The sequence below is a fragment of the Schistocerca gregaria genome, chromosome 2 (assembly GCF_023897955.1).
Source record: "Schistocerca gregaria isolate iqSchGreg1 chromosome 2, iqSchGreg1.2, whole genome shotgun sequence".
In the NCBI taxonomy this organism is placed as follows: domain Eukaryota; kingdom Metazoa; phylum Arthropoda; class Insecta; order Orthoptera; family Acrididae; genus Schistocerca; species Schistocerca gregaria.
In genome coordinates, this window is record NC_064921.1 from 865210335 (window position 1) to 865351421 (window position 141087).

General features: G+C 41.4%; 1 protein-coding gene across 2 annotated transcripts; it reads right to left on the bottom strand.

Annotated features, from left to right (window-relative positions):
• Nucleotides 1–5251: 5251 nt before the first annotated feature.
• LOC126335242 (isocitrate dehydrogenase [NADP], mitochondrial-like) lies at nucleotides 5252–120044 on the bottom strand. 2 transcript variants are annotated; one of them, XM_049998280.1, is made up of 9 exons: nucleotides 119816–120044; nucleotides 44059–44174; nucleotides 43521–43665; nucleotides 39090–39289; nucleotides 26609–26847; nucleotides 20585–20742; nucleotides 16279–16372; nucleotides 10695–10805; nucleotides 5252–6286 (listed from the first exon to the last, which is right to left on the bottom strand). In XM_049998280.1, the coding sequence occupies exons 1-9, from the start codon at nucleotides 119913–119915 to the stop codon at nucleotides 6109–6111; spliced, it is 1341 nt and encodes a 446-aa protein (XP_049854237.1). In that variant the 5' UTR covers nucleotides 119916–120044; the 3' UTR covers nucleotides 5252–6108. The 2 variants fall into 2 exon arrangements, with proteins under 2 accessions (XP_049854237.1, XP_049854238.1); XM_049998281.1 differs by lacking the exon at nucleotides 119816–120044 and adding an exon at nucleotides 48469–48737.
• Nucleotides 120045–141087: the final 21043 nt, after the last annotated feature.

Below are 141087 nucleotides of genomic sequence, written 5' to 3' on the forward strand. Positions count from 1 at the left end.
CACTAATGCACATGCCAGACAACACACATCAAATACCTATCTTCTCTGATTAGAGGGGTTCTTCATGTAGAATATGTGGGTTGTCCTGCAACCGATATCTGCAATTCTTGGAGTTTACAAAACCTGACAAATGAAACCAGCCTCATCCGATATGAAGTAAAGCAAGGAGACCAAGTAATGGTTAACAATTGATATTAACACCTTGTTACAGTAATGAACTGTTTTTTTTTTCCTGGTACTGAAGTTTCAACTCTTCCACAACACTCACATGATAGCCTTTTAATTTCCTATCTTTTAGTACACAATGACATGACGTACGAGGTACACCAACCTACTGCGGAAACCATCTTAATAATTTGCGTGGAGTTCTTGTAAAGTTCATGCAAATTCTGTCTAGTTCCAGGGGTCCTCGCTTCAGTCTCCTGTTTCTATGTATGTTCTGATCGGACCTTACATCCCTCCACTTCTTGTACAAATCTTAAATAGTGCTGGTTGTGGGAGTTTCCTACCAGGACATTTCACTTGAAACATTTCTTTACATTCCTTTATGGAGCCTGTCTTTATGCAACACTCCACAATATCACTTCACTGTTCTAAAGCAAACTGCCCCATTTCTGTAACAGTTCATTGACATGAAGCACAAACACACAGCTACACTCAACTTTTTGGTAAAATGCTGTATAGGGAAGTTTCGAGATAGGGTTGGCACTTCACAAGCAATTTGATGAGAGACGATTCATAAACCTGACTAGTCCTTTTTCTTTACCCCTTGTCCTTCGCCTTCAACATTTGTGCCTGAAGAAGGAGCCACTAACTCCACAAGCTCAAAAACTTTAATACCTCTGTATGTCTGTTCGCCTGTGATTGCTAGGTGAGTAGATTTTATCATCTATCCAGTTACATTATATTTTCATACATTGATTATTTTCATGAATATTACTGTCAGGTTAACAACATACCATTTGTTCAGTGTTGCCCTGTGATTCCAGAGTTAAGCAAGGAAATTACTTTCGGCATGGGCATGGATACGACATTCAAAGTTAAAGTAGGATTCTGTTGCACAAATATGTAATTGTTTTTCACTGAACCTAGATGCAAAATTTCACAACCCACAAAACTGATTAGCATGAACAGTATTAATCACATCAGAAGGTTTAGGTGACAGAGGATACTCTGTAGAAGGGGATGACTATCTTTAAGAGAGGGGAGATCTAGACTATAACAACAGTTTAGTAGAAGCCAAAGTAGAGGATGCTAAGAAACAATCAGATTCAAAAGGAGTATTTAAGTAAATTTTTATGGGAGTATTGTGATGTGTACAATGAGAAACCAGAGAGAGTACAGAATTATTAGTGCAAAGTTAAATGCTAAGAAGCAGAGATTCTTCCATTCTCAGTAAAAAAAAAATGTGCATATGTTAACAGGTAGAAGTTAGTAGAAATTTGTGTGCCAGTAAATAGATAAATACACAAATCTTACAACTACTGCCACTGTCATTAATTAATGAAAGACCTTGTCGAGAACCCATCATGGGAAAATTCTGGTCCCACATAAAATCATTAAGCGGGTCGAGCCACTCATCAACCAGTCTGGTGTGGCAACAGAAGACAGCAAATGGAAAGTTGAAGTTTTAAATTTTGCGCTTCAAAATCATTCTTGCAGGAGCATTGTACAAACATTGTTGTGTAACCATTGCACAAAGCTCTTACAGAGGACGTAGTAATAAGCACCCCTAGCACTGAGAAGCAGCTGAAAACTTGAAAACAATTAAGCTGCCAGGACTAGGTGGAATCTAATTTGGTTTTGCAGAGAGTACTCTACAGCACTGGCCTCTTAATTACCCTGCATTATTACGAATCTCTCCCCCAGCACACAAAGCCTCAAACAACTGGGAAGACACGCATATGACTCATGTATAAAAGAAGGGTAAAAGAATGGATTTGCAAAAGTACAGACCAATATCCCTAACTTCGGTTTGCTGCAGAATTCTTGAACGTATTTTCCATTCGAATATAATAAATTTCCTCGAGATGAAAAAGCTTGTGTCCACAAATCAGTAGTATGGAGTTACTAAGCATCACTCATGTGAACTTGACTTGCCCTTTCCTGACGGTATCCTGTGAACCACGGATGAAGGCAACAGGCAGATTTCGCATTCCTAGGTTTCTGGAAAGCATTTGCCATGTTGATCCACTGAAGAGTCTGATCATATGGATTAAGTTCCCAGATATGTAATTAGCTTGAAGACTTGTTAAGTAATACAACCAAATCTGTTGTCCTAGATGGCATGTGTTCATTAGACACAAGGATATCATCAGTAATGCCTCAGGGAAGTGTAATAGGATCACTTGTTCTCTATATACATAAATGATCTGACCAACAGGGTGAGAAGCAATCTGACTGTTTGTTAATGATGCTGTGCTTTACGGGAAAGTGTTATCATTGAGTGACTGTAAGAGAATACACAGTGACAGACCGTGATTAATGCCAGCTTGCTCTAAACATAGAAAAATTTAAGTTAATGCAGATGAGTAGGAAAAACAATTATTAATGTTCAAATACAGCATTGGTAGTGTGCTGATTGACACAAGCATATTGACTAAATAAACAGGTGCAACACTGCAAAATAACATGAAATGGAATGAGCACCTAAGCAGATAAAGACAGTACTAGGGAAGGTCAATGGTCGACTTTGGTTTACTGAGATAATTTTAGGAAAGTGTAGTTCATCTACATAGGAGGCTGCACTAACTAGTGCAACTCATTCTCTTACGTGTTTAGGACCCCCAAAGATTGGATTAAATGAAGATATTGAAGCAATTCAGAAGCATGGTGCTAGAATTGTTACAAGTAAGTTCAAGTAACAAGAAAGTAGTAGAGAAACACTTTGTGAATTCAAATGGGAATCCCTGGAGGGAAGAAAATATTCTTTTTGTGAAACACTACTGAGAAAATTTACAGAACCAGCATTTGAATTTGACAGCAGGATAATTCAACTGCCCCCTCCTCCCCCTCTCCCCCTCTACCCCGTATACAATTTGCCTAAGGACCATGAAAATAAAAAATGGAAAATTAGAGCTCATATGGAGGTGTCCAGGACCTCTGCAATCTAGAGGCAGCAAAGCTAACCACTAGATCACAAACTGTGGATGGAATTATGGAATTTGAAGTTGTGTTGGACATTTGCAGTGGGATAACTACAGCGGAGCTCCTAGGTGGAGGAGTCAGACAGTCACTGGAAGCCTTCTGCAGTTCATCCACACAGTGAAAGAAGGGGTGGAATCCAAACAAGTGAATTTTTTTGATTAGGGGAGGGGGGGGGGGGGGAGGAATTACATGGCTTAGGTAGTGTATAAGGAACAGAATGTGTGACTAGATTTTAGATAGGGATAGGGATACTCTCCTGAACTGGTGCAGATAGAGGGAGCACAGTTCTCTGTTTGACTTGCACTATGTAGCAGCAGAAGTGTTTGCATCTGCTGGTGGGGGTGTATGGGGGGGGGGGGGGGGGGGTAGGTTGCAAAGTTTCCACTCGTTTGGTGTGCCTGTCAATAACTCAATGTTTGTACTATTAGATGATTGGTCTCAGTTACTCCTAAATAATTTACACTTGCCTTACCATATCTTTCACAAAGAGCCCTCCTCTATGAAAGTGAAGCAACCCATAAGTATTTGAAATTAAAAAGCAACACATTTTTCTCCATAAGCAGTAGAGTTCCTAACACACCTTCAAAGGAACAAAGATCACAGTTTAAAGGTACACAACAGGATATCTATCAAGTTTTTAAAAGCTCTGAGAACACCAGTTAATGACAGGAATGTTGAGGCTCAATCTGTGTATCAATGAATCTGTGACATGGAATATCAAATAGATTGAAGAAAACAGATATCCCTGCCAAAGCTATTGGAGCCAATAAAAATAAGGCTACAGTATGAAACAAATTAATGTTAAACCGCACGGTTTAATGGCAGAAATTTCATTCGAAAAGTTATACATGACTGTGGTGTCCAATGAAGGAAAAATTATTACTTTACTCATTTTATTTTATACTTTCAAGCTTTTGGTAGAATCTTTGTACAGAGTACTGAGAAAGAAATTAAGGGGGAAAAGAAAACAGACTTCCAATCATGGATAAAATTAAAAAGATGATGGTCAATTGCCTGTAATTACTATGTTCTCTCATTGTTTGAGTTTCTTGCTCGGCAAAGGTGAAATTAATACCCACAGCAAACAACAACCTTCTAAAAGTTACTCCCAGTAAAGATACAAGCATTGTAATCCACACAGTGGGCATATCTATAGTTCGATTAAAATAACTTTGTGACTGGTTTCAGTGAGACGAGTTACAGGAGCCAGCTGCCAATCAATCTAATTTCTTTCTCTGAATTACATGCTTGCTGTGTTGTCCATTTCATAAATGTGTGCTAAATCTTATTAAATGTGGCTGGTTATAAGCCAGTAACAATGTCCCCACATCCGTAATCTGTGAGTCAGCAAATGATTATTTAAAGAATAGGACCAGTGTTTGCAATACCTTATAAAGATTACGAAGTCTAAAAGCATTTCATTTTAGCAGCTGGTAAATACACTTTGTTTTCAGAATTAAATATAGTTAATGATAAGTTATTAGTTACTTCTGAAATATGGTTATCAACCCTTGAGCAGGCACATCGATTTTCATATCAGAAGCGGGCGTGCTTTATAAGCACGTAAAGGATAGCTCTCTTTATGTTACCAAGGTGAACATTATGAGCAAAATCACAGTTCAATCTTAATTTAATCCAACAACATTGAAATAAACTTATATGAGGTAAATCACTGTTTAATTAAACAATAATAAAATAATCTTTGGTTGTATCACTCTTGTTATCGTGTTCATGAGTTAACATGCAGAAACAACAAACAGCACAGTTTGCATCAAATCCCCACCAAACACTTATTCGATTAGTCATTATTTCATAGGCAACTGTCTCGTTAGGGGTTGTTTTGCTAGCTTGGAATCTGGGCCATTTTCCCGCACGGATCATAAATTTTTTTCTCTCCTGGCTCGTTATTTATTTTATATCACTGCTGCTCACATGTGTGTATAACGACACAGCTGATGCAATAACAAAGGAATAGAAGTGGACTCACAGCTGTAAAACAACAGAATGGTACAAAACAATGTTATTTGTGGTTGGCACACTTTATACATAGGCGTGCCTGCTCAAGAGTTAATGTAGAAAGCATCACAATGTTTTAATAAAAGCATTTATCATGATTTTTGTATCTTTATTTCATTTTTCCTTACAAATTTCCTGTATGGAGATGATGATGAGTATTTCAGACATCTGAACACACATGATTGTTTTATAGATGAATTTGAATACTGTTCACATCAACTGCAGAGATTTCCCACAGCTGAAAAATTAATGCTCCAATGTCAATGAGAATCATGAATATAAATAAAATTTAAATAAGTGATGAGATACACACAGAACATGCTCAATACATTATAAGCAGTTTCATAAAACAAATTCTTTACAGAGTGACTGTCAACAGTATCTGTTCTTCGTACCTTCTTATGGCACGATCATCATATAGCCAAGAAAGTGGTCCCCATTTTAAACATTCACAGAGAGATTTTGTGCCATATTACACTTAAATAACAACTGGCACATAATCTAAGGCTACTAATTTACAGACAGTGATACTATCACAGACAAAAGCTAAAACAGAAGTGAAGAAGATATTCTTCCAAAAATTTTACTGAAGTTCCAAGTTTCCAATTATATTAGCAACCTGATTTAACTACAAGTAGCAAAACTCTAGCAAGTTTTGTTGTGTACACATTCATCATTATTCTGCATTTGAGTGGTATTGAGCAGGCCTATGGGGGAACTGGAAGAGTAAAAGAAACTGTGTATACTACATTTGATGTTAAACAGCACATCTTTTGCACTTCAGTTTCATTTCATATTTTTACTGCGTGGGTGGAATTAGAAATGCATGTTTACTGCAAGCAGCATATAAGTATGCTGATTACTTAAGTTTGCCATGTCTGTCATTGGAGATAAAGTACATTTGTATTTTGTTATGATTGTGAAATTATGTTCCTAGAAGCTGTTTCATTTACTGCCCATTTTGCGTTTCAGTTCTTCTGCAATGGCGTCCAAGAAATCTTCTGTATGTAGGTACATGCCTTCCTTAACATTCTGCATACCGTGAATACAAATTGCCAGATCTTTGGTCATTTTGCCACTATCTATACAGTCAACACATGCTGCCTCAAGATTTTCACTGAACCTGAAATCAAAGAGATAAATTCTTTGAAATCCATAATAATGTTGGCAACTAAGATTAAATCATATATGATGCAGTCAGTGTACTTGCTAACATTATGTGTTACAGTTTCTTTTTTCCTACGTACAACATGCTGCAGTGCATATATAAATAATAATGCACTGTAAAAATGCATATTGTGGTATTTAACAATACAGTATTTTCGTGTCAGCTAACCCTTCACCATACTATCCTTTTTCTTTACACCATATTCATAGACATTTTTCAGTGAGAAATTTGTATTACAGTTGTAAATTGACTGAGATACTCGCCATCTGACGAGGTCACAGTTGTGACCCATGGAATATACAAATAATTATCTAGCTAAAACTTATCCATAAGAATGTGGAACACTGTGACTATGAGTAAAAGTTTCCAGAAATGACTGCAACCAGTCCCCTTTCTTGATGGTATAAACTTTTTATTTGATCATTATCAGGCTCAAGATGCCTATCAACTCATCATCAGGTGGCACAGTTCTTAGTGACTGTAGAATTATGAGGTCATTGTTTGGAGTTATTTGCATAGGTAGGATTGATCCTGGTGCACAAATCATTTTAGAAAACTAAGTTTGCCTGTTACACAGATTACACTGCACTGCAAAACTTTGCCACAGATAACAAGCAAATAATTCTATACAATGACATTCACAATGCTGCATACAATCACTAAGAAGTGTATACTACCTAATAATGAATCACTGCTGGTCGTAGGTTGTGTTCCAAAAATGAAAAGTATATAGACAGAAGTGGTGACACTTTCTGCAGGACCTGACCATCATTTTGCAGGACAATGCTCAAGCACATACAGTGCAAGCTGTTACTGATTTATTTGACTGATGGGGATGCTAAGTGCTACACCACTTACTGCATTCCCCTGACTTAACCCCTTGTGAGTTCAACCCAATTTCTAAACTGAAAAACACTTCACAGCATTCACTTCAGAACTGCTACAAATTTGTCGGGCAATGGACCGTGCTGCTCGAACTGTCCACACAACTGGCACAGCACTGCTAAGAGTATCCCATGACTTCCACATCGCTGGCAATGGGTTATACACAATGCTGGTGACTACTTTGAAGGTCAGTAAAACTTTGAAACATGTACCTATATTGTGCAAGCTGTAAATAAATAGTTGCCACTATTAAAGTTCCAACCCTCTTACACTTTCTCAGAAATTCCTTCCTGAGGTTAAGGACAATATTTGATACTAGCAGACTGCTCTTGGCCAGAAATGCCCTCTTTGCCTGTGCTATTCTGTTTTTTTATGTCCTCCTCGATTCGTTCACCATGTATTATTTCATTTTCAAGGTAGCAGAATTCATTACTTCAGCTACTTCGTGGTCTCCAATTTTGATGTTAAGTTTATCCCAACCATATTTCTGATGCTCCTCACTACTTCTGTCTTTCTTTGGTTTACTCTACCACTTGAACCTTTCTTTTATTTCCTTTATTACTTCTTCTGAGTACAGACTGAACAGCAGGAGTAAAAGATTACAGCCCTCTATTACACCCTTTTTAATCTGAGCACTTTGTTTTTGCCCTTCCATTATAAGTATTGCCTCCTGGTTGTTGTGTATATTTTATATTATCCATCTTTCCCTATAGCTTAGTCCTATTTTTATGAGTATTTTGAACATATTGCATAGTTTCACAGTGCTGAAAGCTTTTTCAAGTTTTTCGAATCTTGTGAATTTCGTGGCTGCCTCCCACAAATCAAACCGTCTAATAGATACTCAATTTTCTTTTCCATTCTCCTATATATTATTTGTGGTAGTAACTTTGATGCACAAGCCATTAAGCAAAGCGATAATCTTTGTATTTATCTGTCCTTGCTATTTTCGGGATTGTATAGTTGATGTATTTCCAAAGGTCTAACGGTATATCTCCAGTCTCGTGGATTCTACATCCGAACTTTAAGTGACACTTGGTTGCCACCTTCCCAAAAGATTTTAGAAATTTTAAAGGAACGTGGTCTGTGTTTACTTGACACAGGTCTTTAACAGTTCTGTAAAACTGACCAGTACTGTATCCCCTAAGTCTTCCATTCATATCCCATTTCTTCCTCAGTCACATCATCAGACAAGTCTTCCACATCATAGAGGCCTTCAATGTACTTTTCCAACTCCCTCCACACACTTAACAGTGGAATTTCTATTGCACTCTTGATATTGACACCCTTGCTTTTCATTTCACAGGAAGTTGTTTATATATGCTGAATCTCAGTCCTTCTGATAACCATTCCTTTTCGATTTGTTAACATTTTTCCTGCAGCCATTTCACCTTACCTTCCCTGCATTTCCTATTTATTTCATTCCTCAGTGACTTGTATTTCTGTATTCCTGTATTTCCTGAGCTTTTTGTACATCCTTCTCTCATCAAATGGCTGAAGTATTTCTTCTGTTATCCAAGGTTGCTTTGCAGTTACCTTTCTTTTACCAATGTTTGTCTATCTAGCTTCTGTGATTGCCTTTATAGAGCTGTCCATTCTTCTGCAACTAAACTGCCAACTGTGGTATTCATTATTGCCATATCCAAAGCCTCAGAGAACTTCAAATGCAGTTTATCATTATTCAGTACTTCAGTATCTCTCTTCTTTGCCTCTTTTTTTCTTCTGGACAAGTCTTTCAAACTTTAGCCTACTCTTCATTATTACTAAATTATAATCCAGGTCTGTATCTGCTCCTGTGTACTCCTTACAGTGCAATATCCAATTTTGGAGTTTGTCTGACCATGATGAAATTCAGTTCGAATCTACATATCTCCGGGGCTTTACCACACGCTCTTCCTCCTCCTCTTGTGATTTCTGAACAGTGCATCTGATATTTACTGACAGCTCAGTCTTTCTCCTCTCTCATTCCCACCACGTAACTTTCTTCTACATCTTCCCTTACTACTGTATTCCAATCATCTACAATTATTATATTATTATCTCCTTTTACATACTGGATTGCCTGTTCAATACCCTCAAATGTTTTCTCTATCTCTTCATCTTAAGCTTGTTCTGTCAGCATGTATATCTCAACTGTTGCTATTGGAATTTGTTTCCCATCCATTCTTATGAGAATGTACCTATCATTGATCTGTCCACAGTAACTCACTCTCTACTCCTGTCATACCATTTGCTGCTGCCATTGACATTACTTTACATTAGTCTAACCAGAAATTCTTATCTTCTTTCCATTTAATTTCACAGGCCACCACCATATCTAGACTGAGCCTTTGCATTTCTTTTTCTCAAACTATCTAGCTTCTCTCTCATGTTCATACTTATCATATTCCACACTCCATCTCTTAGAATCTTAAGTCTTTCATTGGTAATTAAGTCTTTTTCTTGTGGTTGCCTAGTCCCTGGAAGTCCCCTCCCAGAGATCTGAATAGGGGTTCAATCTGGAATCTTTTACTAATGAGGATGTCATCACAACACTTTTTCAATTACAGACCACAAGTCCTGTGGATACATACTGAGTGTCTTTAATGCAGTGGTTTCCTTTGCCTTCTGCATCCTTATGTTGTTTATTATTACCAGTTCTTTCACATTTTAGGGGCAGTTCCCACCCCATCAACAAGAGGTTGCCCTGAAACACTGTCCACCCCCTCAATCTCTTTGACAAGGCCACTAGTGGAAGGAGGGTTACTCCTTGTACTGGAAGTCTTCAGTTGCTGATGTTTCTTATTCAACATTTTTATTCAATACTAAGCAGTGGCTGGATGTGAACCTGGGACCCAAGACATTATGATTATTAGCCAAAGACACTATCCATAGACCACGAGTCCATTACCATACTCAACTACATTGTGAGAGGCACAGTCTACTATTCAGCTAGACCACATGGAGAATATGCTGCATGATATTTGGCCAAATGTCTAACATTCTGTTATTCTTTGATCCATGTCATATCACTGCAGTTTGCAATTTGTCTGTTTATTTGAAACCTATCCCATTTGCACCTTTCAAACGATTCTTGCTATCCATCTATTTCATCTACACAGTAAGATTTAAAAGCATTCACTAGAATCCAGATACTTTTTAGCAAATAACTTTTCTCCTATGTTACTGATACCTTCAAGTAAAATAACTTCTCTATCACAAGATAATGAAAGAAAACAGAAGTTCCGCATTCATAATTTTGTCTTTGTACTGCATGATGAATGCAATTTATGTTTCGCCATACAATTTTGCCGCAATTTATTGGAAGCATCTTCAATGGCAGTAGGTGTTGGTGTACTACAACATATGTGCTTGCTTTTCTGCTAGTAAAACACAGCACCATAATTATTTGCATCAGTGCTGCACATAAACTTTATACATATTTCATGATTATGTTATCTCATTATCAATATTAAGACACTTAAGTTTTCACACAACAAACCTTGCTAGTTCTGGAGTATTGTCAAGCTTTGCACGATGGCTCAGTCCCCGTGTCCAAGCAAAAATTGATGCTACTGGATTTGTAGATGTAGGCTGCCCCTTCTGATGTAACCTGTATAAATAATAATAGCCGAATAAATATACAGAAAAGACAGAAAACTTATAACAAACAATACCCAGAAATTTAACACATGATGCTGGGGAGATACAATATGCGATGTGACACGATATGACACGGAACCCTCATCGGCAGAGAACATAGAAGCACAGTGAAATCAACTTAACTGGTTCACTTCAGGACAACTATGGATAACAGGATATGAATCTCTATGGCATAGCCTGGCACAACAGGGCATGCTGGTCATTCCACACAACTGGTATCATACGAAACACAGAGAGGGAAATTTCAAGTCTTCTGATGTGCCTATAAAAAACTGTTTTATTTAGATGAAGCAGTTACTTCCTCAGTAAGATGTTTACTTTTTGAATAAAAAATTAAAAGCCACTGTTCACTGATTATGCATGTGTTCTACACTATGCAATTTCTCTCATTCAATATTGAGGAAACTATCTGATAGAAAAAAATAATTTTTTCACATTTTTTAGTCTGTTACCACAGAATGATAATGAACTTGTTTTCTGTTCCTATTGCCTGTAGCTGCTGTGCTACTTTGAAGTAAAGTGAAAAACTAAGCACATTTTGAAACAAAAAATGTACTCACTGACCAGTTTATGTTTACTGCATAAGAAATGCAGCTAACATACCTAAATTCTTTTGAACACTGCAAGGAGGGTCATACCTCTTTCCAGTCTCAATCAAGTACTTGATACATTTTGACATTTGGTAGCGCCATGCTCGACATTATGCTGCATGCTGTGATATGCAGAGTTGCTCGTGTTTCCTTTTTGTATGCTGCTGATACAAGTCAAGGCATCCACTTGCACATATGCTTTCAGGTTAGAAAGATGTCTTGACCTGTCCCTTTCTTTCTGTACTACATATTGTCAACATGTTGTTCACACAGAAGCACTGTTCAATGATGATCTTTTTCATCCAGTTTGATGGAAAAGCCCTTGTCTTCGGATTAGGCAGTGTGACAGATGTGACCAACTGGGCATAAAGGAAGATAAAAAAGGTAAGAACTTGATGTGGACTTTGTACTAACGTTTTTAACTAATTATTTTTGGTTTGCAGCTACTTATTCAGATAACAACCCTATGGTTTTGGTCTGCGATTGTAAAATGTTACTATATTCTAAAAAGTACTTCATTCTAAACTAAAATGGAGGAGCCCCTATTCAAGGTTCGGAAAACGTCAACTGTAGGTTGTAACATTACAGGACATATTGGGACATATTGAAGTATTCGATACTGTAGACTTTTAGGGGATGTCGATACAGATATGCAAAATGTAAAGGGAAACTTTGGTGATGTTTAAATATTGTACTGTGTCAATATTAGGACATTTTGCACAGAAAGAACAAAAATAGAATTAATGTAAATATATATTAGTGTTAGTAACCTATTTTCATTCAATTTTGTAATTATATTTCATTTTGTAAAAGAAAGACTCACTGCTGTAGCTCTGATTAATTGTATAAATTATCAGTTTTGAGCTAAATTATTTCGTATAATATGGACACGATACTTTTAAAAACTCACCAGGTAAAGAGAAAGTCTGAAAATGAACGTTTAAAGCACACTTCTGGAACTTTCTATGGAGAAATTCTATATTATGATCGCAAAAATACGAAAACTTGTGAAAACTGTTTCATAACCTAATTTCGAAAGATGATTTGTATCAAGAAATATTGCTAAAAAGATTTATTTATGTTTTGAAACACGATTTAAATCATTTTACATATAAATAGTTGTTTTAAATCACTCAAGAAATATCCAGAATCAAATGTCAAGATATTTCTGGAAACATCGTTACAAATCTGGTGAAGGTTATCCAGAAGCTGGTAGAAAAATGTTATAAAATCTATTTGGAAATTATGCTTGTGAGAATTTATATGTACTGATCCTTTTACTTTAATCTGTACTAAAATTCTGTAATGTCTAATTTTGTTTTATGTCATGAATTGCTATCGTATTGTAAACAAAACATTGTCAAAGACTCTCATTGTTTGGAAAGATATTAATACACCTAGGAGTTGTCAGTTGCCAGTTCAGTTCGGATATGCAGTGCGGTTGGCTTGGAGAGTCGGTTGTTGAGTCTGTGAAGTCTGTCAGTTCTGTTTGTAAATAAACGTCTGTAATGAAGAATTACTTGTTGTCGTCAATATGAACTCAAGACCTTTTGCACGAAGCAGACACCTCCTAATGCAACATTTTAATTTGGTGTTGAGGAGCTGAAATGTTATAATTTGGTGCAGAAAGTCCTGGGACGTTATAATTTGGTTGAGGAAGCTGGGATGTTATAAGGTATATGAACTAAGCAACTAAGCAAGCCCAAATTTCAGTGTATTCAAACATGCAGCTTCAAATAACATTTGTCTACATGCAAAAAACCATATTACTACCCCCCTCCCCCTCCACCACTTATCATTTCCTTGCCAATACGTGAAGAGATCTCTCTTTTTAACGCAACACTGTATGCCACAGACTCTCAGGAACTAGGAAGCTGTCACATTATAAGAAACAAGTGATGTGCTGAATATGATGTGGTAGTGCAACCCCCCCCCTACCCCCCCCCCCCCCCAAAATAAAAGAAAAAAGAAGCTGATGTCAGGAAGAGTGATGCTGAGATAGAATTTGCAGACTGTGTGTAGATTAAGAAACTTACTGAAATGAAAAGATGCCATGAGTCTTAAGCTGATGATGCTGAATGGATGTTTTTTCAGTCCATGATCTCTGATTCCAAGGAACTTAGTGACGTGTGAAAGAGACCTAAAGGCAAAATTCCTGTTCTTTTGAATGAGCAGCTGGGCAAAACCAACACTGGAATTTTCCTCTTCATTATGGGCTTCTTTCATTTCAAAAATGTTCCCTATCTGTACACAGAATTCACCAGCCAGTGCTATAACATGTAAAGTGACTGATGTAACTTCAAATCCAGTACATTTCTTGTGTCTACATCTGAAGCTGAATCACATTCTACCTTAGGATATTGAACAGTTTTAGCTTTGTAACTTGTAACCAGTACTTATGTCTGTACTTGACTCAAAAAAGTATGACACTAGGTGGCCTAACTAGAAATAAACTTTTGATTGAGGAATTTTTAACGTCATTCACACACTTTCACCAACTTACTTTCACAGCAGGAGAAACAGCAAGTCAAAAATGTGTGTCCTGTTTTTTCAGAGTAGCTGATAACAGTGGTCCCAAAAAGTGTACACTGTCTAGACTCATTCTCTAGAATTCATGGAATTTGTGCTCGTGTTGAGGGAACTAATGAAACATCACAGCTGAACAATAAAAAACATCACCACCGAACTATGTTTCATATTAATAGCATTGTAAGGATGCACCCAGTACTTCCTTTCCTTTAGCGATTTTTTAAGCTTTAAATACTGATATGCACGATAACTTCCTCTTTAGAAGGACCCGTGACTTCAACTAAGGCAGAAACATGATTCATGCTGTCTTGTTATTTCTTGTAATGCAGTATTGTACTGCATATTGTATGACCCCAGTGGGAACATGAGTGTTGCACTGAAAAGTACCATGTCACATGACTTTTGCATTGTGTCACATCATATATTCTATCATCCCTTTGTGAACTGCACCTAAAATTTAGGTCAACAAATGTAAAACTAGGCAATGGAATGTAGCTGAATTAAATCAGGTAACCCTGAGGGAATTACATCAGGAAATTAGACACTGAATGAGTAATTCTGTTTGAGCAGCAAAATAAGTAATGATGGCCAAAGTAGGAAAGATACAAAATGCAGACTGGTAACAGCAATAAAAACATTACCACATAATACAAACTGAAATGTTAGGTAGACTTTTCTAAGGATATTTGTCTGGAGTGTAGCCTTGTATGTAAGCAAAATGTGGATAATAGGCAATGCAGACAAGAAGAGAATAGGAGCTTTTGAAATGGGGTGCTGCAGAAGAGTACTGAAGATTAGGTGGGGATATTGAATAACAAATGAGGAGTTAACTTAACGCACAACTTGTCTGAAAAAAGGGATTGTTCGATAGCACATCTCCTGAGACCTCAAGAAATCATCAGTTTCGTAATGGCAAGAAGTGTAGAGGGGGACCAAGGCTTGAATGCAGAAAGCAGGTTCATCTACATCTACTTATATACCCCAAAGTCAATGTATGGTGCATGGTGGAGGACACTTTGTATCACTACTAGTCATTTCTTTTCCTGTTCAACTCACAGATGCAGCAAGGGAAAAATGACTGTCTATATGCCTCCATATGACCACTAATTTGTCTTTTCTTGTCTTCGTTGTCCTTATGACACATGTACACTCGTGGCAGTAAAATCGTTCTGCAATGAGCTCCCAATGCCAGTTCTCTAAATTTGCAGAATACTATTTCACAGAAAGAATGTTGTCTACCCTCTAAGTATTTCCATTTGAGTTCACAAAGCATCTCTGTAATACTTGCATGTTGATCAGCCTCTTGGTAACAAATCTAGAAGTCTGCCTCTGAATAGGTTCAATGTTTATAAATTTAGACAACATTGTCCATGGAGCGTAGCAGTCTGGTGCAATACTTAGGTTAAAACAACAGTCAAGATCGCAATCACATTTGTTTATTATGACTGGTTTCAGGTTATGTTAAAGCCATCCTCAGATTTTTGGACCCCCTAGGGCTGGAGCTGGCAGCTCCTCAATTTTTCACATGATACCACAATCATACACTGTACAGTGTACAACTGCGACCTCATGTGAAAAAAACGAGGATTCTTCAGCACCAGCCACACAGAGCCCAAAAAATTAGAGGATGGCTTTAACATAAGCCAAAACCAGTTATAATAAATGAATGTTATTGTGATCTCTACTGTTTTTTTTTTTTTTAGCCCAAGCTTTGATGTTTTCCTGTTATCTGACCTAGTGGGGGATCCCAAACATTCAAAGTAGTACTCAAGAATGGGTCACACTAGTGTGCTATACACAGCCACCTTTATAGATGAGCTACACTGTCCCAAAACACTCCCAATAAACCAAAGTGAACCATTTACCTTCTCTCCTACCATCCTTACTTGCTCATTCCATTTCATATTACTTTGCAGCACTATGCCTGGATGTTTAATTGAGCAAGCAACAAACTACTAATGCTGTATTCAAATACACAAAGTTCCTATATTGCTGCTGCTACTACTACTACTGCTACTACTACAAGCAGTTCCTTATAGCTCTGCATTGGCTGATCACTACTGGTTTCTTGCAAGTACATCGATCTTAGTTCAGCATTTCTGCTAATGGTGGCAGTATTTCCACCATGGCTATGTAAGGATTTGGTACTTATGGAAATATTCAACAAGAAGTTCACCTTAAACAAAGGATTGCACAAGGTAAATAGGAAAGCGAGGACTTCCTAAAAAGGATTGGAAGGAGAGAAATAAGCATAGAACAAAAACCATGATTTTACTGTGAATGTTCTGTAAAAGTCTCCCTCACCTGTAGTGCCTTGTGACTGTCCCATGTGCTGCTTCTGCCTCAATAGTTTTGCCATCGGGACACATGAGGACTGAAGTCATGAGACCAAGAGAGCCTGAAACAAGTGAAATAATAATAATAATAATAATAATAATAATAATAATAATAATAATAATAATAATAACAGCAGCAGACACAAAAACCTATTTCGAAGTATTCTAACAGTTCACCAAGGAGGTAGTTAAGGTATTAACAAGTTTATAGCCTTTCTCATGTGGTTGAGCTATTTTGAACAGCATATTGAATGTATTATTGTAGCCGGAGACAGATAGTACGCAAAGACTCAACACCCTATTACAAATTCTCTTTGATCTCTCTACTAACTTCGCAAAAGATGTAGAGATTGGAAGACTATATTGAGATAAAGGAAACTATTCAGTATCTTAACAAAGGTGAAAACTTAACTGTGATAGGGGACTGGAATTCAATAGTAGGGAAAGGAAGAAAAGAAATGTAGTAGGTGAGCATGGACTAGAGAAAAGGAGTAAAAGGGGAAGCTACCTGTAAAACTGTACACAGAGCATAATTTAATAATTGCAAATACTCAAAGAATCATGAAAGTTTGTTTCACTTACGGATGTGTCCTGGAGACAGACCCCAGAAGGTTTCAGCTATATTATATAATGTTAAGTAAGAGATTTTAAACCAAAAAGCATTCTCAGGAACAGATGTGGACTTTGTTATTTAATTGGTTATTAACTGCAGATCAGAACTGAAGAAATGGCAGAAACATACGAAATTAAGGATAAGGGAGCTGGAGACTGTTGAGAATTCCAAAGTGAACATTAGGCAATGATTGATAGATACAGGGGAAGGAATACAGTATTAGGTCAATGAGCAGTTCCAAGAGACAACAGTGAAGGCAGCAGAGGATCCATTACGCAAAGAGACAAGGCCCAGATAGATTTATTTGATAATACATGAGATATTGAATTTAACTGCTAAAAAAAGAAAATATAAAAATGCAGAAAAATAAGTTGGCGCGAGAGAATACAGACGTCTGAAAAATTAGTTCGACCCAAAGTGCAGAATGGCAAAGTAGGAATGCCTAGAGGAAAAACACAAAGCTTAAGAAGCATGCTTGCCTAGGAGAAAGATGCCATGTGCAGCATCTGTGAATGTGAAAATAAATACGATGTGTTATAATAAAGACAGAACAATTTATGTATTTGCATATTGACAAACTTAATTATTTCAAACTTCAATTGTTAATCCATGGATAGGAACATTCTCCCCCAAGTTTCAGTTGGTCCCCTGTGGGACTTGGGCAAATGCTATGACATAGCTAGTTCAACCACTAGTTCAAGGTATTTCAGCTGTTTGGCAGCGCAAGGAAAAGCCATCTTTTAACATTCATGTCAACTAAGGCTTACATATACTTATTATAATAATAATAATAATAATAATAATAATAATAATAATAATAATAATAATAGTTGTGTCTCCTGAAGTATTGTAAGATATGTTTCATCTGATTCTCACTTTCACTATTCAAGCTTTGTTCCAAAAAATGTAAGTGTTTTATACATTTATGATACTTATGTTTTTATATATGTTTAACAATTCAGGTAGTTACAAAAAGTGATCACACAACTTACTTCAGTGCTACAACTGTGTTTAATGCTTCTTTTTGCTTTTAGGAAAATTTTATGTAAATCAACATTAAAAGTAATTAAATATTGAACATGTGTGATTATTTTTCTACATAGTGGTGTGGGAATTTTTAGCCGCTCATCATCATTATTTTTCTACATAGATACTCATACAGGCACACTATTGAGTACACCACTTGCTAGAGTGTTGGTTACCAGGTGTAACAACTTCAATTTGCCTATAGGACAAACAAATGTCTATTAACACCATAATTCAGTGAGAGTGTGATAAATTTTAAAGAGACTTTTGCTATTTTTATTCATCGACCATAAACTATTAACATTACATAGAGAACTTTGTGCTGGGTTTAGACTGAAGTTCTACATGAATAACAAATATGATTCATTTAGCTTTTAGTGGCATTATAACATCAAAGCTAAAATTAATTAAATTTTTTTGTGCCTGCAGGCTTATTTTCAAAAAGAGAGGTCATGTAATCACGGCTGGCGTTTCATTTATTTATTTTATTCTATGTTTATTTTTCTCAGTCTTCTGGTCCTTCTTCTTAAGTTCATATTGCAATGAACTGGATGGATTCTCCATTGCTCTGTAAGATTATTTGACTGTGCAGGAATCTAATTCCAATAGTTACATGGCAGGACAGGGCACTGACACAAAATGTATTGTGTAGATCAACATATGTAAGGAGGTATTAAAAAACGAAAGTAAATATCAAACAAGTATTTTAAATTTATAGTAATGTGCTCCAAATTGCACTCAGTGTTAATAATGTGGGTTTTTCTGTGAAAAGATTATGTATACATATTGTGTGTCATTCTGTGTATTATACAAACCAGTAGCTACGAGAACTGTTACATAAAGTTCTATGGATGAAATAATGAACATGCGAACGATTCTAATCAAAACAAGGATTATAAAAACAATAGACAATTTCCCCTGTCAACAACAGACATAACAGAGTACAACTAACAACAACAACAATACACAGTCACAGGTGTTAGTAGCTACCCCTAATAATAATATTGATCCAGATACAGGTAAGGAAAAGGGATTATACAATGTTGATACAGTTAAGAAATATTTATTCCCAGGAGAATTTGCACACTTGACAAATTTGGCAGAATGTCACCCATCGGAAGTCCAGGTCAATGGCTTTGGTATTTCATCCTTTGTTTTTCCAAAGCCATTCCTTCCCCTTTAGATTATTCTGCATACTGAAGGTATTACTATTCCATCTTTTTTACTAACTACATTGCATCCTTATTTGTAAAAGCAAGATTATAGGACTTCAAGTTGAGAGGTACTTTATGGGTGGTTGACAGAAATGACAATAGATGGACTGACTTCTGATAACAGTTTACTAATTTCTTTCTTTTCCTCTTCTCCATCTGCTGTTATTTCTATCCAAACTTGCAATAAAGATTTGTTAAGTTCAATTTTCGGAGTATGTGATGGTGAAGTTGTAACAAGTCCGTTCTGTAGGGAATGCCAAACACTGTCTCCCTCCAGTATCACAGTAAGAAATGTAGAAGAAGTGGAAATTCCATGGAGTGGTGGGTGGTAAGGGATTATGTCTTTCAGGGATATCTTCTCTCTTTCTTCGACCTTAACAAATCTATTCTTTACTTTCCTTTCTTTCTCCTCTGCCAGGAGTACAACTTTATCTTTTGCTCTATCCATATTCATAAGTTTCTATTGGTCAAACACTTCTCTTTTCCCCGTGTTTCTATCACAACTTGATGTCACAGGATGGCCAAGAAGAGCAACACACAAAAGACTTGCACAAGTGGACGTAATTTTCACACCACACACATATTGTGTATATCAGTACACTGCATGTTAGGCACATCACATGTTGCGGGAGAAGATAATGGGAGAAAGCCCATACATGAAGTGCAACAGTCTGAAATACTATTTGCTAACGTGAGCTTAAGGGGTAGAAGATAACTGTCATCTAGCAAGAAATCAATTAATTGATAGCAAACATGAACACTAAATGAAAGAAGATCATTTTAGTAGAGGACACAAAAATTAGTCTATATTTAAATAATACAATATTTTATCACTGTCAGAAGACATAAACAATATTTAATGACCCCGGGATATATATATATTATGATATGAATGTTTAAGAATAGGGCTCAACTTTTAGACCCCTGCTGCCACACAACCACAATTTTCAAAGAAATAGCTGGTTCCGTATGTAGGTATTACACCAACAAGTCTGCACTAACCAAACAACCCATAATATTGTAGAAGACATGATCTATTTGTTCCCTCAATTTCCCACACTGATGCATTTCAAAGTGAAGACTGATGGCTATAGCATGCATCATGCCCAGATTAGTATTTACCAACCTTCATAGTCAAATATTTAATTAAGTTCTGGCTACAGTGTCAGTCACAAACTCTACTGAAGCAATATGTACACATTTTTCTATTAACAAGACCATTTCAGAAGTGATTAACATTAAAAATTTAAACATTTATCCATTCTGTACGTCAGTTTGAAGCTCTACAGGTGCCTCACAAGGTGCTCAAACACTGATTCCATTTCCATCACTAGCAACACTATCTATCCTTCTACAATACTGTATTTGCAACAAAGAAAGTGTACTAACAGTAGAAAAAATAATTATTTAAACTATTTTACCATATCCCTGTGCAACTATATCTGACTGCACATCTCCATCATAGTTTTTGCATGCCCATACAAAGCCACCACTCGATTTCAGAACTTGTGCTACCATGTCATCAATTAGTCTGTGCTCATACCAGATCTTGTTTTTTTCAAATTCAGCTTTGTACTCCCTGCAACAAAAATAAATTATCATTTACAGAAGCTGAAATTCAGCATTTCATATATCACTGCATTATATAAACTAGTTACTGGACAATTTTCAATGTCATTTAAAAGTGAGTCACCACTTCCACAATTCACATGCAAGGTACATACATTTAGCATGTTTCAATAACTGTATAAAAAGACTAACAGATGGATTGTCAACATGAACGAACACTTCACACCGAAAGCATATTTACTGCCTCAGCAGAGTATGCTACTGTTTGTACACACAATGAATGTACCAGTAAATTCCAATATTTTATTATTTATTATTTATCTAAGGTTTCCTTTATTTTTAAGAATGGGACAGAAAAGAGTCAAATGAGGTCACGACTGGCTAATATTGAGGATGGAGCTGCACTACAGTATCGTTTTTCGTCAAAAATTCATGAATAAGCAACGACGTGTAAGTAGGTACATTATTCTAATGCAAAATTCATGAACTGTTTCACCAAAAAATACCCCAATCATCATAAGAAATTCAATTTATATGTCAACATCATTAGGCACTCAAATTGCGATTCAGACATCACTGATGATAGTGTCTCACTTTTTCCATGATTTCATCTTTTTTGAGGTGTCCAGGTCCTTTTCATCATCAACATCTTCAAAGCCTGCTTTGGAATCCTTATACAACATCTAAACCCTTGCTGTACTTATAGCAAACTCACCAAAAGCAACATGTACATTTCTAAAACTTTGTTGCATTTTACTGCTTTCTCATAACAATATATTACAAATTGTATGATCGATTTTGCTGTGTTGTCCGAACAAGACACAGCCAGGGCAAAAGTACTACAGGCACAAAGATGCGAGCTGGTGCCAGTGCCATAGAGACTCACCACCTGCCAAGTTCCACCAAGCAGTGCTGAAGATGATATCACCTTCACCTCAGCCAATTGCCAGCCAAGTAAAATCTGCCAATGACCGGATGACAATGGACAGAAGCTAATTTGGAAGAGAGAAGAGCAGCTCTTGCCCATTTGGACATAGATCATCATCCAGGGCTGACTTAGACAGGAAACACAGTTTAGTAAACTCACAGAAGGGAACAGACAGTTCTCGTAAATTGAATTTGCTATGTAAGGTGAAGCTTACCTACAAGTATTTGCTCTTACCCATTGTGGGCCTTTTTGCATTGTATTACACGCAGTGTTGCAGACCTCAATATCCGACAAGTCACAAAGATAAATAAATCTTTTTATACAATTTGTGTGACTGTTACTAATTTGTTGGGGTGTTGTAGATGCTTTGTTCTCCTGTAGTTCTCTGATCCTGGAGCACAGCTTGTAATACTGGCAGGGAGAAACTGCTTTAGCAGTGTACTGAACCAGGGGCCATTTCAAAAACTCACACACTTAGCCTACCGTAATAGCATGGCAATTCAGCCTCCACAGCAGTCAGCAATTTTCTTTACAAATCTGGTGAAAGGGTTTTACAAAACATTTTTAAACAAAATGATTAACCTTTGATATTATTGAAACATAAGTAATGCTACTGAAGAAAGCTCACAACGACAGACTAAATATGTGATATGGCTAACACAATAGAGATACTTTTCAGGCATGGCAACCAACTCAACAATGGAAAAATTGCACAAACCTACTATAATACAGTTTTACTGTGTGGTTAAATGATGATGGCATCCTATTGGGTAAAATATTCCGGAGGTAAAATACTCCCCCATTCGGATCTCCGGGCGGGGACTACTCAAGAGGACGTCATTATCAGGAAAAAGAAAACTGGCATTCTACGCATCGGAGCGTGGAATGGCAGATCTCTTAATCGGGCAGGTAGGTTAGAAAATTTAAAAAGGGAAATGGATAGGTTAAAGTTAGATATAGTGGCAATTAGTGAAGTTCAGTGGCAGGAGGAACAAGACTTTTGGTCAGGTGAATACAGGGTTATAAATACAAAATCAAATAGGGGTAATGCAGGAGTAGGTTTAATAATGAATAAAAAAACTAGGAGTGCAGGTAAGCTACTACAAACAGCATAGTGAACGCATGATTGTGGCCAAGATAGACACGAAGACCACGCCTACTACAGTAGTACAAGTTTATATGCCAACTAACTCTGCAGATAATGAAGAAATTGATGGAATGTATGATGAGATAAGAAACTATTCAGGTAGTGAAGGGAGACAAAAATTTATTATTCATGGGCGACTGGAATTCGAGCGTAGGAAAAGGGAGAGAAGGAAACATAGTAGGTGAATATGGATTGGGGCTAAGAAATGAAAGAGGAAGCCGCCTGGTAGAGTTTTGCACACAGCATAACTTAATCATAGCTAACACTTGGTTCAAGAATCATCAAAGAAGGTTCTATACATGGAAGAACACTGGAGATACTAAAAGGTATCAGATAGATTATATAATGGTAAGACAGATTTAGGAACCAGGTTTTAAATTTTAAGACATTTCCAGGGGCAGATGTGGACTCTGACCACAATCTATTGGTTATGACCAGTAGATTAAAACTGGAGAAACTGCAAAAAGGTGGGAATTTAAGGAGATGGGACCTGGATAAACTGAAAGAACCAGAGGTTGTACAGAGTTTCAGGGAGAGCATAAGGAACCAATTGACAGGAATTGGGGAAAGAAACACAGTAGAAGAAGAATGGGTAGCTTTGAGGGATGAAGTAGTGAAGGCAGCAGAGGATCTATTAGGTAAAAAGACGAGGGCTAGTAGAAATCCTTGGTTAACTGAAGAAATATTGAACTTAATTGATGAAAGGAGAAAATATAAAAATGCAGTAAATGAAGCAGGCAAAAAGGAATACAAAGGTCTCAAAAATGATATCGACAGGAAGTGCAAAATGGCTAAGCAGGGATGGCTAGAGGACAAATGTAAGGATGTAGAGGCTTATCTCACTAGGGGTAGGATAGATACCACCTACAGGAAAATTAAAGAGACCTTCGGAGAAAAGAGAACCACTTGTATGAATATCAAGAGCTCAGATGGAAAATCAGTTCTAAGCAAAAAATGGAAAGCAGAAAGGTGGAAGGAGTATATAGAGGGTCTATACAAGGGCGATATACTTGAGGACAATATTATGGGAATGGAAGAGGAGGTAGATGAAGATCAAATGGGAGATACGATACTGAGTGAAGAGTTTGACAGAGCACTGAAAGACCTGAGTCGAAACAAAGCCCCGGGAGTAGACAACATTCCATTAGAACTACTGACAGCCTTGGGAGAGCCAGTCCTGACAAAACTCTACCATCTGGTGAGCAAGATGTATGAGACAGGCGAAATACCCTCAGACTTCAAGAAGAATATAACAATTCCAATCCCCAAGAAAGCAGGTGTTGACAGAGTGAAAATTAACGAACTATAAGTTTAGTAAGTCACAGCTGCAAAATACTAACGCGAATTCTTCACAGACGAATGGAAAAACTGGTAGAAGCCGACCTCGGGGAAGATCAGTTTGGTTTCCATAGAAATATTGGAACACGTGAGGCAATACTGACCCTACGACTTATCTTAGAAGCTAGATTAAAGAAGGGCAAACCTACGTTTCTAGCATTTGTAGACTTAGAGAAAGCTTTTGACGATGTTGACTGGAATACTCTCTTCAAATTCTGAAAGAGGCAGGGGTAAAATACAGGGAGTGAAAGGCTATTTACAATTTTTACAGAAACCAGATGGCAGTTATAAGAGTTGAGGGGCACAAAAGGGAAGCAGTGGTTGGGAAGCGAGTGAGACAGGGTTGTAGCCTCTCCCCGATGTTATTCAATCTGTATCTTGAGAAAGCAGTAAAGGAAACAAAAGAAAAATTCGGAGTAGGTATTAAAGTCCATGGAGAATAAATGAAAATTTTGAGGTTTGCCGATGATATTTTGATTCTGTCAGAGACAGCAAAGGACTTTGAAGAGCAGTTGAACGGAATGGACAGTGTCTTGAAAGGAGGATATAAGATGAACATCAACAAAAGCAAAACGAGGATAATGGAATGTAGTTGAATTAAGTCGGGTGATGCTGAGGGAATTAGATTGGGAAATGAGACAATTAAAGTAGTAAAGGGTTTTGCTATTTGTGGAGCAAAATAACTGATGATGGTCGAAGTAGAGAGGATTATAAAATGTAGACTGGCAATAGCAAGGGAAGTGTTTCTGAAGAAGAGAAATTTGTTAACATCTAGTATACGTTTAAGTGTCAGGAAGTCGTTTCTGATAGTATTTGTATGGAGTGTAGCCATGTATGGAAGTGAAACATGGACGATAAATAGTTTGGACAAGAAGAGAATAGAAGCTTTCGAAATGTGGTGCTACAGAAGAATGCTGAATATTAGATGGGTAGATCACATAACTAATGAGGAGGTACTGAATAGAATTGGGGAGAAGAGGAGTTTGTGGCACAACTTGACTAAAAGAAGGGATCGGTTGGTAGGACACGTTCTGAGGCATCAAGGGACCACACATTTAGCACTGGGGGCAGCGTGGAGGGTAAAAATCATAGAGGGAGACCAAGAGATGAATACACAAAGCAGATTCAAAAGGATGTGGGTTGCAGTAGGTACTGGGAGATGAAGAAGCCTGCACAGGGTAGGGTAGCATGGAGAGCTGCATGAAACCAGTCTCAGGACTGAAGACCACAACAACAACTATAATATGCGAGATTTAAAAAATTCCATTGCTTTCTTTAACATGCTTCACAGCTCCTAAAGTGTCAATAGATTAGCAGAATTGCAATGGATTCATGATTTATTAAGCTTAAATGTTATTGGGAAGCTTTTGTAGTAGTAGCAACTCAAAAGCAATACCCTTTTCCTGTTACAGGTGAATATAGTGGAATCACTTCTTCTACAGTGTGCTCAGAAGTTCTCATCATGAACTTCTAGGACTTGTAGAGGGGAATGATTAGATCATATTTTTAACTACAACGTATGTTCAGGAACATAGCATTTCTATGCTATAACCATTTGAAAATATGTTGATATGCGACAAGTTTTACAAGTAATTGATCAGGCATGACCCAGTTTTGTTTTACAGTTTCACTTATTAATAGCCAAAGAAATTACTCATGTACTCGCTGATGGGTTCTCTTTGATGTGATGCGTACGGCCTCTCCCAACTTGGGTGTGCGGTATCTCCTTGGAGCACCACATTCACACCTGCTTGACAGAGAAAGTACTCTTTCTCGAAGCCACTGTATAATTGTGGTGAAAAGGGTGAGTGATGGAATCGGCCGTTGTAAATAACAATCTTGATAAACGCAACAAGCCATTCAGAAGGATGAATGACACTCAAACCAGGTCAGAGAGATAGGAATGATGTCAAATGACATCAGATGATCTGATGTAACCCCCCCCCCCCCCCCATGACTACCCTGTTGCATACCTACCTAGCAAATATGCCTTTCAAATGGCTGTAGCATGGAAATGGTATGTTTCCTGACATGGGTTGCTAGTCACAAAATATTAAGTATTCACTCCCCTCTACAAGCCTAGAAGTGTTTTGCAAGAATTTCTATACAACCTATATGCATGGAATCCAAAAGTTTCTCTAATAATGAAGGGATTATCAAATCTCAAAGCAGGTGGTAATTACAAGTCTCCTGACACTAAGTTTAACTACTAAAAGTTTTAGTGCAATGACAGCAAAAGGCTCACTGTCTGCCATTCAAGTGGCACCCTGATGTCTACAATAACAACCCATTATGTTCAGCTGATCAAAATTATTGTTTACGGTCTGTTAGCAAAATAACCACACCCATTCACTATCTCCAAAATATCTGAACAGGTTTAGTAGGAACCATTTCTTGATTTAGACCTAGTGTAGCTCATGGTTCTGGATGGAGCACAAGATATACCTGTTGGTCTTGACTTACTTATCATAAATCTCCTGAAAGATATCCTTGAAGCGACCATCATATCTTTTTAAGATTGTATTCTTAGTAGAGAGATATAGCGGCCATTTCTTCTGTAATGCCACTTGAAAGCTTGAATGTGCAAAGGCTTTGATAGATTCGTCTGTATTGTACATTCCCATGGCAATACCTGGACCCTTGTAATCAAACAGTTCTATGGTCGTGGTTTCCCCATCATTACTCCTGTACACCATTTCAACCTAAAAGAGAAAAGAAAGAAAAGAAAGAAAAAAAAGTGTTGTCATTACATTCATCATGTCAGTCACTTGTACATTATAAAACCAGTTCAGAAACATGTCCTATTGAAGACGCATTCTACCTCCAAATTAAAAGAAATAAACACTGGAGTTGTGTTTCTGCAATATGGTGTAGACTAATCTGCCTTGGCCATTTTAGAGAAAACCAATTAAGGTGTTTTTTTTTTCGTAATACATTACAGAACTCAACTGTTAAGTGTGCTTTATTCACTGATCAATATTTTTCTCTATGATGATGTGAATAGTTCTTGTATCTTACATACCCGATTGTCTTTTGTGAAACTGGGTTATTCTTTATCACTATTAGGTTGTTAATTACAGACCCAGCCAGAGGCTGGAAACTGCCCGAGATGATGATAATGATGATGATGTTGGTGATGAATTACACAACAATTACAGCAAGTTTTAAAATACATCCAAAGAGATGAAATTATACAAACACGAAATTACTACACAATTTAAAAACAAATGCATATTACAGACACAAAATAGCAATCTGTAAGTTCAAGTTTAAAGACAGAACTCTTATGTGCCATGAGTCACTGAAAAGTCTGTAGAAACCACGGTGAATTTCTAAATGATGTATATCACTTCAGTAACATTTTTGAGGGCTCCTCTCTGTTGGTAAAGTTAGTATGCCGTACAATACAGTAAACCCACATACTTGTTGTCATGGGTAGTAGAAGTAGGTCTTTTTATGTGTGTCAAATCTTATGGGACTTAACTGCTAAGGGCATCAGTCGCTAAGCTTACACACTACTTAACCTAAATTGTCCTAAGGACAAAGACACACACACCCATGCCCGAGGAAGGACTCTAACCTCCACCGGGACCAGCCGCAAAGTCCATAACTGCAGCGCCTTAGACCGCTCGGCTAATCCCGCGCAGCAGGTCTTTTTATATTAAATCCAGTTAACAGGTTCCTCTGTGTAAAGGGTGTTTCCAGCAGTTATACAAATTCTTCAATAATAACCCATAAGGTAGATCCTAACACATCAAATGGCACACATATTTCACAGACTTAATCTTTCATCAAAACATGCAATCAATGCAGCAATTTTAAGTTTATCTTCAATATTTGAACTGCAGAGTAATTTGTGTTACTTAACACTGGTGTAGATACACACAAATCCAATATATACAATTATCGTTGTATGAAAAGACAAGACTCTTAGTGTAGGACTACTTCAAAGGGGGTGAGGATCATGAATTTGTATATGCAAGGAACACAATTGCTCGTGTGTGTGTGTGTGTGTGTGTGTGTGTGTGTGTGTGTGTGTGTGTGTGTGTGTGTCTCAATAATCCAACGGTACTTTGGACACATTTCATTCAAAGAATTAACAGAAGTTCTAGATAAAGTCTCAACTATGAAAGTCAACATAACTTTGTTTGTAGGCATAAACATAAGCACAAACATCATAAATAAAACTAATAGCACACTCAAATATCCTTCAGACTTTTAGCATGTCCATATTACATCGCAACAAGGTTTTCTATAATAATTGCATCAGTAATTGACCGTCTAGACACAAATATGAACAGGGAAAAGTGTTATGTAGCTGTAAAAGATTTTGGACTCTCAGATTGTTTCTGCCACATAACAGTAAAACTGGAAAAAAACCCTAAATGAAAGTCCACAGAAGACATTTACCAGAAATCAAAATACAAAATTTTTCAAGAGAACTGGCAAACCACATTCGGGATGAAGTACGTACAGAAACCAATGTAAATGCTAAATTCTCAACATCATTTAAACTGACCTTTGAAAAGAGCAATTTCATGAAGTACCCGCATCAGTATATATGTGTAAAAAAAAAAACACTGGGTTTTAAAGTCCCCCAAACTCTTAATTACCTCAGTCCCACAAAAAAGTCATAATAAGCCAAGATCTTAAATTTCTAACACAGGTGAAAGAAGATTTATAGGAAGGTCCTGATTGCTGCAAACAAAATAATTTAATGACAATATGCAGAGAATAAAAGCAAAGCCATCTGGGATAACAGGAAACAGGAAGAGACGAATGAAGCTATAATAACTTGCTGATAAGGGACGTGTATAAAGTAATGAATGAAGCACACTACCTAGCAAACAATCTGAAAGAATATTTTTTGAAGTACTGCAGAGAAATTACATCAAAATTTCCCAAAACCAAAGATAACACCCATCAGTAAGTAGGCACTACATACAATGGTGTTACTACCAGCCATAAAGCAAGAAGTCAATAGAGCTGTACACATTCTAAAACAAAAATTCAGTGGGCTTAGATGTAATACCACTGTGTGTGCTGAAACAATGCATGCATAGTATGCATGCTTTCTTAAGAAACATAATGAATAAGTCATTCACATCAGGGGAATTTTCAGAGTACTTTAAACAGACAAGAGCTGTATCTCAGTAAAAAAGGAAATACAGAAGACATAGAAAACTACTACCCCATTTCCCTGATGTAATTAACCTCAACAATAATAGAACCTATTGTGAAAGACAGATTAATAAATTACTTGAATAAATACAACTAGTGAACCACTGTTTGGTTTCTACAGTGAAAGAAGTACACAATCAAATCATGGAGGAATTCATAAAACTGATACCTGATGCTCTTGAAAAGATGAATGTGTCACAGGCATATATCTTTCTAGTGCTTTTGGTCCCTTTCAGTAACTGTAGAGGAAATAGTCTGGATGATTGATTGGTCTGGTCATGTAACATCAGCCAATATGACTATATTGAGCTCATACTGTGAACAATTGAAACCAAGGAGAAACTACAGTTGTTACAATTCGTGAGGGTACACAGCTCTACTGTGCAGTGAAGTGATGATGGCAACCACTTAGGTAAAATGTTCTGAAGATAAAATAGGCCTGGGTGGGAACCACTCTGGAGAATGTCATCATCAGGGAAAAAAAAGAACTCTAATTACGGGATCAGAGAGTGGAATAATAAATCCTTATTGGATAGGTAGGTTAGAAAATCTAAAAAAGGGAAAGAATATATTGGCATTAGATATAACTGGAATTAGTGAAGTTCAATGGCAGGTTAATTGAGTACTGGGCTATAAATACACAATGAAATAAGAGTAACACAGGGGTAGGTCTTATACTGAATAAGACAATAGGAATGCAGGTAAAGTAAACAGCATAGTGAACACATTATGATAACCAAGATAGACATAAAGCCAACATTCACCACAGCAGTATAAGTTTACATGCCATCTAGCTCCACAGATGGTGAATAGTTTTCAAGTATGTATGATAAGAGAAAAGAGATTATTCAGATAGTTAAGAGAGGAAAATTTAATTGCCATGGGCAACTGGAATTCGACAGTAGAAAAATGAACAGAAGGAAAAATACTAGGAGAATGTGGACTGGGGAAAGGATTGAAACAGGAACCCAACTGACAAAATTTTGCATGGAGTATACTTTAATCATCACCAACACCTTGATTAAGAAGAATAAAAGATGGCCTAATATGTGGAAGAGACTTGGAGGCACTGGAAGGTTTCAGACTGATTACAAAATGGCAAGACAAACATTTCAGAACCACATTTTAAACTGGGAGATGTGTCCAGGGGCTGATGTGGACAAAGGCCAAAATTTATTGCTTATAAGCTGTAGATTACAATAGAAGAAACTGCAAAGAGGTAGGAAATTAAAAAGACGTGGATAAGTTGAAAAAACCTGGGGTGGTTGAGATATCAACACTGTAAGAAAAGACAAATTGCTACTTACCATAATGAAGAAACATCAACTTGCAGACAGGCACAATCGAAAGGCATTCACATGTAGCTTTCAGCCACAGTCTTCGTCAGTAAAAGGCATGTGTGCATGCACACCCACACCCACACGCGCGCACACACACAAAAACAGCACAAGCACACCTTACCCACACATGACTGTCAACTCCAGCATCTCAGGCCGGAAAGTTGAGGTTGACAGTATTTGTGTGTGTGTGTGTGTGTGTGTGTGTGTGTGTGTGTGTGTGTGTGTGTGTGTGTGTGTGTGTGTGTGTGTGTGTGTGTGTCTCCTGCTGATGCTGACGAAAGCTGTGGCCAAAAACTACTTGTTAATGTCTTAATTGTGCCTGTATGCACCTTGATGTGTCTTTAGACGTAATAGTTTTCTCAATATGGTACCGCGTCATTATGCATAAAACTACTGCTGCTCGAGAAAAACCAATGTTTCGGCCTTGGTTGCAGCAGCCTCCTCCTTCTCGGAACCAGAAAAATGCAGCTGCAACCGTAAGCAAAATGTTGGTTTTTCTCCACCAGTAGTAGTTTTATACATTATGATGCAGTACCATACCCAGAAAACTTTTATGTCGACTGCCTCTGGCAGCGGAAACCTACGCAATTACATTGATGCGTCTTCTTTATGGCAAGTAGCAATCTGTCTTTTCCTACATTGTTGATATTACTACCTGGAGTTGCTGCTGTTTCAGGTTGTACACATTTTCATATTGAGCCTTACAAAGCAAATGACTGATATGGGGGAAAGGAATATAACAGAAGGAATGCGTAGCTGTGAGAGGTGAAATAGTGAAGGCAGCAGAGATCACATCAATAAAAATACAAGGATCACCACAAATCCTTTGATATTACAGGAGATGTTGAATTTCAATGATGAAAAGAGGAAACATAAAAATGCAACAAATGAAGCAGACAGAAGGGAATACAGACATACAAAAAAAAACGAGTGACAAAGTGCAAAATGGCTAAGCAGCAATCGCTAGAGGACAAATGCGAGTCTACCGAAGCAGACGAAAAATAGGGACTATGTCTTGGAAAACTGAAAAGGCCTTTGAAGAAAAGAGAAACAGCTGTATAAATATCAAGAACTCAGATGGGAAACCACTACCAAGCAAGGCAGGGAGAGCTGAAAGACAGAAGGTCAAAGGTATATGCAAAGTGGCTAAACAAGGGAAATGACCTTGAAGCCAATATTATAGAAAGGGAAGAAGAAGAAGAAGAAGAAGAAGAAGAAGAAGAAGAAGAAGAAGAAGAAGAAGGTGGTGGTGATTACGACGATGGTATGGGGAGATGTGATAATGAGAGAAGAATTTGACAGAGTAATGAAAGACCTAAACCAAACAAACCAAGGCCCCTGGAGTATAGGACGTTCTCTCAGAACTACGATCTTCTTGGGAGAGCCAGAAACATGGGAGGCAATATTGACCCTACAACTTCTCTTAGAAGATGGATTTAACAAAGGCAAACATACATTTATAGCATTTGTGGACTCAGAAGATTTTGGCAATGTTGCTTGCAAACACTCTTTGAAATTCTGATAGTAGCCGAGATAACATACAAGAAGCGAAAGTCAATCAACGGAAAATCCAGAATGGACTGTAAAAATACTAGTTGCTACTCACCATGTAGCGGAGATACTGAGTTGCAGATAGGCACAACAAAAAAGACTCTCACAATTAAAGCTTTCAGCCATTAAGGCCTTCATCAACAATGCACACACACACAACAACAACAACAAAACACAACAACAAAACACAACAACAAAACACACACACACACACACACACACCACCACCACCACCACCACCACCACCACCACCACCACCACAACAACACACACAACAACACACCACCACCACCACCACAACAACAACACACCACCACCACCACCACCACGACAACAACAACACACCACGACAACAACAACAACACACCACGACAACAACAACACACCACGACAACAACAACACACCACGACAACAACAACACACACCACGACAACAACAACACACACCACGACAACAACAACACACACCACGACAACAACAACACACACCACGACAACAACAACACACACCACGACAACAACAACACACCACGACAACAACACACACCACGACAACAACACACACCACGACAACAACACACACCACGACAACAACACACACCACGACAACAACACACACCACGACAACAACACACACCACGACAACACACACCACAACAACACACACCACAACAACACACACCACAACACAAACAACTTGCACAGAAGGAGCAAACGGTCATATACAACTCACACGAAAATCAAAGCAGTTATAAGGTTTGAAGGGCATGAAATGCAATGAGTGGTTCAGAAGGGAGTGAGACAGTGTTCTAAGCCTATCCCCAATGTTATTCAATCAGTACAATGAGCGGTAGTAAGGGAAACCAAAGAAAAATTTGGAGAAAGAGTTCTAGTTCAGGGAGAAAAAATAAAACTTTGAGGTTTACTGACAACATTGTAATTCTATGAAAGACACCAAAGGACTTGGAAGAGCAACTGAACATAATGAACAGTGTCTTGAAAGGGAGATGCAAGATTAACAAGAACAAAAGCCCAACAAGGGTAATGGAATGTAGTCTAAGTCAAGCAATGTTGAGGAAATTATACAGATCAGGAAGTGAGACACTGATATCAGTAGATGAGTTATGCTATTTGGGCAGCAAAATAAATGATGACAGCCAAACTAGAGAAGATATAAAATATAGCCTGGCAATTCCAAGGAAAGCATTTCTGAAAAAGAGAAGTTTGTTAACATCAAACATAGATTTATTAGGAAGTCTTTTCTGAATATATTAATCTAGAATGTAACCTTGTATGGAAATGAAACATGGACTACAAGCAATTCAGAAGAGAAGAGAGTAGAGGCTTTTGAAATGTATGCCACAGAAGAATGCTGAAGCTTATATGGATAAATCATGTACCTAATGAGAAGGTGCAGAAACAAATTTTGCAGAAATAAAATTTAGGGAACAAGTTGACTGAAAGTGGAAGAAGGGATCAGTTGATAGAATACATTCAGAGGAATCATCAATTTAGTACTGTTGGGAAGCGTTTGTGTGGGAGGCAGGGTAGGATTGTATAGAGAGACCGAGACACTAATATAGTGAACAGGTTCAAATGTATGTATGTCACAGTAGTTATTTTGGGGAGAAGAGGCTCACAGAGGGCAGAATAGCATCAAGACCTGTATCAAACCAGTCTTTGAACTGAGGACAATAACAACAACAACAACAACATGACTTGATACTGCTGACTATGAGATTCTACTAAATAAGCTATAAGTATTAGGATTAAAAGGCATAGTTGATCACAGGTTCTAATCGTACCTAGGTGATGGGGTACAAAAAATACACACACACACACACACCTGAAATAAGTCAAAAATAATTTCAGTGAAACATTTATCAGAACCAAAACACATTAATAATGGAGTTCTTGAGGGTAGCATGTTAAGACCAATACTGATCCTGATAGACATCAACTATTTTTACAATGTACGGGGTGTATCAAAAAGAATCATTTGATTTGGCACATCTATATTTCTGAAACTAATAAACGTATACAATGGATTTTGTTTCTTAATGAACAGGAAACTCAAAAAGTATATATAATAGAAGGAAACATTCCACATTTGAAAAATCTGTCTAAAAACAAAGGTGATGTGACTTACCCAATGAAAGTGCTGTCAGGTCGATAGACACACAAACAAACACAAACATACACACAAAATTCAAGCTTTCACAACCAACAGTTGGTCATGAAAGAGGGAAGGAGAGGGAAAGACTAAAGGATGTGGGTTTTAAGGGAGAGGATAAGGAGTCATTCCAATCCCGGGAGCGGAAAGACTTACCTTAGGGGGGGAAAAAGGACGGGTATACGCGCGCGTGCACACACACACACACACACACACACACACACACACACACACACACACACACACACACACACACACACCAACACAACACCAACACACACACACACACACAACACAACACAACACAACACAACACAACACAACACAACACACACACACACAACAAAAACACACAACAAAAACACACAACAAAAACACACAACAAAAAACACACAACAAAAAACACACAACAAAAAACACACAACAAAAAACACACAACAAAAAACACACAACAAAAAACACACAACAAAAAACACACAACAAAAAACACACAACAAAAAACACACAACAAAAAACACACAACAAAAAACACACAACAAAAAACACACAAAAAACACACAACAAAAACACACAACCACACACAAAAAACACACAACCACACACAAAAAACACACAACCACACACAAAAAACACACAACCACACACAAAAAACACACAACCACACACAAAAAACACACAACCACACACAAAAAACACACAACCACACACAAAAAACACACAACCACACACAAAAAACACACAACCACACACAAAAAACACACAACCACACACAAAAAACACACAACCACACACAAAAAACACACAACCACACACAAAAAACACACAACCACACACAAAAAACACACAACCACACACAAAAAACACACAACCACACACAAAAAACACACAACCACACACAAAAAACACACAAACACATTTGTAAAGGCAAAGAGTTTGGGCAGAGATGTCAGTCGAGGCGGAAATACAGAGGCAAAGATGTTGTAAGACAGGTGAGGTGTGAGCGGCGGAAACTTGAAAGTAGCGGAGGTTGAGGCCTATCGGATAACAAGAAGAGATGATATACTCTAGTGCAAGTTCCCATCTTCGGAGTTCTGACAGGTTGGTGTTAGTGGGAAGTATCCAGATAACCCGGACAGTGTAACACTGTGCCAAGATGTGCTGCCTGTGCGCCAAGGCATGTTTACCCACCAGGTGATCCTCATTACCAACAAACACTGTCTGCCTGTGTCCATTCATGGGAATGAACAGTTTGTTGCTGGTCATTCCCACATAGAAAGCTTCACAGTGTAGGCAGGTCAGTTGGTAAATCACATGGGTGCTTTCACACGTGGCTCTGTCTTTGATCGTGTACACCTTCCGGGTTACAGGACTGGAGTAGGTGGTGGTGGTGGTGGTGGTGGTGGTGGGAGGAGGGTGCATGAGGCAGGTTTCACACTGGGAGCAGTTACAAGGGTAGGAGCCAGAGAGTATGGAAGGTGGTATGGAGATTTCATAGGGATGAACAAGGAGGTTACAAAGGTTAGGTGGACGGCAGAAAGACACTCTTGGTGGAGTGGGGAGGATTTCATGAAGGATGAATCACATTTCAGGACAGGATTTGAGGAAGTCTTATCCCTGCTGGAGAGCCACATTCAGAGTCCGATCCATTCCCGGAAAGTATCCTGTCACAAGTGGGGCACTTTAGTGGTTCTTCTGTGGGAGGTTCTGAGATTGAGGGGATGCGGAAGTGGCTCTGGTTATTTGCTTCTGAACCAGGTTGGGAGGGTAGTTGTGGGATGCGAAAGCTGTTTTCAGGTTGTTAGTGTAATGGTTCAGGGATTCAGGACTGGAGCAGATTCGTTTGCCACGAAGGCCTAGGCTGTAGGGAAGGGACCGTTTGATATGGAATGGGTGGCAGCTGTCATAATGGAGGTACTGTTGCTTGTTGCTGGGTTTGATGTGGACAGACTTGTGAAGCTGGCCGTTGGACAGATGGAGATCAATGTCAAGGAAAGTGGCATGGGATTTGGAGTAGGACCAGGTGAATCTGATGGAACCAAAGGAGTCGAGGTTGGAGAGGAAATTCTGGAGTTGTTCTTCACTGTGAGTCCAGATTATGAAGATGTCATCAATAAATCTGTACCAAACTTTGGGTTGGCAGGCCTGGGTAACCAAGAAGGCTTCCTCTAAGCGACCCATGAATAGGTTGGCATACAAGGGGGCCATCCTGCTACCCATGGCTGTTCCCTTTAATTGTTGGTATGTCTGGCCTTCAAAAGTGAAAAAGGTGGGGGTCAGGATGAAGCTGGCTAAGGTAATGAGGAAAGAGGTTTTAGGTAGGGTGGCAGGTGATCGGCGTGAAATGAAGTGCTCCATCGCAGCGAGACTTTCCGTGACTGGATCAGACTCTGAATGTGGCTCTCCAGCAGGGATACTATTTCCTCAAATCCTGCCCTGAAATGAGATCCATCCTTCATGAAATCCTCCCCACTCCACCAAGAGTGTCTTTCCGCCGTCTACCTAACCTTCATAACCTCCTAGTTCATCCCTATAAAATCCCCAAACCACCTTCCCTACCCTCTGGCTCCTACCCTTGTAACTACCCACGGTGTAAAACTTGCCCCATGCACCCTCCCATCACCACCTACACCAGTCCTGTAACCCGGAAGGTGTACACGATCAAAGACAGAGCCACGTGTGAAAGCACCCATGTGATTTACCAACTGACCTGCCTACACTGTGAAGCTTTCTATGTGGGAATGACCAGCAACAAACTGTCCATTCCCATGAATGGACACAGGCAGACAGTGTTTGTTGGTAATGAGGATCACCCTGTGGGTAAACATGCCTTGGTGCACGGCCAGCACATCTTGGCACAGTGTTACACTGTCCAGGTTATCTGGATACTTCCCACTAAATGTAACCGTAGGCTTCCGCGGCCGTTGTCAATGTCAATAAAATTCTTCTGGGTTAGAGACTGCATTGTCATTTATAAAATTCCAACGTTAGCAACACACCCTGAGGAAGGCGTCTTGCAACAGACGCCAAAACGTTGGAATTTTATAAATGACAATGCGGTCTCTAACCCAGAAGAATTTTATTAACACTTCCCACTAACACCAACCTGTCAGAACTCCGAAGATGGGAACTTGCACTTGTATATCCTCTCTTCTCGTTATCGCCAGGCCTCAACCTCTGCTAATTTCAAGTTACCGCCGCTCATACCTCACCTGTCTTTCAACAACATCTTTGCCTCTGTACTTCTGCCTCGACTGACATCTCTGCCCAAACTCTTTGCCTTTACAAATGTCTGCTGGTGTGTGTGTGTGTGTGTGTGTGTGTGTGTGTGTGTGTGTGTGTGTGTGTGTGTGTTGTGTGTGTGTGTGTGTGTGTGTGTGTGTGTGTGTGTGTGTGTGTGTGTACCTGTCCTTTTCCCCCCTAAGGTAAGTCTTTCCACTCCCGGGATTGGAATGACTCCTTACCCTCTCCCTTAAAATCCGCATCCTTTCGTCTTTCCCTCTCATTCCCTCTTTCCTGATGAAGCAACCGTGGGTTGCAAAAGCTTGAAATTTGTGTGGTTGTGTGTTTGTTATTGTCTCTACCAACATACCAACACTTTCGTTTGGTAAGTTACAGCATCTTTGTTTTTAGATATATTTTTCCCACGTGGAATGTTTCCCTGTTCAATACAGCTCCCTTGAGATGCATGGCATATGCCAATATAGTCTTCTGCCACTGCTACTAATTCCCATGTCCAGCTCTTATCTTGTACATCTGAAACTGATTTCCTGCAGTATCAGAAGTCTAGGCCTAACCAAGAAGTGACATAAGGCATGTCATTTCAAGCATCTTAAAAGATGAAATTATCCCCTGGCAGACACATAAACTGATGGGTGATTGTGTGTTGTTAGACTGTTGTGAAGTTAATTACTTGATTGCAGGTTTGAAAATACCTGAAAATGAGTGACAAATTTACTGAAGGAAGGAAGGAAGATCAGTCTTTAACGGCCTGTCAGCAGCTATGTCATTAGAGACAAAGCGAAAGCTCGGATTTGGAAAGGATGGAATCAGCTATGCCCTTTTCAAAGGAACCATCCTGGCATTTGCCGTAAGTGATTTAGGGAAATCATGGAAAACCATAATCATAATGATCGGATGGAGATTTGAACCGACATGTTCCTGAAGGCAAGTCCAGTATGCTAAGCACTGCGCAGCCTCATTCTTTGGCAAATTTATTACTTCCTTTAAGAAAACAAAAAAATATGCTCTGTCTGATGTACCAACATGTCATCACATAAATCAGAATATTACTGTGTTTATATTCAATTTTCAGTTAAAACAGTTTGAATTTGGCCCTGTGGTTTAATTCGTTGAGTCTGAACATTGCTTTTATGTTGTTCATGCATCGGCCATGTGGGGTAGATTACAGTGACTGTTATTGAAAACTTGTGTTGTCATTAGGCTGCATAATTTGCTAAATTAATTTGTTTCCAAACAGTTCAGCAGTTTTATAATATTTATTCATCAGCTTTCCCCTTTGATTCATGTTAAATGTGACAGGTTTTAGAAGCATACTGACAGTTTGATTATTTGGAACTTGTTTATGAAATGTTATAAACAAGTTCTTACAGATATGTTACGGGAAGCAGTTTCCAAAATAATCATTGTCACTTGTTGTGAAGGTATGTCTGTAATACCAAGATTACAGAAAGCAACTTACTGTTCCTGGTTTGGACACAACGAAGTCTTTTGCTTTGTACTGGTCACCATGAGCATGTCTGCCAATCACAATGGCATTTTTCCAACCTGGAACTATCCGTGGAATTGTCTTGCAAATTATTGGTTCACGGAAAACTGTTCCACCCAGAATGTTACGGATTGTTCCATTTGGACTGAGCCACATTTTCTTCAAATTGAATTCTGAAACAAAAATTATTATTATTCTGAGGTTCATCACATGTTAATATGGAAAAGTAAGAGTGAGCACTCAGCTTGCTATCTGCTTATAAACAGTGCACTAGAAGCCACTGTCATTAAGTGATGAAACCTTTACAACAAATAATTACTTCCTTATGCCAACTGGAGAAACTGAGACAGGGTGAACTGCAAAATTTCAAAAGTGGGGTCTAGCTGCTGTAGTAGGTTTTCTTATTCTCAATTTAAGCTGTATGTTTAGTTTTCACCCATTATTTGAGGACCCCTGACACCCACACAGGTTTATGATCAGACTTCAGTGAGGCAGTACACTGAATAGTGAGATGGACACTCAAGTTATGCACTTAGTTACTAACAGAAAAAATTATAAGATAATGGAAGCATGTGAGACAGACACTGCAACAGATAATAATCACGTACGTAACTGCAAGGAACTTTCTTTGAACCTCATGTAATGGCATCCATGAGTTTAACATGGTCGTTCCACATCTGGCTCTCTAAACGAATACATGGTAGTAGTTTTGTGATGTTCTTTAAACTGAGTAATAATAACTGATATTAGAACAGTAAGTGGAAAACAACTAAACAGCTTTTTTGAGACAGCAAATTCCGTTAATTAGAATATTAGTTGTATGTGGACATGGTTCCACAGCTGAAACTAGTTTCAGAATAATTCTCCTACAGTGTAATACAGTGTTATCTTCATGAAGGCGAATGGCAACAGTTACCAAACTTTAAGAACTGTGTGAGTAATTCTTTATTCTTCAGCCATTTTGGTAACAGCAAGAAAAAGCAGTAAGTCAGACAAGTAACTCATCTCTCCTTTAGATGAATTTAAAGTCAACAAAACTACAATTTGTTTACTTAACCATGAATAATACACCATGAATCTAAACAGCATGTAAGTGACCTCACAATAACTCACAACTGAGTACGAAATAAACAGCTTGAGGACTGATCTCAGTTAAATGGGATCAGTACTCATACTATTTCTTTCATACTTCGTTGTGAGTTAGTGTGAGCCCTTTTTTATGCTGTTTAGGATCACAGTGTATTACATATAGTTAATATTAACATCTCATAACTTTTGAGGACTTTAAATTCATTTAAAGGGAAAAAAAATTGCTTATCCACCTGATGTACTGCTTTGTGACAATGGTCCCCGAGACCCAAACCAGTAAAGAATAAAGAATAATTCATACAGCTGATCAGTAACATGAAGTTTTTCAAGTTCCTGACAGGGGTAGCTGGCCACATCACTGAAATATTTGTTATCAAACTATTTAAAGGCTTTACAACAAGATGGAGTCACAATCAAAGAATAATTTTAGTGGAACATTAGTTTTTATTCAATCCGTGAGCTCAGTAGCATAATTCGATTATTTGAAGAATTAAAGTGTCTCCTGCAAAGAGAAGTGTACATCAGTGTAGAGGTATTTGTATCATGGTATTCTGTAGTTCTAAAACATTTATTGATGTAAAATAGGTATGCAAGTACAATCTTTATACAATTGCTATCTAAACTGTTTACAGCAACATCTTTCATCCACATCCACACTATTTCTCTGCAATTCACAATTAAGTGCCTGGCAGAGGGTTCATCAAACCACTTTTAAGCTATTTCTCTACTACTCCACGCACAAACAGTGCGGGAGTAAAACAAACACTTAAATCTCTGCTTGTGAGCTCTGATTTTTATTCTTTTATTACGACGATCATTTCTCCCTATGCAGGTGGGTGCCAAAAAATATATATATTCGCATCCACAGTAGAACGTTGGTGATAGAAATTTCACAAGACGACGATGCCACAACAAAATTGTCTGTTTTAATGACCGACACCTTAACTCACATATCATACCCTATTTCAAAATTAAACAAAATGAGCTGTCATTCTTTGAATTTTTTCGATGTCATCAATCAATCCTGTCTGATACAGACACCACACCACACAGCAATACTCCAGAAGAACAAGAGCAAGTGTAGTATAGGCAGCCTCTTAAGTACAGCTGTTGTATTTTCTAAGTGTTATGCAAATAAATCACAGTCTTTCCATTCCTTTCCCCACAACATTATGTAAGTGACTTTCCCCACAGCATTATCTATGTGATTGTTCCAATTTAAGTTATGCACAATTTGAATCCCTATGTATTTAGTTGAACTCACAGGCTTTAAATTTGTGTCATTTATTGCATAATCAAAATTTATCTGAATTCTTTTGATATTCATCTGGCAGAGTTGTCAATTTTCATTATTTAGAGTCAACTGTCACTTTTCACACCACACAAGTATCTTGCTTAAATTATTTTGCAACTGGTTTTGATCATCTCACGACTTTACAAAACAATAAATGACAGCATCAGCAGCTTCTCAAATTATCTCCTAAATCATTTATATAGATAAGGAACAGACTATTCACTGGGGAACTTCAGATATTACTTCTGTTTTATTTGATGACTTTCAGTCAGTTACTACCAACTGCAACCTTTCTGACAGTAAATCACGAATTGAGTCACACAACGAGAAGATACTTAGTAGACACACAATTTGATCAGAATTCTAAATTATTTAATGTCTTATTAGTAAAAGCCAGTGTGTGCCAGACTTAACCAATCTGTATAAATGTATGGTTGACTGATGCTACATTCTTCATTGAAGTTTAAGCATTTTATTGCTATGACCTTATATTAGTAACTAGCTGTTAGCCGTGGCTGTGTTCACTTATCAGTAGTTTTCTTATGATGAGTGATAGTGAGCGAGTAAGATGTTGTGCATGTGATGATGTCAGCTGTCATCAAGTTACTACTTGTTCTGGCAAGCACGTCTAGTGGTGTGTGCGCACCTCCCAACCCCCAATGCTCCACAGCCACGGCGTCATGTGCACCACTGTGAGGAGATGTGTGGGCAGAGGTGCTCACCTACATGGCGATTCAAAAACATTTTTACATACTGACATGGCACAACGGGCATACAACAAGGATCAGTAATCATGCAGGAAACGAAAGTAGCAAATGCCCTGAGAGGGTGCTACAGTCACATATGGACTGGTATCATTGGAGAGTGTTTAATTGGGACAGGCATTTTCGCAGACCCACTTGATCATCACACATATCTAGTATTCCTGCAAGAGTTTCTGCCAGACATACTGAATGATGTTCCCATGCTTATTTGTCTTCACATTCAATTTCAGCATGACTGAGCTCCCATGCATTTCAGCAGACATGTGACGTCAAATACACAGGTAAACTTTCCCGGCTGCTGGATTGGTCCCAGTGGGCCAGTTACATGGCTACCACACTCACCCAATTCTTCCTGTAGGGGTACCTGGAAGGCCCAGTGTATGAAACATGTGTTACACCACTGGAGGATGAAGTGGGCATGATTGTTGCAGCAGCAGGATGTCTTCAATATACACCAGGTATCTCAGAGGGTGCGCCATTCAGTGCAGCATCAATGTCACATGTGTCTTGATGCAGGACAAAACTTGGAGCGTATCATGTAACAGGCGTTCATTTGTAGCATGTGATTAAATAACTGCAACACTATTTAGTACCTCCAGATGGCTTTCGCAACCCTCAGTTGCTGTGTGATTACTGATCCTTTGTATTCCCAATGTGTCATGTCACTTTGTAACTTTTTTTAAAAAATATATAAATCACTCTGTATGCATTGTGCTACTGAAGTAACTATACATCGTACAACGTGGACGTTGTGCAACAAATGTAATAATGTTCTTCCTCAGGATCTCCGTACCAAATTTTATTGCAGTCAGCTCATCAGTTTAGTTGTGAAATCATAACAGCTAGAATTACTTTCTCGTTTAATAATATCAGTATAGAAAAATGAATTAAACATGCTGAAGATTGTATAAGCATTGTATTCTTTATGTTGAATCATATTATGTAGAAAATATCAATCAATAAAAGCATTTTCACAAATATGACACAGTTGAGACGTCAAAGAGTAAACAGTTTTTTTAAAGAGTAAATATGTGTCCTCGTGTCGCATTATAAAATTTTAATTATAACGTACCCTTGCACCAATTTTGATGAAGTAATCCTATATCCTGTTCCAAGCTATGCTCAAGTTACATGTGAAAGCCTCATGAAAATACACCTAGTAATTTTGGAGATCAGCATATTCAAACAGACAGATACGACTGTTCTACAGTTTTATTATTAGTAGAGATGAAGACAGATTAGGCTTATATTAAATACCTTTGACACGTTCCTCATCAGGGGTAATAGTAGCACATTTGATTCCAACATTGTGCTTCAGAATAGCATGCGCAGCATCAATAGTAACTTGATCATTAGTGGCATCTCTGTGAGGCAATCCCAGATCATAGTACAATATCTCCACCTGAAATAAATCCATTGTTCGAAAATAAATATAAATGCGCCATAGATAGGATAAAAGAGTCACCACCAAATCAAGGCTGAAACAGCAAGCACCAACTTAAGTAACAAATATTACTATTTTTAAACTACAATATTCTTATAAAGGAGTCTTTCAGCTGTACTGATTTCAAATAAAATATACACCTGTGATAATTTTCTATACCAGAAATGATTCTCTAAGCAGGACCTATGGAATATTATTATACAATTTAATGTTTACTATATGTTTAAGTCACTACAGACAATATGATAATCTCTTTTTTCAAAAGATTCTCCAGAGGAATGGTTTAATTACATTGAGAACTGGTATCACATTCTGAAAGTACTATTATGGATTTGGATTATTTGTGCCCACCTTCAGATATGGAAGTATCAGCGTTTCTTTAATTTTAGCCCATATTATACGTGTCATTTCATCTCCATCTAGATCCACCACAGGCTTTTTCACTTCAATTCGTTTTCCAGAAGAATCTGTAACAAGCAATGTACACAATTTTTTATGAAGAGAACATGCTTTCCACAAAAGTATTTTACTGAAAATAAATCACTAACATCACTAAACATAACGACAATAACAACACAATAATAAAGAATAGGAAAGACAATTTCAAAGAATTTGAAATAACAGAGAAAGATTTTACTACAAATAAAACAACAAATTTTGAAGATTTCTAAGCCAGAAAAAAATAATAATCCAGAAACAACATGGACAGGAGAAAGTAAAAGACAAAAATGTTAAGGAGTAGGCATAACGATAAAAGTATAAAACAACAAAGAAAGAAGAAGTTGAATAAACTGACAGTATATGCAAACAAACAGCAATATGAAGGAGATTGACAACATTTAGTCTTTTGCATACAAATGATGACAACAGATTAACCAAATAGATCTTCTAACTGCCTTTGGCAAAGAGTCTACAGTCAGTTGGATTCAAGAGATCAAGAAAGACTTAACATTGAAAAAACATAACAAAAGAAGAAATAATGGGAAGAATTTTATAATAAAAGTGTTAAATGGATAGATTCAAAGACAAGAAAAAAATGAGGAATGGTTGAAAGTATATCATGGAGAGGAAAAAGAATCATTGCGAGAAGCTGAATCAATACTGGAGTAAAAATTATCTTCTTATTTCCAAAAGAGGCTTCACTAAAGAATATCAGACTTTCTATCACTGTGTATTTGTAAATGAATTATTTGTGGAGGAATTAAGCATCGCATACAATTAGATATGCGATAGCCAGTTTCAGAATTTAACAAGCAACAGAAGACAAGTTCACATAACAGTATACCGTATCACCAACTTGAACAATTAGGACTTCACGTCTCACTTTGAGTATGGCCATGTGTTTTGAAATCTTCTGTTACTAAATCCCCAGAACATGTATAAAGGAATGAAAAGAGCTGATGCAAAATTAGCTGCAAATAAATAAAAATTTGATTTTTGATGCAACATGGCAAAATTGGCTGCATGGCTGAATATCAAAGAAAAGATAAAATGAAACAAATATGTTCAGTATCCATTTAAGTCATAATATGTAAGCATTGTACAGGACAGCACCTGATACAGAATAATTCTGAAAGAACCACTCCAGTAAATAGATTTTTTGGGGTCAACCGAAAGCTGGGATACACTCATCATCTTTGACTTGTGACTTAACAGTGTTGTGTTACATCATTCAGGCATAGCATGTTTTAAATGGAATGTGTTTGCAAATGCCATTTTGCAGTAAGCGGTGGCGTACAATACTGTAGGATGTTTATCTTTCTCAATTGTTTGGAAGTGATGTTAGTGTGGCATTGGACTTCGTGCTGTGTGTTACTCGGTGTTTTGAGAGTTCATTCTAGTTGCCTTGTCTGTAAGTTGTGTTAATGTCGTTAGTTATTGGCAACTAATTTGTATTAAGTTTGGAAACTTAATTCTTCATGTTGTTAATGGTTTAGAAGTTAATTGTTGCTTAGTATTTTGTAGTGGTTGTATCACGGTGTGTTGTTATTTTGGTCTCATTAGGTTTTGTTACTACTTCTGCTACATGTGGGTTATCGGTATCATGAATGTCGTTTGAGCTATGTATGCCAAGCAAAAATTGCAGTACAGTTACTAGTATTACTGTCTTCGTTTGAACGATTTTGGTCAAGCGAAAAGCAGGATACCAATGGCGTCCTTTTTGAATTTTTTTATTGGCTTGATTGGTGATGGTTTCGTGTACGGCAGTTTTGGCTGAATATTTATTTTGAATGGTGTCGGGGCTGTTACTGTCATGTATTTCGTTAATCCCCGCCCAAAACCCTCTATTTTTTGTGGTTGTCTCGTTAGTTCCAGTTTCGTGTTTTAGTTAAATATTTAGGGTATTATTGTTTTGCAGGTGTCACGAGTAATGATTTGGGCACCATACTCAACACGCTCGAAGCAGGGATGATGACATCGCATGTCAGAGTTGACGAATGGTATCATAACTTTTGGTCCAATACAAAATTTATGCCGTTTTTATTAATTTAAGGAAATTATTAACGCGCTATAATGTTAACCTACTAAACCAAATACGTTCCTACAAAGTACCAGCCTAAGTGTGATATTTGGTTTGAAACGTCATAGTACGTCATTATAAATTGATGACAGCTAGCTGAGTGATTAAAACTGTAATAACAACATAAATATAGTTTGCGAAACGCAACGCAACACTAGACTGCCTCATTGGTCTAAACGTGTGGCGAATTCCTGTGTGCGGCTACCTTACCTCAGTCATTTGCAATTTCTGTTGATAATATTTGCTGTTTACGAACATGTCGCCAATCCCTCGAGCCTACGTAACACTGCACATGATACTATGGGACATTTCTGAGCAATGCATAGTAGGTATCCACGTCTGAACATTCTTTATGCCTGTGGCATTAATGACTGGAAGTATCCTACTAGCAATCATTCCGAGGCTTTACTTGCCAAAATCAACAACCACATGCAGAGCAATGCACTTAAGAAAAAAGCGATATATATATGGTGAAAACCCCATGTCTTCCTACTGTGGTCTGATTATTTTCGAATTTTCAGTAACTTTTAAAGCATTAATAACAAGCACATCCACTCCTACAACATTAGTTTTGTCAACATTTTCGTGTAGTTACTGGCGTCATCCACTTGTTTCTTGAGGCTCTCCGGCCTGTTAAACAGCATCATCGATTAATGGCGCTTTATCGGTTGTTTACTAATCCTGGACTTCGAATATACAGTTCTATGTACTTTGTTTTCGCGAAATTCTATTGTTATTGATGTCCGTACATCCTGCCTCGTACAGGATACATATATACAGAAAGAAAGGGGGGGAGAGAGGGAGGAAGGAAGGAAGAAAGGGGAGGCATTTACTTTTTCTTTCGTATCATGGAATTGCTCACTTAGAATTTCAAGCGCGGACGCTGCAAAATAGCCATCCTACTGTTCCTCCAACACGCGCCTTGCACAATGATCCTGGCGGCGAAATTCTTTCGGCAACGGCTCACCACGTGTGCGCATGCGCGACCAACAAGTTGCGGACGGTCATGCCTCTGACAGATAGCAAGCTGGGGCAAGGACCTTGCGCTTGTACCCGTCCAGCCAGGGCCGGTCGGCGACCCTCGCCAACTACGAAGGCGAGCGGCGCCAGTGTGTCGGCGAGGCTGTCATGTCCCACGCGAAGAGTTCCGAGGCCAAGGCGTTCTCATGAAAGCTGAGAACCCTCAGGATATCTTCGTCAAAAGAAATTACTCTTATTTCCTTTGCAGTCTATAGTTCCCTCGTCTAAACAAGGCGCGTTTTAAGAAAGGCATAGGTCTTCCACACAAAATGTTATTTAGTTCTACATTTCATTCAGCTCGAGGGAAATATACGTAACACCCAGGCTCCTTGTTAAGTCAGGTGGAGGATGAGAATGTACAATGCATTCTTAATATGACACTGCACTGTAGGTTCGCAACATTTCTAAAAAAATGAAGAGCAATATTACAAACTTTGGAGAATGTTTCGATTCCGAATTTGAAATTTTACTGCTGTAGATTGGCGCCAAGAGTGTTGTTGGTTCAAGACGTCTCAGAGGTGGTATCGCTGTGAGGGTTCGGTACCTTCAATTCGTAGTATTGTTATCATCTGACGTAAAGCATTAAGTTACTGTTCGTCAAGCCCAACACTGACAAAATCATGGTGAAACATAATCCCAACGTTGATAACTAAAGCTGTTAGAACCCAACGGGTTTTATCCAGTCAAAGGCCAACAATTTTGGACACTGAACATGTCACGTACCTTCTTCAGCATGGATAATTACCTTACGGTACGGATTATTCTAATAGACAAAACACTGGCTTGGACTACCTCGAAAGTGTAGATTCCCCTTAGCTTAGGTGAGCGAGTTCTCATACGAAAGGAAGGATGGAACCGAACTTCCCAGAGAACCATGGCCACCAAACAGTTCTTCTGGTCAATGAAAAGTAGTTTTATACACACTAAAATAAAAGAGACGAGTAAACCATAATAGTTTATCAAAGGACCATGAGAGCACTTAGATATAGAGGAGTGTTCGATAACAGTCGCCTGCTTTGACCAGCGACATACGAACCGTTCGACGAACGCCGTAAGCAATATGGCGACTGCTTCCTAAAGAAAATTCAGAACCGCTCTTTAATTTATAGCACTTTCTGATAACTGTAGTACAGGAGATATTCCTGTAAAGGTCCTTTTTGAAAATGCAAAAATTTCAACGCAGTTCCTGTGGAGATAGATAAAGATCTTAAAATACACACTGGCAATCGATCGAAAGCAGCTGCAGTCCATTTTCAGCCAGTTCACTGATAGCGGTGATCCTGTCGTGACAGTATGCCGTAACAGTTCGTAGTGTATCTGTTGCCGGAATGAGGATATACCAGACAACGTGGTGATCCAATATTTCACCATTCTCAGATACTTCAAGCGAAAATATGTCCATCTCTACGAAACACTGACACCCACACATACAAGTCTAATTCGCCGCACAGTAACGTAAATCGTAAAAAGTCAGCGATTAAATAGCATTGAGTCAGAGACCATCCAACGCGCTGCTACTTCCCCAGACTACTCGGTTTCTTCACAGTGTAAGTTGTTCTTACCCATAATCTAATTTAGTGATTTCAAACCAGCACGTGGCAGTATTCCAATAAAACTGATCTTCTTTCAGTCATATGAATACGCGGGTACGACATTACGTCCTACAGTTTCTGAAAAAATAATTTGAACAAATGGTGGAATTAAAAAAAAAGGGTCATTTGAACTTCAGTGCCAGATACAAATTCTCTCTTCAACTTCTCGTTAGTCACTAAAAAAATTAAGAAAGTGGACATATAACAAAGGAGAAATATTCTCATAAACATACGAGCCAAATAGCAACATGACGTTCCGTAGACTATTTTTGGCAAATCTTTAAAAGTAGTTTGCTATATTTGTGGTGCTTACATCTTAACGGTGCACATTTAGGCCCGGTCAGATCATTTCTGTTGTTGATATAACAAACGTATCAATGACAACCATCATATTGCCACAATAGTGTGTGTCGTACTGCATGTTCGGAAATAATTAGAACTAAGCTACTAAATGATGCTCGTGTCAGCTATCAAAATTTGATCAGTCTCTCTCGCCATCACCACATTGGACATGCCTTAATCGCATTCATTACAGTTTAACTAACTCTAATGGATGTCGTTCAAGAGCCATTAGAAAAGCTTGTGCCAAGTAGTGAAGCACACTAGTCAAAAGTAAAAAATCAATATATTTATGCCGTCTGGCAAAGATATTACACAAGCAAATAAAGACAATTATCGACCTAACCGTACCTTTCAATGAAACGCTGTCAAAAAACAATCAACGAAAAGGTGCCTTAATAATAACATTTGTTGTTAAAAGACGTCAAGTGATTTGCTTAAGATACCGGGAAAGTTGGGGTCGCAGGTACATACCACTCAAGCACAGGCATACACGGGAGAGGAAAGGAGGGAGGGAGGGGGGGGGGGGGGGGACAAGAGGGGCTCCCTGTAGTGTATTTTATTAATATACTGAGGGGACAGCCACCAGTTCTCTGGGACAAAATAAATTTTTGTTGTTGTTGGCTTCAGTCCTGAGACTGGTTTGGTGCGGCTCTCCATGCGACTATCCTCTGCAAGCTTCTTCATCTCCTAGTACCTACTGCAACCTACAGCCGGCCGCGGTGGTCTCGCGGTTCTAGGCGCGCCGTCCGGAACCGTGGGACTGCTACGGTCGCAGGTTCGAATCCTGCCTCGGGCATGGATGTGTGTGATGTCCTTAGGTTAGTTAGGTTTAAATAGTTCTAAGTTCTAGGGGACTAATGACCACAGCAGTTGAGTCCCATAGTGCTCAGAGGCATTTGAACCTTTTTTTTTTTTTCCCAACCTACATCCTTCTGAATCTGTTTAGTGTATTCATCTCTTGGTCTCCCTCTACGATTTTTACCCTCCACACTGCCCTCCAATACTAAATTGGTGATCCCTTGATGCCTCAGAACATGTCCTACCAACCGATTCCTTCTTCTGGTCAAGTTGTGCCACAAACTTCTCTTCTCCCCAATCCTATTCAATACTTCCTCATTAGTTATGTGATCTACCCATTTAATATTCAGCATTATTCTGTAGCACCACATTTCGAAAGCTTCTATTCTCTTCTTGTCCAAACTATTTATCGTCCATGTTTCACTTCCATACATGGCTACACTCCATACAAATAGTTTCAGAAATGACTTCCTAGCACTTAAATTTTTGTAGCCCCTATAAAATTTAGTTCTCGTGGCATGGCATGACATGCCTCGATGACCAGCTTACTTATATCAAAAATGGCAATTTAGAATCTTCCACCGGCCGGAGTGGCCGTGCGGTTCTAGGCGCTACAGTCTTGAGCCGAGCGACCGCTACGATTCCAATCCTGCCTCGGGCGTGGATGTGTGTGTTGTCCTTAGGTTAGTTAGGTTTAATTAGTTCTAAGTTCTAGGCGACTGATGACCTCAGAAATTAAGTCGCATAGTGCTCAGAGCCATTTTTATAGTCTTCCCCCACCCCCCTCCCTTGCCCCACACCAACTGGACACGCACTCAAGTGGGGAATATAAGACACGATAATTCAGCAACCAATATGCTCCACTCCCGAAGTACCCAAGTACCCACCGGTGCCTGAATCTAAATTTAACTTAAAGATTATTTTCTCTGAGAAGATTATGATGAATTGCAAATGAACGGTTAACACACTTTTACAGTTCTGCTTGGTATCAGTTCTATTCCTACGCTATTCGATTTCTTCGCAGCTCTGTGCAAGGTAAGTGAAGTACATTGGCAGAAAAATATTTTAGAACCAGCTGGGCACAAAAACCAGTTTATTCCTTCTTAAAAGTTAATTTGCAGCGTGACAAACTCTGCTGTGATACAACTCCACCCGGAAAAATCGTTTCTTGACAAAAATATTTATATGTTCACTACCGGTATTAAAATAAATATCATCACATATTTCACTGTTGAAGGAATGTCGACAGTTGTTTTCGATACATCCAGAGTCTGCAGCGCAACAGCTCTCCTTCGTAATAACTGAAATAAAACTCTTCACCGTCAAGTTATTGACGTGCAGGGTCTAACGAGGTATACGGGGAAATTACGCAAACTGTCGAGCTGTCAAGTGAATATATTGCGAATGGAGGTTACAGAATAAAACGAAGGAGAAGATTTACATCGACATTCAATTATATTCAAGATCAACTTCGTCGTACAAGTCCGTTCTAAATTTAAATTTATTGTTTGGAGGTTTAAGCTGAATTAGTCCGTGACACGTTAATGCAAGGCATTGTTTTTGTCCTAGGGTGTGGGCAAATCAAAAATATAGCTCCGCAACTTTCAGAGTGAGATTTCTAATTCTTTTAATTTCAGGTCCCTTCCACTACAATGACAGACGTTAATACTCAGCTAAGCTACCTACGCTGTGTTTTAACAATTGCGGAAGGAGTGACATTCTGCAACGGTTGCTTTATTTGACCGAGGCATGTTGTGAGTTTCATTGTTGGCTTTTGTGTGTCATGTAAAATGTGATACGGAAATAGAACATACATTATGTGCTACAAAAAATTTTGTTGTTTTCTTTTCTATTAATACTATTTGTATGGCAACATACTGCCACATGTGGTAGTAACTACATTTTAAAATCATGATAATAAAATCTGCAATTTACCTGTACGTGAGGTGTAAATCAAGAGCGCAACTCGGTTCTCAGCCGGATACGACGGCCACGGGTCTGGAGGAGGAGGAGGAGGAGGGGTGGGGGTGGGGGGTGTCTAACTGAGAGGGATTAGTTTGTGGGAGATTTGTGCGTTATTATTCTGCTGTCAGGCACGTAACGTTCAGATATATTCGAATACTTCTACGTTTGTCTTTCTATTAGTTTTTTATATTAGCTGGTAACATGAGAAAACCTGAAGCTGCAACGCTACTAGAAACATTTAGAACACATGTATTTTCATTTGCAAGGAGACTGACGCAGAGCAGTGATAATGGTTGTGATAATTCACGCCAAGTAGCTACGTGTAGGGTGACAGTAATTGAACAACATGACATAAAATCGTCATAACTTCTGAACGGTTAGCGTTAGGACATTCAATCTGCACGGTTGGCCGCGGGGCAAGATGTATGGTTTGGTTAAGCGACGAACCCCCACTTTAATTTGGATGGATTTATCAATGAGCAAAATTGGAGCTTCTGGAGACTGAGATCCACACAGAAGTCTCTTCACCCTCAAAGGGTGACTGTGTGGTGTGCTGTGTCCAGTCACGGAATAAACGGTGCGATATTCCTTGATGGTACGGTGACTACCGAGCAGTACGTGAAGGTTTTGGAAGATGATTTCATCCCCATTATCCAAAGTCCGCCTCATTTCGACAATATGTGGTTCATACAAGACGGACTTCGACCCCACGAAGCAGGAGTGTGATGTCCTGGAGGAGCACTTTGGGGACCACGTTCTGGCATGGGTCTTGATTGGCCACCAAATCCCCCGGGTCTGAATACATGCGACTCCTTTTTGTGGGGCTATATCAAAGAGAAGGTGCACATTAATAATTACAAAAACATTACTGAGCTCGAAACAGCTGTTCAGGAGGTCATCGACAGCATCAATGTTCCGAAGCCGAGCGGTCTAGGGCGCTGCAGTCATGAACTGTGTGGCTGGTCCCGGCGGAGGTTCGAGTCCTCCCTCGGGCACTGGTGTGTGTGTGTTCGTCCTTCGGATAATTTAGGTTAAGTAGTGTGTAAGCTTAGGTACTGATGACCTTAGCAGCTAAGTCCCATAAGATTTCATACACATTTGAATTTTTTATTTTATTTTATTTATTTTTTCATTTTTTATTTTTTTTACATGTTCCGGCAGTCTAGCGGGTCACACAGAATTTGACTATACGTCTGCGACACATCATCGCCAATAATGGCAGGCATACCGAAATTCTCTTAACCTAAACTCTAATATCTGTAGTAACATTTACATGTTGAATAAAGTGTGTGCACGCCGCAGTTCGTAACTAAATTACGTTTTTTAAATATAGTTCAAATAAATGTCACCCTGCACATTTACAACGAAGCAATACCCATGTTCTGATTGTTCGAACTGTGTTTGTGACAGGGTAGGATGAGAATTCGGTTCGATTTTCCTTTGTCTTCTACCAGTAGCGTGAAGAGAGAGAGAGAGAGAGAGAGAGAGAGAGAGAGAGAGAGAGAGAGTGTGTGTGTGTGTGTGTGTGTGTGTGTGTGTGTGTGTGTGTTGGAGGAGTATGCATGCTCTATTTGACCTAAATTATGAGCTTCAGAGATAGGATTTGGCATGAAGTGCGCTAATAAAGATAAGGCAGAGTTCACGAGAGAGGCCTGTTGCATCCACTTCAGACCGGCACGTGTTCATGTTATCGGACGATAACTGACCGCAGCCAGATGCTCCGAAAAGGGCGTGTCCGGAATATCCAGAGACCGGTTTCGCAACGTAGAAAGCTCTGCTTTCAAACGGGGTTGCTTCAAACCCTGCTGCAGCTTTCCTGCTTTCTCTTGCGCGAAAAGTGATACCTGTATGAAAGCTAACTTAAGACCAATAATCTTTCCTCTCAGCGGGAAAGGTCAATGAGACGCTTATATGAATCAGACTACTAAAGTTTCACACACAACCAAACACTTATTTTTTAATTTCTTGGCTTTCGGTACGTGTCTATACAATCATATCAACAGTGGAAAGACGATACGACAGTGTGCTTTGACAATTCAGAATATTCTTTAGGGTCAATCCGTACCATGGTACGACACTACAGAGGCTTAGACTTGTCATATGACATCATGCAGGCGATTTTCGAGTCAGTTAAAACGCTACGAAGATAAGGACAGTACAACATCCCATGCGAAGTAAATCTCCAACCGTATCGGAAATCGAACCCGAGCCCCTTCGGTTAGCAATCTGTCGCACTCACTCCGCAGCAACCGACATGGCCTAAGCATGTGTTTCAGCATGCATACTTTTGTCTGGAACATATTTTTCAAGACAGAAATTGAAAACTAATTCCGTTTCCGACCAATGTTTGGTTGCGCGGTAAATATCAGTAATGGAAATTTAGTTCCATGAGCATCCAATAAGGAAATACCTTGGATCCACTGATATTAATATGATGAAGTACCGAACTCTTCAACGGGGCGTACCTCAAACAGCACGCCCGAGTAGAGTAGAGGGAATATGCAAACGTTAGAACACGCAAACATATTTAAGTATATATGAACGTCATCGACTTTGTTGTCTCTGCAAAAAATTAACACTAGATCCATTCTTCCGGTGCTAACAAACATTTTGATCAAGTTTTATTTGGTGCTAAGAAAACTAAATGGATCCCACATCATTTGGGGAGGGAAACAAAAAAAGAACTACACAACTCCGCAAACTGCGGAACTGAGCACGGCGGAAACTACTTCATACCAACATTAGTATCTCTGTCCTATTCCATTCGCTTATTAAGAAATGGAACTGCCCCTAAAAGTTCCGGGAATTAATGTTATGATCCTTCGGCCACGTCGTTGATGGAGCTAGAAGAATCGTTGCACTGTCTTCCCAATTAAAGGTTTTCTACATTTACGCAACAGAAGTAGGCAAGTAAAGAGTAAACTCTTTTCTAAAGACTGGCAGTGTACTTGTGTTCAGTAGGGTGGCAGTTCAAATCCTCGTCTGGCTATCCAGATTGTTTTTCCACAATTTCCTGAAATGTGAAGCCAAATGCCGGGATGGGTCCTATGAAAGAGCATGACCAATATCCTTTCCTAACACGAATTTGGGTACCATCAGTAACAGTCTCACAGTCATCCTTTCTTCTTTCAAAAGACACCCATTTAAGTTCCTTGATAATCTTTTACAGTTTCGTACCGACCCACTACAATCTTTGTTTCTGAATTACTTCGGCACTTGCTGTCTAGCCTACTTAACAAAAACTCAAATACTCCAAATAGTGTCCTGTGCGACTCCTCTATTTCCCTTTCACTCAAATGAATACCTCTTCGTAGTCTCACAATTCTGTATTTAAACTGTGCGACAGGCTTCGGAACTATTTTTCTGATCGGGAACTACCGGGGAGCTTCTCTCTCGCACACAAGCTTTATCTGGTATTAATCGGTATTTAAGAAGAGTACAAACCGACATGCTATTTCAGTCGTTCTGTGTTTCCGTAACAATTATTCAACGACAATACCTCCTCGTACACAAGAGCGTCATTAGCGAATAACAATCTGTAACTGCATCGAGCCACATACCCTGATACAGGTTTTATGTATATCGATGACAATTTTATAGTATCATTGCCTCCGATTTTCACTACAGCCAATATATTCGCCATGGGGAACAGCAATTGCGTTGATCTTTAAGACAATTTTTATTTACTCTTCAGTCCCACTTGCAGATTTTTAAATACATGGTACGTTTTGATCTCTGTAGATCATCTTCAAATCTACATATTTGTGTCAGCAACCCGTCGTGTCTGTGTCATATCACAAAAAAGTACTCTCACGTGAGGTTCTTACACAGATACCATGGGCTGCTGGCGCAACTACAGATATGAAGATGATCCAGAGAGATCTGAACGTATTATGTATTTAAAAATATGCAACTGAAACTGAAGAATTAATGACAACTGTTATAAAAAAACCTCTCATACTGCTGAACATTCGCCAGTTAAGAATGCACTCTCCTTCAAGTAGAGAGTCTACTATACAGGGTGTTCGAGAGGGATTGGTCAGTTTCAGGAATGTGACAGGAACGCTGATTTGAAGCAAAACACTTCTTATCGACATATGCCCTGTTCAGAATGACTTCCGAAAGAGAACACATTTAGTGTACATTGTTATTTAATGTTGGAAAGGTTAGGAATTTTAGTCACTGAGAAGAAATCACGAAGAGAGTCTCCCGGGGTTCAATTTTTGGCCCACCCCTATTCGCATGGGAGAATGACACCCTAAGCAAAGAGGTTTAAAGCAAAGACGTAGGTAGGTAGGTCAATGAGGTTGACTGGGTGAGACACATACGTGCACGCCACTTGCCCAAAAACAAATGTACATCAAACCTCTTACCTCTCGGAAACAATTCGGAATAAGGCTTCAAATGAGCATTCCTGCCATATTGCTGAGTATTGGCCACTCCTCTTAGAACACTGTACACAGGCTCTCTGCTATCACCTAACCTTTTCAACTTAAGTATTCTTGATCTTTGAAAAATATGCCCAGCCTTTACAAAACCTTATGGCAACACTAAAGGCAAAGTATATCCTTGCTTTTTAACTCTGCTAACAAAATCACGCGTTAGAGGAATAAGTACATCGATGCCGAACGTTGTTACTGGCCCCATGACATCGTAAACACTCAACAGCTGATTAATAGTTCGTCTTATGAACGGACTCCAACGATCTGATGAAGAAAATTCCGCCGACGGCGTTCATCAGTCAAGATATTCCAACGTTAACGCCACCCGAAATGGCTTTCAGCCGCTATAAAGAGAACGATTTCCATATGCACGTCAACTCGTGGCTCAGCGCTAAAGTGCTATACTGTTCATGCAAGTGGCAGGCGCTAAAAAAAATCAACTCACCACCGTCACACTACTATTTCCGGGGAACTAAATCAGTCGCCTGTTGGAACGCGGCCGCAGACGAAAGTTCCCGAATATTAGACGAGATATCGCCTCCGCCCGAGTGGTGGCCTTGAATTGCACAAAAAAACACCAGCCAAGGACGCACTGCCACAGCCCAACACCTTGAAACTCTTTCGACATCTGGGTTCTTCCCGGGTCATCTAACCCCAAACTAGACAGAGCTTAAAGCTCTTCATGAGAAGCTCTGCCATTTTCTTTGGAAACTTCCTGATCGGCGCCAGCCAGGCTGGTAACCTAACCCGTCCCCTGGTTTTCGTGAGAATTACCGTTCCCTAATGAGCTACAAGGGGGCATCGCGTGATAGAAGCATAGTGCGCGAAAAGCAAGGTTTCGAGTCCCAGTAGAGCAAAAAGTTTTAATGTGTCAGGAAGCTTTGAAATAGCGTGCACATTATCGAGGAGTGGAAGATTCGTTATCCACTGACTAACCTGTTTGCATGTTTTGAATAGCTTCTGACAGCTACAGTGGCGCTAATGAGATTTTGAAAGTGTACATATACTGGAACTTATGTCGATAAGAGGCTCTTTGTGCAAATTGTTAGTTAAAAAACATCGAAAATTTGTGACAGAGAAAAAACCAAATGACATGCGCAAGGATGTTTTTATTACATCACCGTCCTCAATTAGCAAGTTCACATAAGCCTATTACTCGATAATGCTCCTGGTTGGTCAGAACTCTCCAATGTCTATTTCGTAAATGCGGTTCTTGTTAGCCGATTCCCCTTCTTTAACTTATATTCTCCCATACATTTTTGAAACGTGCTTTTGTTAGTGGGTTCCCTTGCTTTTAAACATAATGGCTAATCTGGACGGAGTGACTCTTTGTGCAGCGAAGAACATGAAGAAATATTAGACCGAGGAAGAAGTTGGTTCTCGTGCGAGACGTCGGAAGTCACTGAAGAAGTTGTCCACTTCTTGTTTTTATCGAAGAGAAACCGTCACCGTGATGCCTAAATCGGAAGCAGAACAATTCGTTACCCCTCGGCCATCCGTATGAAACAAATGACGACTGGAATACCAAAATTGATTCAGTCCTTAACAAGGAAACTCGTCAGCGTATATCGATTTACGCCATTTGGTGTTCATCTTCCGGTAGTTGTGCTGCAGTTAAACACAGCAAATAATGTTTTATACGAATTGCGAAACCATCTCTAGGTCACTTCAAATAGGCGTAGTTATTTCTGAATCTGCTGTATATTTGTTACGCAGGCAGCTAGGAACTGCTGTCTTCTCACTCTGTCAACGTTCGCAGATGTTAGACGCTGTCGGCGCTACGATGTAGTACAAACAACCGCAAGGCGCTATGCGTTTGATGTGTGCGGACACGTGGAACTACTTTTCTCAGCATGTGTATATGAAACCAGTGTATATTTGCAGCAATATCCTTTTTATTCAGAAACAATTCAACACAACTGGCGTAATAGCTGGAAGTATCTTTGTCAGGTACCCGTTACTTGATGTGAACGTATCAGGGCTACAGTATGTATAGAGTAAGGTGCGAGGGATAGTTCCCACGCTGGCTGTCTAGCAGAGGCGGTTAGCCATCTGGAGCTTTCAGAGAGAGTGGGATGAGATGCCGAAGCAGGAATCGCTCGTGACGTCAACAAAGAGATACGGAAGTACATTCATTCTCTCGCGAAACAAGTACTTGTTTGTTATTATTAAATATTTGGTAACAAAAGTTGCCTTTTGCCACTCAGACATTAGGAGTCTACGAGTCATAACTATCTTTCAGTAATTTTACAATGCCAGGAAACGTTGATATTAGTAATAAATGAGTAACTTTGGCATAACCGAAGATGTACGACCTTATATAAACTACACCGACTGCACGCACGAGCTACAGGCGGTGCGCCATAGTCGGCAGTCGTCGATACGATGCCTGTCGAACCAGTCTTACGATAAACCATGCTGTCGTACCGTTAATAGTTATCTTATGATCAGTATGAAAAAGTTCATTTAACGGCGTTTCTTAAACAAACGCACCATAATGGTATCACGCGAAAAAATTATTTGCACAAAAATCTTCTTCCCGCTTCATTACGTACAACACAGACAGTAGTACTGCACTTTCCAGACCCGTTGGCCCTGCTGCGGTTCTGCAAGGGGACATAAAACTGCGAGAGCATCTCCACATAACAGACAGGAAGAATTCCTAAACGGCGACTAAGTTCAAGGAAGGGCTGGCTTAATTATCGCAAAACTCGAGTCGGAAAGCGAGCCAATTATAATGTACACCCCTTATTCCACCATCTACGGACTCACCGGCTGAACTGAAACAATTCTGGAGGTTTAGTACGAGTGGGGGAGGGGGGGGGGGGGGTATTCTTGCATGTTTCATAGCAGCAGACAAGAAAATATTGTCTGCCGGACCAATGCTGCGCTTAGGTCAATATACCTGAAGGAGAAAAACGAGAACAATGTGATAAGAATCAATTAGACATCTGAAGAATATACCCTACTGTCTCTCAATCAAAATTAAACAAGAAAAAACGGAGGTAAGGAGCACACAAGAAACCTATGCAACTAAGCAAAGGAGCCTATTCCAGACAAATTTTCGTTGCTTTGGCGTTGCAGGAAAAGTTTTGAGCATACTCGTAAATTTGTCTAAGGAGAATTTGGCGCCCAGAATAACCAACTTTAAATCCTTTTTTTGTCCGTATTCTAACTGCATCGATAGCATTTTAACGTCTAGCGGAAGATGATGTTGTTGTTGTTGTTGTTGTTGTTTTTGTATTCTGTCTGAATACTGGTTTGATGCAGCTCTCCATGCTGCTCTATCTCGTGCAAGCCTCATCTCCGAATAGTTACTGCAGCTTACAGCCTTCTGAATCTGCTTACTGCATTCGTCTCTTTGTCTCACTCTACGATTTACCCCCCCCCCCCCCCCAAACTTACCTCCAACACTAAACTGGTGATCCCTTGTTGTCCCAGAATGTGTCCTACCAACCGAACCCTTCTTCTAGCAAGGTTGCGATACAAATTTCTTTTCTCCCTAATTCTCCTCACTACCTCTTCATTAGTTAAGCGATAAACCCACCTAATCTTCAGCATTCTTCTGTAGCACCACATTTATAAGGCTTCTATCCTCTTCTTGTCTAAACTGTTTATCATCCGCGTTTCACTTCCATACACGGCTATTCTCCGTATAAATACAGCACTTTCAAAAAAGACTTCCTGACACTAACATCTGTATTCGATGTTAACAAATTTCTCTTCTTCGGAAATGCTTTTCTTGCCACTGCAAGCCTACACTTTATATCCTCTCTACTTCGGCCAACAACTACTCTGCTGCCCAAACAGCAAAATTCTTAAACTAGTTTGTCTGGATTCCTAATCCAACTCCCTCAGTATCACGTGACTTAATTAGACCATATCCCATAATCCTTGTTTTGCTTTTAGTGATGTCCAGCTTATATCCTCTTTCCAAGATACTGTCCATTCCGTTCAACTGCTCTTCCAAGTCCTTTGCCGTCTTCGACAGGATTACACTGTCAAAGTTTTTATTTCTCCTCCCCCAACTTCAATTCCAACTCCAAATTTTGCATTGTTTTTCTTTACTGCTAGCTCAGTGAGTAACATCAGGGGTTGGTTAAATACCTGTATCACTCCCTCGTCAACCTTTCATGCCCCTCCACTTTAGTAACTGCTATCTGGTTTGCTGGTCGGGGTGGCCGAGCGGTTCTAGGCGCTCTAGTCTGGAACCGCGCGACAGCTACGGTAGCAGGTTCGAATCCTGCCTCGGGCATGGATGTGTGTGATGTCCTTAGGTTGATTAGGTTTAAGTAGTTCTGAGTTCTAGGGGCCTGATGACCTCAGAAGTTAAGTCCCATAGTGCTCAGAGCCTTTTTTTGCTATCTGGTTTCTGTGCAAGTTGTAAACAGCCTTTTGCTCTGTATTTTACCCCTGCTACCGGAACCACAACAATGGGGAAGCATCGTCAAAGAAAATGAAACTTTGACCAATGCGGAGGCGACATAGGACGGTGGTTTCTTTCGGGGAGGAACGAAGGGAGGGTCGTCATTCAGCAGTAGCCCTTAAGTGCTGAGTTTAATAGTTTGCCAGATGTCACTCGATCTCCGTGTGAGGAAAGATCCATATCTGGAATCGTGAAAGTGAATTTTGTTCAGGTAATCCTTTCTCTAGCCAAAACGGTTGGCAAGTTCAGTCCGTGAAGCACCCACATGACTTGGCATCCACAGAAAGATGAGCAGACAAAAATATAAGCTTCTCAAGTGTGGTGGTACAGAATTAGATGAGTAGTTCGAATAGTAGATACTGAATTGGGGAAAAAATAGATTTGTGGAGCAAATTTTAGTAAAAGGATTGGTTGATATGACACGTCCTGAGCCATCAATGAATTGTCAATTTGGTTATAGAACCGAAGTAGGCCGCAGCTGTTAGGCAGAGATGGAGTGACTTGCACAGGATAGACCACAACTACATCAAAGCAAATTGCGTCAAATCGGACTGAAGACAAACAGCATGTGAGAGAGGTCTCAGTTTTCACAAACAGTATGTAGGTGCGATTTCAGACACAATCGAAGTCGTAAGTTGCTACTAAAAGTAGCATTTAACATTCAACACAGTGTGCCATCTGTTGGCTGAAGTTTGTTCTTCTTTCTAAGACTCTTGTCACGCTACGCTATCTAGTCTGGCCGCGATTTCAGTGACAAGTCGTAACTAGAAGTAGTATTTAACATTCCGTCGTGTGTTATCTGTTGACTAATGTTCGTACAGTACTTCGTTCTAACAAGCTCGTGTCTCACGTTACGCATATATAACCCGACTATGATCGAAGAAACGAGCCAAGAAGATATAGTCCGATTCACTAACGATGACGGTTCGCACACGTCGAGGCCTGGGTTGCCAGGTGTTCAGTTTTTTCACCGAACTGTTAGGTTTTCAGCCCCGTGTTAGGTAACGATGCACGAGTGGTTCGGTATTTTTATAATTCCATTCATATCGCTTATTTCTTTACTGATTTGCAAAATCAAGTCAATTATCATCCTTAAATCTAAATGCTTTTGTCATGACTTGCATAATGCAGCAAGACACTAAATGAAATTATTATCTTTCGAAGCATATCATTTATTAAATTTATTTCAGAGACTTATTAAATTCTTAGAAGCCGAATGCGCGTGAATCCTGTAGGATTATATAATAATATGGTCTCATTAAAAGAGGGTATTTAATCACGTACTAACGATTGTGTCTTCGGTGAAAAAGCTAACAACGAAATAGTTGCGGAGAAAAGCTCAAATATGAAGCTCAAATATGAAGCTCTTGTAACATATCAAAGTTATCTTAAAATGGTTTGACTACGAAAACTCTACTTTTTAGATTTTCACATACGGGATATAAGGTAAGTAAAGTAAAGTAAGTCCTACGAGAGAAAAACAGCATCAAGAGTGCTGGGTACTGAAGACGACATTGATAGTTTATATGAAGAGGTCCGCATACTAAATAAAACTTTCAAACAATTACGAAGTCCAGCTTTTATGCCTACAGACTAGTTTTCGTGGAAAACGTTTTTACACAGAGATGAAACGACCAACATGGGAAAATATCAAAAGGATAATGGCGGTTCCATGCAGCCATGGTTGTGGAAAGTCTTCAGTCACATGAATTATTTATATTCTAAAGCGAGAAAGAACTGATTGTTGATGCCTAACAAGCAGAATTATGCACTCGCTGTAATTACGACTTTTACCAAAAAGTCCAGGTAATACAAATTTGTTGAAGCCATACCTAGCAATATATATATAATGTTTTATTGTGTTCAACCTCAGCGCTCGGCTCAGCAAATCCGTTCACCAGGCAATATCGGTAATTTTGTCAGTTTAATTAGGCAACCGCAATCGAGGCACAGACGTGGATTGCATTATTGCCTGTTCCAAGCAACAGTTGTGATACGACATTGTTGCCTGTTCGGGTACGATCATGAACGTACTTTGCGCGTGAAGGGCGCCTGTATCCCGCTTGCTTATGTAGAATTTATCGCTATTAGAATAGAATTGGGGAGAAGAGGGGTATAGATTTAAGTATCAGGAAGTCGTTTTTGAAAGTATTTGTATGGAGTGTAGCCATATATGGAAGTGAAACATGGACGATAAATACACTCCTGGAAATGGAAAAAAGAACACATTGACACCGGTGTGTCAGACCCACCATACTTGCTCCGGACACTGCGAGAGGGCTGTACAAGCAATGATCACACGCACGGCACAGCGGACACACCAGGAACCGCGGTGTTGGCCGTCGAATGGCGCTAGTTGCGCAGCACTTGTGCACCGCCGCAGTCAGTGTCAGCCAGTTTGCCGTGGCATACGGAGCTCCATCGCAGTCTTTAACACTGGTAGCATGCCGCGACAGCGTGGACGTGAACCGTATGTGCAGTTGACGGACTTTGAGCGAGGGCGTATAGTGGGCATGCGGGAGGCCGGGTGGACGTACCGCCAAATTGCTCAACACGTGGGGCGTGAGGTCTCCACAGTACATCGATGTTGTCGCCAGTGGTCGGCGGAAGGTGCACGTGCCCGTCGACCTAGGACCGGACCGCAGCGACGCACGGATGCACGCCAAGACCGTAGGATCCTACGCAGTGCCGTACGGGACCGCACCGCCACTTCCCAGCAAATTAGGGACACTGTTGCTCCTGGGGTATCGGCGAGGACCATTCCCAACCGTCTCCATGAAGCTGGGATACGGTCCCGCACACCGTTAGGCCGTCTTCCGCTCACGCCCCAACATCGTGCAGCCGGCCTCCAGTGGTGTCACGACAGGCGTGAATGGAGGGACGAATGGAGACGTGTCGTCTTCAGCGATGAGAGTCGCTTCTGCCTTGGTGCCAATGATGGTCGTATTCGTGTTTGGCGCCGTGCAGGTGAGCGCCACAATCAGGACTGCATACGACCGAGGCATACAGGGCCAACACCCGGCATCATAGTGTGGGGAGCGATCTCCTACACTGGCCGTACACCTATGGTGATCGTCGAGGGGACACTGAATAGTGCACGGTACATCCAAACCGTCATCGAACCCATCGTTCTACCATTCCTAGACCGGCAAGGGAACTTGCTGTTCCAACAGGACAATGCACGTCCGCATGTATCCCGTGCCACCCAACGTGCTCTAGAAGGTGTAAGTCAACTGCCCTGGCCAGCAAGATCTCCGGATCTGTCCCCAATTGAGCATGTTTGGGACTGGATGAAGCGTCGTCTCACGCGGTCTGCACGTCCAGCACGAACGCTGGTCCAACTGAGGCGCCAGGTGGAAATGGCATGGCAAGCCGTCCCACAGGACTACATCCAGCATCTCTACGATCGTCTCCATGGGAGAATAGCAGCCTGCATTGCTGCGAAAGGTGGATATACACTGAACTAGTGCCGACATTGTGCATGCTCTGTTGCCTGTGTATGTGCCTGTGGTTCTGTCAGTGTGATCATGTGATGTATCTGACCCCAGGAATGTGTCAATAAAGTTTCCCCTTCCTGGGACAATGAATTCACGGTGTTCTTATTTCAATTTCCAGGAGTGTAGTTCGGACAAGAAGAGAATAGAAGCTTTAGAAATGTGGTGCTACAGAAGAATGCTGAAGATTAGATGGGTAGATCACATAACTAATGAGGAGGTATTGAATAGGATTGGGGAGAAGAGAAGTTTGTGGTACAACTTGACCAGAAGAAGGGACCGGTTGGTAGGACATGTTCTGAGACATCAACGGATCACAAATTTAGCATTGGAGGGCAGCGTGGAGGGTAAAAATCGTAGAGGGAGACCAAGAGATGAATAAACTAAGCAGATTCAGGAGGATGTAGGTTGCAATAAGTACTAGGAGATGAAGCTTGCACAGGATAGGGTAGCATGGAGCGCTGCATCAAACTTGTCTCAGGACTGAAGACCACAACAGCAACAACCATCAGCGATGGCAACTCGCTACAAACTGAATAAGAATTCACTAACTCCCTACGATCAAGTTTAATGCTCGCATTAACTACGACATACACCTGTCATTGCAGAATGCTTGTTGGCTGTCGAAGAATGCGTGACAGTCACGCAGAGCAAGCCTATACCCGACCGCCATCGTTTGTGGCCAATTATAATTAGCTCTGAGAAAAATGTTACATGTTGTGCTTTACCTGATAGTGGCACGATATATGCATTGCTGCATTATGCTTTCGTAAAATTTGGCAAATTATTAAATAAATTAATTATTTGAATGGAATTATAAAAATACCAAACCATTCGTACTTCGGTACCGAACACGGGGCTGAAATATCTAAACAGTTAGGTAAAAAACGTGGCAAACCAGTTTCGCTGATTTACAGTACTTGCCAGTGCCTGATAGTGACTACTTGTGACTAATCACAGAGTAACATTTTCGGTTGCAAATCGCGGATGTTACAGAAATCAGATTTTAGGTTGCGGAGGGATACAAGATATGATTTCTGTGTTCTAAACTGTGACAAATCGCAACTAAAAGTCTCAATTAAAATTAGCAACCACAATCTATGATATCGAGAAGTCACAGCTTAGCCCATCCATAACCTCAGCATTCTATATCAACGAAAAATCTGTGCGCGCGCAGTGCCAGCAGGGCAGCGCGCGAACATCCGCCTATCGCCGAACAGCGGCAGCCACGTGGTGTGCGCCGCGTAAAATTCGTCCTTGCTCCCAGGCGGGCAGCCTGCCCGCGCTTCCCCCACCACATCGCCGGCCCTGCCCTGCCCAGCCTCCCACTGACGCCAACGACCGCGCCTGTGACGTCACGCCGCGGCTCTGGCCGGAATCATGGGGATGGGGCAGCCGCAGCAGCCAGCGGCGCTATGAGCCGAGCGCCCACTTGTGGTTGCTATTTCAGGACGCCCTCGCTGAGTAGGTGCTCTCCTCAAGACACCACGTGGTGGCTCAGCATTGACAGCTCGCTGCTCTTCTCTGAACAGGGGCGTGGGCAATATGCATGAGGTCGTGTGTTCGGGTCTTCAAGCTCCTTTTACACGGTAGACTTTCTTGGCTCAGTGCATGGAAAAGGGAATAGGTCTGGTGCTGACAACTACCGCGCAATATCACTTCTGACAGCTTTATCCAAAATTCTTGAAAAAGTAATGTACTCTAGAGTAGTTTCACATATTTGTAAAAATAAAGTACCAACAAAATGTCAATTTTGTTTTTCAGAAAGTCTTCTCCACAGAAAATGCTGTATATGCTTATGCTTTCACTGATCAAATACTACATGCTCTGAATAACCGAACATCACCCATTGGTATATTTAGTGGTCCTTCAAATGGTTTTTGACTCTGTGAATCATGAAATTATTCTACAAGGCGAAAAACTTTGCTCCCGCCGTATGCCGATGGGTGGCGACAACGGTAAGTGGCTGCCGAAAGAAACAGATCGCAGTCGTCAGGCAGTTAGCTTGGAGCTCTGTCAACATAACCTCATTCAAACATTCGTCGATTTGTGTCTACATCATAAAGTTGTTCTTGATTGAAAATGTCAGCTGACGAGCCTAATTCTCGTCATTTGACGGACGCGTTACTGTTTTGTTTCAATATGAAGAAAACAACGGCTGAGTCCCATCGAATGCTCGCAAGTACGTTGGTAAGGACGTTATTAGTGAAAGAACGCGTCTTGAGTGGTTTCAACCCTTCAAGACCGGTGATTTTAATGTCCTAGACCGACATAGTGGTGGAAGAGAGAATGTCTTCGAAGATGCAGAATTGGAGACATTGCTGAGTGAAGACTCGCGTCAAACTCAAGAGGAATTGACATAATTAGTGTGAGTGACACAGCAAGCCATTTTCAAAATGGCTCAATGCTATAGGCATGATTCAGAAAGAAGGAACTTAGGTCCCGTGTGAGTTGAAACCAAGAGATGTTGAGTTGCGTTTGTGAATAGCTGCTTCAGAGGCAAAAACGGAAGGGATTTCTGCATCACATTGTTATCAGGGACAAAAGATTGGGGCATTACAAAAACCCTAAACGCAAAAAATCATGATATTCCGGCCATGCTTCCACGTCGACGGTCAAAACGAATATTCACGGCTCCAAGATCATGCTCTGCATTTGCTGGCACCAGCTCGGCGTCGTGTACTATGAGGTGTGAAAACAAAGTGCAACAATCACAGGTGCTCGTTATCGAACGCAATTAATGCGTTTGAGCAGAGCATTAAAAGACAAACGGCCGCAATACAGCGAGAGGCACGATAAAGTGATTTTGGAGCATGACAACGCTCGACCCCACGTTGCAAAACGTACTTGAAAACGTTAAAATGGGAAGTCCTACCCCACCCGCCGTATTCTCCACACATTCATCCTATCACCTGTTTAGATCAATGGCGATTGGCCTGGCCGACCAACATCTCATGAAGTCACAAATTGGATCGATTCGTGGATCGCTGCAAAAGATGAACAATTTTTTCGACGCGGGTTTCGTACACTGCCCGAAAGATGGGAGAAAGTGGCCAACGATGGGAAATTCTTTGAATGATACACGTGTACCCAATTTGTTTCATTGGAGCCTCAAATGTTGGGGAAAAAACGGAACAAAGTTGTACACCTTATACGTAAGTGTAGATAGATGAGTGGGACAGTGAACAAATGGTTTAGTTCAGATTAAGTGGAAGTCTACAGAAGGTTGAAACTAACAATACACATGGTCTGCAAAAATTAGCAGTCCTCTAACTGCGGAGACTCAAGAATGGTGTCCCACAAGGTTCAGTCTAGGGCCCCTTATTGTTCTTAATATATATTAATGACCTGCCACTATGTTCATGAAGATGCAAAACTAGTTCTTTTTACTGATAGAAGTATAGTATTCACACTGAACAAACAAGAATTAGCCGAGGAAATTGTAAATAACGTCTTTCTGGAAATTATTAAGTGGCTCTCTGCAAATGGACTCTTACTAAATTTTGAGAAACCACAGTATACACAATTCTGTACAGTAAATGGCATAAAACGATCGATAAATATGGACTTTGAACAAACGTTTGTTGCTAAGGCAGAATATCCGGAATTTCCGGGTGTGTGCATTGATGACAAATTGAATTGGAAGAAACACATCGATGATTTGCTGAAACGGTTAGGTTCGACTATTTATGCTATTAGGGTTAATGTAATGTATTTGCCTACTTGTGACAAGTGAGACTACTGCATTACCCCTGGCGTTTTATTCCTGTACTCTCTCTGTTTCGAGTGATCATTTTCGTTTACAAGTCAGCGCCAAAATTATATATGTCGTGAGAACTGTTAGCTGTACACTTTGGCATCTGAACAGTGAAATGAAATGTCGTGTGACGAGGGCCTCCCGACAGTGAAAGCGAATCTATGACAGACTATCTTTTTTTACGAAAAATCCGAGAATAGTAGCAAAATGTAGGGACAGGCAGTGGTAATTGAGTTTATTAACAATCAAAGCAGAATTTGTAGTAGAAGTTCTTGTCAAAGGTCGCCTAGTAAATTCTTTACGCCCTTGAGGACTGACAGAATAAGAAAAGTGTCATCCAAAAATTTAAGAACATGCACATTTACAACACAGGGTGTTTCAGAATAAATATATGTATTTTAAGGTTTTGAAACATTTATTGTATTCAACTTATAATTACGATTAACTTGTCAAATATGAGAGCAACTCAATCAGTTATGTAACAGCCAAGTGTGGCTGAAGAACGTGCTGAACGAGTAGGTGTCTTTCCCTATTGCCCGAAGAGATTAGTTCTGGAAATTAGTCGTGAACTAGGAAGTCCAGTTACATCCGTGTGGAGACTTAAGGAGAGTCTTTCAACGAAGTCATTATTGTTTGCAGTTGTTACACTTTCAGCCTGCAGACTACAGTTTACGTGCCTCTTTCATTCTGCATATTATTTACTCATTTTCAAACAGTGTATATACTTAAAAACACGTTAAACAATATCTAAAACGCTGTAAACAGCAACTTTTTGCTTTATCTTTCGTATTTTCTGTCCTTGATAATTACCAAAAAACATGGAAAATTATTTTTATCGTCGAATAATTCTTACTTTCCACTGTTGAAATAATCATATATATATATATACATACACAGGGTGTTACAAAAAGGTACGGCCAAACTTTCAGGAAACATTCCTCACACACAAAGAAAGAAAATATGTCACGTGGACATGTGCCCGGAAACGGTTGCTTTCCATGTTAGAGCTCATTTTATTACTTCTCTTCAAATCACATTAATCATGGAATGGAAACACACGGCAACAGAACGTACCAGCGTCACTTCAAACACTTTGTTACAGGAAATGTTCAAAATGTCCTCCGTTAGCGAGGATACATGCATCCACCCTGCGTCGCATGGAATCCCTGATGCGCTGTGCAGCCCTGGAGAATGGCGTATTGTATCACAGCCGTCCACAATACGAGCACGAAGAGTCTCTGCATTTGGTACCGGGGTTGCGTAGACAAGAGCTTTAAAATGCCCCCATAAATGAAAGTCAAGAGAGTTGAGGTCAGGAGAGCGTGGAGGCCATGGAGTTGGTCCGCCTTTACTAATCCATCTGTCACCGAATCTGTTGAGAAGCGTACGAACACTTCCACTGAAATGTGCAGGAGCTCCATCGTGCATGAACCATATGTTGTGTCGTACTTGTAAAGGCACATGTTCTAGCAGCACAGGTAGAGTATCCCGTATGAAATCATGATAACGTGCTCCATTGAGCGTAGGTGGACGAAACTAAAATGAGCTCTAACATGGAAATTAAGCGTTTCCGGACACATGTCCACATAACATCTTTTCTTTATTTGTGTGTGAGGAATGTTTCCTGATAGTTTGGCCGTACCTTTTTGTAACACCCTGTATATATTATGCATTTATGCATGACCTACATTTTTTTGTAAAATTTTAATCTCTTTTCGGTTTCAAATATTTCGTCTCTGTTTTATGAGAACACCGACAGGCAAAAAAACCAGGACCTTTGTAACATTTTAATATGTCACATTATTACTGTTGAAGAAAACAAACGGCAATACAGACTAAGAAAACACGAAAGCACGACATCCATTTCTGTAATAGGAATAAGCTTGCCAGAACAATTTTACTTGCGGTATTAACAGGCGCTGCCACAGTCCCTCGTTTCTGCGCATGACCAGTGTGCAGCATGCTCTGAAATTTAGAACTCCATACTCGGCACAATCTTAGACACTCGCTTCGTCGTTCGTTGCTGAGTTACGCGCAGGCACGAAAGGCACTTCGAGTAGTGGAGTTTGAGCTGAAAGTCGCTCGTGTAAAACGTGCTTAAGGCAGTAAGCCTTAAGGCAGTTAAGCCACAATGGATTATTATTTTTCTCCTGACCCGACGCAGAGTGATTACGTGAGCCGACGATCTCTGTGGTGAGTGCTTACATTCGTCTCTGTTAACACCCGATCGGGAGGCAGTTGCAATGGGGAGTATTTGTTCCTCTGACAAAAGCTCAGTCGAAAAGTCTGTTAATTTTTGTCGTCATTATGTGCCATCCTGTTGAGATATCGGGCTGGGAGCACACTGCTTCATAGCCATGTTTGGTCAGTCAACTCATCGGTCCGTAATCGGGCGTCATACGTGGTTATCGTATCGGCCTTTCCTTTCCACTGTAGGCACTCACACTTTAATCGCGGTGTTTATTTCCCAGTCTGTGCCGAGAAAAGATCGCGAGAATTACGAACTAATGTCTGGCCGCGATAGTGTTGCCGTCAGCATTACTGCAATTTCATGACTACAGTGCCCGGCAATACTGCGGTATGCTGTTACTGACTTTCGTCTGGCAGAAAACCAGAGCATAGCAGATATTCAGAGGCGCTTGCAGAATGTCTACGGAGACCTATCAGTGGACAAAAGAACGGTGAGTGGTTGGGCGAGGCGTCTGTCATCACTGCAAAAATGTAGCGAAAACCTCTTCGATCTCTCGCGTGCCAGCCGGCGGCACACAGCTACGACTCTTCAATGGTGGAACGTGCGGAGACACTCAGTCGATATGAGCGATGGATCTCAATCAAATACGGGTACTCAGATGTGTGTGCCCGCCTGGTTCCCCGCCGCCTAATGGAAGACCATAAAGAGCAATGAAGGACCAAATGCGTTGAGTTGCTCGCACGTTACGAGACTGGTCGTGACAATTCTTTGCCGAATGTCGTCACTGGTGATGAAACATGAGTTACTCGCTTCGAACCGGTAACAAAATGCCAAACCATGCAGTAGCGCCACACCGGCCCTCCCCCGAAGAAAAAAATTCAAAGACTCACTCTCAGCCGGCAAAGCCATGGCAACTGTCTTCTGGGACTCTGAAGGGGTTATTATGTTTGACGTCAACCCTCATGGTGCAACGACCGACTCTGAAGTGTACTGTGCTACACTTACGACACTGAAGAAACGACTTCAGCGAGCTCGTCGTCACAAAACGCAAGGCCTCACAGAAGTATGCGCACCCGAGATAGGTCACAAAACTTCACTGGACTGTTCTTTTCCATCCACCTTAGCAGCTTAAGACCTCGCACACCTTCCGTCTTCCATCTGTGTGGCCCAACGAAGGATGCAGATGCATCTCACTGTACCGGCTAAGTTCTACAGAATATTAACATGAACAGCTGGTTTTACTTCAAACTACACTGCTGGCCATTAAAATTGCTACACCAAGAAGAAATGCAAATGATAAACGGGTATTCATTGAACAAAGATATTATACTAGAACTGATATGTGATTACATTTTCACGTAATTTGGGTGCACAGATCCTGAGAAATCAGTACCCAGAACAACCACCTCTGCCCGTAATTATGGCCTTGATACGCCTGGGCATTGAGTCAAACAGAGCTTGGATGGCGCGTACAGGTACAGCTGCCCATGCAGCTTCAACACGATTCCACAGTTCATCAAGAGTAGTGACTGGCGTATTGTGACGTTGCTCGCACACCATTGACCAGACGTTTTCAACTGGTAAGAGATCTGGAGAATATGCTGGCCAGGGCAGCAGTGGAACATTTTCTGTATCCAGAAAGGCCCGTACAGGACCTGCAACATGCGGTCGTGCATTATCCTGCTGAAATGTAGGGTTCCGAAGGGATCGACTGAAGGGTAGAGCCACGGGTCGTAACACATATGAATTGTAACGTCCACTGTTCAGAGTGCCGCCAATGCGAACAAGAGGTGACCGAGATGTGTAAACAATGGCACCCCATACCATCACGCTGGGTGATACGCCAGTATGGCGATGACGATTACACGCTTCCGATGTGCGTTCACCGCGATTTCGCCGAAAACGGATGCGACCATCTTGGTGCTGTAAACAGAACCTCGATTCATCCGAAAAAATGACGTTTTGCCATTCGTGCACCCAGGTTCGTCGTTGAGTACACCATCGGAGGCGCTCCTGTCTGTGATGCAGCCTCAAGGGTTACCGCAGCCATGGTCTCCGAGCTGACAGTCCATGCTGCTGCTAACGTCGTCGAACTGTTCGTGCAGATGGTTGTTGTCTTGCAAACGTCCCCATCTGTTGACTCAGGGATCGAGACGTGGCTGCACGAACAGTTACAGCCATGCGGATCAGATTCCTGTCATCTCGACTGCTAGTGATACGAGGCCGTTACCCTCCTGAACCAACCGATTCCATATTCTGTTAACAGTCATTGGATGTCTACCAATGCGAGCAGCAATGTCGCGATACGATAAAACGCAATCGCGATAGGCTACAATCCGACCTTTATCAAACTCGGAAACGTGATGGTACGCATTTCTCCTCCTTACACGAGGCATCACAACAACGTTTCACCAGGCAACGGCCGGCCAGAGTGGCCAAGCGGTTATAGGCGCTACAGTCTGAAACCGCGCGACCGCTACGGTCCTAGGTTCGAATCCTGCCTCGGGCATGGATGTGTGTGATGTCCTTAGGTTAGTTAGGTTTAAGTAGTTCCAAGTTCTAGGGGCCTGATGACCTTAGAATTTTTAGTCCCATAGTGCTCAGAGCCATTTGAACCATTATTTGAACCAGGCAACGCCGGTCAACTGCTGTTTGTGTATGAGAAATCGGTTGGAAACTTTCCTAATGTCAGCACGTTGTAGGTGTCGCCACCGGCGCCAATCTAGTGTGAATGCACTGAAAAGCTAATCGTTTACATATCACAGCATCTTCGTGGTGTAGCAATTTTAATCGCCAGTAGTGTATTTTAATGGATTACTTGAATCCGCCTACCAAAGCGTTGCAAACGCCTTTTACCAAGAGGCGTATTGCTGTGAATAGCACTTTAAAGAGATACAGCCAGTCTGTTTATAAACGGTAACGATCTTTCATATTGGTCTTACCGATTCTCGAACGAATTGTGCCCTTTCAGGCTATTAAGTTCTCATTGTTCACTCTTAACATGCAAGTTTGACATTGTCCATAGTCGATGTCACGGAATGTAACATTCTCTGCGGATATTAAGCCTTTCTTGCGTTTCTTGGCGTTGTTTTTAAATTCCAAGGTCTTTAACGTGTGAAATAGCATGTAGGTTTTTAACGTAGTGACATTCAACTCAAGTTAGAACGACTTCGGAGTGAGTTTTCTGATGTGTTACTATTGAAGATACCATTCCTTTGCACAGTTTCAGTGAAACGATTAACTGTTCCTAAAATCGTTTGTTTTTCTTTTCACTTTATTAGAAATGAAACATTCCTTCATTATTTGATGCAGAATTTCTGATATGCAAGAAATTGTTATATGCTGATATGACCGAAGATATATGAATTTCAACTGCGATCTTCTAAGTTTTTCCTTAAACGAGTGCCCTATTGTGAATACTTTTACAGTTGAGTTCACTAGCCCGTTGACATCGTGTTATGAGATGAGAACGATAGGGGAAGGAACCGTCCTTGAGGTCAACGGACCCATTTCGCTATTATCCTGAAATAATATGAGCGAATCTAAAACTGGACCTACGGCCAAAGATTTGAATCATGCTCCTCCAACAAACGAACTCAGTCTTAACCCCGCGCGGCGATGTCTTTGACGTCTGCATTGGTAATGTTTCAGCAGAGTCTTTATTTTCAAAGTCTCTAGTTGTATCCATTGAAATTACATGGAATGGGTTCATACCTTCAGCTCACACTACACTCCTACTCAAATCTTGGGGAACAAAGTCCTTGTTTACCTTTCTTCGTTTCTTTGTAACTGCAAAGTCCTTGTCGCAGCTTTAACAGCTGTGCTGTTTACCAAAAACTTGGTTGTTCTCTCTTTAAACCATCCCATTCGAAATGGAACGGATTTTGACGTATGACACTTGGGATTCGGTAGGGAAGCACTGCTTACCACAAACACAATGTGCCATCTGATAATGAACAATTGAAACAATTTCACCATGATTTGACACTTTGAACAAATCTGGAGACATGTAGCAGAGTACTGAGAACACAGCGGCACTGGAAAGGCGTTTTATGGATAAACAGCTCCGAGTGGTTTCAATTCAGTCACCAATTTAGCAACCGAAATACCGGAAAATGAAATAGTGTTGTCGCGGACTCCAGCGGAAAGATGATGGAAATTCTATGCGCCCGGAAAACTTCGGGGCACACCTCTGGCTACAATCTGTTGCTAGATTCCATACATTTGCATTTTGCAGTCAACGCTTGTAAAGTATTTGGCGTTTTACCTTCGTATCGTCGTAGCACTTTTGTTTTAATAAACCGCAATATACAAAAAGGACAGTTCGTGGAAAACAGATGGGGCTTTTCACAATAAATTTAAATGCTTCATACTGCTATTGACTAGACGTCTAATCAATAATTTCTGTATTCCAGGTAAATGAGTTATGTAAATTTGAACGGCGTCTTACGTATGTGAACGCTGCATACCCGACAGAATCTCCTGACCGGAGCCAAGGAGAGACCATTACGTCACGCTTAAACAACGGCTAACGGCTAATTATCTGAGATAAGATAGTCCCCTTGTTCTCAAGGTCGTCGTTACGCAACTAATTTTCCCCTAGCGCGACCACACTGCTGATTTTAACAGCACAATGTCAGCAGCGCTGTTTATCGCAAGTGTTGCATAATATCCTGCTGACAGATGCTGAAGATATTAGCGCTTTTATCTTCTACAAAGTCAGGCTTGCAACCATTTAATATACCTAAGTGAGTAAAAAAAGTAATTACTGTCTAGTCGTCAGGAGTGTTAGACAGCCGATGAGGCAAATCTGCACACGTACACGGTATCAGGGCATTGCCAGTGTTGGAAAATTTAGCAGGAGGTTCCTAGAGAAAACGTCTGTAGTGGGGGAAAATTTACTATTCTATCAGTTCTGGCCTTGATAGTTTTCCTTGAACGTTCTACGAACTACCACTTACGCAACGGATAACTTTCATTTTCATTTTTTGAAAATGTTGCCTTTTGAAGTAAAATAGTTTTAGGCTTTATATTTAATTCTTATTCGAAATAATTCTTTAGCGTGTTGATTTATCACGAGCAAACATCCACAACGTATTTTATGGGTTCCAACTCACGTTCTAATAGAACAATATTGTCAGTCAAATGCACCTACGGAAAAAAGAACAGGAAATCCGTCGATTTGTGGTCATTAGAAACAGAACACAACTCTAGTTGAAAAATAAATGAGAAGAAAAGTGGGAATACGGGAAACTGGTCAATTGCGCGATCCATAGATTATATAACCAATGAACGTTTAACCTTCTTCGCTAGACAAACATCGGCAATTGGAGTGGAAGCAAAGCTCTGTTAGCAACCTTGACCGCCACATTTGGCTCATTTGAAGTCTCTTCTATTGTAATCTATGATGATCTTACAGTTACACGCTTTTCAAAAGACGTTAATGCATGGCAGTGACTGTTCAAATGGCTCCAAGCACAATGGGACTTCACATCGGAGGTCATCAGTCCCCTAGACTTAGAACTACTTAAAGCCAACTAACCTAAGAACATCACACACATCCATTCCCAAGGCAGGATTCAAACCTGCGACCGTAGCAGCAGCAGCGCGGTTCCGTACTGAAGCGCCTAGAACCGCTCGGCCACAGCGGCCAGAGATTGAATTCAAATCTTCCACACATAGCTGTTTAGTTTGATTTGTGTAGCATTTTATAGATATAATGGACATCGCAACATAAACAGATTGAGAAACTTGTTCGACTGGCTTATCACAGGTATTTTTTTTATTGACATGGGTGTTTTCCTGTAAATTAAACACAAATCATTTTGTAAACAAAATCGCCCATTGGCGTTTTATTACTAGTCGATAAACTTGGCAATATGTTACGGTTCCAAAAAATGTTGCATATAAGCGACTCTGCTGACTCAACCCCGTGATTATTTTCGATTGCTCTGCCCATAAGTGTTGGGCGTACCCCATGTTTCAGTGTTTGGACTGCAATCCTCTCCGATTAAGTATTGCAAGCGGCCACAAAATAATTTTTGCTTTCTTCTGCCAACCTAGTCGTATGTCATTAGACTTGTGTAGTACGATCCACAACTCCAAATTCCCACCATTGCCCTGTAATTCGGCAGCAAGCGATTTGCAGCAACTTCACGGACGCAGGAAACGTTTTACATTTCTTAGTTGATGAACGCGCCACATAGTTCAGTTTTAATGCAACGACGTCAGAACATCGACTTCCGTATTTTCTTAAACTGTGTTTAAATACCTCGAATGTTAGCATTTTCAGTTTGTTCGCCGAAAAATATGCGACCGAACAAACGACCTGAACAATGTGGTGGTAACTGTTTCCATGCAGAATGTGGGCAAAAACACACACTTCGAAACTATTGGCTGAATAAGCGCGCCCTTCTCGATACTTTTGAGGAACGAGACTGTCACATCCCGTTCCTACTGAATAGCGCAAGTACCTATTCTTTGCGACAGACGTTTGACTAGCTCCAAAGGAGAGGTTAAGATTACTCATAAAAATTTTCGCCGCAGTTACCGCTTTACCAAAACGCAATGAGCACGGTGGTGGAAATGAACGTTTTCTCTAGTCATTCAACTGTATTTCGAAGGCGACGCCTTTATTGAAAATTGCTTCATTCTGAGCTTGAGTCTTCTTGTTCATATATGCAATATCAGAGACTGACTCGGTCATGCATCACTGATCTCTGGCTTGTCACCTAAAATGTGTACTGCATCGTATACAATGTTCACAGGTCAACAGTTGAACTTGCAGATACCCGAAGTTTTCTTTGTCCAATAACGTACTGATGATGTGGCGCATGACGTCATGCGTGTGCATACATTAGGAGCGAAGAATACTGAAAATATTTCTTTTGTGCCTACATAATTTTTTGGATTGTAGGTTGTGGTGACATACTGCTCTGGCACTGGGTTTGGCATTGGTTCTCTTCGAATAGAGAACAACGCCACTGTCAAATATACCTACGTGAGATTAGATCTGTATTACATTCAATCTGCGTGCTCAGTTTCATGAGGTTTTTACTATAGTTTGATTTAAATTCTCAGTCTGAGGATGATGCCTAATAAAGAATTGTGCGTTCAAGACTTTTCTATTCAGAAGTTGTGCCAAATATGAATGGTCGTCTGCCTCTACCGTGGATGTTTTTCTCCATCAAGTCATGATACTGATCTATAGCGTAGCCCGAGGTCTAGATTAGGTTGGAAAGAATCAGTTTAATTGTGAGTCGGTATCGAGTGCTTCAGTTGATACAAATTCACAGTGCGACATCGCCCAGTTACCCTGTGCGTCCTTTCCGAGAGCTAACACACTCTACGATAGGTTGAAAGCAGTTTTTGTGGGCAAGGAACAACCATGGTACATTAGTGGAGTGTTTAAAAAATAATATACTGAGTCCTCCTGAGCAGAAAATGCGAGAGGTACTGTCTATTCTAATTGAGACGAAACGTGAAAGCACGCTAGAAAAACCTCTACCACAAAGTGCGCTGCTGTTTATTTGTTTAACCTCCGTCGTAAAATCAAGAGAGGCGCGAGACTGCTCTGGTAGAAAAGAAAACAAACGCCAAACCTGAAACTTTGCAGGGTTACCGCATGTCCGCCACAACACTTGAGAACTAAACAAAATAGCTATGCTGGGATTTGTCGGACAGTTTAACGATTAGGAATTTCCAAACGGCATCCAATACAGGGACACGTAGTTTCTATTAACTCTCCTAGAAATTTTTTTGCGTAACACTACACTGAACATAAATCTGAACGACCTACTTACGTTGGCCCTGCAAAGCGTTCATAACACCCTATTTACTGAATTACTTACACCTAAACAGCGTCGAGAGGAACCGTGCTTCACATTTAGCAGTTAGCAAGTTACGAGCAAACATTTTTGCTTCGTAGTACTTTAGAATATGCCACTTTAGTAAAGTTTAAGTGGAAATGCAGAAATTTCCACTGGTGCAGAGGGAAAATACGAGGGTTGGAACCTTAATAGTGGCAACTATTTATTTACGACTTATACGAGTGCAACCTTACCTGGTGCCATCATTTCGAGCACGAGGGCAAACGGCAAAGGCAGCTGTGGAAACATCTCTCATTCCCTAGCCAAAGATATCCACGGTTGTTCACACAAGTTGCGGTAAGGTCATGATGACCTCCTTCAACTGCAGGAGCCCATTGCTCGTCGAGTTCCTCGGGCGTGGAAACTAAAATCAATGTGCAGCGCTATGAAGATACTTCGCAGAAACTGCGACTCGGCATAAATTCGGAAACGCCCAGGAATGCTGTCACGCGGATTCATCCTATTCAATCCAATTGCAGGATAATGCCCGCTCCCACACTGCCATCGAAAGAAGGCTACTCTTCAGCGATTTGTTGGGGACACACTGCCACAGCCTCCGTACAGCCCAGACCGATCACATCTTCAGCGACCTGAGGAAAGATATGGTGCACTCTGTTTCAGTCTGACGAGAAGGTGGAAGAGTGAGTGCGTCTGAAGACCCGTCAGCGGCCGACGACGTTCTACGAAGAGGGCATTGATCGTCTCGGGTCCCAGTGGGATACATGTCTGAAGGCTTGTGGTTATTACTTTTGAATGGCACCATTCTACGGTCCCGTTGTGGCGTGTGATCTATTATCATTTGAAATCCCCTTATAGTTCTGAAACGAACGTCATAAAGCGCTTCCTTCAATTTAGGAGTCAAGCTGAAGTCACAGGGCTGATGTCCAGGGAGTGAGGCGCCAGCCCTATCGATCGAATAAAACCGTGACAGCTTGTGCCATATGCGCCCGAGCATTGTCTTACAAGATGACGGGAGGGGTCCTGCAGAAAGTGTCGCTGCTTCTTTCTCTAACCTGATCATAGGCTGTGTTCCAAACATGAACAGCTTACAGAAGAACACCTGTCTGTTGAGACAGTACTGGTGAGGTCTGTAGTGACCCATGGTCTCAATCAACGCGGCCGAGACTATCCGCAACCAACAACTGGCTTCCGGCAGGGCCTCCGGAACGAAGTAGTCCCTGGGCACACAATAGCCTCAGCGTCTCCTTTGTCCACCTTCCCCTTAACACAACGCAACCACGCCGCCTCCTCAAAAGCAGTCTTTTCCAGCTAAGGTTCAGTGCTTTAAAACTTGGCCCGCCAACACCTTCAATGAAGGAGATTTTTATTGAGAATCTTCACCCTATCACTATGTTTGAATGCATGTGCATTGTTCCAGCTATGATCAAGAAGTATCGGGAATTTTTTTACATCGGAAATTCTTTAATTACGCGGGTTGTATTAATCCGATTCGCGCGATGTTTCGTTGTGATGTTGGTAAACATGTCTAAGACTTATCTGTACGCTGGCAGCCATATTGGACGTTCAGTCTGTCGTCATTTGTCAAGAAAGTTCCTTGCGGTTGCTTACGAGTGGCGATTGTTTATTTGTCTTAAAAATTGATCAGAGAATTTGGTTTAAAGTTTGATATATTTATGGAATAAAATGTAGCTATGTTTTAAAAATTTTGAATGTTGTTTTTAGTGAGTCTGCGGAGAGCAAAACAAGGGTTTACGTGTGGTACAAGCGTTTCCAAGATGGCCGTGAAGATGTCGCAGATCGGTCTGGACGCCCCAGCACATCAACAACCGAGGAAAACGCTTTAAAAGTGATGGATATGATTGATCGTTGAATCGCCATCAGAGAAGCTGCTAATGATGTTGGCATATCAACTGGCTCCTGTCATGAAATCTTTTCGGATGTTTTGGGTACGACATGTGAGAAAGCAAACTTTGTGCCAAAGATGAATTTCGAGCAAAAAACAGCGACGAATACAAGTTGGTCAGGAGCCGCTAAATGAAGTCAACAACGATGTGGAACTGCTGAAACGTGTCGTAAAAGGTGACGAAACGTAACTGTACGGGTATGACGTTGAAACTAATGCTCAGTCGTCCCAGTGGAGGCATTCTGATTCGCAATGTCCGAAAAAGGGTCGGCAATTGCGGTCGAATGTGAAGGCTACGTTCATTATTTTCTTTGATTTTAACGGCATAGTGCATCCTCAGTTCTTGCTAGAAGGTCAATAAGAAGCACTACCTACAAGTACAACGCTGTTTGCGGGAAACAATCTAAAAAAGCCGCCCGCATTTATGGCGAAACAATTCAACGCTTTTGCGCCCTGATAATGCACTTGCTCACACGTCATTGTTTGTTCGTGAATTATTGGAAAAAAAACTCTAATTATGCCTCAGCCTCCATATTCGTCAGTGTAGAGAATCTTACAGGGCCGTTGTTTAATAAGCATGGATGAGATTAAAAGAGCATCGCTGGCAGAGCTAAGTGATATCTCAAAGATAGAGTTCCAGAAATGTTTTGGAGATCGGAAGAAGATATAATATCAAATGGAGCCTACCCTGAAGAAGATAGCGTTAATGTAGACCAGTAAATACATTATTACTAAAAATTGAAAATTCCCGATAATTTTTGAACACACCTCGTACGATTAAGCTTTGATACAACTCTCCTTCGCAAATGTGCACAAAATAAAGCAGCCTAACGCCCTGCAAAACCACGTTCCCACGTCACAGAAAATATTTCACCAATACTATGTCACGGTAATACGAATCAATCCATATCTTCATTGTCGGCTCTGTTAGAAACGCCTTGTACATTTTATGTTGGTTGGAGCTGCTATTTGCACTCTGATCGGCTGCTTATTTTCATGTAACTATATTATTCCTCAGATGAAGTCAAAATAGCGTGGGAAACGATCTCACTAGTGCTATTATGAACTAAAGGGAACAATGGTAAGATTTACATAGAAAGTTTTACGATAATAAATCGTTTTTCCTCTTTTCAAGTGTTTCAAGTGAAGGTGGAGACGGCGAATTTTAATGGCATAATGGAAAGTTGGAGCACACGACAGCGTGCAGCCCTAGTTGGATTTTATTTAGCTAACAGTTACTCAGTTCGGTGTGCACTCAGCCCTTGTGAGGCAAACTGAGGAGCTACTTGATTGAGAAGTAGCGGCTCCGGTCACAGAAACTGACATACGGCCGGGAGAGCGGTGTGCTGACCACATGCCCGTCCATATACGCATCCAGTGATGACGCCTATGAGGTAAGGATGACACGGCGGTCAGTCAGTACCTTTGGGCCTTCATGGCCTGCTGGGATGGAGTTCAGTTTAGTTAATAGTTGCTCAGTCATCGCTGCTCAAAGTAGGTTTCGCGCTACGTTACGTCGGCATGCACCTCCTCGAACGTCACTTCTGCGATATGTTGACTCCTACAGAACCAGCGGTGATGTAATACACGCTAAATGTACGGATAAGCATACATCTGTATGCAATTATGTTACCGCCGAAAGGGTAGCAGGTGCACTCGCAAACAGCCCACAGAACTCTGTAAGTAGGCTGTCACAAGAAATGGGCGTCGAAAGAGAATGAGTGTGCAACATCCAGAGAAAATTTCTGATCTTGTTTCCTTATAAACTTCATGTATTCACCAAGCTGAAACCAGCTGATTCTTAAAACTCGTTTGGCGCTATGTAACACTACGACTGGTTTTAGTCAAACATAATTCTGTGGAGAGGCTCATAACGACTGATGAACTACACATCCTTTTATCCGGTTACGTCAATAAAGAGAGTATAAACTGGACAAAACCCATGTGAGATTCAAGTACACCCTCTACATAGGTCTAAAAATACCGTATGGTACTTCATATCAAGATTATGTATAGCATACGAGTAATTTTTGAAACGAAAATTGTGTTACTGTAATCGTTAATGTCGATCGTCACAGACAAACGCTTAAAGAATTTCTTTTTCCTGAGTTACAGCGTCGGAACCACAACTTTCAGGACATGTTCTTTCAACAAGACGATTAAAAAAACACGATACTTGAAATAAGGAAATTTTTGCAGCAGTCTTGAACATTCCAATTGTGTGATTACGAGGATTTGTGACAACGGATGGCCTGCCCTTTCCACAGACTTAACTGCTCCAATTCTTTTTATAGTGTCATTTCAAGTCGGTGTCAATTAAACCAAACAACTTCACAGATGTAATAAGCAAAATTAAATTAACAGCAAATGTAGCAACTGCAAAAGCTATGGATGAAGTGTTAGTTTGCAGGCAGGAATGCATACGATTCAATAGAGGAAATCTAAAGTCTATAAGTTTCAAAACAAAAGCAATGTTCGTTGTTTTCCTGTGTTTTATACAACTTACTGCTTCAGTTAAGTAGCTGCAAGTTTAGCATGAATAAAATTACACTAATTTAAATGTTCTCACTAATCGTAACCCCCGTATTTACAGTTAATTTTTGGGTAAACAACCAACATACTAAGGAGACACCAATCATTTGGCGCGTCATCGTCAGTGTAAGTAATAACCGCCAAGCGAAGAGGTTCGTGACAACGAGAGCGCCAAGAATGACGGCATGGCTTTAATGCGTGTGCGGATAAACTAGATCATCTGCGAGCAAAGCAGATTATATAATGAAAGCAGGAATATCTAATGTGTCTTGTGATGTGATAATAGCATTAATACTTCTCTTAGTGATAAATGGTTGAACTGACTAATGTGACTTAAGACGATTTATCGTGTGAACTTCTTAGGAGTTCACATGGTTACACAACAGAGTAGGACTTAGTTTGCTATTTACTCTGACGGAATATGTTTATAATGGAAGAACTACCGATTGTACTATTTATATGAAATAACGGTCTCAGCCCGTTCACGGCAATTCCATGCAGCCTCTCGTCAGAAACAATGCACTCGAGACCTACGAGCTACTTCTGTGCTGGTGCAACAACAATGCATGAAGACGGCAGGATGGTGGAACTGTTCGAATCTTTACTGTCTCGTTCTGATTTGGTAAGCTGCAGCTGGGACCCTTACACATGGAAACAATAACGTGGTACCTGTGGTAACACACAAGAAAATAGCGCACTGATTCTATAACCACGTACCCTTTACTAACCGAGTATTTAATTGCTTGGGACGTCGCCGTATGATAGGGTTTATTAAATTACCGACATAAGCATATTGACAGAGAAACTCAAGTTTTTAGAAGCACTAAGTCTGTGCTCGCAAACGACAACTGCTTCAGTGATTCATCGTCTGCTCTGACAAAACCAGGTTGCACATCGTCACTGAAGTGCTGCTATCAGTGCCCAGAAGACAAAATGTTACCTGGACTTACTGCAGAGGAGGTTCAAATCCCGTCCTGCAGTCCAGATTTTGGTATTCATCTTTTCCATATATCGGTTAAAGCAGATTTCAGGATTGTTTCTTTGAAAAGAACACGGCAGTTATCCTTCTCCATTCTGATATTGTGCTCCTTCTCTAATGACAATCATCGACGGGACGCAGAGGCCAACCTGCGATACATCCTCATATCGATAAAACTCAAGACAACTCATGCGATTCAAATTCCAAGACAGAGTGAAACAGACTAAACGCTGCTATCAGGCGCCACCTAATACGCTGTAGAGCACAATGTCGTCACAGACAATGTGATTAGATCGATTCCAGAAAAACTACCAACTTCTGGAAAACAACCTAATTACAGGCCCTACCAACGACACTTTTCATTTGAGGCGCCATGTCACGGACTGCGCGGTCCTTTCAGCCGGAGGTTCATGTCCTCCCTCGGGCATGGGTATGTATGTTGTTCTTAGCATAAATTAGTTTAAAGTGTAAGTCCAGAGACCGATGACCTCAGCAGTTTGGTCCCTTAGGTATTCACACACATTTGAAAACGCTGTCCTCTAATTACATCAGAAGCGATCTCAGCAAACTACCACCTAAAAGCGCTCGCGTTAAAATTAAATTAACCGACACCCTATGTACACGCTTTTTGGTGACTACTTCGCACTCAAAGTGGATGGAAAAGCTGAAAGCTTTCTAGCATCACCAACAACCCGTCTCCGAACAAGAATAGCCGTGTCACTCGCAAAAACTCGGCACCCGGTAAAGACTGAAGAGCCTGAAAATTTGTAAAATGCCGCTCTACAAACTCTTACTCCCTATACTTAGTCACCTTTTCGATGTATAGCTAGCCATTTGGGAATAGTGCCAGAGCAAATGAAGAAGAAAAAAAAAGGCAAAGTCAGGACGCTCCATAAACCTGGCAAACGACTACCTACCAGACAAAACAAAACACATTGAGCTTCATCACAGATTCAAGAGAAATCAAAAACTAGCTGACAAACAAAAGCTGAATGAGGCGAAAATGAGAAAAAGAAGAGCAGTGAGAAAACCGTTTAATGACTTTAAAAGTAAAGCAACAATTGTCGTGTGACGAGGGCCTCCCGTCGAGTAGACAGTTCGCCGGGTGCAAGTCTTTTGATTTGACGCCACTTCGGCGACTTGCGTGTCGATGGGGATGAAATGATGATGATTAGGACAACACAACACCCAGTCCCTGAGCGGAGAAAATCTCCGACCCAGCCGGGCATCGAACCCGAGCGCTTAGGATTGACATTCTGTCGCGCTGACCACTATTTTTTCCACTCAATTTTTTTAATTACAGAGGGCAGCTAATCCACTGACCGAACACGCTGAGCTACCGTGCCGGCAACCACTCAGCTAGCGGGGGCGAACCAAGTAACATTTGGTCAACAGATTAGACTAAAAACCCTAAGAGGCTTCTTTCTTAAGCAAAATCTGTGAGCGACTCAAAATCACCTCTTCATTATCTCAGTGATCATAATGCTACCGATAAGGGCAACGACAAATATAAGTCCGAAATACTGAATTCGGTTTTTCCACCTTATTACACCGCGGAAGATCGGAGATTATGCGAAAGAACTTGCTCCCCTTCTAGCAGCAGATTATCGCAATTCGCTGGAGCATCGTTGACGTAGAAGTGTTATAGAGTCACGGAACATGTTTTATAATCATATAACTTATGACTTTTTGGAGAACGGAAATGTCTATAAAAATCAAAATAGAGTCCGCAAACAAAGATCTCGCGAAACTGAGCTCTCTCTGTTCCTGCATGAGATCCAGAGTGCTGAGAAATCGGCACTCTGGTTGATGACGTTCCTCGATTTCCGGAACGCGTGTGACACTGCCGCTTATTGCAAAAAATACGAGTTTACCGAGTACCGGACCAGATTTGCAACTGGATTCAGAACTTCCTTACAGGCAGAACTCAACACATCGCTCGCAACGGACCAAAATCGAAAGATGTAGTGGTAATTTGGGTTGTCCTTCAAGAAAGGATGTTAGTGTTTACAATAACTAACCTAGCAGAATGTGTCAGAAGCTGTTTAAGACTGTTCGTAGATGATGCGGTTGTATATAAGAAAGTAGCTGTCGTGACGGTACTCACGACTCCAGAGAGTACCTCACCACAATCGATAAGCTTGCTCGAACACTCGTAGCGCAGCAGCTGTATGGGTTGGCAGTACGAACTGTACGAGGTCTGCCAGGGGCCGCATCTGTCAACCCATGGGAATCACGCATGTGGATAGCGATTGGTCGATGCCTCGTTGTCGTCTCCGAGACTTAGGCATCGTTGGCCAGCTGTGGACTCTACGTAGGCATCATTACGAGGCACAGTGATATAAATATTAACATTTTAGACGACATCTATTAATTTCAAACATACGAGGCGTGTTTAAGTAAGCACCGTTCTGAAATGCAAAAAAGTCGTTCTAAGATATTTCAATTTTATTTTCACATGAAAGCCTGCACCTTAATCTACTTTTCTACATAATTTGCGTCAATGTCGAGGCACTTGTCATAACGTTGTACCAGTTTTTGAATACCTTCCTCACAGAAGTCTGCCGCCTGACTTGTAACCACTGCATCACCACTGTTTTGACTTCGTTCATCGTCTTGAAGACGCTGACCGCCCAGGTGTTTCTTCAAGTGTAGGAACAGATGGTAGTCACTGGGCGCAAGATCGGGGCTGTACGGAGGGTGATCTAGAGTTTCCCATCGAAAAGATGTGATGAGATCTTTGGTCTGATTCGCCACATACGGACGGGCATTGTCTTGCAGCAAACCGATGCCCTTGCTCAACTTCCATGGACTGTTGCTTTGATTCTGGTGTGACGTAGGCTACCCATGTTTGATCGTCCGTAACAATTTGGCTTAAGAAATCATCACCGTCGTTGTGGTACCGCTCAAGGAAAGTCAATGCACTGTCTAAACGTTTGGTTTTGTGCGCATCCGTCAACATTTTCGGTAGCAAAACATGCGCACAAAAATTCAAGTGCTCGGTCAAAATGCCGTACAAAACACTACGAGAAACATTAGGAAAGTCATCCCGCAAGGAGGAAATCGTAAAGCGTCTGTTTTCTCTCACCTTATTGTCCACTTCCTGCACCAAACTTGCATTAACGACCGAAGGACGCCTACTCCGTTGTTCATCATGCACATTTGTGCGGGCATCTTTAAATGCTCTCACCCACTTTCTTACCATTCCGTCACTCATCATGTTTTCTCCGTAAACTGCATAGATCTCACAATGAATATCGATCGCTTTTAGGCCTTTAGTATTAAGAAATACTATAACAGCCCGTACTTCACAGTCGGCGGGACTCACGATTATCGGAGGCATCTTTAACACTTAGTGCACAACGTAAACAAGGAAGAATGAGACTAATGGCGTTAGTGCGTAGATTGAGATACACGCTTTCATGTAAAAATAAAATTATTGAGATATCTTACAAGGGAACCTCCCCATCGCAACCCCCTCAGATTTTAGTTATAAGTTGGCACAGTGGATAGGTCTTGAAAAACTGAACACAGATCAATCGAGAAAACAGGAAGAAGTTGTGTGGAACCATGAAAAAATAAGCAAAATATACAAACTGAGTAGTCCATGCGCAAGATAGGCAACATCAAGGATAGTGTAAGCTCAGGAGTGCCGTGGTCCCGTGGTTAACGTGAGCAGCTGCGGAACGAGAGGTCCTTGGTTCAAGTCTTCCCTCGAGTGAAAAGTTTTCTTTACTTTCGCGAAATTATGCTCTGTCCGTTCGTTCATTGACGTCTCTGTTCACTGTAATAAGTTTAGTTCCTGTGTTTTGCGACCGCACCGCAAAACCGAGCGATTAGCAGACGAAAGGACGTGCCTCTCCGATGGTAACCGAAAACATTTGATGGCAAGGCCATAGGTCAACAGATTCCTCCACAGGAAAACACGTCTGATATATTCTAAACGACACTGGTGACGGCATGTGCGTCACGTGACAGGAATATGTTGTCGACCCACCTAACTTGTACACTTGGCGAAAGGGTTAAAAGGTTCTTCTACCTTGCCCGATTTAGGTTTTCTTATGGACGTGATAATCACTCCCAAAAAGTGATGAAAACATAAAGAGTTTGTCACAAACAGTCGCACAGTTTTCCCTGCGCTCTGTCAAAACATATGTTTTTAACGTTTTCAAATTTTTCCGTGTGTAGACCGTCAAAGCCTGCATATGTCCAAGCAAATCTGAACATGTCCTGGAATTTTGGAGAGCGAAGTTGATTGTGTGTGAGTGCCTGAACTTTTATAATTGACACACTATCACGTAAACAATACTGCTCTGTGTACCTGTGCAGCTTGGCAAAATAATTGAAAATAAAAAATTTAACTTTTCACTCGTTGGAAGATTTGAACCAAGAACCTCTCGTTCCGCAGCTGCTCACGCTAACCACGGGACCATGGCGTTCCTGAGCTCACACTATCCTTGATGTTGCCTATCTTGCACATGGACTACTCGGTTTGTATATTTTGCTTATTTTTTCGATAGTTCCACACAAACAACTTCTTCCTGTTTTCTCGATTGATCTGTGTTCAGTTTTCCAAGGCCTATCCACTGTGCCAACTTGTAACTAAATCTGAAGGGGGTGCGATGGGGAGGTTCCCTTGTTAGTACGTATTTTTTTTATTTCAAAACTGTACTTACTTAAAAAAAAAAAACACGCCTTGTATATTGTGCTGGACGTTTCACAAGAAGAAGAGTCCTTTAAATTGAGAATTTCTTCATATTTAATAAATATCACTTTATTACTAATTGATGGGAATCTTCCTCATTGAAGATAACCTACGCCTGCTCCTGCATCGACAGTAGCAACGTCAGGAGACAGTTATGATTTGCAGGACCAGACCTTCACGGTATGTCTTTGGCCTCAGACAATTTTGTTGGATGTTTTACAATTTTTGGCGGTCTGCGACCCACCGACTCCTCGGTAATTTTCACGACTTCTATAACGGACTATCTTGGTGCTTTGATTGGCCGGCAACGTGCGCGCTGATTTACAAGCCTGCGGCGGAGGAGCCACCAGCGAGGTCAGGCAGAACAGGTCCAGGCCCACCACATACGGGGAGGCAGGCTCCCAGACCTGCGGCAGCCTTGCCGAAGCGAGAGAGAACAACAGGTCGGGGCCCGGCTATCTCAAGGACGCGGCAAGTGTGCCTGGCGGTCCCATCCACAGCGCAGCGCCACTTGGCACGTGTGTGCGACGTGCGCATGCGCGACAACCGCCGGGCTAAATGTTCCGTCCCCCCCAAACAGTGAGCGCAGGCAAGACATCTACACCGAAAAACCTCAAACGCGAAACTGAGGGGGAGCGAAATATAACGACGGAAAAAATCGCAACACCAAAATATAATATAACAAAATTTTGGATACACATTTGACTAGATAACATATCTAACTGATTTAACATTGCAAGAGCACAGATTGACGTAGGGGCTAAATGAATCACTGCAATTTTGAAATGCTGGTACATTGGTAACCGGTGAAACCGCCAGAGTGTTGAATGCAACCATCCAAACGTGTATGCATCGTGTGGTACATGTGCCGGATATCAGTTCATGGGATGGAATTCCATCTCTGTTGCACTTGGTCCGTAAATACAGTGACTTAATGCAAACCTACGTTTCTAGCATTTGTAGACTTAGAGAAAGCTTCTGACAATGTTCACTGGAATACTCTCTCTCAAACTCTGAAGGAGGCAGGGGTAAAATACAGGGAGCGAAAGGCTATTTACAATTTGTACAGAAACTGGATGGCAGTTTTAAGAGTCGAGGGGAATGAAAGGGAAGCAGTGGTTGAGAAGGGAGTGAGACAGGGTTGTAGCCTCTCCCCGATGTTATTCACTCTGTATATTGAGCACGCAGTAAAGGAAAAAAAAAGAAAAATTCGGAGGAGGTATTAAAATCCATGGAAAAGAAATAAAAACTTTAAGGTTCGCCGATGACATTGTAATTCCGTCAGAGACAGCAAAGGACTTGGAAGAGCAGTTGAACGGAATGGACAGTGCCCTGAAAGGAGGATATAAGATGAACAGCAACAAAAGCAAAACGAGGATAATGGAATGTAGTCGAATTAAGTGAGGTGATGCCGCGGGAATTAGATAAGAAAATTTGTTAACATCGAATATAGATTTAAGTGTCAGGAAGTCATTTCTGAAAGTATTTGTACGGAGTGTAGCCATGTATGGAAGTGAAACATGGACGATAAATAGTTTGGACAAGAAGAGAAAGAAGCTTTCGAAATGTGGTGCTACAGAAGAATGCTGAAGATTAGATGGGTCGATCACATAACTAATGAGGCGGTATTAAATGGAATTGGGGAGAGTTTGTGGCACAACTTGACTAGAAGAAGGGATCGGTTGGTAGAACATGTTCTGAGGCATCAAGGGATCACGAATTTAGTATTGAAGGGCAGTGTGGAGGGTAAAAATCGTAGAGGGAGACCAAGAGATGAATACACTAAGCAGATTCAGAAGGATGTAGGTTGCAGTAAGTACTGGGAGATGAAGCTTGCAGAGGATAAGGTAGCATGGAGAGCTGCATCAAACCAGTCTCAGGACTGAAGACCGCCACAACAACAACAATGTTGTTGTGATCGGGCAGGCCAAGGCAACATGTCGACACACTGTACAGCTTGCAGGTTTTCGACAGCGATATGTGGGCGAGCGTTATTCTGTTGGAAAACACCCTCTGGAATGCTGTTAACGAATGGTAGCACAACAGGTCGAATCACGAGACTGACGTAGGGTACAGTTGGTTGCATGCCCCCGCCAAAGCAGAACTAGCTTTCTACAGAAAACATAACTGACTTCCACGCTGCCCTCCAATGAGCTCTCGCTCTACATCACGGAAGTCTTACACGACGAATACGATGGTCATTCCCCACGATAGTGCCACGTGGCCGTCCGGCTGGCATGAAATTTGACTAGACATTTTTCAGGTATACAAACACGCCTACTAACTTTCGATTTCGTCACAACTCCTTTTTGGCGTTGCGATATCTTTCAGTCAGATTCTTTTTGTCGTCTTAAACATACATGCAAAAAAGATCTGTATTTTCCAACTAGTCACTTTTATTACATACAGTGAGATCGTAGAATGACATGATGATGGTACTTTACCTAACCGGTAGTGTAGCTACACACTACAGCAATATTTTTTTCGAATATAAATTACAATACAAAAATTAATTTTCTTTTAAAATTCACTCTTTTAGTATAAAACTGTATAAACAGTATGTAGTATTATAATTTTTTGAGGAAATTGTTTTTATGTGTAATTTTTAGCATCAAATTCTCTACAACTTGTTAGGTATCGTCTATCGCTCAGGGGGTCGCGGTCGCAGAAGAAAGCAGTTGCAAGATAACTGTTTCCATAAAGTCAACTTTTTTTCAATTTTTTTATTCGCTTCCGCCGCTGCCACTTGTGTCAGACGTTTAGGGCTGCACAGGTATTTTAGGAAACTTGTCCGTTTTATGCTCGCTCACAGCGAAGCGCAAAGACAATCAGGTCCGTACTTGCTGGCGTACTCTGACATTTGACTTTAGTGACAGAAAAAACGCGACTATGCCCCCTCAGACCCTTTCTCACCGCCACCGACGCCTCAACCGCGCCAAAGAATGTAACTACATCTCTGCCCGCAGAGCACGGTGGCCTCTTATCACAATGCACTTTATTTCTTGATCACTGTAGTATCAATAGAAAGAAAATTAAATTCGTAGCCTTTAAAATAGTTGACATACTTTTAATATGGTTCTGGGGGTCGCCAGAATATTTTTACTCGGAAAAGGGGTCGCGTATTCAAAAAGGTTTAAAAACATTGGTATAAAGAATCGATACGTGTGACGGGGCAGCTGGCTGATCCCCAGGGTTCTTTTCTCAGCTCTCAACAGCGTTCTATAAACAGCATTTCTTGCACGCCAAATGCGAAGAAAACAACCGTCAGTTATGTACAGTCACTTGAGAATGAATGTTAGTCTGTTGCCGCTTTTGACAAATGAAAAACATTTATCATCCAAGTTGGACGCAGACTACTGACTGGTTTGATGCTGCCCGCCACGAATTTTCCTTTCCTGTGCTAACCTCTTCATCTGAGTAGCACCTGCAACCTACGTCCTCAACTATTTGCTTGACGTATTCCAATCTCTGCCTTCCTCTACAGTTTTTGCCCTCTACAGCTCCCTCTAGTACCATGGAAGTCATTCCCTCATGTCCTAGCAGATGTCCTATCATCCTGTCCCTTCTCCTTAACAGTGTTTTCCACATATTCCTTTCCTCTCCGATTCTGCGTAGAACCTCATTCCTTACCTTATCAGTCCACCTAATTTTCAACATTCGTCTATAGCACCACATCTCATGCGCTTCGATTCTCTTCTGTTCCAGTTTTCCCACAGTCCATGTTTCACTGTACTCCAGACGTACATCCTCAGAAATTTCTTCCTCAAATTAAGGCCGGTATTTGATATTAGTAGACTTCTCTTGGCCAGAAATGCCTTTTTTGCCGTAGCGAGTCTGCTTTTGATGTCCTCATTGCTCCGTCCGTAATTGGTTATTTTACTGCCTAGGTAGCAGAATTCCTTAACTTCATTGCCTTCGTGACCATCAATCCTGATGTTAAGTTTCTCGCTGTTCTCATCTCTACTACTTCTCATTACCTTCGTATTTCTCCGATTTACTCTCAAACCATACTGTGTACTCATTAGACTGTTCATTCCGTTCAGCAGATCATTTAATTCATCTTCACTTTCACTCAGGATAGCAATGTCATCAGCGAATCGTATCATTGATATCCTTTCACCTTGTATTTTAATTCCACTCCTGAACCTTTCTTTTATTTCCATCATTGCTTCCTCGATGTACAGATTGAAGAGTAGGGGTGAAAGGCTACAGCCTTGTCTTACACCCTTCTTAATACGAGCACTTCGTTCTTGATCGTCCACTCTTATTATTCCCTCTTGGTTGTTGTACATATTGTATATGACCCGTCTCTCCCTATAGCTTACCCCTACTTTTTTAGAATCTCGAACAGCTTGCACCATTTTATATTGTCGAACGCTTTTTCCAGGTCGACAAATCCTATGAACGTGTCTTGATTTTTCTTTAGCCTTGCTTCCATTATTAGCCGTAACGTCAGAATTGCCTCTCTCGTGCCTTTACTTTTCCTAAAGCCAAACTGATAGACACCTAGCGCATTCTCAATTTTATTTTCCATTCTTCTGTATATTATTCTTGTAAGCAGCTTCGATGCACGAGCTGTTAAGCTGATTGTGCGATAATTCTCGCACTTGTCAGCTCTTGCCGTCTTCGGAATTGTGTGGATGATGCTTTTCCGAAAGTCAGATGGTATGTCGCCAGACTCATATTTTACACACCAACGTGAATAGTCTTTTTGTTGCCACTTCCCCTAATGATTTTAAAAATTCTGTTCGAATGTTATCTATCCCTTATGCCTTATTTGACCGTAAGTCCACCAAAGCTCTTTTAAATTCCGATTCTAATACTGGATCCCCTATCTCTTCTAAATCGACTCCTGTTTCTTCTTCTATCACATCAGCCAAATCTTCACCCTCATAGAGGCTTTCAATGTATTCTTTCCACCTATCTGCTCCCTCCTCTGCATTTAACAGTGGAATTTTCGTTGCACTCTTAATGTTACCACCGTTGCTTTTAATGTCACCAAGGGTTGTTTTGACTTTCCTGTATGCTGAGTCTGTCCTTCCGACAATCATATCTTTTTCGATGTCTTCACATTTTTCCTGCAGCCATTTCGTCTTAGCTTCCCCGCACTTTCTATTTATTTCATTCCTCAGCGACTTTTATTTCTGTATTCCTGATTTTCCCGGAACATGTTTGTACTTCCTCCTTTCATCAATCAACTGAAGTATTTCTTGTGTTACCCATGGTTTCTTCGCAGCTACCTTCCTTGCACCTATGTTTTCCTTCCCAACTTCTGTGATGGCCCATTTTAAAGATGTCCATTCCTCTTCTACTGTGCTGCATACTGCGCTTTTCCTTATTGCTGTATCTATAGCGTTAGAGAACTTCAAACGTATCTCGTCATTCCTTAGAACTTCCGTATCCCACTTCTTTGCGTATTGATTCTTCCTGACTAATGTCTTGAACTTCAGCCTACTCTTCATCACTACTATATTGTGATCTGAGTCTATATCTGCTCCTGTGTACGCCTTACAATCCAGTATCTGATTTCGGAATCTCTGTCTGACCATGATGTAATCTAATTGAAATCTACCCGTATCTCCCGGCCTTTTCCAAGTATACCTCCTCCTCTTGTGATTCTTGAACAGGGTATTCGCTATTACTAGCTGAAACTTGTTACAGAACTCAATTATTCTTTCTCCTCTTTCATTCCTTGTCCCAAGCCCATAATCTCCTGTAACGTTTTCTTCTACTTCTTCCCCTACAACTGCTCTCTAGTCGCCCATGACTATTACATTTTCGTCCCTCTTTACATACTGCATTACCCTTTCAATATCCTCATACACTTTCTCTATCTGTTCATCTTCAGCTTGCGACGTCGGCATGTATACCTGAACTATCGTTGTCGATGTTGGTCTGCTGTCGATTCTGATTAGAACAACCCGGTCACTGAACTGTTTACAGTAACACACCCTCTGCCCTACCTTCCTGTTCATAACGAATCCTACACCTGTTATACCATTTTCTGCTGCTGTTAATATTACCCGATACTCATCTGATCAGTAATCCTTGTCTTCCTTCCACTTCACTTCACTGACCCCTACTATATCCAGATTGAGCCTTTGCATTTACCTTTTCAGATTTTCTAGTTTCCCTACCACGTTCAAGCTTCTGACATTCCACGCCCCGACTCGTAGAACATTATCCTTTCGTTGATTATTCAATCTTTTTCTCATGGTAACCTCCCCCTTGGCAGTCCCCTCCCGGAGATCCGAATGGGGGACTATTCCGAAATCTTTTGCCAATTGAGAGATCATCATGACACTTCTTCAACTACAGGCCACATGTCCTGTGGATACACGTTACGTGTCTTTAATGCAGTGGTTTCCATTGCCTTCTGCATCCTCATGTCGTTGATCATTGCTGATTCTTCCACCTTTAGGGGCAATTTCCCATCCCTAGGACAAGAGGGTGCCCTGAACCTCTATCCGCTCCTCCGCCCTCTTTGACAAGGCCGTTGGCAGAATGAGGCTGACTTCTTATGCCGAAAGTCTTCGGCCGTCAATGCTGATTATTTATCAAAATTTAGGCAGTGGTGGGGATCGAACCTGGGACTGAAGTCGTTTTGTTTATGAATAAAAGACGCTACCCCTAGACCACGGGTTCGATCTAGACTTTAAACTACTTAAACCTAATCTACGGACATCACACACATCCATGCCCGAGGCAGGATTCGAACCTGCGAACGTAGCAGCAACGTGGGTCCGGACTGAAGCACCTACAACCGCTCGTCCACCGCGGCCGGCCCGGACGTACATTCTCCGAAATTTCTTCCTCAAATTAAGACCTGTGTGTGCTACTAGCACCCTTTTCTTGGCCAGGAATTCCCTTTTTGCCAGTGCTAGTAGCTTTTTTTTTTGTCCTCCTTGCTCAGTCCGTCATGGGTTTGTTTGCTGCCTACGTAGCACAATTCATTATCTTCTTCCACTCCGTGAGCAGCAATCTTGATAAGTTTCTAAATGTTCACATTCCTGCTACTTCTCATTACTTTCGTCTTTCTTAGATTTACTCTAAATCTATATTCTGCACTCTTTAGATTGTTTATCCATTCAGCGTATCCTGTAGTTCTTCTTCACTTTCACGGAGGACAGCAATAAAATCAGAAAAGCTTATTTTCACGTTTAATTTTAATTCCACTCTTGAACCCTTCTTTTATTTCCATCACTGATTCTTCGGTGTATATTAACCGTCTTTCCCTATAGCTTAGCCCCGTTTTTCTCAGAATTTCTAACATCTTGCGCCATTTGGCATTCGAACGCTTTTCCCAGATCGACAAATCCTATGAATGTGTCTTGATTTTTCCTTTAGTCTTGTGTCCAATATCAAATGCAACGTCACAGTTGCCTCTCTGGTGACTTTACCTTTCCTAAAGCCAAAGTCGTCGTCGTCATCATATCAAAGAGGTCTTCAATTTTTTTTCCATTCTTCTGTATATTATTATTGTCAGGAACTTGGCTGCATGAGCTATTAAACTGATTGTGCGATAATTCTCATCCTTGTCAGCTCTTGCCATCTCCCGGGTTATGAGGATGACGTTTTTTCCAAAAGCTACATCGTATACCGCCAGTCTCTTACATTCTACAACCCAACGTGAAAAGTCGTTTTGTTGCCACTTCCACAAATGATTTTAGAAATTCTGATGGAATGTTATCGCTGCTGGGTTTAATTGAATCACCTATCACGGCTGCGGGCCTGATTATGAACTGACGACTTTCAAGGGTGAAGTCCCCGACGTGACACCCGGAACGTGTTCATATTACGCAATACCGAGCCCACAGCAGGGGAACGCTTGACTTGCTCCTACGTCATCCCGTGGCCTTTAGGGACGTAGCAGTGTTGTTTAGTCAGGCACGATAAGGAGATTGAGAAATTCAGACCCCCTGTGACGACGTTGGAAACTTCCGATTCCGATAAACAAAACAAGTTCGTACGTTGACCCAAGAAATGACGCAAACTGAAGAGGAGGAGGAGATCAATGTTTAACGTCGCGTCGACAACGTGGTCATCAGAGACGGAGCACAAGCTCGGAATAGGGAAGGAAATCACCCGCGCCCTTTCAAAGGAATCATCCTGGCACTTGTCTGTTAGGGAAATCATCGAAAACCTAAATCAGGATGGCCGGACGCGGGTTTGAACCGTCGTCCACCCGAATGCGAGTCCAGTCAGAGTGCTAACCACTGCGCCAACGCCTACGGTGACGACAACTAAATGGGCCATAAGCGATACTTGCTGGTGTTCAAAACTACTCAAAAGCCCGGACCGCACAAAATATTTTTTTATTCAAAACAACCGGTTTCGACAGTCTTAGCTGTCATCTTCAGGTCTTTTTTTTTTTTGTAGTATACGTTCATTTTACACTGTGTTGAATTGATTCCCCAACCGTTTATAAAAGACCTATGTACATTTTAATGTGGAAAAAATCCCGTCACGTCTCAGCATGGCATTTTTCACATTAACAAACCGTTGTTGGAGGGAGAAAAAGTGTCAGAAAAAAAACAAGACTTACTGAGGTTTGAATTTCAGCCCTTTGCGTTGGTGGCCTGACGCTCAACTATTTATCCACAGAACAAAACTTATAAAACGTAACGGTCAGTACTGATGTACGCCCATTTCCATATGTGATATGAATGAAAATACAGAGTGTGGGGGCTTATTGGTTTTAAGGCATTGGACTGCTCTCGAACCCCAATTGTCCGTGCTAATGTAGGTTTTCCCTGGATTCCCTGAAGGTTATTCAACGAAATGTCGACTAATTTCTACCCCCTTTCCTTGCCCATCTAAGACACCGATCCCCCTCTAAACATCTCGATATAGGTGTGATGTTAAAGTCTAGTATTCGTTTTTACAAACACCAGCAATGTGACTGAATTTCCTCATAATGAGAGTATTGAAGGGCGATCTTGTTCATCGATTATCAATACCTCACTTGTGATGTATCCACTGTTGTTTCACGTAACGGCTGTGTGCTCTGATTTTATATACTTTCTTATAAACGTTTCTGTTCTTTGGTACAGTGGACCCAATGATGGTGTGATCCAAGAAATCGAGCGTCTGCAATAAAATACACCATTACACCATACCAATACCGTGTATGGCAGTTCTTAACGTTCACTAAAGCTGTCCAACAGCACGAACTCCACAAAATATTTTTGAAATTTGTGTTATGGATGAAGATAGATTCTTTTTGCCACAAGCAATATTAATTCCCACTTGCACGGATAATCCGTGGCACGATTCTGTGGAATATCCGCCGGCTATCTGTCATTGCGGCAATTATTTCTCCGGATCGAACTCTTATCTGATAGTTTTATAACGTGCTAGTGGGGGTGACTTTGAATAAATTCTGTTCTCCATTTCTGATTAATGGCGATTAAACAAAACGTGATTGATCTAGCTGTTGTGCATACTCTATGACACATAGTTTTAATCACTTCTGCTGGTTTATTTAACCACCATTCTATGCTGTACTTCCACGGTACATGTCAACTCTTAACAGAGGAAAGATGCCAACGTGAACTACCAGCAACTCATCTGTAGTGTTCGTAGTCCACCATCCTGATAGCAAGTTACTTATACCCAAACTTTTAAACATTGCCAGACTTTTAATCAATATGTTCCGCTCAAGGACATCTCTACGTGATGAGTGACTACACTGTTGGAGGTCAATAGAAGCAGCCTACGTTTGTCCCCAGGGTAAGTGAATCATTTAGATTAACACGGAGGTCGATAGAGGTAGGTCTATTTGCGGAAGACACAGATTTTACCTGTGAAACGCTGCTTCTGCGGATCTACTGCAAAATTCAAAAGGTGCTGAAGACAATCAATACCCGGCCTGGACAAAGGATACGAACTAACTCCATGCTGTATGCACAGGCAGGAAGAAGGCACCGTACCGTTTGAATATGCCGCCAGTAAACCACAAGCAATACGCCTATCTGTCTAATATCTTTGACTGGCCGAAGATGAAACAATAACTTACGACAGTACTAAGGGAGGAAGGAAAATGACAACTTTTCAAAAAAGTACAGATCGCATAGTCACATAACGGATAAACGATTTGCGTCCAGATGCTTACCCGAATTCACTTTCTCGAACCTTTCTTGGATATTCCTGAATACGAAACGAATTACAAAAAAAGAAGAGGGCGCAGTTTGTCTTTGAATCTTAAGCTTGTCTTTCGCTGTTTACATTATTAGCCTTAGACGAATACACTAAATATATGCCTGTTGATTAAATGACGATTTGTCGATGTTTAGGTCTAATACTAGATTTTATCCCTCTATTGACGCTGTACACCTGTATACAGTGAAAGTTAGTTGCTACTCTTTATATCCAACAGTTCCCATAATTCTCTCTGGATAGCTACACAACGACAGTAGAAAACGACATTTTGCGGAGCGATCGATTGCAAGTATCTGCGCAAGGAACCTTTGTGGACACAAAGATTTCCTTATGAGCAGAGGGAAAGCTACACAATGGAGACATTAGTATTAGTATCAGATTTTCCTTCATGTGGAGCCACAGTCATGAAACTTACGGAAAGAAGCAATTTTACTGCATGATATACTTTGTTACGCGATTTAAACTTCAGCCTAAGGCCATTTTCAAGTGTTACAAATGTCAAAATATTACACCCAAGTCTGACGTTTGTAACACTTTAAAATGGTCTAAGGCTGAAATCTAGACCTTGCAATAAAACATACAGTAAAAGGCGGTTATATCTTTCCGTAATTCTACGGATTTGTTTATTGCGACCTAATAGATACTGACGTCGAGGTATTTCATCACCGTACCACATACCTACAACGTAGACCTACCCACCGGTGGAGATTATTCATTAGGTAAAAGCGTTAAGTCAGAAGTGATAGATCGTGGAGATCTTATAAAAATTAAGAGATTTTTCAATCTAGTTTACCAAGTGCATAACGCATAAAACCTATATATGTCCCTGTAGAACTATATGGTTTTTCTCTGTTTGGCACTTGGTAAACTGAACTGAAAAATCATTTATTTCAAACTGTTTATTATCAGATTTACACATTTCGTAACATGTATCCGCGACGTAATTTTTTAAAAATCTATACAAATGTATTTTGTGGAGGTGGTGTCACACCTCGTAAATATTTGAAGGCAGTCATATCTCAGACTTACCAGGAGCTGCTGATGAAATAAGCTTTTATAAACGATCAGTTTAGATCAACGTATATCATCATCATCATCATCATCATCATCATCATCATCATCATCATCATCATCATCATCTTTACACCAGCCTGAAAGGCAACGTTCTTACGAACAGGTCTTGATTATATTGAAATATGACTTTTCCAAAAATAAAAAAAATGGTTTGTCTGTTATCTTTATAAAACGTGATTCACTATGATTTTTAAAAAATCTGATCAGTAACTCCTCCATACTTCGCCAAGCCTGTCGCCTGGCTGGAAGCACTTTGTTGTATGTCCAGTCTATCTTTTTAACTGTGAAAGTTGTCACAATCCAGTCATGGCTGTCCAACTGGGACGTCAAGTTATCAATCACAAATTCTTCACTGTTAACGTTCTCTCTGTTTCGTAGTCTTACTTTACATTAACGTTTTCATTATTATTTACAAATATTTTCTGGCACATCCAAGCCGTCTTCTAGACATAACAACAAAATTGTGTTAAAGTCATAACAGCCGTAATATATCTTAATTTTACGACGCGGACCTTCGGTCGAGCTCTCACATAACTGGACTGTATATTGGCCAATAGTTCTATTAGCTCGATCACATCCGCTCTATTTAAAGTGGTGTACATGGTCCTATATTTTCAAAACGCTCGGTGTTTTAAGTAGAAGCAGTTCTAATTATTGTAGAAGCATTTAATTTCAGGGCTTCAGGAAAAGCAAAATCGGTTACTGGGAAAGCATTCCACTGTTAAAACATCAGAATTCTTACTGTTCAACCACATTCTTCGAAGATCTTTTTCATTTTCCGAGAAAAATGGTCCGCCCCCCGGTAGCTGAGTGGTCAGCGCGACAGAATGTCAGTCCTAAGGGTCCGGGTTTGATTCCCCCGACTGGGTCGGAGGTTTTCTCCGCTCAGGCACTGGGTGTTGTGTTGCCATCACTATCATCATTTCATCAGCATCGACGAGCAAGTCGCCGAAGTGGCGTCAAATCGAAAGACTTGCACCTGGCGAATGGTCTACCCGACGAGAGGCCCTAGTCACACGACATTTATATTTACAGAAAAATGGAGTTATTCGCTAATGGTGATCAACTTGGTTTAGGAGAATACAACAGACGATCGAAAGCAGTTCTAGCTTTACACTTTTTGATTGTGGAAAGAAATCTATGAGATGGACTGGAAGATGTGTGTTACCCTCATTGGCTTATTAGAAGCTTCTGTTTCAGTTGCTGATACCCTATGCTTATGGCGACTTGCTCGCGTACCGTAAACGAGCAGCGCGCCAGGTGGCGTGGCAGGGAATCTGTGCGGCGGATTTACGACCGTTGACTGGTACACCAGCCTGCCTGAGTGTTGCTTTTAAGCGATTTCCCTAGTTTAGGCAAATGCTGGACTGGTCCCTAAATTCCGTCTTAGATCAGTTAAAATATGATCACACAAAGAACATAGTTTACACAGTTCACAGACGGCCGCGAGGGGTAGCCGAGCTGTCTCGGGCGTCCTGTCACGGTCTGCGCGGCTTCCCCCGTCGGAGGTTCGAATCCTCCCTCGGGCATGGGTGTTGTTTCGTCCTTAGTTTAAGTTAGATTAAGTAGTGTGCAAGCTTAGCTACCGATGACCTCAACAGTTTGGTCCCATAAGACCTTACCACAAATTTCAAAGTTCACAGACGCGTGGCGCATACGACTTCCCTCTCTCAGGTAACTGACGACTGCTGAGGTAGGAGTCTCCTTTACTGATTGTGCGATCGGCCGATTTCGGCGTTTATGTTAATGTCAAGCAACTAACATAAAACACACCAACGTGGAACACACTAACAATACTACATAATCCGTACATTGTCTTACCTCATTAATATGCCCACCGCCGTGGAAGACAATCCATGACAGCTAAAAATAAAACGCGTGATCCACGAAAGACACGTTATTAAGTAAACCAGGCGAAAGTATACCTGTATGGTGTCATTACAAAATTTAGTCCAGAGATCAAAAAGACCATCGCTCTTGTCTAGAAAGCCTGCAAACGAATTTTTTGTTTGAGAAACGCAGTACAGGATCACGAGGCGTATCTCGCAAAACATTTACGTAGATTATGTTATTATAAGATAGTGTTTAACAATAATGAAGTGGAAAATTTCCAGTTTTCATCTATATTTCGCAAGTCAGTTTACAGTGCATATTTCTGACACGATTATCGTTTCCCGCCTTTCCATGTCCAATTCACGAATTGTTGCGATAAACCCCGTTCACCAATTGTTTGCGTTAAACTTCCGTACGAGCTCTGGCTTCTCATTTCCTCGTAGTGATTATTCGCGTGAAGTTATTAGAAAGAAGTAATATCCTGCCCGACTCACCGCCGAACATACGTTCCCAGTTTTTGAACAGCCAACTTCTCTGTGATACATATGCTTCTTTTAGCGCCTGCTCGCGGAGTGTAGCATCTCCTGAACACTTTTCTTTGTGAAGGACACGGCAAATTTCCTTCCCTGCTCTTATCTCGCCTGGGCTTGCATTTACCTCCTCGTCGACAGGACTTTGAAACTTAAAATTCCCTTTCCTGAACAAATAAGGCACCACTATCGTGCACCTCTACTAATCGACGCCGCCTATTTAAAACCCGCTCATTACTACAGTTACCTTATGGCTATTAACTAAACGATGCCGTGACATACGAACCGTAAAGACAAGCTGAGAGAAATCAGGGCTAGAACTGAAGCATAAAGACAGTCGTTTTTTCTTAACTCCGTTTGCGAGTGGAACTGGTAATGGAATGACTAGCGGGTAGCACAAAGTACCGTCCGCCATGCAGCATATGGTGGCTTGGGTAGTATGTATGTAGACGTAGACAAAAAGATCCGCCCTTCGCTGACTCTTCTGTATCCCTGTGGGCCTCACGACGAAAGATATTTTACTACAGTAAACGACAACGGATTTAATAGGATCCCTTAGTATACTCGTGAAATTATCTTCTCATTTGTTGACTTTACCGTGTAAGGATGACGTGTTGAGGAAAACTGCGCAAAACGTCTCAGAAAGATAACGAATGTAACTATGATGCGTGAATAAAAAAAATAAAGAAAATCAACGATGGAAGATTGTTGCTGCATATCAGATTGCAATTCTGTTCACACCCATGAAGCTCAGCCACTATTATTATTATTGATAGAATAGGAAGCAGATGAAAAGTTTGTTTGTTTGCCGATGATGCTTTCATTTACCATCTCATAAAGTCAACACACAACCAAAATAAAACATGATTTAGACAAGACATCTGCACGGTGCGAGAAGTGGAAGTTTACTCTATATAATGAAGAGTACAAGCATGAACCCGCTAAATTTATGTTTCACGATAAGTCATACAAATTCAAACAAAAGCTATGAATTCAACTAAATACATAGGGGTAAACACTATGAATAAGTTAAACCGGAACGATCACGTAGGTAATCTTGTGGAGAAATCGACCCGACCCAAAGACTACGATTTATTGGCACAACAATAAAACGCAGCAGGTCCGCCTAAGAGACTGCCTATAATTGGCATGACCGTCCCCTTCTGGAGTACTAATGTGCAGTACGGGATCTGCGGATTGGCAGAGGTTGTCCAAACAGTTCAAAGAAGAGCAGTTCGTTTTGTACCATTGCGAAATAAGGAAGAGTGTCACAGATACGATACGCGTATTGGAGATACGAGATGGAGCGAGAACCATTAAAACAAAGGTGTTTTTCGTTGCTACAAGATCTTTTCACGTGATTCCAGTCACCAACTTTCTCCTCTGAACGCAAAAATTTTTTTGGTGCCCACCTAAACAGGAAGAAACGCTCATTTGTAATAAAATATGAGAAATCAGAATTCGCTGCAAAAGATTTGGATGTTCGTTTTTTTCTGTTCGAGAGTGGAACGGTAGTGAAATAACTTTAAGGTGGTTCGATAAACCCTCTGCCAAGTATTTAGATGTGAATAGCAGATTAGTCATGTAAATGGAGATGAAAATTTTTGGCGGTTTGCAGACTTAATAGCTTGTTAGAAAATGCAAAAAAAAAAGGCTTATGCGCGAAAGCGAAGAAAAAGAAGCCACAGAAAAACTACATGGACCCTTGCATCTGATAACCATCTCAAATGCTGATTTTAGGATCTGCCAAGACGAGCAGCGATGATTGCTGTATGAAAGGGAATATGCTCGATTCCTTAGTGCAGAAACGTTCCACCAGGCCGGCCGCGGTGGTCTAGAGGTTCTAGGCGCTCAGTCCGGAATCGCGCGACTGCTACAGTCGCAGGTTCGAATCCTGCCTCGGGCATGGATGTGTGTGATGTCCTTAGGTTAGTTAGGTTTAAGTAGTTCTAAGTTCTAGGGGACTGATCACCACAGATGTTAAGTCCCATAGTGCTCAGAGCCACGTTCCACCACACGGAGACCCCTTTCAGTCGCGTGAGGGACACAGTAAGAGAAAGTGTTTTGTGCTCACGTGCAACACAAGTAGCGGAGTTCTTCAGTGAAATATCACCCGTACCAATGTTTACGTGATAATTGGGCCAATGCTGTCAGTTGATGCTGTACGGTCAGCGACAGCTGACAAGCCTATGTGAGGTTCCGTGCAATAGCAAATGCAACGGTGATTGACATTTTTAGAATTTTATTCCAGGTCATGATACTTTCTAAAAATTAAGTTTTTAAATGCCGAAACCAGTAACTGACTCATCGAGATTATCATTAAGAGACAGACGAATAGCCTATCGGCCGACCGATAAGTGGAGAATCGGTGTACGGTGAGTCTGCTACAGCTAATGAGCGGTAAGTTATCTGTGGATAATATCTCTGGAACCATTATCTGGTGACTGTGAAGCTGTCACAGATGACGCGTGCACAAACCACTTACGCAACGGGTATCCCGCATTCGCGGGGAAATTAGCAGTCGAGATACAGCTATCACTAGGAAAATGGGCTATCAGACATGTGTGCCCTTTTTTATGCGAGTCAGAGCGAGGGGAATTTCCGCAAAGTGTGTTGCGCAACAATTGCTAGAACCAAGTATTTTAGAAGCAGGGAGGTTTTCCATTTAGCATGTCCGCCTGTAGTTTCTTGATCGCTGTACAATTCGTCACATCCACACACCACAGGGGGGCTCGAATTGCCCAGTCCAGAGTGTTAGCAGTAAACTCCTGATTCTCTAAAGAATCGAACTCTCGTGTATGAAACAGCTTCAGATGCCTGGTTAAATTATAAATGAGTTAATGTGTTAAATATTTGACGTTAAGCATGTATGTGCGAATAAGCTTGCAAAAAAAACCTGAAATTATGCTTATGGTTTTTTGGAATTCGCTAAGTGTTCCCATATGAAACACTAGATGAATGCAGTGTGGGTAATTTGCCCTCCATTTTCATCACAAAGGCTAGTTTTTAACGCCTCTCAGTGTTTACGACGTCACATCCTCTGAATTATGTGACGTACAATTACATACATTTGCAGATACATTCAGTGGCATGGTGCCCAGTGTGGCCGAGCGGTTCTAGGCGCTTCAGTCTGGAACCGCGTGACCGCTAAGGTCGCAGGTAAGAATCCTGCCTCGGGCATGAATGTGTGTGATGCCCTTAGGTTAGTTAGGTTTAAGTAGTTCTATGTTCTAGGGGACTGATGACCATAGATGTTAAGTCCCATAGTGATCAGAGCCATTCAGTGGCATAATACGTCGATGCTGTCTGCAGAGTGTGTTGCGGGTAGGATCGGGAAAGAAGAGCTAGTAAATTGAAACATCACATCTGGAGCTTAATTTTTACGGTATCAGCAGCGAAAATGTGGTAAGCGATAAACTCTTTTTTTAATTACAATGAAATCCAGACCATTAGCTGCTTACAGGCGTTGATAAATATCAACTATTTTTCTTTTCATTTTGTGGGGGTATCAGCGAGGAAAAGCTTGGTATAAGTTTGAAATTAAGTGTAAAGTTTGCTGGATGTCGATAACCGTCCTCATCTCATTCTCAAATCCTGGATACGCTGCCTCGAAACAAACACACGGTTTCAAACTGTAATACTTTTCTCAGTGTGTTAAACTTCTAATAGAAGATTATATTTTTAATGGGTAGCTTATGACAGTGTTTTAAATTTTTAAATTCGGTAAATAACTACACAAAAATACCGAAAATCAATTTTTTGTTTCCCCGGAAAGCCGTTGAACAAGCAATCTGGAACTAGTACCGTGATATACACTTCTGGAAATGGAAAAAAGAACACATTGACACCGGTGTGTCAGACCCACTATACTTGCTCCGGACACTGCGAGAGGGCTGTACAAGCAATGATCACACGCACGGCACAGCGGACACACCAGGAACCGCGGTGTTGGCCGTCGAATGGCGCTAGCTGCGCAGCATTTGTGCACCGCCGCAGTCAGTGTCAGCCAGTTTGCCGTGGCATACGGAGCTCCATCGCAGTCTTTAACACTGGTAGCATGCCGCGACAGCGTGGACGTGAACCGTATGTGCAGTTGACGGACTTTGAGCGAGGGCGTATAGTGGGCATGCGGGAGGCCGGGTGGACGTACCGCCGAATTGCTCAACACGTGGGGCGTGAGGTCTCCACAGTACATCGATGTTGTCGCCAGAGGTCGGCGGAAGGTGCACGTGCCCGTCGACCTGGGACCGGACTGCAGCGACGCACGGATGACCGCCAAGACCGTAAGATCCTACGCAGTGCCGTAGGGGACCGCACCGCCACTTCCCACCTAATTAGGGACACTGTTGCTCCTGGGGTATCGGTCGTATGCGTGTTTGGCGCCGTGCAGGTGAGCGCCACAATAAGGACTGCATACGACCGAGGCACACAGGGCCAACACCCGGCATCATGGTGTGGGGAGCGATCTCTTACACTGGCCGTACACCTCTGGTGATCGTCGAGGGGACACTGAATAGTGCACGGTACATCCAAACCGTCATCGAACCCATCGTTCTACCATTCCTAGATCGGCAAGGGAACTTGCTGTTCCAACAGGACAATGCACGTCCGCATGTATCCCGTGCCACCCAACGTGCTCTAGAAGGTGTAAGTCAACTACCCTGGCCAGCAAGATCTCCGGATGTGTCCCCCATTGAACATGTTTGGGACTGGATGAAGCGTCGTCTCACGCGGTCTGCACGTCCAGCACGAACGCTGGTCCAACTGAGGAGCCAGGTGGAAATGGCATGGCAAGCCGTTCCACAGGACTAAATCCAGCATCTCTACGATCGTCTCCATGGGAGAATAGCAGCATGCATTGCTGCGAAAGGTGGATATACACTGTACTAGTGCCGACATTGTGCATGCTCTGTTACCTGTGTTTATGTGCCTGTGGTTCTGTCAGTGTGATCATGTGATGTATCTGACCCCAGGAATGTGTCAATAAAGTTTCCCCTTCCTGGGACAATGAATTCACGGTGTTCTTATTTCAATTTCCAGGAGTGTATATAGGGTGGTCAGAAATAGTCTTAAAAGTTTGTAAGCATGTTTCAGAGTAGCTTGTCCTGCAAAATAACTGGTAGAGGAAGTATTCCATAATTTGCGCCGTTCCTGTAGTAGTTGGCATTGAAGTTAGCCAATCAGAGAGTTGCGCGCGCAAATTCAAGCGGCCCGCCAGACGTGTTCATAGTTTGGTTTTCTGAAACTAAACAAGTGAGCTTTACGACAGGACATGGAACGGATTGTTTGGAACGAATTCGAGCCAGATGCTGAGCAGTTTCGTGCGCTATCATGCACGCTGTGAGAACAACTGCCTATTTGTCTGGTATGGATATAATTATATGATTTTATCTGGAAGGCCGATCGAATTTGTGCGTGCGGTGGCCTGATTGGCTAATTTCAATGCTAATTAACTCGCAAACGGCGCAGTGTATCGAATTTGTTCTTAATTATTTTTCAGCACAACCTACCCTGCAACGCCCTTCCAAGTTTTTCAGACTGTTTCTGACCACCCTGTAGGTTCTATCTGCATAATTTCGACCCTAAAAGGTTTGGGACACCGTGTCAGTTGCTTAACGCAAACGCCGAAATGGAGCTTTGAAAAGGTCACGGACGAATAACTCCCCCACCCTTTTCCATAGTTTACTAGACCTCCCTGTCGATGGGACTCTAGATCCTAATCATTTTTCCTTATTACTGGTGCTGCAAATAACATTTCCCGTCGTCCTCTAAAAATGTGTGCTTACTCACACATTGGTGTCCAACATTAATCAACAAACCGCGATTTCCCAGTTCTGTATCTAACTCACGATATAATCATACAAACTGTCAAATGTCCGCATAATCGTGTCCTGCGCGGAATATGGCATTCTGGTCAACGGACAATCATGCCAACGATGGCGTCAGCGCTCCTACCAAACGGGGTAGTGTTTGCCAAATAGTCCCATATCCACAATCAACGTGTACACAGTCACGGACTGTACAATATGGCACACAAACGACGCTTACCAGACTCACTACGGTGGGGGGCCATAGAAAGAATTAAAGCAGGACAGTCGAAATATGATGTGTAACCTTAGGAACTGATGACCTTAGCAGTTAAGTCCCATAAGATTTCATACACACTTTAACATTTTGAGCTGATGTGGCCCGATGGCTTAATGTGAATCGTTCTGTTGTTTCTAGGATAGGCGACAGTTTATAGAGCCCGAAACTGTATCCCGAAGACTAGGGCAGGGCCGACCATGTCCGACATCAGAGAGAGAGAGAGAGAGAGAGAGAGAGAGAGAGAGAGAGAGAGAGAGAGAGAGAACAGTTATTTGGAGTGGCCGAACGGTTCTAGGTGTTAACAGTCTGGAATCGCTACAGTCGCAGGTTCGAATCCTGCCTCGGGCATGGATGTGTGTGATGTCCTTAGGTTAGTTAGGCTTAAGTAGTTCTAAGTTCTAGGGGACTGATGACCTGAGATGTTAAGTCCCATAGTGCTCAGAGCCATCCATCGTTATTTGACTGTAAGGACACGACGTACCGCCTTTGTACTGCACGGCAACTGACCTCTGACCTGGCAGCACCCACTGGACAGTGTACAGTAAGCTTGAAGAAAGTGACCTTTACTGTCGGAGACCTGCTGCATGTGTAGCACTGACGTGTCTTCATAGAAGGGAACGTCTAGAGTGGAATCGTCAACATACCTCCTGGACGGTCGGACAGTGGGCCAATGTTCTTTTCAAAGATGAGTCCCGATTTGATCTGGAAAAGATTCGCATCTGGAAGAAATGTGGAGCGCGACTTCGGGACCCAAACGTTGTGAGAAAAGACCGATATCAAGGTGCGGGGACGGATTACGTTGACCACTCAAACAGGTCTTGGTGAAACCCTACGGGTGAATCGAAAGATTAACTGTCAGGTATCGTGTCGATATCTTCGGATCTAATGTGAGAGCCGTTGTGGGCTCAGACTTTGCACTGACGGGCGATAATGCTTACCTCAGAGCATTTGAATCCCATACAGGATGACTGTGAGGCACTAGGGGAGACTTGTTGCATCATGTCAGCGTCCACCAACCACTCTCCGCGCACTTCTGCAGGAAGAATGGGCGTTATTGCCTCAACTTGAGAGTGGCGACATCATTCACAGCATACCCCGACGTTGTCACGCCTGTGTTACTGCCAGATGTGGTCACACCCCATAGTGAGCACATTAACCGTCGTCGATATTTGTGTGCAAATCTGTTAAGTTGAAAAAAAAAACCGAAGAACATTTATGTCTACCGTTATGCATATTGTTGTTAACGTTCTGTATTCTCTACATAGTTTCAACTATTAGTTTCAACTATGCTATCACCTGTTTTTACTGTGTACATACACGCAACCTTGCAAAATTTCCGTTTGTTGCTTCAATTTTGGACAGTAGTTTATATAGGGGCTTATAATCGGAATCCGACAGCGGCAGGATCGCAGCCTATCAGCAGTACGGTTTATCGTTCTGCTATACTGCTACGTCGGCATTCCAGGCCTTTCAGGCGAACACGGGATCTACGAGTTCAGGAAGGTAATCAAAGCCATGAAGAATCTCAACGGAAAGACGCGATTAGCGCCCCAAGGACAGGTATATTGCTCAATCGGCTGTGCATGTAGTGCCGTCAAGTGACGTACCTTGGAGTCAGAAAAGACTCAATCGGAGCCGATCATTGTTGCGGCTTTCTTTGACGCCTCAGGAGAGTGTTGCGTCAACAGTGATGACTCCCACTACAACACTGGGCACAGGAGTAGCACCACGATGGCTTTCTGAGGGGTCTCGGCCCCACGAACATCATCACTATGGACGCATTCCCGTGCGGAGGCTCCGAGGGGAACGAACGCTACCTGATTACGTTCGTCATAGACACGTGAGCCCAGTATCTAGCGAGATGGTAAGGGGTGCGATTGAGAACATAACGCTATCAACCTCTGGTTCACGTTTTTACGCTTTGTTATGCCCTATTTTCGAGGTGTCTGTGACGTTTCTTTCAACAAGGTAACGCAAGACCACATCCCGCCAGTGTCGCACTGACCTGCCTCGATACGGCAGGTGTTCCACTGCTGCTCTGGCCAGTACGTTCTCCAGATCTCCCAGCCACTGAAAAAAAAATCCTGCCACGGGTCGCCGAAAAATTGGTACGACACCCCTCGCCAGCCAACACAATTGATGACATCTCGCACAACAGAGTTGAAGCAGCATTGAATGACGTAGTTGTGTCAGTAATCCAAGATTAGTTCTACTCAAAGCCCAGTCGTGTGAAATTCTTGTTCTTGTCAAGATATGGCAGCTTCTGCCAACTAAATTTAGCACTCAACTAATGTAGTACTGTATTCTTCCTATGATTTTGCACCGGCCGCTATGGCCGAGCGGTTCTAGGCTTTTCAGTCCGGAACCGCGCTGCTGCTACGGTCGCAGGATCGAATCCTGCCTCGGGCTTGGATGTCTGTGATGTCCTTAGGTTGGTTAGGTTTAAGTAGTTCTAAGTCTAGGGAACTGATGACCTCAGATGTTGAGTCCCTAAGTGCTTAGAGCCATCTGAACCATGTATGATTTTGCATACCTTATGCACAATAATTTCGTTGTTTCCTACCTTATTCTAGATAAGTACCCAGCAAGACCCATAAACTGGTGTTGACATTTTAATGACGGCCAATGTGCAGCATCAAACATTATGTTGCTATACTAAGCATTCTTACCATACATTCAATACCATCATCAACCACCACATTTCATTAACGTCGGCTCAGATATTCCGACTGGGTGGTTCTTTGTTACCTCTCTGGTCTAGTTCTGAGCGACAAACTCTCCTCAAATATAAGTGTATTCCTCGTAGTGTGTGACTTGGTGTTTTGTGCTAAAGTTCCAGATTATACACTCCTGGAAATGGAAAAAAGAACACATTGACACCGGTGTGTCAGACCCACCATACTTGCTCCGGACACTGCGAGAGGGCTGTACAAGCAATGATCACACGCACGGCACAGCGGACACACCAGGAACCGCGGTGTTGGCCGCGGAATGGCGCTAGCTGCGCAGCATTTGTGCACCGCCGCTGTCAGTGTCAGCCAATTTGCCGTGGCATACGGAGCTCCATCGCAGTCTTTGACACTGGTAGCATGCCGCGACAGCGTGGACGTGAACCGTATGTGCAGTTGACGGACTTTGAGCGAGGGCGTATAGTGGGCATGCGGGAGGCCGGGTGGACGTACCGAAGAATTGCTCAACACGTGGGGCGTGAGGTCTCCACAGTACATCGATGTTGTCGCCAGTGGTCGGCGGAAGGTGCACGTGCCCGTCGACTTGGGACCGGACCGCAGCGACGCACGGATGCACGCCAAGACCGTAGGGTCCTACGCAGTGCCGTAGGGGACCGCACCGCCACTTCCCACCTAATTAGGGACACTGTTGCTCCTGGGGTATCGGCGAGGACCATTCGCAACCGTCTCCATGAAGCTGGGCTACGATCCCGCACACCGTTAGGCCGTCTACCGCTCACGCCCCAACATCGTGTAGCCCGCCTCCAGTGGTGTCGCGACAGGCGTGAATGGAGGGACGAATGGAGACGTGTCGTCTTCAGCGATGAGAGTCGCTTCTGCCTTGGTGCCAATGATGGTCGTATGCGTGTTTGGCGCCGTGCAGGTGAGCGCCACAATCAGGACTGCATACGACCGAGGCACACAGGGCCAACACCCGGCATCATGGTGTGGGGAGCGATCTCCTACACTGGCCGTACACCTCTGGTGATCGTCGAGGGGACACTGAATAGTGCACGGTACATCCAAACCGTCATCGAACCCATCGTTCTACTATTCCTAGACCGGCAAGGGAACTTGCTGTTCCAACAGGACAATGCACGTCCGCATGTATACCATGCCACCCAACGTGCTCTAGAAGGTGTAAGTCAACTACCCTGGCCAGCAAGATCTCCGGATCTGTCCCCCATTGAGCATGTTTGGGACTGGATGAAGCGTCGTCTCACGCGGTCTGCACGTCCAGCACGAACGCTGGTCCAACTGAGGCGCCAGGTGGAAATGGCATGGCAAGCCGTTCCACAGGACTACATCCAGAATCTCTACGATCGTCTCCATGGGAGAATAGCAGCCTGCATTGCTGCGAAAGGTGGATATACACTGTACTAGTGACGACATTGTGCATGCTCTGTTGCCTGTGTCTATGTGCCTGTGGTTCTGTCAGTGTGATCATGTGATGTATCTGACCCCAGGAATGTGTCAATAAAGTTTCCCCTTCCTGGGACAATGAATTCACGGTGTTCTTATTTCAATTTCCAGGAGTGTAGATTCAAAAGTCTCAGGCTCGATTCCTAGTCTCCGGAGTTTTATGTATCTGTTTTCACTTCTGGCTGTTTTTTTTAACGAACAAAATGGCGGGTTGCAATTTTTTTCGAAATGCACATTACCTGTACTTTCCACCGGTAACGGTTGCGCAAGTCGCCGTAGGAAGGCAATGGTATACCATCTAATAGGCCCTTGCGTGCTAGTGAACGTTGCAGGCTTCAAACTATCCTTCGAGTTGATGACAGTAACTGATGAGTATTTCTCGTGAACTGGTTGCTTTTTTTTTTTTTCTTTGTCGTAGGTAACCCACCAACTTACTGTTTCTTCGATTTCCTTCCTTGTTCTTGTTCTTCTTCTTCTTCTTCTAAGAATTTTGGAGAATAGTACCCGTTCCCGTTACTCCCAGGTCTCGATCAACTGAACTTATTATTTTCCTTATTCTTACTCTACTTCCCACACTGTTTATATAGTCTTTCTACGCTCTTAGCCCATCTTGTACAATCCACAAAAAATTACTGATACATAAAATTTTAAGCTTTCCTCTAACTGCTTTGTTCCTTATTGAAAAATTGAGCGATCTAAGAAATTCATTTCTACCACCTCAAAATGAGGTTTTTTATTATTATTTATCGCATTTCGCTTGCACGAAGTACAGGCACAGTAGCAATTTAAGAAATCCGAGTTCCCTTTTAGACTGTGTTTAGATGTTCCAAATCATTTCACCGTTGTCATTATTGTAACAGATATCGCAGCCTAAACACCTACATCAGATAGTCTGTTCGACTCGCTAGTTATTTATCATTTACAGGGATATTTTCCTAAGAATCCCATTACTTTTCTTTCTTTGGATCGGTAAATTCTACTTGCAGTAAACATGTCACAGTGTATGAATAGCCAGTTGCAGCCTGTCTTCTCTTGTCATCAAGAAAAATAAGCAGCTTCTCTCTCCCCCTTCAGAATAAGTAAATACAAATATTTTGCAAATTTCGCCACCGTCTCCGCCGTCACTGCAAGCGGTTTCTTCCTTGTAACTGGAAAAAACGACGAGTTTTGAAAAGTAGCTGTCGCACCTATCAGTGAAGACAATTTTCCGTGATCATTTTCCGGCTTTGCCCTGTTGTGGTAACAGGGCACACTTGCTTTTAATTGTCACAGGGCTTTAGCCACGTGATTCCCACTACACGCGAGAGAGAGAGAGAGAGAGAGAATGTCTTTTCCAGTACAGCTGGAAAGATATGGACAACAAGCGAATTCCTTCGCTGAACAGGGCCCTTGTGGCTGAAACATGAGACGGAGATCGGTTTAAGTGGCCGTTACGAGGTTTTATTAGGGACCGACGAGGCGGGTCTGCGAGGCCGTTCGCGCGTCATCATGCCCAATAACCCAGCAGCTGGGAAGTTTCGCGCAGCCAAACGCGCCAAATGTGCCCCACGGAGCAGAAACCGCTATCTGCGAGAGCAAGGCGCCCCTGGCTGTGATCCGCTCCTGCCTCGGGTCGTTCGTTCGTTCGGCAACGTAGGCGGGACAGCTGCAGCACGTGCAGCCGACTGCAAGGGCAGCCCCCTCCCCTCCCCTCGACCCGACCTGACTCTTTTACAACGATGCCACGCTGGCCAGCGAAGGGAGAGCGAATGAAAGATAGGGCGCGCTGGCAAGGGGGAACGGGAGAAGGTATATCAACAGCTTTGCAATGGCGGAAGGAAACGCCGAGACCGAGTGACTTCCCAATACTTCCGGCGTTTTAAAGAAAGGCGATGTGAAGCCAAATGAACGGACTGTTAGTCAACCACTTTGTGGTATCCAGTGCGAAAGCTGGTTTAATGTAGTTTTCCCCCTCTATTCTGTGCAAACGTCTTCATATCTGCTTAACTTTGAGGCTTCAGTCTTTTGACATGTCTGATGCAGTCCGCCACAAATCCCCATCTTGTGCCAACCTTTTCATCTCAGAGTAGCAACTGCAATGTACGCCCTCAATTATTTGCTGGATGTAGTCCAGTCTTCCTCTACGGTTTTTACCCTCTACACCCCACTCTAGTAAACGGAAGTTATTCCACGACGTCTTGACATGTCCTACATCCTGTCGCTCCTCCTTGTCAGCGTTTTCCATATACTCCTTTCCTTACCGGTTTTGCGGAGAACCTACTCATTCCTTACCTTACCGACCCACCTGATTTTCAACGTTCTTCTGTAGCATAACATCTCAAACGCTTCGATCCTCTTCTGTTCCAATTATCCCACAGTCTCTGTTCCAATACCACACAATGCTGTGATCCACAAGTACATTCTCAGAAGTTTCTGCCTCAAATTAAGACCTATGTTTGGTACTATTACACTTCACTTGGTAAGGAATGCCTAGGAAGCAGAAATCATTAACTTCATTTACTACGTGATCACCAGTTATGAAACCTCACTTTTCTCGTTTCTATTAATTCTTATTACTTCCATCTTTCTTCGGTTTACTCTCAATCCATATTCTGTTCATGCCATTCAATAAATCCTGTAATTCTTATTCACTTTCGCAGGGGATAGCAATGTCATCTGCGAATCTTTTCGTTGATATCCTTTCACCCTGAATTTTAATCCCAACCTCGCCTAGACCTATCCAATATTATCCCCCACACTTCGCTCCATTAACGAGTTGAGGATTCCTTCATGCCTCTATCACGCCATATGTTATATCACGCCATAAATTCTCTTTAACCCTAAATAGGCTCAGAAGTTTCTCGATAGTTATCCGACCTACCCACACAATCTTCAGGATTCTTCTGCAGTACCACGTTTCAAATTTCTTTTCTCAATTTGTATGAACTGCTTTACGTCTACTTTTCACATCCGCACAAGGCCGCATTACAGACACAAATACCTTCAGAAAAGACTTCCTAACATTTAAATCTATAATCGGTACTCGCAGATTTCTCTTTTTTCAAAAACGCTTTTCTTGCTATTGTTAGGTTGAATTTTATATTCTCTTTACTCGGTCATCGACAGTTACATTGTTGCCTAAACAGCAACTGCTTTCTGTGTCTTACTTCCTAACCTAATTGCCTCAGCATCGTCTGATTTGATTCGCCTACATTCTGTTGTTTTACTCTTGCTGATATTCCTCTTATAACTTCTTTTGAAGAACAACATTATGCTACTGAACCAGGAAATTTCTAACAGCATCACAAAGCGGCCGTTTTTATATGATACTTTTATTTGTATTCAAATTTTTCCTCTGCATTTACTTGAAACAGTGACGTAAGCGACTGACAGCTGCGTTAAAACCAGTCTCGCAGATTGCTTACTCGCTAAGTACTACCTGTATAACCACCCGAATGGATTTATGTTGAACAAGAAGTATGCAGACGCTCTAATTCCAAATTAGAGGAACCTCTCTGTCAAGATTAACAGGTCACAAGCAAAATTCTTCGTGACCTAAATTGTTTCCCACGGTCGGCAAGCGCTCAACGACTATGAATGCAATTGACGTAGAATCGCCCGAAAAACTTCTAGAAAAAATATAAAAGATGAAGGAAACCATTAGTTAAAAGCAATATTCGACTAACTTTCCCAAGGTTTTCGAATTCCTGACAACCGTCGCATAAATTCCAATGCTTGATTGCCCGTGACCGTCTCCCACGTCAATGAGCTGTGAAGCTCAGGAATGGAGCCCATTTGGGCCCACTGACACTTGTTGAGCTAATTACACCGCGGCACTGACACGCAAGACAATGTGGCGAGCGGTTCTAGGCGCTTCAGTCCGGAACCGTGCAGGTTCGAATCCGGCCTCGGGCATGGATGTGTGTGCTGTCCTTAGGTTAGTTAGGTTTAAGTAGTTCTAAGTCTAGGTGACTGATTACCTCAGATGTAAAGTTCCATAGTGCTTATAGCCATTTGAACCATTTGAATAATGTGGCGTCCAATCGAAAGGCTTGCACCAGCCTGGAAGCCTCATCAGTCATTCATTCGTAATGTGAAACACTGTGCTATGCTTACGAAACTTGTGATAGCGCCCTAACAAAGATACTGTAGGAATATTCACTATCCGTCACACACGGTCGCCTCATATTAATGTAACCACTACCTAGGTTCAGAGTCAACGTGAAATAAGCGGTCACTGACGCCAGATGGCAGCACTAGCAATGGAGCGTGCATAAACCGTGTCGGGGGGATTGGCTTAAGGGCCAAGGATGGAACCATTTCCGAAACGGCTAAGTTCGTGAACTGTTCGTGTGTTGCCGTGGTTAAAGTATACCGTGCACGGAGGCTATCAACAGTGTTTACTCAATGGCCCTCAGCGAACGTTGCCGCGCATGGGGCTCCGCAGCAAACGCTTCGTTCATGCACACTTGCTGACTGCTGTCCGTAGGCGATGAAGGCTGCAATTTGCACGCCAATGCCGCAACTGTATGTACACTGCGGTCTGACCGATGGATCACGTCTTATGCTTCATCGGACAGATGGCCGTTGGCCAAATAACTGAAAGCAAAGGATCCCGGTCGGAAGAGGGACCTGTCTCTTAAGCAAAACCATACACCAGGAACTGACTAATTGGAAAACCTACTGCAATGGTGGCTTCTTTATAACAAGACACTGTGGCGACGGAAGAAGACTAGCCCAACAACCCCCATTTTGTCGGTGTCAACGTCGTTGGGTATGCAGAACTAGTGAAGACGAGGAAATGAAAAACAAGGCGGGGAAAGACCACTGAGAAGCTGATGATGATTTGGGACAGACTGGAGTGCAATAACGAGTACTGAAAATGAAATGGAGAAGGGCAGAATAGGTGAATGGATCAAGGAAGTTCTTTGTTGAATTCCAAGAAATTAAGTTCGGGTCGACAGCGTAATGGATGGTTGGTAGAAGACATACAGAAACAACGTGAATATTTATGGCTGATCATTGGCACTCGTGTAGGAGTCAAGAGCACACCTTAGTCCAGCAATGGAAGTGGCTGAATGCAATGGTTGGGGCGGTGGTGGTGATGTCTTACGTTCTACTGTCCAGCTGATCTAGTAAGGATCTTTTAATTTGCCGATACTGTTTATCAGCTGATTAAGCGTTTTCTAGATTTCCATTCTAGCTGACGCCCGGGGGATAAACACTGTCTGTGACATGTTTCATTCTAAATCATTAGTTTCTATCCAAGACGCTGGAAGGTGGAAACCAGACTGATCTAAATTCGTCCTCTCATCCATTAACACCATCTGTCAGCGTACGTATGAGCCAGGCAATAATGGTTTTTAGTAAATGCTAGTTTCACGAACTAAGTGACCGCTATGTTTTACAGGCTACATACACTTGGTTCGTTAAGGGCTGAACCAAACTATAAGGTTTCCTGCACTCCCTTCCGTCAGTTAAACATAGAATGCTCGTTCTTTCAACTGAATTCTTGGGCTGTTTAAACGAAAACGATTGAATGATATCCCTTGTTATAACTCTGCAACAGTTAGAAACCGTGATACTATAACTGGTGTTTGCACTTAATGCAGGCAGTGCTGTGCTCAATTCTCGGGACACCGTAACATCAAGAATCATAGTGCTTATTGCACTCTTAATATTGTAAGCACTCTCCCTTGTTAGTTTCGTGAAATTCCGCACTTAGTACAGCGAGAGATAGGATGTCATTTCCGTACTGGGGAATCCCCAACAGAGATATTCAACTTATCACCGGAAGGCCACAAAGAGGGAAGCGCAATCAGCAACGGCTACATACTTTGACTCAATTCTAACTACACTATTCCCATTTACAACGTTCCTAAAGGAAACGAACCACAACATCACTTCAGTGTCCTTCAGTTACCGTAAATCTAAAGGAATTCCACGTCCTCAGTATGCGGGGAATATTCTTTTCTGTAAAACGGCAGCTCGCGTATGTAAAAACACGGCTTGTAATATTTACCTTTTCAATTCTAGTCCGAGAGATTCCGCTTTTATAAGTGATAGTCCCAGCTCTAAGTTCCGCCACATCATAAATACAATTTTAGGGGTATAAATTGTATATTCATTTTTGTAGTAAACTAATTACTCCTAGTTTTTAATGCCAGCGATCAATGGAGCATAATGCTTCCTAATTTTTTTAAGAGTTGACATATTGCCAAAGAGAAGTATGCGACCTTATAAGTATTTATACAATAATTTAGCTAAATAATTACGGTTCTTACATTACCGGTTTCGGCAATTCAATGCTATCTTCAGATATGATTAATCCACTAAAACCTTCATCCAAATATGAAAAAGTCCTAATTATGCACTTTTATTTGTTATTTATCATAACGAATCTGTTAGCGCATTAATCAAATTTGAAGAGGTCGAATAATTGCCGAAACCAACAATGTGAATACTGGAATTATCATACTATCGTCAATCTCCAAACTGCTATTTTTGAGAGAATTCCAAATAGGAAGCAAGACTTGTCACTCGGCTTAGGGGGTCTAGGGAAGCCACAGGAAACCTAGATAGGACGGGACTTTGCACTCGACACCTACCAGATACGTGGCAGAAATGTTTAAGCACTTTAACATATCAGCCAATCCGAAAATGTGTTCATGCCCGAAACTAGTTACAACAAATAGCAGTTTTTCTCACTTTTTTGATGTTGTTGATGAATTTAAATGGCTGCAGTGGATATTCTCGCCATCACGGTTAAGTGACTCCAGTGGGTATTCTCGCCGTCATTTTTTATACGTTGCACTCAAACGCCACTATATATTAAGTACCCTTTCTACAGAGATGTCTTACTGTGAGGCATTCCAGGGAGCGAAACGATGTGCTACGTCAGCTGTCGCTAGTCTTTTGCGAAAATCCTTACTGTACTTCAGTAGTGTGTCTCACGACCACGACCTCACGTAAAGTCGAGTATTTCATTGAGAAAGCCAGCACAATCTTCTGGTGGCTCCAGCAAAAACGCGCATGCGCAAGGGCCACAGGTACAGCACGCGCATACTTCCACGATTTCAAATATTACAGTGTCTGTTTTCACGGCCAATATACGCTTAAGTTAACCGAATAGTTTCAAATATTATTACCAAAAACGGCAGATTTATCTCTTGTCAGAGATAGGTATCTCGAATAGAAATTAATTGCTGAGCCTTCTTTTTTCTTCTGAAACTCACGGAGTAAGTAGCGATGCCCGATTCCGTCTGTCTGGACACATGGGATAACAGGTGTCTGGGCTGTAAAACCTACCCCCCCCCCCCTCCACACACACACACACACAAAATTATGTAACGTATAATGACTGCAAGTATTATGCATACAAGTGTCAGTCTACTTTGAGAAGCTGTAGTAGGTCATGGCGCAACTGGCATTTAGCAGGGGAGCTCGCAGAATAGTTTGGTCAAAGTACAGCAGGTACTTGCTAGGGTCTACACTTAACATCCGCACATTATTGTAAGACCAAAACAATTACAATTGCACGCTGATCACTGAGCTCGCACTGGCTGTACTAATGTGATCAATTTTTAAGATACCGTGAATTCTGAACGAAACCAAAATTGCTACTAGTCAAAAAAACGAAATAGACACAACAAACGTTATCTGTTTCTCTGTTGTATACAGCCGTGGGTTGACACACAAATGCTCTTTCTCGTCGCTAGCAGATGAAACACGTGTGAGACGAGGGCTGCGTTAGAAACTGTTTACTGCAAGGTTTTATACGACAAATTGTGTACTCACAGTTCCGCTGGTGCTTGATGTAGACGGGTGCAGCGAAACTGGGCGATTTCGGCGAGAGCAGGCTCACGGCCCTCGACAGCTTGGAGATGGTGGAAGACATACCGCCACTTGCTTTGAACGCACACTATACGACACAGTAGGAATGGTTCGTTATCGACTGCCGCTGCCGGTAATATCGGAGCCCCTGACGTGCGCGAACCCTGCAGGCGGATGGCGGCAACTGGCAAGTGGAAATGCTGCCAACTTTCGCCGTTAAAGAGAAGCGAGCCGGTGGCAGCGCGCATAGCACCGCGCTATTCGGTTGCATAGCGTAGTGTACGGTTAAATGATGATGGCGTCCTCTTGGGTAAAATATTCCGGAGGTAAAATAGTCCCCCATTCGGATCTCCGGGCGGGGACTACTCAAGAGGACGTTGTTATCAGGAGAAAGACAACTGGTGTTCTACGGATCGGAGCGTGGAACGTCAGATCCCTTAATCGGGCAGGTAGGTTAGAAAATTTAAAACGGGAAATGGATAGGTTAAAGTTAGATATAGTGGGAATTAGTGAAGTTCAGTGGCAGAAGGAACAAGACTTCTGGTTATAAACACAAAATCAAATCGTGGTAATGCAGGGGTAGGTTTAATAATGAATAGGAAAATAGGAATGCGGGTAAGCTACTACAAACAGCATAGTGAACGCATTATTGTGGCCAAGATAGATACGAAGCCCACACCTACTACAGTAGTACAAGTTTATATGCCAACTAGTTCTGCAGATGACGAAGAAATTGAAAAAATGTATGATGAAATAAAATAAATTATTCAGATAGTAAAGGGTGACGAAAATTTAATAGTCATGGGTGACTGGAATTCGGTAGTAGGAAAAGGGAGAGAAGGAATCGTAGTAGGTGAATATGGATTGGGGCTAAGAAATGAAAGAGGAAGCCGCCTGGTAGAATTTTGCACAGAGCACAACTTAATCATAGCTAACACTTGGTTCAAGAATCATAAAAGAAGGCTGTATACATGGAAGAACCCTGGAGATACTGACAGGTTTCAGATAGATTATATAATGGTAAGTCAGAGATTTAGGAACCAGGTTTTAAACTGTAAAACATTTCCAGGGGCAGATGTGGACTCTGACCACAATCTATTGGTTATGACCTGTAGATTAAAACTGAAGAAACCGCAAAAAGGTGGGAATATAAGGAGATGGGACCTGGATAAACTGAAAGAACCAGAGGTTGTACAGAGTTTCAGGGAGAGCATAAGGAACCAATTGACAGGAATTGGGGAAAGAAACACAGTAGAAGAAGAATCAAGAAGGATCAATTAGGTAAAAAGACGAGGGCTAGTAGAAATCCTTGGGTAACTGAAGAAATATTGAATTTAATTGATGAAAGGAGAAAATATAAAAATGCAGTAAATGAAGCAGGCAAAAAGGAATACAAACGTCTCAAAAATGATATCGACAGGAAGTGCAAAATGGCTAAGCAGGGATAGCTAGAGGACAAATGTAAGGATGTAGAGGCTTATCTTACTAGGGGTAAGATAGATACTGCGTACAGGAAAATTAAAGAGACCTTTGGAGAAAAGAGAACGACTTGTATGAATATCAAGAGCTCAGATGGAAACCCAGTTCTAAGCAAAGAAGGGAAAGCAGGAAGGTGGAAGGAGTATATAGAGGGTCTATACAAAGGCGATGTACTTGAGGATAATATTATGGAAATGGAAGAGGATGTAGATGAAGATGAAATGGGAGATACGATACTGCGTGAAGAGTTTGACAGAGCACTGAAAGACCTGAGTCGAAACAAGGCACCGGGAGTAGACAACATTCCGTTGGAACTACTGACGGCCTTGGGAGAGCCAGTGCTGACAAAACTCTACCATCTGGTGAGCAAGATGTATGAAACAGGCGAAATACCCTCAGAATATAATAATTCCAATCCCAAAAAAAACAGGTGTTGACAGATGTGAAAATTACAGAACTATCAGTTTAATAAGTCACAGCTGCAAAATACTAACGCGAATTCTTTACAGACGAATGGAAAAACTAGTAGAAGCCGAACTCGGGGAAGATCAGTTTGGTTTCCGTAGAAATATTGGAACACGTGAGACAATACTGACCCTACGACTTATCTTAGAAGAAAGATTAAGGAAAGGCAAACCTACATTTCTAGTATTTGTAGACTTAGAGAAAGCTTTTGAAAATGTTGACTGGAATACTCTCTTTCAAATTCTGAAGGTGGCAGGGGTGAAATACAGGGAGCGAAAGGCTATTTACAATTTGTACAGAAACTAGATGGCAGATATAAGAGTCGAAGGACATGAAAGGGAAGCAGTGGTTGGGAAGGGAGTGAGACAGGGTTGTAGTCTCTCCCCGATGTTATTCTATCTGTATATTGAGCAAGCAGTGAAGGAAACAAAAGAAAAATTCGGAGTAGGTATTAAAATCCACGGAGAAGAAATAAAAACTTTGAGGTTCGCCAATGACATTGTAATTCTGGCAGAGACAGCAAAGGACTTGGAGGAGCAGTTGAACGGAATGGATAGGGTCTTGAAAGGAGGATATAAGATGAACATCAACAAAAGCAAAACGAGGATAATGGAGTGTAGTCGAATTAAGTCGGGTGGTGCTGAGGGAATTAGATTAGGAAATGAGACACTTAAAGTAGTGAAGGAGTTTTTCTATTTGGGGATCAAAATAACTGATGATGGTCGAAGTAGAGAGGATATAAAATGTAGACTGGCAATGGCAAGGAAAACGTTTCTGAAGAAGAGAAATTTGTTAACATCGAGTATAGATTTAAGTGTTAGGACGTCGATTCTGAAGGTATTTGTATGGAGTGTAGCCATGTATGGAAGTGAAACATGGACAATAAATAGTTTGGACAAGAAGAGAATAGAAGCTTTCGAAATGTGGTGCTACAGAAGAATGTTGAAGATTAGGTGGGTAGATCACATAACTAATGAGGAAGTATTGAATAGGATTGGGGAGAAGAGAAGTGTGTGGCACAACTTGACCAGAAGAAGGGATCGATTGGTAGGACATGTTCTGAGGCATCAAGGAATCACCAATTTAGTATTGGAGGGCAGCATGGAGGGTAAAAATCATAGAGGGAGACCAAGAGATGAATACACTAAGCAGATTCAGAAGGATGTAGGTTGCAGTAGGTACTGGGAGATGAGGAAGCTTGCACTGGGTAGGGTAGCATCGAGATCTGCATCAAACCAGTCTCAGGACTGAAGACCACAACAACGACAGCGCAGTGGGCACTACACAGTAGGGATGGGAAAAACCGACCGGTTAAAAGCGTTAGCGGTATTTTATTTCCAAATAACCGGTATTTTAAGGTACTCGTTTGGTCTCGGTTATAACAGGTGATTTTATTTTTTAGTAATAACCGAGTAAAAAACAGAAATACCAATTATCCACAGGAGCAGCGCCCGAAAGTTTTAGTTTTTAAATAAACTGTTTAAAAAATGACATTTTTTCGTAAAATTTGCACTGGTTTGAAAAATTGCTTTCTTAGAGAAAATGGGAAAAGCTCTGCTAACGAGCAACAAACATCTGTCAGAATAATTGGTACAATGTTGCTGAGACAATAACGTCCATCACCCCATTTACACGGGGCTCTCAAAACTGGAATTCGTAAACCGATTTCCCAACACCGCTTTGGGTGGCCATATAAACACTTCAAAATCGATTCTGGAAATCCGCTTCTAGTTGCCGGTTTTAAATCGATTTTCGCTCCCATGTAAACGCAACCGGTTCTGAAACGTGGTTCGTTTGTCAAGTTGTTTTCAGAATATTCGGTTAATATGGGTATATTGTGCAGTGAAGGAGAAGCAGAAATATTAGACTGAGCATGAAACTCCACCCGTGATGTCCAAGTGAAGAGAAATAACAATTGTATTGACTGCATCAGAAACTGGATCAGCTATTTTCCAGACGCCATATTTAACGGGGACTAGCAAATCCGCTTCAGGCTTTAACATGTAAAAAAAAAAAAAAAAAAAAAAAAAAAAAAAAAAAAAAAAAAAAAGTTTTAATGGCTGTGAGTACTATAGGGCTTAACATCTGAGGTCATCAGTCCCCTAGAACTTTGAACTACTTAAACCTAACTAACGTAAGGTCATCACACACATCCATGCCCGAGGCAGGATTCGAACCTGCGACTGTAGCAGCCGCGCGGTCCCCGACTGAAGCGCCTTGAACCGCTCGGCTTGACATGTAAAAAAGACAGCGAAAACCGGTTTGCGGAATATGTGTCGCATGTATTAAAAATGCGTAGTTCATGTTGCCGTGTGTTGTGACTTAAGGTATGCGTGTACGTGCAGTGTGCTGAACTTGCTTGCACGATGTTTTTCGCTGTCGTCGCTGCACATCCTTTGTAATGCAGAATGGCACTAATCGTAGTGAGGAAATATTTTTTCGAAGTGACATAGCAGTGAAGTACAATGCTTCATTTGTCTGCCACGCAATGAAATGATAAAAGAGGAAAGAAATTATAGTGGCAGTAAAAAGTTAAAAACTACTCTGCTTGTAGCCCTTGAAAACGGACAAATTAACACGAAAAATAGAGTTCTTCAACATCAGTTTTCATCCTTAAGCACTAAGTAGTCGTATTGCTCAAAGAGTGGATTGTTCCCCAATTACAAAATGCTTTTCGAGCAGAGTTTCAAAAAATTAGAATCTGTACGAGAATACTGATAAATTTTTGTGGTATTCAATCGCTTTTCGAGAAAAGTAGTAGCGAAGGTTGGACGGACTAAATTTTATTTTATTTGCCTATTTAATTTAATATTTTGATTCAGGATATCTTGGAACTGAGTCAAAATTTTCCAGTCTTTGTTTGATTTCTGCGTTTATTACTTGAAAATAATATGAATAAAAAAACTGAAAATCGGTTAATTCAGAAAGTGATTATTTCGAGCAGTTTTAACAGTCAGGTTAAACTAGCGTCAAAGAAAAACTGTATAACCGAAGACCGGTTTTTCAGTGATAACCGCCATCCCTTCTGCACAATTGTTTATAATTAAGGTGTTAATGACACGTCTCACACTCTGCGCAAGGAAATACATTACAAATATCTGTAAAGTATTTGGCCAGTGGGTGTTTACATTGTACTACATATTAAGGCTTCTTACTGACGCTAGGGAAGAATGACTTCTTACATAGCGGATGAACAAAGATATAAAAATACAGTGAGAAACGCATGTTTGAACATAAATGCAGATATTAGCCAAGCCTTCAGACTGCGCTGTTGTATTTGAGTACGAACGGCACCTGTACAGTGCCCCTAATATGTTACATGTGTCAGTGGTGGTCAGAAGAGTGTTTCGTGTAGTTGTGAGTGCATCGTGTCGGAGCCTAGTAGATTCAAACGTGAGCAAATTACTGGTGCTCTAATGGTGGACGCTTCCGTAAGTGGTGTTTCAAGATGCATTATATCGAAGATTTATACCGCATACATGGAAAGTGTAAAAACAACATCTGCGAAGTCACAGCTGGGTCCAGTTCAATAAACGTTGATGCATTAGTGAATCGCATATCTAATAACACCGGCTTCACTAGACTTGCAGAACACCGCACAGTGTATCAAGAGTGCAGTAAACGGATGTATAGCTGGCTGCAAGCATTGTACGTGGTAAAGGAATGTCTTGAAATTAGCAACAGAAATATGCACGCACTGGAAATGAGGGTGAACTACATAGCAACGGACGTTTCCCACTGTACAACATAATGGTTATTCCTGTTCCACCGATCGAGCGAACCTGGGAAGAATGACTGCTTTTATACTAGACGCGATTTCTAACTAATCCAAACGTATTTTAATAATTTCTGCTATTTCCAAGCTTCCCACTGCTCTTAGAAGAGCTACACCCAGTTCAAATTTGTCGCCGTTTCTGTGAGCCAACAAATCTGTGGATGTTTGTACCGTAATTTGTGTTAGCTTCGTATTCCACGTTAATAGAAGCTGGTTTATCAATAGAAATATTACAAGCGTTTTACTAACGGTTTCTCTCCCACGCGAACTGCCGTGTAGCGGTATTCTACAAACTTATGGAAGCCTCTCGCTTGCTTGGATTTCTAGTGCTTTTCCTTATGTAACACTTCCCAAGGTAACTGCGACATTTACTGAGTGGCGAAAAAGCGACACTCTTCAGTTCAGTGAAAAACTACGGCTACTCCAAAAATAACTGCAAATCCTGTTATGGAGTATTTCTCGAGTGTTTGGAATCCATATTAGGTGGCAATAGTAGAGAACATCGAACGTGCACATAAAAGCGTCGCATGAACTACATACACGCTGTAGGAAGTAAACCAGTTTAACATGTGGAATACTGGATTATAAACACATCCTTCATAAAACAACGAAGAAAAATACACTACCAATCAGCGTAATATAATTGCATAGGCTTCCGCGGCTAGAGTCAGTTGACATAAGGTTTTCTGAGTATGCTACCGCGACATAATGTAAAAAACTGTACTGGAGAAACCAGCATTTAGGCCACATTTTTGGTCATGGTCGGAACGGCGGTTCCTCCAGTATAGTTTTTTTACATCATGTCGCGGTACCATACTGTTAAAACTTTTATGTCAACTGTCAATCAATCTGCCTGTTTTCATCTCTTGGCCATACTGTAATAACTTTCATAAACTTTATGGATCTCAATTCTTCCTTATTTTTACTTCACTTGCAGGAAATCCCATAATGTTACACGTTTAAATGCTAAGGCGTCCATGCCCTTACGACAGAAGTACAGTAAGCAAGGAGCTACATTATTAATATTCAGTGGTATACATCTTAGGTTATTGTACATGATAGAGGAGCAGCTAAAGCAAAACAATAGACGACTTTCGAGCTGGCTCAAATGGCTCTGAGCACTATGGGACTTAACATCTGTGGTCATCAGTCCCCTAGAACCTATAACTACTTAAACCTAAGTAACCTAAGGACATCACACACATCCATGCCCGAGGCAGGATTCGAACCTGCGACCGTAGCAGTCATGCGGCTCCGGACTGAAGCGCCTAGAACCGCTCGGTCACCGAGGCCGGCACTTTCGAGCTGTTTGGCTGTTGTAAAACTTTCATCGAATAATGGACAGTGCCTAATGAATTGAGGAAAACGTGTAAAGCATGTTTAGTATAGTATTCGTAGCAGATTTAATGATTCTGTTGATTCATTGTTGAAGTTATCACAATGATAAAGTTTTTTCACGTATCTGAGAAATACAATAGTTTGTTGCGAACCGCCATTCTCCTCTGTCAACCAGTTCATCGCAGAGTAGCATTTGCACTTTATTATTTGTCGGATACATTCCGATCTCTGCCGTTCCCAAGAGTTTTTACCTCTTCACTCCCTTTTAGTGCCACGGAAGTTGTTCTCTGATGTCTCAAGTCCTGTCATCCTGCTTCTTTTTCTTGTCAGTGTTTCCCATATGTTCATTTCTTCCCCTCTTGTCCTATCAGCTTAAACAGTTTTCCTGATCCTTCTATAGCACCACATCTCTCTTCTTTTCCGGTTCTCCCACAGTCCATGTGTCACTACCAAACAATGTTGTGCCCTAAACGTAAATCTTCAGAAATTTCTTCCTCAAATTAAGGCCTATGTTTAACACTAGTGGGCTCATTCTGCATTCTGGTCAGGAATGTCCTCTTTGCCTGTGGTAGTCTGCTTTTTATGGTCCTCTTGCTCCTTGCGTCACAGGTTATTTTGTTTCCAAGGTACCAGATTTCCTTAACTTAATCCGCTCGTGGTCACCAATACTGATTTTAAGTTAATCGTTTATCTCCTTTCAGCTACTCCCAATTACTTGTGTCTTTCTTCGCTTTACTTTAGATCCATATTCTGTACTCATTAGACTATTCGTTCCATTCAACAAATACCGTAGTTATTCTCCACTTTTATTGAGGACAGCAATGTCATTGCGAGTCATATCACTGATATTCTTCCACCCTGCTTTGTAATCTTACTCTTGAACCTATATTTTATTTCTGTCGTTGGTTCTTGGATGTATAGGTTGAACAGTAGGGGCGAAAGACCGCATCCCTGTCTTACGCCCTTTTTATTCTGAGCGCTTCTTTCTTGATCTTCCATTCTTGTTGTTCCCTGTCGGTTCTTGTACACTTTGTGAATTACGCGTCTTATCCTATAGCCTGTTACTATTTTTCTCGGAATTTTGAAAATTTTGTGCCCAATTTTACATCTTTGAAAGCTTTTTCTAGGTCGATAAATCCTGTAAAAGTATCTTTGTTTTTCTTGAGTATTGCTTTCATTATCAAATGTAACTTCAGAACTGACTCGCTGATGCCGTTACGTTTCCGAAAGCCAACATAGCCATCACCTAACAGATCCTCAATCTCATTTTCCATTCTTCTGTGTATTTACTTGTCAGAAACGTGAATGCATGAGCTGTTAAGCTCTTGGTGTGATAGTTTTCTCAGTTATCTTCTCTTGGTATCTTCAGGATAATAAGTAGGAACCAACCAATAAAACACTGAATTGTTGAAACTTCGGGTATGAGGCTGCTCGATTTTCTAGAAAGAGACAACAAACGATCAAATGTTGTACTTCGCAATTACGAAAAGTGTGGAAGAAGGAAATATTTACAAGAGAAAATTCGAATTAAAATCATAAAAAGAAAGCGAATTTTAAAACACGTAATTTCACCTTCCATTCGAAAGAACGCTACATGAGCGCTCTTGATTTACGCCGTCTGCAGTGTATTCAGGCGACTGTCAAAATCTTTTCACCTTGCTGGCCAAACACTGGCAGTGGAAATTTTCTACCACCAGGATTCGAGCCGGCTTATCCCCGCAGCGAGCGCCACCGCAGCGCATTAGTGACCAGCCGTGTTTCTGACTGCTTTTATGCATATCTCTTCATCTCAGAGTAGCAGTTGCACCCAACCTCTTGGATTATTTGTTGGACATGTTCCAGTTTCTGCCTTCTCCTATAGCATTTACTGTCTACAACTCCTACTACACTGAAGAGCCAAAGAAACTGGTACACGTGCCTAATACCGTATACAGCCCCCGCGAGCACGCAGAAGTACAGCAACGCGAGGTGGCATGGACTCAGCTAATTGAAGTAGTGTTAGAGGGGGCTGACTCCATGAATCCTGCAGAGTGCGAGGGGGTGGAGATATCTTCTGAACAGCACGTTGCAAGGCATCCCAGATATGCTCAATAATGCCCATGTCTCGCGAGTTTGGTGGCCAGTGGAAGTGTTTTAACTCAGAGGAGTGTTCCTGGAGCCACTCTGTAGCAAATCTGGACTTGTGGGGTGGCGCATTGTCCTGCTGGAATTGCCCAAATCTGTCGGAATGCACAATAGACATGAATAGATGCAAGTGATCACACAGGATGCTTATGTACGTGTCACCTGTTAGAGTCGTATCTACACGTATCAAAGGTTCCATATCACTCCAACTGTAAATGCTCCACACCATTACAGAGCCTCCACCAGCTTGAACAGTCCCCTGTCGACATGCAGGGTACATGGATTCATGAGATTGTCTCCATACCCATACACGTCCATCCGCTCGATACAATTTGAACTCGTCCGACCAGGCAATATGTTTCCAGTCATCAACAGCCCAATGTCGATTTTGGTGGCTCCAGGCAAGGCGTAAAGCTTAGTGTCGTGCAGTCACCAAGGGTACACGAGTGAGCCTTCGGCTTGTTTCGTTGAATGGTTCGCACGCTGACACTTGTTGATGGCCCAGCATTGAAATTGTTGCAAAGATGGATCTCGCCATGGACGTAAGGAGTGAAGTTGCCCATATGCAGTCTATTACGCACAGTTTGAGTCGTAACATGACGTCCTGTGGCTGCACGAAAAGCATTATTCAACATGGTGGCGTTGCTGTCAGGGTTCCTCCGAACCATAAACCGTAGGTAGCGGTCGTCCATTGCTTGGGCTGCCTGAGCGAGGCATGTCATCGACAGTTCCTGTCTATCTCTCCATGTCCGAACAACATCACTTTGGTTCACTCCGAGACGCCTGGACACTTCCCTTGTTGAGAGCCCTTCCTGGCACAAAGTAACAATGCGGACGCGATCGAAGCACGGTATCGACCGTCTAGGCATGGTTGAACTACAGACAACACGAGCCGTGTACCTCCTTTCTGGTGGAATGACTGGAACTGATCGGCTGTCGGACCCCCTCCTCCTAATAGACGCTGCTCATGCATGATTGTTTACATCTTTGGCCAGGTGTAGTGACATCTCTAAACAGTCAAAGGGACTGTGTCTGAGATACATTATTCATAGTCAACGTCTGTCTTCAGGGGTTCTGGGAGCCGGGGTGATGCAAAACTTTCTTTGGTTTATGTATATAGACAAAAATTAAGAGATAATAAACTCTTTATCCATAGCGGATATAATTTTAACTTCTATATAAATTACGGTATAGTACGAAAAATTGGCACGCTATTAATAATAATGGAGCCCGATAAGGCGGTTCAAGCTGAGGATAGTTCTTTTGATGTCAGTCTGCGGGGTACAAGGCTCAAACTTAAAGGCAAGTCTAGTTTGTCATTAAATAGGGCGAAGCTTTTTTTCTTGTGACGATTCTTCCTGTGTCTTCTTTCTTTTCCTGAATTTTCTTCTCATATTAACTAACACAGCATAAATTTAAAGTTTTATCTTCTTTCCCATTTTCATAATATCCCTGTTTGTGCGACTTCTTTGTGTATCACAGTTTTAATTTCCATCCACATATAATGCCAGTAATCAAAAATGAACGTTACTCGCTGTATGAAATATTCCAAGTTTTGCATTGAAAGATAACGGGCTTAAATATATCTACAGTGCTTGATCTGTAAAAATAGAGGTTCCGATATTGTGACCTTCTGAAGCAAGTTTTGGAAATTTAGACTTCTTAAAACGTTATTTTTAATGCTTTTATGAGCATTTTAGAAGTGTGAATACAACATTTGTTTTACATAGCTTCAACCTCAGCAAAATTTCTCTCATCTCACATCTCAAAACGTACGCTTCTGATATCTTTTCGTCAGGCGTACCGGTGTGTACCGTCACAGATCAATGTGTGTATATCCCCCCCCCCTCTTTATTCATTGCCTCCACCACCTCCCTCTGACTGTAGTCTCCTCCTCCTCTTTCCATCTCTGCCCCCCCCCCCTCTTCATTTCCTACTGCCCACTGCCCCTCGTGCAACTCTCCCTCCTCCTCTCTCTCTGTCTATTTTCTCCTCCCCTCCTCTAACCTTCGTAATCTGGCCCTAGCCATACTCATTGTCATGGGTAACCCATGCAATACTGTTCAATACAGCAGGCAGACACTACTACAGTAACATGGCTGTCACTCAGAGCAGGCTATATGTCAGGAGCTTGAAGATCATTTATTTGCCTCTCATGTAAGTGCTGCCAGGCGAAGCAGGTCGATGAAGCAGGATACTACTACTCAAACACAACACGCCTGTCATACGGGGTACCCTCCATGTTGGGTCCCAGAATACCGTTTCTTGCCCTTCGCATATAGGCTGACCTGCAAAACAGATTGATTTGGCAGACCGGTACTGTTCCCACACCAGGCAAATGCTGGGATGGTTCCTTTGAAAGGGCACGGCCGATTTCCTTCCCCATCCTTTCCTAATCCGAGCTTGTGCTCCGTCTCTAATGGCCTCGTTGTCGACAGGATGGTAAACACTCATCTCTTGCTCCTCCTATACAGGGTAGCCGGCACACCAGGGGCTGAAAAACATGCGTTTTTGCAGGTATCTCTGCTCCCACAGTGCTGATAGACATGAGGCCTACTGTTTCTGGGCCAAATTTGGTTGAAATCCATTCAGGAGTTTGAGAGGAGACCCCAGACACACATACTCACATACACAATCTCTGCATAGCACATACACACACATATATAAATACACGTACATACTCTCCTGTCACTGTGATAAAATAAGAAAGGAAATTTTGTTGTTACACATAGTTACATTATAAATTAAATTGTTTTATTTTTTATTTTTTATTTTCTAATAAAATTATATTACTCATATGTGTACTTCAGATCTTAACCAATAGAAGAAAAAATATTTTATAACACACATGAAGAGTTTTTTGAATGAACTTTTAAAATATAGTTTTTAAAGTACACACAAATATATGTTTCACTTCTCGTTCACAATTCCTGTGCAGGAAATACATCCTTCTTAGGTACATTTAGAGGCATTCTTCGTCATTCTAGTGAGTCGTATCTTTAAACCATCGTAATTGTCATTGCAAGCGGAGTGTGGTCTGATGTAGCAGCAAATATAAACTATGCAACCTAAACGAATGTGTGATACAGGTCTTGAGTTGGTAAAAACCGTTTACTAACTTTATGGTGTGAATTTCTCACGATTTCCATGGTGCGCCTACGAGCTGAAGAGGATATGCAGGGTGTTTCGAAGTTTTTTTTACACATATCTGAAGATGATCACATCATGGGGAACAACTTTTGTTGGAAATAAAATATTCTCTGACACTTACCTGCAACGCTAGACGCCATTTTGTATTGTTTATGCCCCTGACACATGACAGGGCATAGGCACTTTGCGGAGTGCATATGGCCTGCGTGTTGCCTACATCTACATCTACATGACTACTCTGCAATTCACATTTAAGTGTTTGGCAGAGGGTTCATCGAACCACAATCATACTATCTCTCTACTATTCCACTCCCGAACAGCGAGCGGGAAAAACGAACACCTAAACCTTTCTGTTCGAGCTCTGATTTCTCTTATTTTATTTTGATGATCATTCCTACCTATGTAGGTTGGGCTCAACAAGATATTTTCGCATTCGGAAGAGAAAGTTGGTGACTGAAATTTCGTAAAAAGGTCTCGCCGCGACGAAAAACGTCTATGCTGTAATGACTTCCATCCCAACTCGTGTATCATATCTGCCACACTCTCTCCCCTATAACGCGATAATACAAAACGAGCTGCCCTTTTTTGCACCCTTTCGATGTCCTCCGTCAATCCCACCTGGTAAGGATCCCACACCGCGCAGCAATATTCTAACAGAGGACGAACGAGTGTAGTGTAAGCTGTCTCTTTAGTGGACTTGTTGCATCTTCTAAGTGTCCTGCCAATGAAACGCAACCTTTGGCTCGCCTTCCCGACAATATTATCTATGTGGTCCTTCCAACTGAAGTTGTTCGTAATTTTAACACCCAGGTACTTAGTTGAATTGACAGCCTTGAGAATTGTACTATTTATCGAGTAATCGAATTCCAACGGATTTCTTTTGGAACTCATGTGGATTATCTCACACTTTTCGTTATTTAGCGTCAACTGCCACCTGACACACCATACAGTAATCTTTTCTAAATCGATTGCAGCTGATACTGGTCTTCGGATGACCTTACTAGACGGTAAATTACAGCATCATCTGCGAACAGTCTAAGAGAACTGCTCAGATTGTCACCCAGGTCATTTATATAGATCAGGAACAGTAGAGGTCCCAGGACGCTTCCCTGGGGAACACCTGATATCACTTCAGTTTTACTCGATGATTTGCCGTCTATTACTACGAACTGCGACCTTCCTGACAGGAAATCACGAATCCAGTCGCACAACTGAGACGATACCCCATAGCTCCGCAGCTTGATTAGAAGTCGCTTGTGAGGAACGGTGTCAAAAGCTTTCCGGAAATCTAGAAATACGGAATCAACTTGAGATCCCTTGTCGATAGCGGCCATTACTTCGTGCGAATAAAGAGCTAGCTGCGTTGCACAAGAGCGATGTTTTCTGAAGCCATGCTGATTACGTGTCAATAGATCGTTCCCTTCGAGGTGATTCATAATGTTTGAATACAGTATATGCTCCAAAACCCTACTGCAAACCGACGTCAATGATATAGGTCTGTAGTTAAATGGATTACTCCTACTACCCTTCTTGAACACTGGTGCGACCTGCGCAATTTTCCAATCTGTAGGTACAGATCTATCGGTGAGCGAGCGGTTGTATATGAGTGCTAAGTAGGGAGCTATAGTATCAGCGTAATCTGAAAGGAACCTAATCGGTATACAATCTGGACCTGAAGACTTGCCCATATCAAGCGATTTGAGTTGCTTCGCAACCCCTAAGGTATCTACTTCTAAGAAACTCATGCTAGCCTATGATCTAGTCATCTGCTCTGTTTGAAAAGGTATAGGCCCAGCAAAATTAAAGCTTCTAATTCGCTTCTAAAAATTTCTTTTTACACTTAGACACACTCATTCGTAAAGATTTCTTGTTAAAACTATATCAGTTTACTGGAATAGGTAGTACGCAGCACACCTGGATAGGAGACCCTGCTAGTTCGGTGAAATCTCGTCATATCAGGGTCGCCGAATACTAAAGGACGCCGGAAAGCGTCAGAGTACATTTCGTCTCCAACAAAATTTGTTGCCCACAATGTTATCTATTATCTCTAGTCGTTTGATGTAAAGACTTTCAGACACCCTGTACGTAATGGAATTGTATACAGAACACCAATAAAAAGATGAGCAAAAAAACCCTAATAAAGTCCTACGAGACAACAGAAATACCACTTTTACTTTACGGGAGCGAGACTTGGACAATAGCAGCTGGAAATGGATGAACAATACAAGCTGCGGAATTGAGGTTTTTTAGAAGAGTAGCTGTACATAGAGAGTATTTTATACAAGGAATATAACAACGAGACACAGACAAAGATTAAAAACCATAAATGAACAGATCATAAAGTATAAACTTAAATCGAGAGAATATATCACAAGAATAAGCGATAATTGAACGTGTAAAATGATAATGAATTACGCTACAACAGGGGAAAGATCAAGGAAGAGATAGGCAGCTCAGAAAGTAACTAACGACAGACGACAGAGGCGCTGAAGAATAGGACGTAACAGATAAATGTGCAACTCCTGAAGAAAGGAGAAGAAGAATGTAAATATAGACTCGTAAATTTTTGTGAATGAATTTTTGAGGGAGTAGTGTATTGCGCACTCTCTTTCGCTTTTTTCATCGCTGGGAGTGAAGTGTTGAAAAATATCTTTCGCGGGGCTTCCTCCTTTCTGCCGCTGGCTTACCGGCGGCTTGTTTGCTCATCCGACGCCACGTTCCAGCGTGGTATTAATACGGCTGCCTTCTGACGTCAATACATCGGGGTACGGAGGATACTTAGTGCTCGGGCCGCCGGAGGAACTGCTCGGAAAGTCTGCTTGCAACCTACGTGGAGAGATAGGCAAACCATCTCACTTGAAATGACGCGCTGTAGAGCTTGTTTGATTGTGTAGTTCTCTCAGTGAAGTCTGTCGGATCCTTTTTGGTCATCAGTCTCCTGATTGGTTTGATGTGAAGCTCCACATGTTGCATGTATTCCAGCGTCTGTCTTCCCCTACAGTTTTTGCACTACGGCTCCTTCTAGTACCAGGGAAGATATTCTCTGCCTTATGTCCTTCTTAATCCGAGTAATTCATTGCTGGTCTTTCATTCTTATTGTTCCCCTCGGCACTACTGCGTATTGTGTATCTTGCATCAATTTACCTTGTCGGACGCTTTTTCTGCATCGACAGATCCCATGCTCATAAATTTAGACAACATTGCCAATAGGAGAATAGTGATCCGGCGCTATAATTTGGTTAAAATAACAGTCTAGATCGCAGTTTTTTTTTATTTTCTGATCTATTAAGTTAAGGATAATATAAAACATAAGGGGAGATAATGATTTATTTAATGAGAGGAGTAATTTATACATTCTAAGGTCCAAGAAATATTCCTATCTAAAGGCACCCTAATTTTTCCTTTGTACAAATTTATTGACATTAGATCTTGTGTTAACTATTCTTTTCGCACAATTTGGTAAAACTTTGAAATTTAAGCACTGTTAGTTAAAATAAATTTAGGATTTAACTCCATCATTTTCTTTCTGATCTTTCTGAAAATCTTTAGCTCTCCTCGTACCTGACTTGCTAAATTGTTCATATATTAGACAACATTGTTCAAAGGAGAACAGCGATTTGTTGCTATAATTTGGTTAAAATAACAGTCTAGATCGCAAATAGACTGTCATTTTATCCAATTCCAATGATATGTAAATTTGTGTTGAATCTTGCCTTCAGTATCAAGCACAACCGCTGAACTTCCTCTCTGCCGTCTTTTCCTTTCCTAGAGCCAAAATGATCGTCTTCTAAAATATTCTAAATTTTGTTTTCCATTCTTCTATATGTTAATCTTGACAAAAACTTTGACACATCAGCTGTTAATCTCATTGTGCGATAGTTATCTTATGAATCTGCCATAGCGAGAGATGTGGTACAGTCTTAACACGCTGGACTCCCATTCCGTAGGATGACTGTTCAAATCCTCTTCCTGTCATCTAGGTTTGGGTTTTCCGTGATTTCCCTAAATCGCTCCAGGCAAATGTCGAAATCGTCATTTTGAAAGGGTAAAGCCGATTTCCTTCCCCAGCCTTGAAATATTCCGAGCTTGTGCTCCGTCTCTAATGACCTCGATGTTGACAGGGCGTTCAAGCCCTAATCTTTCTTCCTTTTTCTTATCTGCCCTTACTGTGCTCGGGACTGTGTGGATTATATCTCTCCGAAAGTCTGGTGGTAAGTCTCAGTCTCATTGACTAATAGTTTGGTTACCACTACCACAACGATTTTAGAAACTCCGAAGAGATGTCATCTATTCCTTCTGCCTTGGCTGGGAGCAAGGCTTCCAAAGCTTTGTCAAACTTTGACTCTAATACTGATTCCCCTAGATCTTCCAAATCGATATCCATTTCTGCTTGTATTACGTCAGCTGACTTCCTTCCTGTGGTGCTCATTCTTCAGGTAATAAGTCTTGGAACGTAGTGTTGCTCTTAGTGTAAACTGTCTTCATGATAAATTCTGGACAATTCAGTTAAAATTACTAACTCCGTAGAGGTCTTCGGTGTGGAACGACCTGAATTCGGATCCCTGTACAGTGCATTCTTCTATCTTGCTACTATTCTACTAGTACGTACTGCAAATCTTAGGAATTAAGCACTAAGGATTACAAATCGTATATATTATGTCGGCGCAAATGGTCGTAGCGCTGTTGGTTTGCTTGTTGATATTCTGGTTGCTATGAGTTTATTTGACGATTGTTATCTTTTATTTGTAGTTCACTGTTGTTGTTTGAGTTTACATAGTCATTTTGTCATTTGGAGACAGTGAGCAGAGCTGGGTCCATGGAGACGTGTTTGCTGAGAATGGAGAGCCAACTCATGTTTCTCCTGTGTAAGTTAAATGGGGGTGGTGCGAGGGGGGGGGGGGGTTGCATAACAGCAGCGGAGGCAATCAGAAACATTTGCACAGTGTATGGGGATAATATTATTGATCACCGTGCAGCAAGAAAATGGTTTTTTCGTTTTAAGGAGCGTCGTTTTGACATTCGCGAATCTCCACGTTCACCGAAGACCTTCGGGATTTGATGAAGATCGTTTAAACGCATTGATCCACAATAATCCATGTCAGTGTACTAGAGAACTGACAAATGTGATGAAGTGTGGTCGTTCGACCATAATGCGACATTTGCATGCAAGTTTCAAAAATCGGATGTATGAGTACCGCATGCTGTTACCCAAAATCACAAAAATTAGCGGATGCCTGTATGTGCATCTCTGCTTGCTCATCATCAATTGGCTCGTGAAGAAAATACCGATCATTCCTACCTTGTGTTGTTACTGGTGACGAGAAATGGTGTTTTATGCTAACATAAGAAAATAAAGGAATGATTGAGCCCAAACAAAGCACCAACTCCCGCACAAAGACCTGCGCGCATCCACAAATGATAATGTTATGTATATGGTGGAACAGCAAGAGTGTGATGTACTTCGAAATGCTTCGCTGAGGTGTAACCATCACTGCTGACATTTGCTGTCGACAACTGAGAAGTTTTGCAGGCGCAGTCCAAAGACAACGAACGGGAAGAGTGCGTGAAGTGATGCTACACCACGATAACGTCCGCCCGCATTCTGCTAGATTGGCTGGCTCTGAGCACTATGGGACTTAACATCTGAGATCATCAGTCCCCTAGACTTAGAACTACTTAAACCTAACTAAACTAAGAACATCACACACATCCATGCCTGAGGCAGGATTCGAACCTGCGACCGCAGCGGTCTCGCGGTTCCAGACTGTAGCGCCTAGAACTGCTCGGCCACCACGGCCGGCTCTGCTAGACTGAGCAAAAACACTACGCATGAGTCTCGCTGGGGGAAAACTTGCTCCGAGCACGGCTCGACGAGTTTTTTGCCTCAAAACCACCTGATTTCTACAATCGCGAAATCGAAAATTTACCCCAGCGTTGGCAGACTGTTGCAAACAGTGAAGCATAATATGTTATTAATGACCAAAGTCTCTGTTATGTGTATCTGTCTTATTCATTGAACTTAAAGTACGCTAGGAACTTAAGCACCAACCCAACAGATGGTCGTATGGGTAAAGCCCAATAAAAAATTTAGAAAAAGTCGAGTGGAACACTGTCTCATTATTTTCATCATGACAACGAGAACAGCAACCGTTACAAAATTGCCTCGAATGGAAAACAGCCCACAGTTGCACTAAATTATGTTTATTTTAAACCTTGACCATGCCTTCTGCTATAGTAATATAGCCTTCTTCAGAAGTCCTAAAAAATGATCAAAATAACATCTAGATCCGTGATACAATCTACACATAAACTTCAAAATTATGTAAGTGATAACAAATTACTTACATACACACTAATAAATGAAAAATGTCTCAGCACAGCGGCTGGGCAAATTAGGTTTATTTTAGTTATGTTTGTTTTAAACCTTGACCATGGCCGCTGGGCTAAGACATTTCTCATTTATCAGTGTGTATGTAATTTCTGTGTTATCACTTACGTAATTTTGAAGTTTATATGTAGATTGTATCACTGGTCTGGATGTTATTTTGATCATTTTTTAGGACTTCTGAAGAAGGCTATATTATTATAGCAGAAACCATGGTCAATGATTAAAATAAACATAATTTAGTGCAACTGTGGGCTGTTTTTCATTTGAGACATGGAACACTGTTTCCTAAGTTGACATTCGACCACTGATTATCAATTCACAATTATAGGGCTGCGTTATAAACATAAAAGTCTCGTAGATAGGGAACTCTGAAACCGATAACACAAAGTCTCATGAGGACAAATGAAGAGCTGTTTGAGTATAGAAGCAGCGGCACCCTCAGGATACGTCTCTTGGAAATAGCGGCTGCAGGGATTGGCGACATGCTGATCACATGTCCCGTGATCATAGATCGCTCCTCGTACTGTGTTGTAGGCAGAAGCTTTAGGACTAATCCATTACTCGTTACGTCTACATTCAGTTAAAACGTAGTAGAGCATAACGCGCAACTGGTCAGTTTTGCAACCAGTGAGCAGCTAGATCAGTAAAAATCGAGATAACAACAATGGTCCCGCACTGCAGAATCCCACTGAGCGAACGAGCAAACCATTATGCCGAATGAAAGTTCGTCTGTTTGTATGGCTTCCAAAACACAAAACTAAAAGACTTTTACATCCGGCAAGAGAGGGAATAACTGTTCGCTCATTTCAGTACGGGCGCTTAAATGTCCGGAAGTGCATATTTTCGGCGTCATGTGGCGTTGAAGTTGGAGAATGGTGGCTTGTTCGGACTGTGTTTTGCTCCTGCGTGTTATGCAGCCCACTAGTCAACAATGTAAATCGGACTCACAGACTGCTCCTGCGGAACACTTAAAAGTAGAGCAAGGCAGGAAACTGATAATTTTTCAAGAGTATAGACCAGAGCCTGGAAATTCATAGTTTATGTTCTGTGGGGCCCGAAGTTAGAGAACAGTTCCGACTTGCAGATAGGTCATTTCGTGAAGAGACCCAACAAGAGCCTCATACAATACAGTACATTACTAAAAGAGTTCACAGGTTTGGACCTCCAACTTGATTGCAGAGTGCAGTCAAATGACTGCCACAACTAGACCATAGAATGGTTCCATTCAAAAGTAATCACCACACTCGTTAAGAGATTTATCTCACTGGGAGACGAGACGGTCACTTCCTGTTCCATGTAATGCGGTCGGCCACTGACGGATCCACAACCGCACACACTCTTGAACTTCCTCGTCCGGCTGAAACCGACATCCACACACGAATTTCTTCAGGCCTCCAAAGAAGTGGAGAAAAAAACACGGTGAAAAACCCGGGCTACAAGGAGGATGTTGCAGTGTTTCCCAGGCGTAGCCTTCTAACGATTGGTAGTGTGGGTTTAGGCTTTATCGTGCAAAAGGGTGAATCCATAGTACAGCATTCCTGGGGGTTTAGATTTTATGTCCCGTCGCAGTTTCTGCAGAATGACTTCATACAGCTACGCGTTGATTGTCGTTCCATGCTTGAGGTACTCGACGAGCAAGCGGCCCCAGCAGTCGAAAAGAAGGTCATCATGACTCGATCTGCTTGGCGGTGAAGATGTGGGAGTTACCACTGTTGGCTTTGCCTTCTGCCCTCGGGTTCTTAGAATGCTGTCGGACAGAATCATCAGTATGGGTGAAGGCAAGGCTTCAGTGATTTGGCTGGGAAACACTGCAACATCCGCCTTACAGCCGAACCTTTCACCGTGTGATTTTCACGTCTTTGGCGCCCTGAAGAAAGGCGGATGTGGACATCAGTTTCAGTCGCACGGGGAAGTAGAAGAATGGTTGCAGTTGAGGATAGGTCAACGGCCGGTCGCGTTATCCTTTCGTCTCCCAGTGAGATAAATGTCTTAACGCCTGTGGTGATAAGTTTTGAGTGGAGCCATTCCATTGCACCGTTGTGGTGGGTGTTCGGGTTTCAATTGACTGTCCCTCACACATCGGGACTGTAAAGACTCTGAAATCATATTAGGCATTCATATTTTCGTTTGGGACTTATTCTCCCAAAATAAATATAATTCCAATTTCAGATTCCGAGCAAGGTTCTCTGAGAGTTTCCCTTGGTCACAAGACAAATGATGGAATTAGGAATCCTCCTTTAAGGGACCAGCTTTGCGCAACTTGGCAGAAAACAATCGAGCGTACAGTGGTCTGGATGCTAACCAGTCCATTCTACTCTGTCTAATTTCGAACCATCGTTCTAACTATTCATTTATTTTGGAAAAAAATGGTGGCATCCGACGTACTTAATCCATTTAATAAACTAGTTAAATAATCTTAGGAGTTATGTACTAAGGGTCACAAATTGTGTATAGAAGGCCATATGGGTAAAGCCCATTGAAGAAATTAGGAGAAGAACTAGAGCAGAACACTATATC

Excerpts from the sequence above, each read along its gene's own strand:
- LOC126335242 (XM_049998281.1), bottom strand. The coding sequence starts at position 48,619 with ATGGTGAAATATTGGATCACCACGTTGTCTGGTATATCCTCATTCCGG. Across the intron at positions 39,290-43,520 it reads TGATGAGGAACGTGTCAAAG|AATTCAATTTGAAGAAAATG; the intron begins GTATTTAATATA and ends TTTTTGTTTCAG. Across the intron at positions 26,848-39,089 it reads TTGTGTCCAAACCAGGAACA|GTTGAAATGGTGTACAGGAG; the intron begins GTAAGTTGCTTT and ends TTTCTCTTTTAG.